This window comes from Manis javanica, chromosome 8 (genome assembly GCF_040802235.1).
Source record: "Manis javanica isolate MJ-LG chromosome 8, MJ_LKY, whole genome shotgun sequence".
Taxonomy (NCBI): Eukaryota; Metazoa; Chordata; class Mammalia; order Pholidota; family Manidae; genus Manis; species Manis javanica.
Genome location: NC_133163.1, coordinates 6,034,384 through 6,178,562, shown reverse-complemented (window position 1 = coordinate 6,178,562; position 144,179 = coordinate 6,034,384). Strand labels below are relative to the sequence as shown.

Genomic DNA, 144,179 nt, shown 5'->3' with positions numbered 1-144,179 from the left:
CAGATTAATTTTTATAATTGTGTTCTCATTTAGTGTGGCTGTGGTCAGAGAATATACTCTGTTGATGGTAATGTTTTTAGATTTATTGAGACTAATTTTATGGCCTAATACCTGGGCTATCATAATGAGTAATCCACTTAAAAAGACTGTGTTTTCTTTTCTCCACTTGTGTGGAGTAGTCTATAAATGTCAAGTCCACTAGGTTGATAGTGTTGTTCAAGTCTTTTTTTACTTACTGATTTATTTTTCTTTTCTATCAATTATGGAGAGAAGAATGTTCAAAGTCTTCACTGAAGATAGAGATTTGTCTATTTCTTATTTCAATTCTTTCCATTTCCTCTTCATGTACTTGGAAATTCTACTATTAGGTCTGTACACATTTAGAACTGTTACATCTTCCTAAAAAGTGGCCATTTATAATTTACAAAAGTCCCTCATTTTCAGCAATATACCTTTTCATGAATCCACTTTGTCTGATATTAACATAGCCCCTCCTGCTTCGTTACTATTGTTGCCATAAATTTCACTTCTATATATAAGTCCCACAGTATATTGTCATTTTTATTTAAACAATTATCTTTATATATATATATACACACACACACACACACATATATTCTCATTTACATTTTTAAGAAAAGATGTATATATATCATCAGATATGATACATATGACATAAGATATATACACACACTATATATATATATGTATGTATTTGACATTTCTGACATTCTTCATTCCTTTCCATAGATCTGCGCTTCCACATAGTATCATTTTCCTTCATCCTGAAAACTTGGTTTCACATTTACTGTGTGAGTACAAGTTAGCTGGTGACAAATTTTCTCAGCTTTTGTCTGTCTAAAAATGTCTCTATTTTACCTTCACTTTTAAAGCATATTTTTGCTGGGTGTAAAATTCTAGGTGGCCAGGGTTTTATGGGGTTTTGCCTTTGAATACTTTAAAGATGTCATTATAATATCATCTGCCTTGTATTGTTTCTGAGAGAAGCCAGAGGCCATTTTTTTATCTCTGTTGTCCCATATTTAATATTTCTTTTTCCTCTGGTGACTTTTAGGATTTTTATCTTTATCATTGGTTTTGAGAAATTTGATTGTAAAGGGCCTTAGCGGTTTTTTTTTTTTTTTGGCTTGGGATTAATTGAGATTCATTAGTATGTGATTTCATATTTTTCACCAAATTGGGAGAATTTTTACTATTATTTACACAAATTTTTTTTCTGCCCCATTGTCTCCCTCCTCTCTTTCTGGGACTCCAGCTACCTGTGGATTCTGGAGATCATTCTCTATGAAGCATCTTTTCTCCTGTACTCTGTTCCACAAATCCCAACCGTCTCAGCCCTCCTTAAACTCTGATTCCTGCTGCCTTACCTCACCTCTGATGTGCTCAGCTTGAGCCCCCCTTACCTGCATCAGGGTCATAAACTCCAGGAAGAAAGCTGAGGTAATTATTGGTCTCATGCTGTTTCACTTCTTCCAATGATCACAGCCTGCTCTGCCTATTATCAAATATCTTAAAATGTTGTTTTATATGCTTTGTCTAGTGTTCTAGTTGTTTATGGTAGAAGAACTAGTGCAGTACCAGTTATTCCTTCATGGAAAGACCAAATTAGAGGTAATTTGAGAACCAGTAAAATAACGATACTAACAGATTATGTCCATTGAATAAAATAGAATCCATGAGTTTATTCTTCTGCAAATAAAAAATAAATAACTGAGGGGAAAGGAAGCTTTTCTTTAAAGTAGCATGTGAACTAATAAATGTATAAATAATGATAGAATTAGAAAATCAGCATGTGGCAACCATCATAGTAATAATTAATTCAACCAAGAAACATCATTAAGTGATAAAATTTGTAATAAGTATTTGATGAGGAGTGAGTTATTTACATACTTTCCAAGTACCTCCCAAAAAAATACTTTAATTACAAAAGGAGAAGAAAGAATCTTATAGTGGAAACTTAATAAGCATCACCAGTGATATGTTTATAATACCAGTAATGGGACATGTCAAAATCATATGCCACTTGACAGTATGTGTTATGGACTGCTGAGTGGCAGATGTAGTCAGGGAGACCAGGTAAGAGGTTAATCCAGTTGTTTAGGGGAGAAATGTTGAAGCTGGGTATCATTGATTGAATTGTTTTGCCCCTCCCGACCCCCACCAACAAAATTCATATGTTGAAGACTAACACCCAATATGACTGTACTTGGAGACAGGGCCTTAAGGAAGTGATGAAAGTTAAATAAGGTCATAAGGGTGAGGCCCCAGCTCAATAGGGTTGGTGTCCTTACACGAAAAGAAAGAGACAGCAGAGTTCTCTCTCTCCACCGTATGAGGATATAGTGAAGCAGCAGCCATCTGCAAGTCAGGAAGAGATCTCTCACCAGAAACTGAATCAGCCAGAAGCTTGACCTTGGACTTTCAGACTCGAGAACTATGAACCACTCAGTCTGTGGTACTTTGTTATGACAACCAAGTAGACTAATAACTACGAAAACAGATGAACAGAGCATCCCTTCTGCGGCATTCCTGGCAAAGATGTATATCCAGAATCTACTCATCAGGAAACATCAAGACAGAGCCAAATTGGTAGACATTTTACAAAAAAGGTGGTCTATAATCTTCTAAAATGTCAAGGTCATGAAAGTCAAGGACACTGGAAACGATTTCAGTCTTAAGGAAATTAAAAAGACATGACAACTAAATACAACACATGATCCTGGATCCTTTTGCTGTATAGGACATTAATAGGATATTTGCAAAATTGAATGGGGTCTATGGATGGATGGTAATAATATATCAATCATAATTTTCTCATTCTGATAGTTGTATTGTGGTTATGTACATACAAGCATATCATTTTCTTTAAGAAGTACACACTAAAATATTCAGCAGTAATGGGACATAATGTCAGCAACCTATTCTCAAATGATTCTTTGTACTATCTTGCAACTTTTCTTAAGTTTGAAATTGTCTCAAAATAAAAAGATAAAAATAAATACCACATTCCTGGGAGAATTTAAATCATCAAATATTTGACAGACACAGAGGTGATGATCCCTATCACATCCACATTCAATTCAATTGTTTCAATTAATAGAAAACTGAAGAATTTGAAAGCAAGTAGATTTAGATAAGCTTAATCGGATGGTGAATCCAATTGCATTGACTCTCTCTACATGCGGTCTCTTTATAAGGAGACTTTTTGGAGGGCAGAGGTAATTCTTTTTGTAGCTTTGCAAACCATATACTTCACTCATTTGTTTTTAGATGTTTTTGTTTCCTATTAAACGCACATGGGACTGTTCATTTTCCTTTAAATACAAATTTATCTGCATCTCCCAAGGTTATTTTAATTAAGTTGTACATATTTTATCATTTCCCTTGTGATTTTTCTCTTTCTCATGGATTATTTACAATTTTGAATTTTAGATCTAATGTTTCCAAATGCATGTGAAATAATTATCTTTTTATTGTCGATATTTTATTTTATCTCATTTTGGTCAGAGAATGTAGTTTGTATAATGGCTACTATTTGGAATGTGTTGTGACTTCCTTAGTGGTCTAATATATTATTATTTTCAGTAAATATTCAATGCATGGTTGAAAATAATGTATGTTCCCTGAAAAGCAAGTTTCTATATATTTTCTGTCAGATCAAGATTGTTTTTCTGTAACCTTACTTATTCTTTGGGCACCCGTTCAATTCATTTCTGGGAGATGAGTATTAAAATTTTATCATGGTCACAAATCTTATCAGTTACTCCCTGTTGTTTTGATAGTTGTTCCTCTTTATATTTTGAGGCTCTACAGTTAGAAACACACAAATTAATGATTGTTATGTCATCTTGGTAGATTACTCTTTTTATCAACATAAAATAACTTTAAATTTGCTTTTAATACTATTCATATTAAATTCTATTTTGTCTGTTACTAAGAACACTACATTACCTTTTGTTAGTAAATGCCTAGTACGTCTTCTATATATACCTTGATTTTCAAATATTCTCTGAATTTTTAAATATTTTTATTATAATCATCACATACTAATATGTTTTAATCTAATCTGAAGTCTCTGTCTTTTAATTGTGAGTTTAACCTATTTATATTTATTGTAATTAGTAATGTATGTGGATTTATTTCTACCCTCTTGCCTTCTCTTCATCTCTTGTTTTTTTCCTTTTATTTCTTTTGTGGGATTGATCAAATTTTCTACATTTATTTTCCACTGGATCAGAAGTTATGCATCTATTATTTTAGTGTATACCCTTAAATTTTAATATTTCTTCTGCATCTCACTCCTTCCTCCTGAAATACTTTTTTCTTTTTTAAAATTCATTTACTAATTATGTTAAAGAGCATCCACATGTAGTTTCTATTCTGTGTTCTTGATTTTCTAAATACATTTTTGTTCTCATTCTTAAGTTATAATTTAAATGAGTATATAATTATACCATCCAAATTATTTTCTCTTGACTTCAAAGATATTAGTCCATTTCTTTCTGACATATATTGCTCTTTATAAGAATTTGGCTAAAAATCAGATCACTGTTCTGTTGAAAATAATCTGTGTTTTTCTTTCTGATGGCCTTTAAGATTTCTCTCTCCTTAATATTCTGTAGTTTCACTATGAAGTGTTTAAGTATGGAGCTTAATGTGTCAGTCTTATCATTTTAAATATGATCTGGTCATCTTCTACCCCTGTCTCTCTCTCAACATATGTTGGAGCTTCATTTTCTATCTTCTTTGATTCTTTTTAATTCTTTTCATATTTGCATTTCAAAATTTTGCATCCTATTAGATTTATGTTGAAGCTTATTTTATATTTCATGTCTCTTCATTTCTTTCATACTTTCTATTTCTTTCATAGTTGCCATCTCTTCTATATTTTCCATTCTACTATTCACAAGCTGAAATTCTTCATTGTGTCCAAATTTTCTTAAGTTCTTTTATATTTTCCATGCCTTTTGTAGTTTATATCTCTAATTCTATTACTAGAACACTGAATCAGTTCATTCTTCTAATTATTTTATTCTTTTCTCAGCTGTGTCTGGTTGATCACTTATCTGTCTACTGATATGTTTTATTTTAATTCCAATACAACTTTATTTTTAAATAAACAGAATTCTTTAATTCCATTTTTAATTTATTTTTTTACTTCAGATGCAGAGGGCTGCATCAAATAAAATCCTTGTCTGATAGCAGGTTGCTATCATGTGTTTATACAAGGCCCTTGTTTCATTTCATTTTATCCCTTTGTTCCTGATCTCAACCACTGTTGCTTTCTCATCCATTAGCAATCATTCTGCAGTATATAATATGAAAACATAGTATATAATTTGGGATGGCTTAGAGTCATGGGCAAATAGACTGTGGCGGAGACTGCCCAGATGCTCTGTAATCTCATTTCCACATCCTAAGCACTTCATTTTCCAGCTTCGTTTGCAGTGAAGTCAGGATCCTATGACTTTTTCTGGTCCCTGAAATTTGCATGGACGTGATGCAAGGTAAAACTGTACATATAGGAAAAAGGGTGTGTGGAGATATTGGCTGACAAGATAGGGACAGTAATGAGCAATCTATTATTTTTGCCTGTATGCTTGCCTGGCATGCACCCCCGTTTCATATGATGACACCCCATGCACCCAATAATGCTTTATACCTAATCACCTCTGTATGCAACCTTGAAAAGCCTGTCAGTTAAAGTGTCTTGCACTCTCCTGACCAAAGCAGAACTGGCTACATCATACATGAGGCTCTTGCTCAAAAATTATGAAGAATTTTAATAGAGCAGCAGCTGAGCATTTGACCAATTGTAGGGCTCTTCAAAAGGCAGGGCTATATGAGACTGCCCGGGTTGTATGCCCAGGAAAGTCACCCAACCTAAACCAATCCAACTCTGCCTCCCAAAAATTTAAATCTTGACCACAATGATATAGGTTTTGGGAAAATCCTGAATCTAATTTTCCCTAGAGGGTTCCATTGGTTTCTGCCACTTACATCTCCAGGGAATTCCTGATTCCTGTCTTCTCCAAATCTGATTGATTTGCCTCCTTTCAATTCTCTCAGCCCCTACCCCATCCCCTTAGAGTCGAGCCTTTAGCTTACTTCAACTTTGCTCAGTTTCTGATGGCACCTCCAAGAACCCTAAGTGAACCAGTGAGTCTCCTGACCATGTTTTTCATCTGCAAAATGAGAGGGACGGCACCTGCCTCCAAGGGATCTAGCTGTAATTTTTAAAAGATAAGTGAATGTGAAGTGTCCAGTATAACCCCTTGCAGGTTTTAGGAATTTATTAAATACAAGTCTCCTTTCTTCAACTCCACCTCCTAGAGAAGCGACAAAGTGCCCGTCTCTCTGTCACTCACACAGGTGCATTATCTGTCTCAGGCCTAGGTCTACAAGTCCAGCTCTTCACACCCACTGGGTATTGTGAGAGCCCCTCTTGGAAGGAACTAGAGTGGACCTGGCTGAGGCCCCCGCCAAGGAAGTAGAAATATGAAAGCGTCCAGGTGAGTGTAGTGGACTCTCAGTATATTCAGTTGCCCTGTATCTAGTGCTCCTCCCTGAGAGGATACCACATTTTGGAGGGAATTCGCTCTGCTAGTCATTCCAGAACAAGCTTCCCATTCTGGAAGCCTGGGGGAGCAGCCAACTCTGACTCTCTTCGCCCGTGGTAAAGCAGGGGCTGGGCAATATGACCTAATTTCAGCCAATCAGGGCCCGCCTTCCAGGATCTGACTCTTGAGTCATCACATCAGAGTGGTGCGAGGAGAGAAAGGGGAGCTTTGCTTTGCTGCAGCAGCAAAAAAGGGGTGATGGTGGCCTCCTGACCACACTGCTACTGTTGTGAGACTGTATCTGTACTTCCTGCCTCCTGTCCCTTGTCTCCCTGAGTTTTCTTGGTTTCTGCCCACTCCTAGTCTGGTCCCAGGGTTTCCTGTCCATCGTAGGCACTCTTCCATCCCCCAACACCCCATGATAGCCTCCCACCAAAGTTCCATTTGCTTAGGTTAACCAAGTTAGATTCTGTTGCTTGCAAGCAAGACCCCAAATTACCACAAAGAGTCAAACTCTATTTCCTCCAGAAAAGCCAGTCTCAGGGAGCCAAAATTAGAGAAAGACTCCAAAAGAATAAAGGCCAGAAATGGAGACTGGAGCTCGGGGTCAGCTGTTGAGTGGGATGGGATCAGACCCCAAGTAGAGGGAAGCCACAGCCCCAACCAGGTGGTTTGTGGAGGTGAGCTCATTGCATCCCACAGGAATGGAGATCATGACCTCCTTCCTCAGAAAGGAAACTAGACCTCATGGAGTCATATGATATGCCAATAGGTAGGAAAGCCAGGACTTGAACCAAAAACCCTATAAGATGTTATTATGTCCATTTTTGCAGCGGAAGGGCCCATATTTCCAGATGAAGGGTAACTCCGATTTATTAAGCAACAACTAAGTGCCAAGAGCCGCCCTTAGCCAAGTACTTCCTGTGTGTTATGTCATCTAATCCAGTAACTCAAGATCTGCTCTTCTGCCTTTCCAATCACTTTGATGCTATTATATTGTGGGTCTGTTTAAGTACGAGAATATATAGAACCCTGAGATGCCCGAAGTGAGCTCAAATGGTTTCATGCCATTAAGAACTCTCTGCAAAGGAAAGCATGTAGTTTAGCCCACTCATCACATGGTAGGGACCAACAGTATAACTTCCATATAGAACACAATATATATTAAAGGATAAATAACAAAAAACATGTGAACTTAAAGCTGAAAAAGATACATAATCTCACCACTAAATCGTCTAAAACCTGAGACCAACAAAAGAATATTTCAGGGAGGAGTATTCTCTCACCGACATTGTTTGGAATTGTCAATGCACAGCAATAATTAAAAGCCAAGTCAGTCTGAGGTGGTTTTAATTGTTTATTTAAATTCCCTGAAGACAGTGCACCCCCTCTTTGCCTTCCTGTCCCACCCCTAATAAGTTCTGCTCTTCATACATCATTTCTATCCTGCAGATAAAAAAGTGGGCTTGGGAGAGGTTCAGTGATATGAAGTTACTAGTATAGAACAAGGGCAGAATTCAAAGTCAAGGGTGTAGAGATGCCAAATTCACCTTCTTTCCACTCTGCCTGGCTGGCTGCAGGCCTGAGGGTGCAAAAGCAAAGACTACTTCCTTCAGCTGGGAGATGAGTGCCCCTGCCTGTCCCCTACCCACCACTTGCTGCCTTTGAAGGGGTTATTCAGTATTCAGTGGACTCCTCCCAAGAATGCACACTTTTCCTGGAAGGGAGACACACTTGAAGAGCACAGCGTGGAAGAGCTGAGTTCAAGTACCAGCCCCACCATGATGTCATTTTGAGGTTTCCCCAAAGGTACTACTGCATGCACCTCCCTCTCCCAGGTGGTGCCACGAGACCACAGGAGGCAAAGAAAGTTGTAAGGGTGGCCCTGGAAGGGTCTGGGACTACCCTGTCTCCATCCTGAGTGTCAGCATCCACATCCCATGTCTTGAAGGATTCTGATGCCTGCCATCTGGAGGGAGAAAGCCGGACCCAGGGCGACAGGCCAAGAAAAGCGTTGTCACCGGAGCCTCCCGGGAGCCAAGCGGCACCATGTGTCTGAGCATTATCATTTACACTGAGGAACCGGGTATTTAGAAAACAGGGCTGGTACCAAGCACACCATCTGTGGCCAAGCTTTCCCGGCCCACCGCACCATATTGTGGAAGGCGCCGGCTGAAGGAAACAGCGTCCTGTGTCATGCAGTGTTTGTTTGGTTTGGGGCTTTTGTTGTTTTTTGTTTTTTGTTTTTTAACAAATTCAAATGTGGCTTCCTCACTTCGCAAAGCAGAATGAATGGCCCCACAAGTCAGAGTAGCCGGAGGGAGAGGATTGACAGGCCATGGGCTCTAGAAGAGGTAAAAAACTGATCCCACCTGCCACGCACCAAGGGCTTAGTCTCTGCCAGCACTTGGCTAAGTTTAGTATATGTATTTATAATACATTTTGTATGTAGATATAATTTCTTTAATCTGCACGACAGTCCCAAGTGCCAGATACTATGACTATTCCATTATGTAAACATGGAAACACAGCCCAAAGAGGTTGCATAACTCGCCCGTGGCCACACAGCTAGGGGAAGGCAGAGGCCGAGCAAGGAGCCAGGCTTAGTCCACATCACCCTGGCTGTCCTCGGGGGCTTTTCTATCCCTAAGATATACTGAGCTCATTTCTAGGCCTTTCCAGCAGCTTCCATGCCTCACTGGGTCATTCTCTTTCCTGTGGTCCTGCCATATTTTCGTCCCTGCACTAGTCAAATCTGAAAAATCACCTTACTTATAGATTGTCTCTATTCCTCTCACCAGACCATCATCCCCTTGCAAGCCAGGTTCCTGACTGCCTTCTTCATTGCTGTATCCCCAGAGTCCAAGCATGGCCTTTCTTATCTATAAAGCAAGTTTCATAGATAAATAGTTAATCTATAAGTCTCCATGCCTGGGTTCCTCATCTGCAAAACAGTGGTACCTGCCTTCAGAGCTATAGAGGGATTATTGGCAAAGAGGAGCTATGCCAGGGTGAGGCATGGCCTTGAGCTCACACAAGCCCCCACATCCATTCTATTGGCATTTGTCACACTGCATTCAAGTACTCTGTGTACCTGGCTATCCCTTGCTCCAGGGTTAGGACAGAGCAATCTCTATCTCCCCTCTGCTACATGGCACATAATAGGTGCTCAAGAAAAACTTTTTGAATAATAAATAAAGAGCCTTCATTCCCTCGCCCTCTTCTGGGCCTCAAGTTTCCCACTGGTCTCTAAAGCACTGCCAGCTCTGACACCCTTTGGACCAAGTCCTCCAGGCCTACGAGGGCCTGGGACAGCCTTGGAGCGGGGCATTAGGCAGAGGTGGCAAGAAAGCACGGGAAGCTGGTAAATAATGCAGGCCCCAAGGTACCGCCTCCCCAGGCGCTTCCAGGCCGCCCGGCAAGCAGCCACCCTCAGGAGGAGCTGGCTCATTAAGGAGCGATTATCTCACCACTGTTAACTGACTGCAGGAGAAACTGGGTTTGGAGAGTGGCAGGCAGGCTCTGCTTCTGGAGCACATGGTAAAATTTGGTGCAATTAGCAGTGAGGGAACACACATTACTACTATTATTATGTTCTCTTGGCACCCTGGCCCTAGTGCGGGCTGCCTTCTTTCTTTAATTTCTTTTTTTTAAAAAAGAAAAAAAAAACTGCTCTTTGGGAACTGAAGCAAAATAAAAATGCCAAGAATTAAAAATGCAAATTCATCCAAGATGTTTTCTGCCCAAGACGGCAATGGCCACATGGCTCGATAACATTTTAAATGTTAAAAATTGGGTAATTTTCAGTAAAAATCAAATTTGCCAGAGCCCGAGCTTAAACGAATCCCATATAGCTCTCAGGCACCCGGCCAATATCCATGAACGACAAGTCCCTTCAGAAGGTTATGTACTATTAAAATGAGGAGAACACAGACTTCGCATGTGCAACGCCGGGCCTTGGGACCCCAGGAAGTGGTTGGCTGGCGCGGGTCAGCTCAGCCTTCGCCTGGAGGAGGCGATCCTCTTCCCTGCACATGGTTGCCCCATCTGTAAAATGGCCATAAATAAAATCCACCTTTGGGCTTGTATTAGTAGTGATTAATGTTATACTAAAACCCAATAAATGTCTTCTTAACAAACATTGAGCAAATATCTTGCCCACCAATAACTATCTTGCTAAATGGAAACTTCTGAGGACAGAGATCAGCGCCATCGTGCCCCGCACCCACGCCCAGCTACACAGTGCCCAGCAAAGGGTCCGGCTCCTGATAGGTGCTCGGTAAGTGCTTGGCAGCAACTGGACTCGAGGTGGCTGGGTGTCCACCTGCGCTCAGCCCCCAGCCTAGTCATTCCAAGATGAATGAGGCCCTGGCTCCCCAGAGGGGTCAGGGCTCAAGGACAAAAGCCAGGGCCTCTCCCTCCTCTATTTCCTCTGCTCAGTTCATTCCAATGGGCAGGAAGTGGTGGGGAGCAGTGGTCTTACTGCCAGGCACCCCTGGGTTCAAAGTGCCCTCCACTCTTACTGGCCATGGGACCTAGGGTAAAGGGCTAAACCTCCGTGTGCCTCGGTTTCCCCACCTGTAGAATGGAGGTAACAATGGCACCCCACTGCAAGGCTCTTGTGAGCATAACTCACCTAAAGCTTTGCACACCTGTCCAGCCATGGTAAGAGTTCAAGGAAGGGAAGCTGAGTCCTTGTCGTAATTTCCTCCCTCAAGGTAGCTGCTGCCCTGGTGTCCCTTGGCCTAAAATGAATCCTGCATCTGAGAGGTGCAATCCCTTAGACTACAGAGCAGGGAACATGCCAGGGGATCGGGCCCTGTCGGCTCAGTCCTGGTCAGGACCCAGCAGTGCCTCGCAACGGGCCCCCATCATTCTCTCAAGTCAGATTGGCCCGCCCCTCTGCCTGACCCCACCACCTCCCACGCCAACTCACCAGAGCCCAAACCAGCCCGTATCTCAGCCTTCAAGGCCATGTCAGGCCTCTACCCCACCTCCTGACCTCATCTCTCACCAGCCTCCCCCCACGCCTTCCCAGCACCTCCCCAGGAATTGGCCCTACATCCTTAGCTGGGCCCCTCTCCCCAGGTACCACAGGACGCCCCCTCCCCCTGCCTGCAGGTCACCTCCCGGAAGAGGCTCCCCTGCCCACCGCAGGGAGACAGCCCCCTGCTCCTGGGCTCCTGCCCACAGTTGGCTGATCATCAAACAACACGTGCTTGGCACCCAGTTTCCTTCTTTCTCCACTACAGAGTGAGCTGCACCAGGACAGAGTACGGGGCCCCTGCCGGCAAGCGGGCCCCTCGCCCCACAGACGGGAAAAGCAGGGCCATGAAGGGGAAGGGGCTGTTCAAGGCCACGCTGTGAGTTGGAGGCCCAGCCTGCCTCCTTCACTGCAGTTTGTGTGCCTTTGAGCTGATGTATCTGGCAGGCAGGAGTCATGCAGTATAACCCCAGGAAGCTTTCTTTCGCCTCCTACAGACCCTGTAAAATTAATTGGATGGGAAGAGCTTTTCTCACCCCTGGGCGATCCTCAGAAGGCCTCATGACTTTGCAGGTCACTCAGGCAATAAAAGTGCTATTGTCACTTTAAGTCCCCAAACACTGTGTCACTTTAGCAAATAAAAGTGTCTTGTCCTTGTCGTGATCAAAACTGCAGCCAGGATTTAAAGTAACTCTCGTCTCCCCAGCAGGGGCTGCAACCCCTGAGATACAGTCACTCAAGGAAGGGGTCCTGCCCCTCTGTTGCCACTTCTTGCCTCCCTGCCCCCGACTCCCCACGCACTGGTCCTGCATCTGACCCCTTCCTCAGGACAGAGGTCTTTGGCATAGGACATGTCTGCAGGAGGGACAGAAATGAAGTGGGAAGGTCTTGCCCGCGTGGCTCCATTGTAAGCTGACTTCTCTCTCTCTCAGCCTGGAACAGGTGTAAAGCCAATTCTTGCTACTTGTTCCCAGCAGAGATCACTCCCTGCAGGCCCCTTGACCAGATCGGTGTATCTGTCCGTGTGCTGGACGCTTCCTGGCCCCCAACCTGAGGAATCCCAGGTGCACCAGCTCCCCCAGCTGAGCCTACTTTAGCTACTCAAGTGGCCCTGTGGGCAGTCCAAGCCACCCAGAACTGGCCCCACACTGTGTGTGGCCCCCAGTGGGTTCAAGGGACACACACCTGTACCCCTGGCTCTGGTCTCTGAGGGTGCAGGTTGACATTAATGCAGCCAGTCAGCTTCAGGCCTCTGAGAGCTATTGGACATCTTTTACTTTTCCTGGACAGGAGCTGGACAGCAGGTCCCGCATGTCCACCGTGCAAGGGACAAACAGAAGTGCCTCTCACAAAACTCAAATGGGGTCTCCTTATGTCCCTCCACATGGAGGGGAAGGGCTGGGAACAGTTCTCACTGAAGAATCTTCCCCTAAAATCTCTCCCTTTATTCCCCCAAACCTATCTTATACTCTGAATTCAAGGGAAGAGTTTTTAAAACCTAGGTCAATTTCCTTTGAAAACTTGCATTTTTTTCTGAAACTTCACTTGGAACTTTTTCTGGAGGCTTCTGTTGAAACTTGCAATTTAACAACCTGTCATTGGCAGCTGTGGGTTCAAGTCACAGCTCCTCCAGAGCCCAAACTCTTTGCCCTCCCCACTTCTGCCTCTGGGGATTGGCCAACAGGCCAAGAGCGCCGTGAAAGGAGGCTCCTATTTTCCTGCAGACATATCCAGGCCCAGCAGGCCTGACAGCGGTTGCCTGGCTGGTCAGGTTGCTAGCTGGTAGGTTGGTTGGTTTTCTCTATCCTTCATTTAGCCCAGGAAGCCTACAATAAGTATCTGTTGAGGCCTCTCATCCATATTGTCTCATTGATTCTTACAACACAGGCACACTTCAGCGATATCGCTGGTTCTGTTCCAAACCATCACAACAAAGTGAGTCAAATGAATGTTTTGGTTTCCAAGTGCAAATAAGACTTATATGTACACTGTGCTGCAGTCTCCTAAGCAGTATGTCTAAAATGCCAAAGTGCATACCTGAAGTAGAAGAATATTTTGTTGCTAAAAATGCTAACCATCATCTGAGCTTTTGCAAGTCATAATCACTGATCACAGATCACCCTAACAAATACAATAACAAAGAAAACGTTTGAAATGTTACAAGAATTACCAAAATGTGATGCAGAAACAGGAAGCAAGCGAATGCTGTTGGAAAAATGGCGCCGATAAGTTTGCTCAACAACAGGTTGCACAAACCTTCAGTTTGCAAAAAAAACACAGTATCGGCAAAGTACAGTAAGACAAAGTGCAATCAAACAAGGTGTGCTGTAACTTGGCACTCTAGGCACAGGGGGCAGCGATAACCTGCAAGCTACAGACGCGCAGGCTGAATTAGGTCAGACTAGCCCTGGTCCAAAACTAGCAGATCAGAGGCAGAGCCGGGCACGGCGGAGGTCTGTCTGTCACGGAGCTCTTCTTGCTAATGAACGAGGGAAAAGCCCACACGGCAATGTCAAGAAAGAAAACAAAAATGAGGAAAAATAGCATGTTTCCTCTTTATTACTAATCGTGCGGCCTCTGGGTTTTCTTAGTCTGTATTTTTGGTCCGCTGTCTCTACATAAGCACATTACCCTCACCACTCTGCAAAGTCAGTTCGCCAGCCCTCCACCCTGCGTCCTCACCACACGCCGCCACACCACATGGTGGGAGTGGCCCTGCAAGGCCATCCAGTTCAAATGAGTGTAAATCTATCTGTCCACTGATTGCCTCCTGCTACAAGGAGCTTCCACCATCGCCTTCACCAGCTGGGAGAATGCCTCTCGGCACCCTCCTTCCATTCATGTGACATGGAGCAAGCCTCAGGCCGGCTGTCTTCCCCTTGGCATTCCCAGCTGAGACCCTGCAGGAAGGGGAGATCATCTCCCTCCCACAACAGGAGACCTCACTGGCTTCTGTGAGCTCAGTCCCAGTTCCTCCACCTTGAGAATGGCCATCCGAACCACACAATTTTCATGGGAGTAACCAGAATGCTCTTTGCAGTAGATTACAGAGAATGCCTGGAAATGGGTTAGCACAGAAGTGGGCAATAGCCAACACTTATCAGGGCTGACCATGTACCAGGCCCTTCTCTGAGCATTCCATTCACTACCCTTCATGTTATCCACTGCACAGTGCTTGCAACCTCCTGTGTGGGTGGCTCTACACCGCCATCCCCGCTCTTCTGATGAGGACGCTGAAACACAAAGAATTAACTGGTCCGGGATGTTAGAGCTGGTGAGTGAAGGGTCAGGCTCACCAGCTGCTGCACTGTGGGCCTAGAAGAGAGAGACCCTGTCCAGGGCCACTGTCACTACTCCTGACAAGTCTGGTACCTACTGGCGCGCAGCTGTCTGTCCACTGGTGTGAGTGTAACGATGCGCTCAGTCTCTCTCCTCGAGCAGATGAATCTGTCTGGCACACTGCCTTGGAAGCACGATTGACACGTAAAAGGAAGAGAAACCTGAGCTCACAAAATCAACCTTAAGAACACTGTTTGCCAAAGTGGAAACGATCAACAAAGACCTCCAGGGATGTGCGGCGCTGCCAAGCCCAGCCACCCAGTTAGCGAGGAACGCACACGCTCGCCCCACACTCGATGTTGCAACTTGCCCTCCGGCTACCCCTCTCTACCCCCCATTACAGGATAGGAAACTAATCCTTCACCCTTTTCTTCCCAGCACACAGGCTGGGAATTCTGGGGCTGCTCAAGGAGGGGAGAATTTGCTAACTCGAGCAGCTTCCAAGATAAACAGAAAGCTCCCGCTTCCCCTGGCTCCTGTGGCCTGTGAAAACAAGACGCACCCTCCCATTCATATAGTGTGCGTGCACACACCACGTGTGTGCATGTGTGTGTGCATCTGTGTGTGTGCGAGTGTGCATATCAGTGCATGTGCATGGCATGCAAGTGTGAACATGAGTGTGAATGGCAGGGCAAGGTCTGTTGTACCAGGAGCCCCTGCCTGGAGCATCACTGCTAAGAATAATGAGCCCAGTTCTAAACCTAAAGAAATGCTTCTTCAGTGAATCCCTGCAGAATGCCACGGCCCTCCCCTCTCTCCATCCATTCCCAGCCCCTTTGCGGCAGAAGATACCGAGCCCCTCCCAGCTGTTTTGTGCTAAAGGTGTGGACTGCTGGTGCAGGAGGGTAAGTTCTCTCCATGAGGATCAAGATAGTGACCTAGACCCACAAGCTAAATCAGCCCAGGAAATCCTTGGGTCGATCAAACTACTCAGAGTGGAAGCTGCTGGAGAACCCACACCACCAAGCCTCATTTTACAGATAAGGACACTGAGGGGACAGGGAAGGAATTCCCAGCCCATCCTGGGACTCACAACTTGCCAAGCACCTTTCCACCTGCCGTCTTCCCAAATCCTGGGACAGACAGGTGCCCACCAAGCACATGAGGAAACCGATACCCCAAGAGTTAAGTGACCTGCCTACTGAGGTCACAGACGAGCTGAAAAGTGGCGGACACTCAGCCAGGTGTCTCTGAATGCAGACTAGCTGTTCCCTGGCCCTGGTTGCCTCAGAGGCCAGGGAGGGTGAAGGGAGATCCGGGAATCTGGCCTGCAGAACTCCCAGTCCACTGCTCTCCTAACTCCGCCTCTGGGAGCGCACCATCTAGCTTTCCCCTCCCTCTGTGGCTCAGAGGGCTGTTTGCACTTGAGGGAGGATGGCCGAGCTGGAATGCGTTTGGTTTGGTCAGTTTCACTGTTGGCCGGCTGTTCAGATCCGATGCGGGTACTGAAGCCTGCCTGGAAAGTGTATTTGCCGTCCCATCTCCTTCCAAGTGACCCTTTGACTGAACCTCCTGGTCATTCTCAGCTGAGCAGCTGTGGCGCAGAGGCAGTGGCTCCTGTGCAGGGAGAGAGCCACCCACGCACGGCCCTGGCGAGGCTGCCAGGGACCCCAGCCTCCTTCACGGCTCCTCAGCTCCAGCTCCTGGCAAAATCCTCTCGGGGGGGGCCTCCCGCCCCACGTGGAGCTTGAGGTCCATGAGAAGGCCAGCGGGCCAGGGGGGCGATGAGATGAGAGCCAGGTCTAGGGAAGGTCCCTGCCTGCACTGCCTGGGGCCCTGAGCTCCGTGGCCTCCCCCCCCACGTCCTCTCTCCTTCCTTCCCCCTCTTCCTCTGTCCCTCTAAGAGGGTCCCTGTTCTTTCCGTCCATCTCCCCCGTCTCTTCCCTTCGGGCTTCTCTCCGCCTCCATCCCCAGCTCTGTCTCCCTGTGATGTGTCCTTCTCTCGCGGGGTCTCTCTTCCCTGGGGTGAGCTCTCATTTGCTCCTTTCTTTGTCTCGACCACTACGGGACTTTAGGGTCCAACAGGCTTAAGTTCAAATCCAGGTTCCACCCCTTCCTAGCTATTTGACTAAAGGTGAATCATTTTACCTCTCAGGGTCTCAGTGACCTAATCTGTAAAACGGGGATCATAAGCATCGCTCTCACAGGATTCTGAGGGGGGCTCTAGGGGTCACCAAAGTAAAACATGGAAGAAGTAGGATACAACTGCGGCAGAGAGGCTGCCGAGGAGTGGTCCTGGGGGCTGAGATGGGAGAGGCAGGGCCTCCCCTCGGCTTGGGCCCCCATGCTCCCCTCCCGTCGCTGGCTCTGCACAAAACAGACCGACGTCTGCAGCCCCGTCAGCACAGAGCTAAGCCAGTAGAGATGTCTGGGAATAGCTCCTTTGCCACGTGGAAGGAGATGCTTCTTTTTACCTATTAGGTTGGCAGAATTAAAGAGGACATTGTTAGCCTCCAGCCCGGGCAGGAAGCAGAGCTGGGTGCAGGCCCCCGTGCTGCTGGTGAAATGAAAACCAGAGACGGTGGTTTTCAATTCTGCTCTGCACCCAATGGTGGAACAAATAAGTGAATGGGGCAAACACAACAAATGACTGTCACAATAATATTTCAGTAAGTGAGCATCAAATACAATTTATTCCATTGTTATTCAAATAAATATTATGGAAAGATTTTGTTTTCAATTGTTATTTTTAAAAATTTTCCCCTTTCTGTGCCAATCATTACCCTAGGCACAGAAAGAATAAATAATTTGCCCAGAGACACACAGCTAGGGAGGGGCAGAGCTGGGATTCAAGCACATAAAACTATAAAAGCATATAAAATACATAAAGTGTATATCTCAATATATATAACATTAATATATCATATATGTAAGAACACATATAGCATTTATAACATAGAACATCTAATTATTGATCTTTTATATATGATATATAATGTGCATATAATTTATATATAATATACATAAATTTATTTGTATATAATGCATATGTATCTATAAACAGTTTTATATTTGTATGTATAATTTATAACTATTTATATATAAAATGCTTAAAGCAAATACAAATCGGCAAAGAAGAACATTTTAACAATATAAACTGGCTGGAAATGTCACTGGCTGCCTTGGAACGTGAAGCCCCCCCATCATGGGAGGTGTGCTGGCAGAGGTTAAAGGGCTGCCCACTAGAGCTTGGGAGGGAAGCCTCGTCCAGGAGAGAGAGGAACAGAGAGCTGTGTGTCAGTGGACTTGAATCTCAGCCTTGGTGGCTGGCCTGCCAAGGCGGGCAGGGGAGGGAGCCACGCTCAAGCCCCCTGAATAATGGGCGGATCTGAGCCCAGGGGCATGGAGACAGCAGAGGAAATGCCCTGAGAGGCCAGCCTTGCTGTGCAGCTCTAAGTCTGGGGTCTCAGGTTACTGGCGGGGACAGTGCCAGTGTGGGGTGGTTGCTGCAGTCCCCATCCTGCAGGGGAGGAAACAGCTGACTGTGACACCAGATGGGAGCCCCCCTCTCCCTCACCTGCACCAGCACCCCCACCCCAGACTCCCTGCTCAACAGCGCCAGCAGAAGGGCATGAGTTCATGGGCAGCTGCAGGAGTAAATAAAGCAAATAAAAATCGGCAAAGATTACAGCCCACAGCAGGCTACGGGCAGTACCAGGGTTTGTGGGAAAAGATGCCAGGGACTGCTGGCTCAGGAGTCAGCATCAGAAAGACCTGGTTCTAAATTGCGGCCCTGCACTTACTGGTCCCAATGAGTCATTTGCTCTCTCAGCCTGCCCTTCCTCCCCTATAACACGGGATAACACCAGGCTCTACCTCCTAGGGTAGTTGGCAACATTCAGTGAAATGCTGTTTAAAAAGTGGCCAGCTCAAAACCTGATGGTAGATGTGAGGTTCCTTCCCCTTTTCCTGAAGATGTGTGAAATGCAAGAACAGGTTGCTCTAAAAACCATCTGGAACCCAGTAACAGTTCCCATCCTTGACCCACCTCCATCTGCTTCCTAGGCTCTCTGACCAATTCCCTTCACCTCACTTCTCCCCTCAGGTCTCCACAGACCCCCATCAGCATGAGTCTCTGGGCTTTGGAATCAAAATCTTAAAAAGCGGTATGGGGGAATGTGACTCCCAGCGACTCGAGACCCAGGGCACAAGACGATGCCCCCTGGAAGGATCTTTCTCTTTTCTCCTGTGAGCAATCCTGAGATGCAGGGGGCACAAGGCTTCTTCCCATTAAAGGTGGGGAAGTGGAGGCCCAGGGAGAGTGCGTCACTCTGGGTGTCAGGGAACCTCCGTTCAGCTCCCAGCTCAGTGCATCCTCCACCTCCTATTTCTTTTCCCCAGAAGGATAAGACCATCCAAATAAGTCCATGATTCAGACACCTCTCTTGTCCCCAGCCACAGGACAGGGTCCCAGCACCTCAGATCTGTCAGCTGTCATCCCACCCTGAAGGCTGGTGGTCACAGCCCTCTCTACGCTCTGGTTGTTTCTGAAAGTGACAGAGGAAGACAGAGCCCCTGCAGCAAGGGGTCCTCCCTCCCGGACCCTCATCAGAAATAAACATCCTTACTCATTTCTGTAAGATAGAGCCAAGGCAGGGAGTCACACCTGGGTGGGCGTGGGGAGCAGCAGGCTTCTTTGGGGTGGAGGGAGTGCGTCAGAGATGGGGGAGCTGTGAAACCCCTCTCTGCATTTGGCTCGCTCTACGCATCTCCTCCCAGAGCAGCTTCTTATTTGGAAGCATTTGACTATGATCATGGCTCCATTTGCATGAGAAGTTCTTGGGAGGGAAAAAGGACTTGTCACATTTCTCCCACAAGAGTGTGTTCACACCAAGAACAAGGGAGATGCCAACAGTGGCCTTTGCCGTCACCAAAAGTGGCAGCTGAGTCTAAGCATTCCTTCCTCCGGGCGCATTTTCCCCTGTCTCCGTATGAACTGACTTCTCTCTAGGGAAAGTGGATTTCACTGTCACCAGCGCTGCCTCCCAGCCCCCCTCCACACTCAGCGCTCCGGTTAAAATCATGTCCTGTCTCTGCTACAGGTTTATGAGGCCCGGTTTCAAGGATGACAGTCTCCTCTCCGGGTGAGAACAGGATTGCTGGGGCCAACTGTTACAAAACAGCCTTCTTGGAAGGAAGCCGGGGGCTGGGGAGGGAGACCCAACAGTCAAACTAGGACAGCATTTCCCAAGAGAAGCTGAGCAAGACTCCACATGATTTCAATCAGGGAAGGACACCGGCTGTTAGCCACTCCACCTCCCAACCAGAGCCAGACGCATCCAGATGTCTGCACAACATCCTGTCTCCCCCAGGTGCCTCTTCCCACTGCTAGCCTTTCCTTGCCCCTGCGGGGTGCACCTGAAATGCACTCCAGCCCTCCCTGCCCTCCACGGCCAGTCATAATTGTTCAAACCACTCACACATGGGTGCAGTTCACAGAGTATTTTATAGCTCAGAGTGCTGGACATGCACGATGGAACAGCACAGGCCCTGAGCTGCTCCTGGGCTGCTGCTCTTGGGGGGACATTTCAGGGTGTTACACAGGAAGTGGCCCGGTAGCCCTGCCTGTACTCAGTGGGGGATGTGTTTCCCGAAGGAACTCCCAATGGAAAAGGAAACAAACGCCTCTTCCAGTCAAGGGCAGGGTTTAGATGCTGCTGCGGCTGGTCCAACAGGAAGAAAGCGTCCAGGCCTAGTGGGCAGGGCCTCAGGTTTGAGAGGCAGGTTGCTGCAGCCCTCCGGCCTCGATGCCCGAGGACTGCTGTGCACACGGGGGCCTGGGGGCGCCAATCTGCAGTCCAAGGGCAGACGAGGCCCTTGGCTCCAGCCAGAGCCACAGAGCTGATCCGGATGCACCAGAGCAGGTCCCCTGACCCTTCGGGTGAGCAGGCCTCTAGCTCCCCAGTGAGGACAGGAGGAGCCCTTTGCAAGTCCCTACCCCTTCCAAGCCCAGCAGAACTGCAGGGCTCTTGCTCCAGGCGGTGGTTCCCATCATGTTCCACAAGCCCTAGGCCATACTCACTCCAGGTTGAGAGCCCATCTGGGATGATTGTCCACAAATGCCCGGACCCAGGGGATCTCACCTAACCAGTCACAGGCCGCACCCTCAAGCCATGTGCGCCATCGCATTTGAAGGCTCGAATGCCGCTGCTCATGGTGAAGGTTGTCCCTGCTCTGTTCTCTGCCTCACGTCATTCCTGGTAAGATTCCATTCATTTGTGGACCACACTGTCTGTGCCTGGTCCAGAGCACCTTGGCCAGATGTCTGAGGCTCCTCTCTAAGGTAAAAGCTGCAAGACTCTGCCCTCTGAATTCGGTTCCCAGAAGGTCAGTTTTAAACTCAGTCTCAGAGTAAAGCCCAGGGATATGGCAAGTTCAGGGCAACACGGATTCAACCCTTATCTCTAAGAAATGGCATAGCCCAACTCATTTTCTCCCTTCAGGCTTGCACACTGCAAGAGGCCTCAGTTCTCTGCTTTCTCACCTTCTCTCCCTTCCCCTCTTCTCCTTGACCGGCCTGCTCATCCTCTTAGTGGTCATTCTGCAGGGCCACGGCTGTGCCCCCTTCCCCTTCAAAATGGGCTGGGCCTCAAAGGTCAAGGAGGCTGTTAACCGTGGCCCAATGACGCACAGAGCTGTCAGACCAGAGCCCGTGCACCTGGGGACTGGAGACAGCTTCAGAAGGGACCAGAGTGTGGGACTGTGCCCTCATGCATTTTCCTGGGTTCTCAAAGTGATCTGCAACCTAGAGAAGGCTCAAACCAAAGCAGAAAAAAAAGGAGGAGAAATTTGGGAGCATTTGTTCATCCGCTAATCAGTCACCATGGAGGGCTGGCTATGCACCGGGCCCTATGCTAGGTCTTGTGGTGCTTCCAGTCTCCAGGGGACAAGTTTCAATAAAAAATATACAAATAAATGTAAAATGGCAATTCTGCCAAGGAGAGGTCCACAGATGAGCCCAGGAAGTGGTGAGCGGCCTACCTGAGGAATGATTGGAGACAGAGAAATGACAGGCTGCTGCCCAAGGCTAAGGAGGCTGGAGCGGCCAGCTTGGAGCCTGGGCTTCGGGTGGTTCGGTGTCAGGGGAGAGCAGGGGAGAGCCAGCGGGAAGGGCCACGACAAGAGGCCCTGAGGGGGCAGAGGTGGGTGGCTCCATTTGACAAGTGAGAACGCTGAGGCCTGGACAGTCTAGGCAGCGGGAGAGCCTCCCTAGGGTCCCACAGCTACCTCACAGGGGCCTCCATCTCCCAGGTACCCTGTAGTGGGGCCTGTGGGACACCCCCAGCATGTAAACAAAGAACTCACCACCCACCCTCAGAATGCTCCTCCAGGGAAATGCTTGCTCTACAAGCTTCTTGGAGCTGGGGCTCGCCTAGCACGGTGCCAGGCACATGCATAATAGACACCGGAGAGTTGCCTGGATAAAGGAATCTGCCATGGGTGGGTAGGTGGGGAGATGGCTGTGGTCCCGCCAATGACACCACAGGCCTCTCCCCACCAGAGGAGCCGAGGGAGCAGGTTCTGTATCTCAAACCAAACCCAGCCCTGAATCCACAGGATGGAAAATCAATGTGGAGCCAGATCACAATTAATAGTCAAAGGGCAGAGCATTAAAACCCAGAGCCGAGCTCACACAGGCATTTGCAGTGGACAGAGCCTGAAAGCAACACTTTTTTCGTACAGAAAATAGGGCCCCCATCAGCTGCTAGAGAGCAATTACCCATCAGAGCCACAGAATGCAGTGCACTGCTCTCCCCATGTGAAAGGAACAAACTTTATGATTGAGAGGGAGGAATAAATTGCTTTAAGTATGACATGTACAAGCAGCTGGGCTCCGCCAGAGTGCCCTGAAGAATCCATTTTAAATAAACACAAATAGGGTATTGGAGTGGGCTCCGAGGAAAGGCCTCCTCCCAGGGACTATGCCCAGTCGTCACGTGCTGGAAAGCCTCCGCTCCATCCGACGCCTTCCTCAGTCCTCCAGCCCTGAAGCCAGGTCGTCAGAGTGGGTTTCCCCTCCAGCATCTTTCCCACCACCATCTCTCTCTCTCCCGGACTGTTGCCGTGGGGTCCTCACATGCTCCCCTGCCTGTGGCCCACCCCTCTGCTCCAGCCACCATGGTCCAGATGCAGCACGCCCAGCTCCAGCCCACCAATGCCTCCAAAATGCCTTTAAGATCAAGGCCTCAGCATTTCACCCAAGGCTGAACTTGTTCCAGCAGCCTCCCACCTGCTCGTGAATCTTTGACTCCAGCCCCAGCTCCTCATCGGAGCTCAGACAGTTTATTGTTTCTCGGGCAGTTCCACCAGGCAGCCCGCAGGTGCCTCAGGCTCAGTATAGCCAGCACCACACCGGTCATCTTGGCCCCACCCATCCCAAATTGCTCTCTGCTGGTTCCATAGACGGTCCCGCTTGCAGCCGGCCAGGACCACAGCAGAGTGGGACCTGCAGGCCTTCCTCTCTGAACGTCTCCCACACCATACTCATCCCCTCTGTCAGCCTGCTGCCGGCCTCCCCTCCTTCCTCACAACACCTCAGCTTCTCCAGTGACTTCCCTGTCCCTAACTGACCCACTTCCACCCCAAGGCAATGCCAGCTGCTATCAAAATCAAATCCCAACACAGATGTTTGACATGACAGAACTGTATTTCTGACTTACGTGAGGGTCCTGTGCAGGTGCTCCCGCTTGCAGTGGCTGCTTTCCTGCAGGTGGTGATGCAGAGACCCCCGTTCCTTGCACTCAATGTGGCTGCCAGCCCCTGAGCCTCAGACTTCTCTGCTAGCAGACAGAAGAGTAATTCTTTAGAGGCCCAGCTGGTCTCCAATCCCACTGACTGATTGAGAGCTAGCCCCCTAGCCGCACCTGGATGCAGGGCATTCTGGGAAGCGTAGTTCTTCCATGAACTTACATAGCCTCACCTGAGCCGGAACACCACTCATTGGGAAAGGACCGGGGGTGTCTGCTGGACCATGGACATCTAGCCACACCATCCTATCCTGTGCATAGCAAGGCCAATCCAGCATCCTTGGAACATGTATTTTGGGCTCTGAACAGTGCAGCCTCATCCCTACCCACCTGTCTTGCCGAGGGGTTTCAGCCTCTGGGCAAGTCCACTATGGATTCAGTGAGACCAAGGAATGACAATGGAACGTTCTTGGGGTGAAAGACTTTATAACCCAACTTTATTCCCATGATGGCAGGTCAGTCACTAGAATCCCGTCCACTCAGAGCGAGTCTGCATGCAGCAAGCCGGTCTCTGCTTCTGGGCCTCTGGGCCCCTACAGCCATCTGTCTCTGTCCTCGGTGCTGCCACCACTCCAGCCTCTGCTCTCCTGAAGCCCTGCAGCCATGCCAGCATGTCTTCCACCGTGTCTTTATATAGAGTCAGTAACAACGTATTGCCCACACGTGTGTAGTGAGCTAGCCAACCAGGGCCAGGTGGGAATCCTGGCCACAGGAACCTGCACTTTATCCACACCACCTGTTTGCCCTGTGTTCCCAGCAGGCCCAAGGCCTGGATGGTCTCTGAACGCCCCTGGCCTTCCCTCCACCCCTGTGCACCGCATTCCCTCTGGAGGTGCTGGGATAGGAATGTGAATTTGCAGGGGGGAGTGTGACGGTGAGCCTTCCAACAGCAGGCAGGGCGCCTCCCAGGGGGCCTCAGGCCAGGGAGAAGCAGGATTCCAGGGCACAGAACACTATGCTTTGTCGCCCTCCAGGCATGGCCAGGCTGTGGGCTGGACATTCACATGCCTCACTGCCTGAGCCTCGCAGTGAGCCCAGGGGAAGGTACATCCACTGCTCCCCTTTGCAGATAAGGAACTGAAGAATGGAGGGCAGGGGGCCAGCTCAATGCTACAGACATTTGCTGGGTGGCTCTGATGTGCTGGGCAGTGAGGACACAAGGACTAATGAGCAGGCTACCCTCCCCCTGTGCCGTCACCTTGGGGCTCTGCCCAGAGCCTGGGGCCCAGGCCTCTCCTCCAGGGCAGCCTTTCTGGCCTCCGCTCCAGCGCCTCTGCTCTGGTAAAGGAACATCCCCCTGACATCTGCCGCTGGGTCCAGAAGGATGGGATGGAGTGTTCCCTACCAGCTCCCTGAAATTCCCCAGACGTGGGCTGCATCCTGCATCCACGCAGAGGGCCGACCACACACAGGTGGCCTGGAGAGATCAGGGCCTTCCAGGGCGGTGGGGTTAAACTTCACCTGAATGCTTGATAGATAAGCAGGAGTGACCTAAGGCGGGTAGACAAGAGAGGTGCTCTGGATGGAAGGCTCACCTGGAAGACGACCTGGAGAGGCGGCATCTGCACGCTGATGCCGAGGCTGGGCAGGGCAGGTGACTGCCTGTGCATGGTGGAAGCACCACGGCCCTGGATGGGAAGCTGCCAGTGAGGCTGCCAGTGTCCCCTGCTGGGGCCAGCAACTGAGCTTCGGCCAGAGCAGCAACGTGGTGGGCACACCAAGTTTGTGGGAGAGAAAAGCAGGGCCCAGGGGGCCCCCCAGAGCTCCCAGCCTGCCTGGCGCCGATCAATTCTCAAAGCCCTCCCCCCAGGAAACAAGGCTGGTGGGCATGCCTGGAACAATCCCAAATCAATAATACATCTTAATCAAATAGTAGCAAATCTTTAATTGAAACCAATCACGGAATTGCATTCTCCTCCCCTCCAAAGAGCTGTGCTTTTGATTAGGCAGACAAGACGGCATAATTTCCCACCCAGGGGCTCGGGGTCCTGCCCAGGCCCCCCTTCTCTGCTCCCCAGCTGTGGAAGATAAGCCCAGCGGGGAGGATGATGGGCTCTGTGACAGGCCTGGGGTCCAGGGCTGGCTGTGTTGTGGGTTTCCCTAGGAGGTCCCCAGAGGGGGGTGCGCTGGGCACTCCTGAGCCCAGAAGAGGCTCCCTGATGTGGCCTGCCAGGGATGGCCACCAGGAGTGGGCGATGCCCCCAGCTGGGTCCCAGGAGGGCCCGGCCTGGCCGTTACTGTCTCTGTGGCCCCATTTAAATGATGGCAGAATGAATATCACAAGGCCTCCCTATGGAAGTCTGCAAGTGGCTGGCAAGTGGGGAGCCAGGACTGCCCACAAATGGACCTAGGCTCTGGAGGGCAAGGCCACCACCCAGTGGTGGGCCTGTCTTCTGTCCCTCCCACCCAGCCTTGAGCAGCCCGCCTGCCGCGGTTCCTCAGCCATCATTCGGTGAGACGTGAGTGGCTTTGACCTAGCCGTCCACTCTTACGCTAGAGACCTTTGTGGCCAAGCATGCCTTTGTTCCTGGCTCTGGTGAGATGACCCGCCCCTGGAGAGCCCAGCCCCTGCCCCTGCCCAACCTCAAGCCCGGAGGCACCACACCACCTCCATGGGGGGGCCTCCTGGGCCAGGCTTTCTGTGTGTGACCACACAGGGCCACCTTGTGGAAATGGGTGTCACCAAGCCAGGACTCTGCTAGATGTCCCGCTCTCCTAGGGCACTCCTCGGAGCCCCAGAATGTTGCCTCTGACAGTGCAGGCACCTGGTGAGCCGCGGAGTACACAGTGCCCTCTAGCTCCATGCTACATAGCACCCTTCCCCCATGCCCTCCTCTGCATTCCGTGGGGGGACTCCCCAGTTCCATATGCTTCTGGGAGGACAGTTAGTCATGGCTCTGTCCCAACACACACCTCGGGGGCCAGGCTGCCAGAGCAGCCCAGTCCTGGCCACAGCACTTTGCTCAGGAGTGATATATGAGCCTGGTGAGGTCAAACACAGGCTCCTGCCCGGATTGGAGGATGTCACTAGGGGTGCAGCACCATCTTACCCGCCAGAGGAAGCCAAGAGGCAGACAGCAGAGCTGGGAGATGCATGAGGCAGTACTTTTTGAGGCCCTGGCTCCGACTGCACCTGAGGATCAGAGGGAGATCTCACATGCCTGGGACAATAAATTCCCTTTTTGTTCAGATGCATATTAGTTGGGTTTTGTCACTGTTACCAAAGTACTCTTCCCTAATATGCCATGAAGGGGCTCCCAACCCAATCAGAACGAAAACATCGCAAAGACATGTGAGCATCCTGAAGCCCAAATGCTGAACTAGGCACGGGCCGCCATCACAGCACGCACAGCGAGCTCCAGGGTCATGGGCTCCCTACCCTGCTGCGGAGGAGGCCCCTCTGTAAGGTTAAAAATATCTCACAGAGCCCCTCCCAAATAATACCTGAAACTTTGGTGTCCCTGGTGAGATTGAGAAAGCACACAAAGAATTTTTAAACCCTCTCCATTCTTAAACTCTTTGTGTTTTTTCTACTTCAACAGAGTCCTCAAAAATCAGAGGACATCAGTCATACATACGCATGTGAGAATGTCAATTTTCAGTCCCGAGAAATGCTTGGTGGCACTGGACTTGGGAGGGGGGGTCTCAGCAGGTCCCTGTCCATCTCCTGGTGAGCCAGAAGCTAAATGTCCCAACTCCTCCTAGGAGCGGCTGCCCATCTCAAGCCCCAGGTCCCTGCCCCGGGGAAACTAGGGAATCACTCTACTCCTTTCGCTCTTCCAGGAGGCCCATGCTGCCCTGAGACCCCCAGTCTGGCTGGCCAGCCACCGCCCCTTTCAAGGACCTCATGTCTGACTCAGGCTCTGGCCCTCGCATTTGTTTGAGGCACTTCTTTCGGATTCCTGTCTTCAGTTGTTATCTGGGGCAACTTGGCTTCCCCCCAACACATTCTACCCCAGGGCTTCTCAACTAGAGCATGGGTCAGATCACCCGGGAGATCACAGAAATCCAGATTCCTGGCCTTCCTCCCAGACCAGACCCTGTAGGTGGGGGTGGATCCCAAGAATTTGCATTTCTAACAAGCTTCCAGCTGTAACACTGGCCATGAGATCTTGCATTCCAGTCTCACTGACTTGAATGTTCCTAGCATCCGTCTCCTGGCGTCACCTGTGCCCTCAGTACCCACCCAGCGTGGTGACAGGAGACACGTATTCAGGCACTTGGGGTAGAGAAAATCACTTCCTGGCTGGACCCTCCGCGGCTCCCTGCAGCGCTTCCTGTGCAACATTGTCAACCTTGCTCCGGAGTGGCCCGACGATTTCCCAGCCAATACTGTGAACAAGGACAGCCAGGATCTCAGGGGTCGCCCCTGCCTCACCTCTGCTCCACTCCTATTACCTTGTTTAGCCTGGCCAAAACACTATCAATTTTTCAATACACTGAAAGTAGCTCATTTCTCTGTCCTTGCACTGGCACCCAGGAAGATCAGGTATAAATTTCTAGGAAGCATAAAGGACACACGGTGGCATCTCCTGGACTAAGCTCATCTCTACTTTCATTTTCTTTCTTTTTCTCTATCTTTTTAGCCTGGTTTCCACCCTTATGAATTCTTTTCTCTTGCACTGTTTATTGCATGCCTCTAAGTGCGAAATATAAATGAGTGAGTGGTGACGGAGCGAATACGGCAGGGCTGGGATCAGAGCCTCCGTCTGGTGCTCCTCAGCAGCTCAGCACCCCCTGCCCTCAAGGAGCTGATAGTCACGGGAGTCTCCTGGACCGAACCCTGGAGATCCTTCCAAGGTGGCTCACTATTCTCATTTTATTTCTCCCAGACTTTGGAAACTTCTCTGAAAACCTGATTAAACAATTTCTCAGCACACAGCACACAAAAAGCAAAAACCTCCCCAGCCATCTATTTTGCCAGTTATTCTGGGAGAACAAGAGCAGTTCAACAGAAAGAACAGAAGTGCATTTCATTACCATAAGAAGACACCCAAGAACAGAATATGATTCACAGAGGTCACTGAGTTCTGACAGGCACATTTTGCTAAACAATTACCTGTTTTGTGCGTTGTCGTAAACTGCGGCATCTTCCATAAAATGTCCAAATGTTACCGACGGTGGAATTGGACCTCGGGGCCCTATTTCCTGCCACGTTTCAAGGCAGTAATTAACTCAGCTCAGAGGTCCTGTTCTTCCCTTGGCACCTCCAAGTTTTACCTTGTACGGCATGCCTTTCAGTAACAGCTCAGGAGGTTATACATTCAGATCCTCAAGACCTTGTCTGTGAAATGCTCCCCACCTTCCCTAACATCACACCACCAGGCAAGCTGATGTGCTTTAATTAACCTCTACCTGATGGATCACCCACCTGGCAAAGAGGTTCTCAAAGGTGCCATCAAAGGAACACACACTGAGATTCCCAAGGAAATCCTGTTTTCATGGCAATCCAGGAAGCCAAACTCTAGTTCCATACGCCTCTGGCTAGGGGGCCAGTCAATGGCTCCCTAACCAAAGCATGAAACCCCATATCCTAGGAGAAGTGCCCAGGATCCCCCATGACCTGCTTGCTCCCTAATTTTCCATCTTCTTCTGCCTGCACAACACATTCCAGCCTCAAACAAGCATTGGACAGTTCTCTGAACTGTCACGTCCTTGAGGTCTCTATAGACCTTTATCCATGCTCCCCATCCCCATCTTCTCGTGACAAGCCCCATTCATCCGTCAAGATATGCTCCGTTATTAACTCCTCCAGCAGCCCCACTCCAGCCACGCTCTGCAGACATCAGCCAGCTGCTCCTCCTGTCTCTCTCTGCCTGTCTCAGAGCAGCTCCGTGAAGCTGAGTCCCACCAGAAGGCGGTAAAGGTCGATTTCAGCCTGAAGCCTTTGGAAGCATGTGCTGTGGCATGGTGGCAAGGGCCCCTTCATTCCCATTCACACCACAGTCACTGTTGGTAAATACCATAAACACAGACTTATACGACAAATAGCTACTAATAAATCACACTTTTATCTATTTTAGCAGATGGGGTTCCATGTCAGATTTCATTTTTTTTTTTAATGATACACTTGTTTTGTACTTTTAAAAAAGGCAGATTGGCTGCATTTAGTTCTGCCCACAACTTTGTGAATATCCTTTACTTAAACTCTCTCCAGTCACCCCTTTCAAGTATCATCTGCTCCCGCCAGACCTACATCGCTTACCACCTTGATCCACCCACTTGGCCACGGGGAAAAAAAGGATTTGAATTTATAAAGTGCCCACATGGGTGCAGGTACTTGGCCTGTGTCATCTCATCTGATCCTCACAACAATTCTGTGATCCAAGTGTCACTGATCCCTGGTAGAGAGGAGGAGGCCAGGGCAGGGGAAGGCGAAGTAGCTGGTCTGAAATAGTGCAGGCTTTTTCTTTTAATCTTAGAAGGATCGTTTCCAAATGTCCGTCTCTCACTGTAATGACTAAGGATTACCCATCCTTCTGTGGGACTTACGTATAAGACAGTTCCTCAGTGATGGGCACTTAATGTTAATGATGTTTACTTTGGGGAGTGGGGGCGTGAGAGAATTTGTGGTGTTTGAGATTTTTTTCTTTTTATCTTTGTACTTTTACATATTGCTTAAATCTGTTAAATGATGAGCATGCATCATTTATAAAAGCAATAATTATTCTAAAAAGTTACAAAACGGCAGGCTTTTTTCGGCACACAAGTAGGAAGTGTGTGAGGCACATATTGTGCATTTCTTTCTCTGTCCCGACTGCAGGGCTGGAAACGACGGTTGCAGTGTCCAGCATCACCTTGATATCGGACCCCGGCTGAGCCCACAGAGCCCACCCACCCACATTAAAAAGGGTAAATGGGCTGCCAGCATTTACCTTCAGCCTACTCAAATTCAGCTTCATAAAAATATTCAGGAATTAATAATTCTGTGATCTAGAAATTTGCTTGTGTCACATGTTAGACTCTTCTGTCTTTCTAGTTAAAGTGTTTCTGGTCCGTATTTGAGGAACTAAGAGAACATGTATTTCCTAGTGAGCCACAAAGAGCCCTGTGACACCCGGATGGGGGTCTTCCCCCCAGAATATATTTGAGATCCACTAGAGGAGGTGGTGTCCAAGGTCCCATCTGCCTGGAAGTGTCAAGATTCTGGGTATTATCCAGTGGAGAGTACACCTAGAGATCATCTCATCTCCCAGGCGAAGGCTAATAGAAGTGTGTGGCTGCCAGACATAACTGAGAAGGATTTGACATTACAATCGGGTTCATGGAAACAAGAGCAACGATTAATTAGTCAGTTCCACCATGGTCTTGAGAAGCATTGAGACAGTAAGCATGCTGGGAAGCTCTCATCTGCTTCCAAGTCCTCAGATTCAAGCGTAAGGTCTTCTAAACCTTTGTTATATTTATTCCCCAAAGTAATCAAAATTGCTTGGAATATTGCAGAGTGGCGTATTCCAACTCGTCTCCTTTCCTGCTCTCCTGGGAACGTCTGAAATTCAGTTGGGGCATTCTTGTTTTTTAATCAGTTCTAGTGACATATAATACATATACAATAAAATTCACGAAATTTAAGTGTACAATTTGTTCAGTTTTGATAAATGCACACACTCCCATAAGCGCACAATATCATGATATAGAACAATTGCCTCACCCTAAAAAGTTCCCTTGTGACCTTTGGAAGTCAATCTCTTCTTCCCACTCACAGGCCCCTATATATTAGCCAGTTCTCTATCAGTAGCTTTGACTGTTTTAGAATGTTACACAAGTGAAAATAATATATATAGAATCTTTTCCTTCTTACATGTAGCTTCTCTGATTTAACTTAATGCATTTGAGATTCATCCTTCTTGCGTGTATGAGTACTTTGTTACTTTTCATTGTTGATTACTATTTCATTGTTTGTTTATCCATTCAACCACTAAGAAACATTAAAGTTGTTTCCAGGCTTTTTTTTGGATATTATGAATAAAGTTAGGAGGAAACCTTTGTGAAAATTTATGGTTGTATTTCTTTCAGGTAAATATAGAAGAACACAGTTCCTGGGTCAGATGGGGAGAGTGTGTTTGACTTTATAAGAAACCATCAAACTCTTTTCCCAAGCTACACGTTGTTTTGCATTCCTACCAGCAACGTATAAGAGTTCCAGTTACTCTTCATCTTTGTCAGCACTTGTTATTGTCAGTCTTTTTTAACTTTAGCAATTTTAATTAGTGTGTACTGGTATCTCATTCTGCTTTTAATTTGCAGTTCCTTAATGACTGATGATATCGAGCATCTTTTCATGTGCTATCTGACAGTTTTAGATCTTCTTTGGCATAGCATTTGTTCAAATCTATTGCCTATTTTTTAAATTATGTTGTCTTTTTATTACTGAGCTATAAGAGTTCTTTTTATTTCTGGATACCAGCTCTTCATTAGATATGAATTTTGCAAATATTATCTCCTAGTCTATGCCTTGCCTTTTCATTGCCTTAATGGTGTCTTTTGAAGAGCAAATATTTTATATTTTCCTTCAACTGATTGGCTTTGTTTTTTTTGTTTTGTTTTGTTTCAGTTGGTGTATGTTGTTTTTTTTTTAATTCTTGCCTAATTAATATGAAGTCATTAGGATATTCTCCTATATTTTCTTTAGAAGTTTTACCATTTTAGCACTTACCTTTAAGCTTATGATCCACTTTTGAGGTTTTTTTGTTTTTTGAGGCGGGAGGTAAGGGCTGAAGTTTGTTTTGTTTTTGCATATGGATTTCCAGTTATTCATTGAATTGCTTTGGGACCAGAGTCAAAAATTGAATGAACATGTATGTATGCTTCTAATTCTGGACTTTATATTCTCTTCTATTGATCTATAAATTTACCTTTATGCTAATACCAAGAGCCTTGATTATTGTAAGGAGACAGTCTTGAAATCAGATCATGTGAACACTGCCAATTTTCAAAATTATTTAGCCTATTCTAGGTCCTTCGTATTTCCATATACTATGAATTTTAGAATCAGTTTGTCATTTATACTTTTAGAAATCCTGCTGGGATTTCAACTAGAATTGCTATGAATATAGATAAATGTAGGGAGATTTAATACTGAGTCTTACGGTCTATGAACCTAGTGTATCTCTTCATTTATTTGATTCTTCAATTTCCCTCAGCAATGTTTTGTAGTGATCAGCATAATACATATATTTTTTTGTTCAATGTATCCCTTGAAATGTCTTTTTTTGATATGACTATAAATGGTATTGTTTTTTTTAAGGGTCAGTTATTCATTCATACTGTATAGAAAGTGCAGTTGACTTTCATTTTGTATTTTGACCTTGTATCCTGCAACCTTACTGAACTCACTTAATAGCTCCAGTAGCTTTTTTGTCAATTCTTAGGGGGTTTTCTATGTAGAAGATAATGTCATCTGGGAAGAAAGGTAGTTTTACTTCTTCCTTTCCAATGCATATGACTTTGTCTTCTTACCTTATGGCATTGTCTACGATTTCATATATAATGAAGAATAGGTGTGGTAAATGCAGACATCATTGCCTTTTTCCTGATACATGGGGAAAGCATTCAATTTTTCACCATTAAGTATGATGTTACCTGTAAGCTTTTGCAGATTTAGGAAGTTGCTTTCTATAAATAGTTTGCTGAGAACTTTTCATCATTACTAGATTTTGAATTTTGTCGAACACCTCTTCTGTGTCTGTCTTCTTTTTAGTCTGCTAACGTGCTGAATGACATCAATTTATTTTTTAATTCATGGAATAAAACCCACTTGATCATGATGCACTATCATTTTATATATTGCTGCATTCAACTGGCTCACATTTTGTTAAGGAATTTTTGTCCCAGAGGGATATTAATCTGTAGCCTTCTTTTCTTGTGATATCTTTGCATGGTTTGGATATTGGTATAATACTAGCCTCATAAGACGCTGGATTATTCCCTCCTTTTCTACTTGCCAGAAAATCTGGTGTACAATCAATATTATTTCTTTCTTGAATGGTTTCTAGAACTCACCAGCAAAGCCAGCTGAGCCTAGAGGGACTTTTGTTTGTTTTATTTTTGTGGGAGTATTTAACTACAGATTTAATGTCTTTAATAGACATAGAGCAAATCAAACTTTGTATTTCTTTTTTGAGTGAGCCTTGGTAGTTTGTGTATTTGAAGGAACTTTTCCATTTCAATTTCATGTAAGTTGTGGGATTTATTGATACAAATGTGTTCTTATATTCTCTTATCATTTTAATATCTGTAGGACATGTAGTGATGTCCCCTCTTTCATTCTTAATATTAGTAAGTTGTATCTACTCTTTTTTCCTAATGAATCTAAGTAGAGATTTTTCCACTTTATTGATCTTTCAAAGAACCAGATTTTTTAATCTTCTATATTGCTTTTCTGTTTTCTATGTCAGTGCTTTCTGCTCTTATCTTTATTATTCCCTCTTTCTGATTATTTTGGGTCTAGTTTGCTTTTTTTTTTCTAGTTTCTTAAAGTGGAAGATTAGACCATTGATTGGAGACATTCTTTACTAATATAAACACGTCATTTCTTTTTAACACTGCTTTAACTGTATCCCACAAATTTTGATGTTTTGTTTACATTTTCATTCAGTTCAAAATATTTTTTAAATTTTCTTTTATGACACATGAATCATTAAGAAATGTGATGTTTACTATCTAAATACTTTGCAACTTTTCCAGAACTCTTTTTGTTACTGACTTCTAGTTTAACCCTAGTGTCAGAGAACATATTTATACAATTTCAAACAACTTAAATTTATTAAGAATTGTTTTTAAAGCCTAGACTATAGTCTGGCTTAGTTAATGATCCCTATGTTCTTAAAAAGAGTGTGTATTTTGCTTTTGTTAATTGATGTGTTCTATAGTTACAGCTGGTTGACACTATCTTCCTCATTCCTTTTCAACTTCGGCCTATTTGTTTCTATGAAGTATCAAGAGAAGAGTATTGAAATCTCCAACGGTGACGGTGCATTCTCTCTTTCTCTTTTTAATTCTATCAGTTTGGGCTGCATTAGTTTGAACTTCTATTATCAGGTACATACGCATTCAGGACTATGATACCCTCTCCATGAATTATAATGCTTCAGTTATGCTGCTGAGGCTTATTGTGGTCCTTTTTCTATGTGATTCTCACCTGTTGTCTGAGGCTCACGTAGGTGGAGCAAATAATCTTATAGCTCATTACAGTACCCATTCCCATTTTCCAAAGCAATTTTCAAGAAAAAAAAAAATAACAAAATTAAAACCTAAAAACTATTCTGCCAATTTAATTACCAGTATGAAATTCAATACCACATTGATAATTCACTAATAACAAAGGGTCCTTCCCCAAAACTAAGGAAATTTCAACTCTTTGCCTATATATTTGACCTACAGGAATTTTATAATATTGGCAGGATGTTGGACTTCCTGATGGAATGCTAAAATAAAATCCTTAATAAATTCTAGTAATGCATTAAATGTAATCTGTAAGAACTCTATTTGATAACAATGACTAATTCAATGAGTTGCTGCTAGGTAGACATCAGTCACACATAACAATAATAAACAAGATTGTGCATTATTCACTATTAAGAACTGGATTCAGGATGTACACCTTTAATCAGTTTGTAACTCCCCAGCAGTCCCCTTCCTCCCACCAGTGGACCATGGACCACACATTGAGAAACACAACTCTGCATGGGGATCCATTAGTGAAACCACTTTCAGATTAAAGTACCAGGAAACACTCTGCTTCCCCTAAAGTATAATGGTTCTTTCCACACTGATGTTAGTACTCATTGTATCACTTTTCTCTTTGACAGCCAGGAAGCTCAGAGCCAAACTTGCAAATCAAACTTTAGAACTCTATGCTTTTAGAACCCTGTGCCCTGAGTGTTTTCATTCTCACTTACTTCTTTTATCAAAGCAGCATGTGCCCTAATCTAATCATTCATATTGTTCTATTTTATTAAGTATATTTCTTATTGGCCATCTCTCCCTCTTTTTCTTATTTGCATGTGTGTGGAACAAGACACTGGCATGAAATAAATAAATGCATAACTGTCTGCGGGTGGCTCCAGATAGTCCCACGATCCATGCATGCTAAATTCCTGTCCACTGCTTTGCATTCTGCAAGTCTACTCAGACCCCTTTCAAGTGGCTAAAAATACCATTGCATACTTACAAGTCTCACTCTTTTAAGTTAGAGGAGAAACAAAGTCAGCTTCCTGCCAGCTTTCCCAGCATAAACACCTGGGGATTACAGACACAGGCAGCGCCTGGTGGGCATGAGGTGATTGAGAGATGAGAAGCGGTCCTGACTTGCAGTACAGCCCGGCTGCCTCGGGATGTCTTGTGCATTCTACTAGAGCAGTTACCAGGGTCTGGAGTCCCGGCAAACATGACACTGTAATCTCAGTTATGTTTTATTTATGGAGAGTGGTGGCACAGCTAGGGTGTGTTAACAAACAAAGATGATTGCTTCTGAGCCACTCTCTCGTCCTAAGGTAATTAACACAAAGTAATGCACCAGTTGGGGGATTCAAAGAGTCGACAGCCTTTTCCAATGGAAAATGATCTGCAGCACCCAGGCCAAAAGGGTGGAATCTGGAGAAATAAGGACATGTTTTATCTTTAGTTAAAGGTGTATCATTAAAAGTCACTGGCATAAATTATTTGTCCTTTTTAAAAAAATCCATATAACATTAAGAAAACTACAGAGTATAAAATGTCAGGGGCAGAGATGTGTGGATTTGCAGCTGTTGGCAAAGCGAGCCAGGGGCTCCCTGTGTATCTCGAATGGCATAAATTAAAAATATTGACTGCAACCAAAATAGCATTTGCAATCAGCTCAATGTTGCAATGTGTTATACAGACCATTTGCTTTTAAAAAAATTAAAATATGAATCAGACTTGGATGACAAAGAAGTCCAACTTCTTGGGAGAAATCAAATACATCATCAAAAGGTCACAATTCATAGACAAATTGCTGTTAAAATTTATTACCTGTTTGCAAAATGTACTGTTGATCATTGGTAACTGCTAAATGCTTGGGTGCCTCTGACAAAATAAATAAATAAATGAATAAATAAAGCACTCTGCGTTCATTAGCGGGAAAAAATATGAAAAAGTACCTGGAATGCTAAAACCTGGTGGAGGGAGGATACAGAAAGAGAGGGCTGCTAGGCTGGGCAAAGCAGCCGCGGAAGGACCCAGAAGCTCTGAATCAAAGAGAAATAAGCACTGGCTGAGTTGGCTTGTTATTGCTCCCTGGGAAAATCTGAGATGACCAATACACTAAAAAGCGCAAAAGTCAGAGCATCTAAGCATTAACCAGCAAGGTTCCTGAAGCCCTGGGGTCATGCTTAGAGATCTGTGCCGTTCAGCTAAGCATCCAAGGGCCCCAACTCCAGCCTGCATCTATGCCAGGCTCCCAGGCCTCATTGCCTGCACAGCTCTGAACTCCCTGGCAGCAGAAAGCATGCCCAGGTCAGATCTGCCCCTCCAGGACCCGGCAGAGTGCCCTGCACTGAGCAGGGCACTCGGGGGGCCTTGGTGGACCTCCCTACCCCCTTGACCCTTCCTGCCTTGAGCAGCAGCTATAGATCTGGGCCGGGGGGAAATGGCCCATTCCAGTCCTAGACCCCTTGCCACCAAGACTGGTTTAGAGAACCAGGATTAAGCCAATTGGCACAGAGCTTTCTTCTGGCCATGGAACTGGTTCAGAAATAGCCATGTGATCCATTTCAGGCAGATGACATGTGAGGGGATGTTGGCCAGGGAATTCTAGGAAAAGGGCTTTCTCCTCTTCCAAGAGAACTCCTGGAAACCTGTGCCCTCTCTCCTTCAGGACCATGTAGGGTGAAGGTAAGAGTAGGGATAGGGGTGGGGGTGGGACAGGTAATAGAAGGAGATGAAACTGGCCGGATACATTGAATCCAGTTGTGAAGGATCTGAATGCCATGCTGAGGCCTCTGCACTCCCCAGAGGTCAGGGTGGGCTCAGGTCATTGCTTTCTGGCCAAGGGGATGGGGGCGGAAGCGATATGCACCACCCCCAGGCCTGGCTCAGGAAGATCCTGCGCATGACTCTCCATATCTTCCATTGCCAACCACTCAATGCAGGGGACCCACAGGGACCCTCAGCGAGGCCCCCAGTCAGTGCTATGAAACTGCACTTCCTTTGACGGTGCAAATGTCCTGTCCGTGCTGCCCAGTGCAATGGCCATTAGCCACATGTGACTCTTGGACACATGAAATGTGGCTAGTGCAGCCAAAGACCTGAATTTTTTATTTTATTCTTTTTTAATTAATTTAATTGTAAATAGTTGCTGGCAACTGCTATACTGGACAGCACAGCTCTAGAAGATGGCAGCAAAACAAGATGGAATCACTGAGTCTCCACATAGAAAGCTGCCTACCATTTGTTTTATGGGACTGTGACATTAGCAAGAAATAAACCTTTATTGCACTGAGTCACAGGGAATGTGAGATTGTTACAGCAGCTAGTGTTTATCATCCTGACTGAGGCACCAATGCTTCCTGAATGCTTGCTCTGCACACAGCGCTAAGCTCCTTGCACGCCGTATCCTATTTAATCCCCTTGGCAACCAAAGGACGTAGGTACCATCATTATCCACATTTTACAGATGAGGAAACTGAGGCACAGGGTGGTCACACATATTGAAAGAGATTGAACGGGATTCCAACCCAACTCATTCTGGCTCCAGAGCCTCCTGGGCTAAAACCAAAGGACACATGAGGGATCTTCCTGTAGGAACAAGGACGAAGGCAGTGGTTAGATGGTAATGAGCCCCAAAGAGCTCTACAATCTAAGGGTGCTGAGAGAAGGTAAGCTCCTTGGCTAATGAGGCGCCAAGCCTCCCATGCAGCCCATGAGATGGATCTCTGGTGCTCTTGTTCCTGGATTGAACTTGAACTCCTTCCAGCCATGCGGTTCTGACGGGGCTTGTGAGGGGGACAGCAGCTGATTCCCAGGGCTCCGTACCCCACAGTGGGGATTCCCTCCACCTAGCACAGAGGGTCACTTTCTCCTTCCCCAGCTCCTACCCCTCCAGGACCAGCCATGCTAAGAGCCAGATGGGACTGAGCCAGGGATTGAGCCGGTTGGGAGGAAGCACCCGCCCACCCAGGTGAGTTAAGTCCAGGGGGTGGGGCAGAAGGGGGCCTGGGGTGGGAGAGGACAGGTACTCCTGGAGGAGGGGACAGCACAGAGCAGGGCAAGACGTCTGGGAAGAGCAGACAGTGCTCCCGGTGAAGGAGGTTCCATCTGAGGGATGCTTTGTGGGGCTGAGTTGGATGGGGGCTCACCAACACCTACTTGGTTGGTCATTTAATACATCCGTCATTTCCTGAAACATGTCTAGGAATGTATGGCCTTGAGGTCCTTGTCCATGTGTCCCCTCATCAGTCCTCCAGCCAAGCTGGGCTCAGGGCCTGTGCACCCCAGTTTGCAGAGAAAGAAACAGGCTGAGCTGTGATGGAGCCTGTCTAGAGCAAAGCCCAGAGAGTGGGCAGGAGCCAGGAGGCGTCAGCTGCCCTGGGCTAGTCTCCAGAGGCCGGTGCTCATCTGACCCATGGGGCTTCTTGCATGTGGTCCAGAAAACCCCTGCCTCAGCATCTCAGGATTGGTGTTTTAAATGCATATTCCAGGCCCCACCCCAGACCTATAATTCAGAATCCTGAGCAGCAATAACTGGAATTCTGCATTTTAACAAGCTGCATGGATAGGTCTTCTACTAGTTCAAGGGTGAGTGCCACAAGACTAATAAAGTTTTTGGGTTCCACATCTTCAGGGAGCCTGCGGGGCTTTCTCCAAGAGGCAGAGACCTTTGGGTGGGGTCACCATTGCCCAGAGCCTTGGCATGACCCAGGCTGGGTGCTGGGCAGGGAGAAGCAGTATCTGTGCCCAGAGCCGATGCTCCCAGGGGCTTGTGTGTGTTCACTGGGCTCACAGCACGAGGGACGGAGACGTGACAAAGGGTCAGGAAAGGAGGGGACCTGCAAGAACAGGGGAAGAGAAGGCAAAAGTGACCAGAGAGATAAGCTGGAGACAGAAGCAAAGGAGACACAGACACAGACAGACAGACAGCAAGAAAGCAGAGGGAGATAGGGGAGGGAGGATAAAGCTAAACAATGGAGGGAAGCAGGGAGGCATGAGTCGCTCCCATCTGCCAGGTCTCCCAACCCCTCCTTCAAGTGAGGGGCAGGCCTGGCCCAGTCAGCACCCCACTTCAGAGCTGCCTGCTTCCCACATGCCAGCCACCCCCTACCCAGCTGCCAGGCCCTCAGGGCTGTGCCAAGTGGGTGTCTCTGACTGTGCCAGCCACGGCTCACCCTTAATTGCACACACAGTGAAGGGGCGAGATCCAGGGAGCCTCTGCTGAGTCCAGCACCAAGAGTTGCATGAGGCAGGCAAGAGGTCGGGGGTCCCCTGCAAGTGCGGGGGTCAGATGGGGTGAGAGGCATGGGGTGAAGAGGGCTGGAGGGGCTCGAGGTGGGACTGGAAACTTGCTTGGAACAGGGACCACACGGGAAAAGCAGAGGGAAAGCAAATTGACTTTTGGGGTCACCTCTCATGTACCAGATTCCTTACCTGCATTTTCCTGTTTGTTCCTTGCACCAGCTCTGTGATGTAGAGATCTTGCCCCCACCTTACAGGTAAGGACACTGAGGCTGAGAGATTACAGACCCCAGGAACTTAGCTGGTAAGAAGCAGCATTGAGATTCTGACTCACCCTCAAGTGCATCCAATTCTAAATTCCATATTCTTTCCACTGCACTATGGTTTACAAGTTAATAAGAAGACAAAGAACAGTACATAAAAAATTTTTTAAACAGTGCAGTTTAGCAAAACCAAGCCATCACACAAGGCAGCCATGACTGATCACAGACAGTGGGGTTCAGACACTGCAGGGTCTGGGAGAGAGCAGAGTACCACGGGCAGGGTGTCCTGAGATGGCTTTGTGTGGTGGAGGGACTTATCTTTTAACCTAATTTTCCACCCCACCATCCTATATAAAGGACTGAGGAGGTTACAAAAGATCACATATGCTGTCAAAATAGAAAATCAATAGTAGTATAGAAGGAGGAATTTATTTTTTACAGGATGCTATAATTGAATATTAAATTTAACACTGAGCTTCCTGGCACTTGCAGCGAAAAGGGAAATGCAACAAGTTATATGATTCAGATATAGTAGTCTCCCCTTACTCAGGGGATACATTCCAAGACCCCCAGTGAATGCCTGGAACTTTGCATAGTGCTGAACTATATGTACTATGTTTTCCCTATACATACATAGCTACAATAAAGTTCAATTTATAAATTAGGCACAGGAAGAGATTAACAACAATAACTAATAATAAAACAGAACAATTATAACAATATACTGTAATAAAAGTTATGCAAATGTGGTCTCTCTCTCAAAATATCTTACTGTACTGTTCCCACCCTTCTTCTTGTGATGATGTAAGATGATAAAATGCCTATGTGATGAGATGAAGTGAGGTGAGTGACAGAGGCATTGAGACATAGTGTTAGGCTATTGACCTTCTAATGACAAGCCAGAAGGAGGGTCATCTACTTCCAGACAGAGGTCTACCGCAGGTAACTGACACTGGAAAGTGAAACCGTGGATAAGGGTCCACTGTGCAAGATGAAACATGCTGACTTATCAGGAGATACATTTATTTCCCAAAGTCCTAGAAGTCATAGACTTCCAGATGAATAAAATGTCACAAACACTTGTTACCTTATTATATTGTTATACACACACACACACACACCTATATATAACAATATTGATATAAAACATGAGTGTGTATATATATATATAAAGCAGTACAACTATAGTTGAATATATACTAGTTGTATATATATATACTTGTATGTAAGTACTAGCTGTATAGTTATGCAGCACGTAACTATATTGCTGTATATATATATATAACTATAGTTGTATATTTACATAGTTACATAGTATATAGCTACAGTATATAGTTATGATAGATATACCTTGTATGTGTGTGTGTGTGTGTGTGTGTGTTTCTAAATTCAAAAGGAAGGCAATTCCTGAAAGCAAGAGAAATTGAAGTGGGAGTCCACAGTTCTTGGGTTTCAGACCCAGAAATGGAAACTGAAACCAGGAACTACATCTGGCATCAGTCCATGTGAGGCTGGGCACCTGGAATGGAAACCCTTGCATAAAGCCTGGATTTTGAAGAACTGCTAGCATCAGCACAAACGGGACAAGAAACACCACACTTACTGAGACGCAGTGAAGCAGTGTGTGGCCTGGCTGGTCCTTGAGTAGAAACAGCCCTGGGGCAAAGCATGTGTAGGACCCAGACCCACAAACCTTTTCTAGACCAACTGAAGACCCAGGCTCCCGCTGGGAAAGGGCTCGGAGGGACATTTTTATAACCAGAATTCATCGGATCCTCCCAGCAGGGAAACCCACAAAGATGACCCCACAATCTGAAATCACAGGCCACCAGGGAATCAAATGCAGAGTGTCCTTCAAACAGGATCTTGGAATTATAGAATGAGCTAAGCAAGACTCTACAACTATGGAACTCAAAGGGTGTCAAACAGCACAAAAGAAAATATCTTTAACAACTTTTCTGTTTGTTTTTATTGGCCATGGTTAAGAGAATTGCTGGGTGACAATGATTATTTTTGTAGCAAACCCTAGAAAGGACCATCGATAGTAAATGAAAATATAACATTACAGTGAACCTCGTTCTAAGTGTTGACATGGGTAGAGCAAAGCTGTGCCTCTAGAGTGGAGGCTTGTGATGTTCTGTAAAGAAATGAGGGTAGAACTTGAAATTCAGAGAGAACTGGATGGTCTCATGGGCTATGTCTACAGATGAACATGGTCTAACTCTGGAGAGAAGCTGAGCTGATCCCCTTTAAGAAAGGAGACAGACTTTCAGCCCAGCTGTAGTTGCTCAAAATTTTGCAGGTGGCTGGTTCACTAGATAGAGGCACATTTACAAATAGTGATTAAGTGAATCCTCATCACACCTGTATGAGGTAGTGTCTTAGTCACTCAGGCTGTCGTAACAAAAGAGGATAGGCTGGGGCTTAAACCGCAGGAGTTAATTTTCTCACACTTCTGGAGGCTGGAAGTCCAAGATCAAAGTGTTGGCAAGGTGGGTTTCATTCTGAGACCTTCTCCCTTGGCTTGCAGGCCGCCACCATCTCGCTGTGTGCCCACATGGCCGTGTCTTTGCATGCACAGCAAACGTAAAAGAGCAAACTCCCTGGTGTCCCTTCTTATAAGGACCTAATCTCACCATGAAGGACCCTGAAGGGCCCACGTCATGACCTCATGTAGCCCTGGTTAACTCCAAAAGGCCCCACCTTGAAATACCATCACATGAAGGTTAAGATTTCAACATATGAATTTGTGGGGGACACAAACATTCATCCCATGAAAATATGACCCAGAATCAGCCACCTTTATCCTCCCCATGCATTTCCTCCCAGCACTTATTTGGTTCATGTTTCTTCATAAAATCACAAATATGTAACAGACCCTGTAACGTGCTTATTTTAAAACCTAACATTCCATCCTGAACATCTTTCTAATGCTACTTGATGGGCTCCAATATCATCATATTTGATATTTACATAATATTCTTTTGTAAGGATGTCCTATCCCTTATTCATCTAGCCCCATGTTATTCAGCATTTTCTTTAGTTCCAGTTTTTGTTACTGTATCTATAGCTACAGTGAACATCTCTGTGATTAAATCTGTGGCTGAATTACAACTTCCTTAAGATGATTTTCTAAGAGAGACATTATTTCAGAGATTAAGCCAAAAAGACAGGGTTGTTTCTGTTGTGCTTAGCACTAGGATATGGGATGTATAGACACGTCCATATTGTCCAGTGAGTCTGTACTTTTATGTGTTTTGGAAAATCATTAGTTGGAGCCAATAGTTCCAAGAGGTGGCAGATGCTGGGGAGACATGTGCGAGAGCCCAACACACAATTACTCACTTGAATAGTTTCAGTTGCAAGGGCAGTAAGACTAACTTCCTGAAACTTTGGAACAAGTCGAATAAATACCTTTCTAATGAAGCTTTTTATCAAACATATACATACTCACATGTACACAGTTAGCTAGATAATTTGGAATCATAGCCCGTGAACATTTTCGATTCTCTTAAAAGTCAATATTATCTTGTATACAGCTTTTCTACTATTTCCAAAGTCTTCAAACCCCTCCTTTTAAATGAATGTAAATATCCACTAGTGAACAAACTCTTTTTAATTCATTCACTTTTTTATTGTTGAACACAGGGGCTGCTTCCAAAATTCTGCAGTCATGGGTGTCTCTCCCTGGCACGTGTTCCCCTCATGAATAATAAGCAGTGTGTCTGTTTCTTTATTGCCCTTTGGCTACCAAGAAGCTTAGGCAGCAATTTATGATTTACGTGTAGCAACCTACAGCTTGCTTCTCTCGGCTCTACGTTTTCCTCTCTCAGGTCCTGATGTTTCACAGCTTATTTACATTTTATTGTGTTTCCTATTGGCCTCTTCAGGGCCTTGTAGAATGAGGAAGGATGCAAATAATAAAATATTTAATGAAATGTTGAGATGACCATCTATAGGCATACAGCTCTTCCTCTCTCTAGGAACCACTAGCTAGTATGATTAGTACAGTTTCTGAGACGGGCATGACCAGATCAAATGGTCAGAATAGCATTCAGCCCTCCATACGCACTGCCCCAGAGCTTCCAAAAGGAAATGGGGAAGGTGGTTGAAACATGAGGTAGCTAACAAATCTAAACTCTCAATTATACCTCCAAATACAGACGAAAGGGCTGGGTGGCGCTGAGCACCGAAGGTGGCTGAAGGTCTGGGGCTTTTACCTGCAGTTTACCTCTCCATTTCTTTCTCTCACTTACAACCTCTCTGGTTCTGCACAGCTGCTTCCATGCTGGACCATAGGACATGGAGTAGCTGTTTAGTTCAATCTTGTGGATGGAAATGGGGAAGAAGGACTAGGAAGAAAGGAGAGGGAAGGAGGTGCCACCTCGACACCCCAGCTCCTTGGTTTGCTGGAAGACCAGCCTCCCCTTTGGACACTTCAGGCTGCTGTGCATTTCAGGCCAAAGGCTTGACATGGCCTGCTCTGTGAGTGACATGCCAGCATCATTATAGCATCTTGGGATTTGGGCAGGAGAGTGACCATCCCACTCCTCTAGACAAGACCCCTGGGTTCACATCCTGGGATGTGTCCTTGATCAGACATTTCTTGTTTTTTAAAAAAAATAATTATTATTATAAAAGGGCACAAAACAAAAGTAAATTTTCACCACAGCCTGTGAGAGATTAACCATGGTAAAGGGGGCCAGTGTGGATGGTGGCAGGCACAGCAGGAGAAGACTGGGTTTCCTAATCTGTAGTGAAGAACATGCATGTCTCCTCTAGCCTCCTGCTGGACTGTGTGCTCCCATCCAAGAACCAGAACCTTGATTATCTGTTCAGTCACTGCCCTCACAGCTAACTGGGAGTCCTGGGGGCATGGTCTACATCTCTGGGGCCCAGGAGTGTGGGGCACACAGTGGAAACCCCAGGGTGTAAGGGAATAAGGAACTGAACAGATAGATGGATGCCCATTCTGCCCACTAGAAGGTAAGCCTTTGAATGGCAAGGCTGAGTCTGACTGGTCTGTGACCCTCCAGCAGAGTCTGTGACCCGGCACAGGCCTTTGATAAGTATTTATTAAGAGAACAACTTTTGGGTGGATGGATGGATGGATGGATGGGTGGGTGGGTGGGTGGATAGGTGAATGGATGGGTAGATGGATGGGTAGATGCTATACTTTAAGGCTTGGGAAAGGATTCCTATGTTAGAGGGGTTGTACCAGATGACTGTAAGAGTCCGGGCCAACTACAGGACCTTGCTTTCTCATGGGCTTTTCCAACATCCATACCTTTTCACATCATAACCCCTATGAGACATTCTATTTTTCCCTCCCCTGTTCTCATCTTTCTAGCGAATCCTTATTTACCTTTCAAGGAGCAGCACAATCTCTCTAGTCCTCTCCCTGCCCAGCTGATTATCTGCCCCTCCCTCCTGAGCCCTTGTCATTGCCCGCGTCACCCCTCATGCAGTTTTGTTTCCTAATACGCTTCTGTCATTGAACAGGGAGCTCTTTGAAAGCAAAAACCAGGCCCAAGACCTCCTCTGCGCCCAAGCCTGACACCCAGCTCTGTCTTTGCCTGGGGAATTAAATCGACTTCTGAGCTCAACTTGATTTCTTTAGCACATCCTAGATGGTCCGTAATGAGAATCCTAAAAAATTGTTTTGAAGGTTACATAGTGCAGGCAATTAGTGACTAAGCCTTCACCTGAACATGAGAAACCCAAAATTATCATCCTCTGTGGCTTGAAAGTTACACTAGTTTCATTATATATTTCATCACATTAACACTCTTTTTCAAGTTCTATTCATTTAGTTTTATCTCCCAAGCAGAAGGGGATGTTTACTGTCTTTAATCGCTGAACTTATAGCTCAGGAGTGAGGTGCTCAGCAGCCTGCCCGGATGCCCCAGCCGTGCTCTGGGCTGCTCAGAAAATGTGAAGAGCCTCTGACTTGCAAAGTGGCTGAAGACTCCAACTTACAAACAACAAAAACATAAGATTTTCTGTTCCTAAGAACCCATTTTCACCCTGATTTACATAATCTGAATAAGAAACATTTCTGACGTTAACATTCCCACCACATTTTGTTACTCTGCACACGCGACATCAGGGTCCTACTACTTGAAGGCAGGATGGGTCCTTCTAGATCTCATTGCCTCTCCATTTTATGGGTGGGGAAACTGAGGCCAGAAAAGAGAAAGGACTGACCTGAGGTCACAGAGCCACCGATGGGACAATGGTGGGACCTGGATTGGGCCTTCCCTTTGCCCTTCTGATAATCCTTGAATTTGGCATTAGAAGGGCTGAGGGACAGACCAGTGTAAGTGGAAATTACAGGGTTTCTCAAGTGTTGACACACCCATTCCCAGCAGCTTTTGGTATTGAGTCTAGATAGTCGGTCCCCAGCCCTACAGTGGGGAGTCTTCCCAAAATGAGCGCGTCCCTGTGTTTGCTTTTCTTTCAGTGTTTAGACGTGGCCTTGGGAAAATGGTGACCTGCTTGGGGGTGAAAACAGGACACAGAGGAACATGCTGCCCTTGTTTCTCCTACCATCTCTGCACACAGAGCACCTCTAGCAAGCATGGCCCGGGGTCTTCATTTACTGCAAAGCCCCCTTGGGAAGATTCTTGGCTGCTTGGCGCGGTGCCTGGTTCACGGTTGGTGCCCAGTGAGTCTTCAGAGTGACCTGAGTGGAGCGCCCTTTGTGTCTTTGAGAGCAGGGAACCGAGGAGCAGTGGTCAGGAGCCCAGTGGGTCTTTGATCCCTTTCCACTCAAGGATGGGCTCGGACTCACTCAGGCAAAGACCAAAGGTACCTTGTGCCCCAGCGACTGAAACCCAACGGAATGCTGTCTTCGTCCCTTCCCACCTTGCCAGGGGCTCGGGGCCCAGCACTGGGTAAAGCCACGCGGGAGCCCATCTCCCCCAGAAGGTTTCCTCTTCTGCATCCATGTCAACCCTAAAGTAAGTGTCCTCAAATCAGTGGACAGCCAGCACATGAGGCAGAAAGGTGGCCCTCCTGTGTGACTTTGTTACCCTCACCATGGTCAGAGACACCAGCTAGTCCATCGGCTTCACCTCACGGGTGGGAAGCCCAAGGGGCCCTGCCCTGTAGGTGTCCACAGCGGGGCCTCCATCTCAGCCATTCCCGATCCCCGGCTGTCTCACCCAGTGGCTCAGGAAATGTATTCAGGAAATGTCAGCTGAGTCAAACTAAACGAGACCTGAGGCTTGGCATTGCCAGACAAGGACTTTTCCTTCTAAACCACTTGTTCTCAAATTTGGTTGTGTATGAGAATCACCTGGGCCACTTTCAAAAGTACTAATGCCTAGAACCCACCTCCAGGGATTCAGATAGAAACTGCTCTGGAGTGGGGCTTGGGCACTGGAATTTTAGAAACCTGCCAGGCGACTGCAGCTGAGATCCACTGTTCTCAACCACACTGCTTCAGAGGGTCAGTAAGAGAAAGACTGGTCTCGCCGTTATTTCCTGTCTGCCCAGATATGAACACAGGGGTTTGCATCAGGAGGAAAATGGAGAAAGGCCTTCGATTCACCCTCGGAAATAAGCTGTCTATCCCCCACCCTGAAAAGACACAGAAAAGGACAAGGTTTGGAGATCAAGTTAAATGTCCAATTTATTTTTATAACTTGAAACCAGAACAAACTTGGTTTTGAACAAGCGTACAAATGAAATGGCAGACACATGCTGAACTCAACATTGTGACATTAAGGGAAAAAAGGCCCAAAATCTTGTACAGAGAATAAAAGGAACAATAAATATTTTACTAAGCCATATTGAAATGACCTCCTGTCATCTCAACATTTTATCCATAATAAAAAAAAAAAAGTGCCCGTTTCTTAAACAGAGCACAAATACCAAGCAATAATAAATAGTTCCAACTTGTAGTAAAAGACAGAACCTCCAAGTAAACAACAAAAGCTCATACAATAAGTAATAGAAAAGGTAATAAAAATATTTTGCCTTGCCAGTACAAATGCAAACAACTTAAATCAATGTAACTTTGCTTTGCAGGGCTGAGATACAAAGAGCACCAAAATCATGGGTTTGCCTGTGTTCAACAAAACCTTCAACTAACTGTCACTGCGGACCGGGATGAAAGGCTGATTTCCTTACTTCTCACATTTTTGCTTAAAGGACTCCAGCCTTCTCCTCTCCCTACAGAAGACCCTCTAAGGGCAAGTGGCAGGTTCCAATTGGGGGCAACTTTGAACAAAGTTGTGGCAGTGTGGAAACCGGCCTGAGGTCGGCTGGGCCACCAGGCTTGGGGGCCCCTCTCTGGGTCATCTGCTCCGGCCGTGGCTTTTTTTTAACCGGAGACAAAACGCTCTTTTCTCTGCAATCGACAGAGACACAATCTTTGTGCTTTGGGATGGCTTAGTCCTGGCAATCTGGTGACTTTGCGAAAGCTGGTGAGAGCTGGCTAGCTTCTGTCACTAACTACACGGGGGTCGCCTTGGAGACCCCCAAGTACTTGAACAGAGCATGGGAAGGAAGGGGCAACCCCTAGGTCTTCAGGTCAAGGTAACTGACATCTCAGCTTATCTCCCTCTCCTCCCCCTTTCCTTTCACTTTGCAAAGGTAGGTGGCAAGGAGGAAAGAGCATATAAAACAGAAAAGTTCCCCCAAAAAAGATTTCTGCATTTGGTAAAGAATTGCCCAAAAGGATGCTTGGTTATACTTTCATAACCTGGAATAATGGTTTCTTCTAATTCCTGAAATAAAAAATGGCTTCCTGATATAGGTTTTTTTTTTTTAATGTATTATTCCCTCATCCAAAAACCACCACTTTACTATCTTAAAGCTACTTGGCTTTACAAAAAAAAAAAAAAAAAAGAGGGGAAGGACAGAAAGGGAGAAAGGAAAGAAACGAAATAAAACTGCAAAGGACAAATAAAGAGCTGACAGAGGCTGGAGGATGGAGAAGAAACACAGAGAAGGAGGAAGCTATGGAAAGGCACCGAATTCGTCCCAGGCCCTAGGCATTCGGAAACTGACGGAATGTGGGTTTCGGAGAGAAAAGCAGCAGAGCAGGTAAGAAAGACAACAGGCCAACACTCTCCGCGGAATGAAAGGTCCTGGTTGATGGGACTCCTTCCTGAGTCTCAGCGGCGGCTCACGTCACCTGGGCCTCGCTGACACGCCAGCTCCTTTCATTACGTTTTTTGGTTGCATGTTTTCGCAAGGACTGAGAAAAGCTCGGTTTGCATTTCTTTCTGCTCTTAAGGGCAGGAGACATGGCGGTGGGGACGGCCACAGTGGCGACAACAGGAGCAAGACGCGCTCTGCTCTCTCTCCTCTACGTCTACATCTTACAGACGGCCCCTTGGGGAGAGCGGACTCTGAAATGTTCCCGACATCTTTACAAAAACGGATTTTTCCACTCAACCCAAAGAAAGGATTTCTCATCCGGTCTGCTGCGCCCACACCAGGGAGCCTGGGTGCGAGGCCCGAGGCGTTCAGAGTGAAGCCCCGCTCCAACAGTCCTTTGTAGAGGCCAATTCCGACAAAAATATATACAAATAAAAGGATCTGTGAACCAAAGCATTTAACTACTTTCTCTTGTTTCTTTTCCTCAAAGGTTGTCAAACAACCCTTTTTCTCCTGTACAATAGGACTGAACATACAAATTTTTTTTTGCAATATTTTATCCTGCCAAATTAAAAAAATATATTATGGCAGCCTGTTTGTTTTTGTTTTTTTTTTCTTTTTATTTCCAAATTCACTAACAAAAAGGTACATTAAATCCCTTTAAAAGGACAAGCTTACAGTTAAAAAATTACAAGCTCCAGTAAAAATACAGCAAGTGCCTACATCATATGAACCAACCAATATATCCATTCCAGAGGGAGGTGGGAAGAGAAAAATAAGTACAGGTCAGAAATGTGATTTTTTTTTTTCTGCAAAGCAATAACAATATTAAGCACTTTTTTTCTACATACTTTTTCTACATGGTGTAGCAATCCCCTTTTAATCCCCAAATACAAGTTTCTATACATTTTTTTGAAATAAAAATTCAACACCCAAGGCAGAAAAAAATTTACTAAAACTCCGACTTTACAGTTACTGTGACAAGAACAAATTTATAGACCCACCATTTAAATTTTACTGCAACATTTTCAAGGAAAAGAAAAGGGTTTTTTTTTTCTTCTTGTTTTGTAAAATGCCCAGGCATCCTCAATTATTACAAATACTGGTCCACTTTTACAGTAATCAAGAAATTTTAATATATATAATATATACTAAAACCCCGTCACCAAAAGAAAACAATATACACGCAGCCACTGTGGCATTTTTTTATAACCTATTAAGCAAACTTTGAAAAAAATGATCGCTCCAACACACATACACACATTTTTTTTACCCTTGTATGTATCCAATACTGTAAACGTATTTTTAAGACAGAGTGCACTAAATTTAACTTTAGAAAAAAATTAGCCGTTGTTCCTGAATTGTTTTTGTTTTGTTTTCCATTCAACGATATCAACTTGTAACTTATGTCACTTGAGTTTAAATTCAGCAGTAAATCACCTCCACTCCAAATCTAAGCAGCGTTGTCCCAAAAACAAAATGGGTTGAGGATAATTCAGCTAATGGATGTCCACGGTTGTGCTGGATTTATTTCTTCATTTGATTGGGTCTTATGGCATTTTCATGTCCTCTATCTTCAACCAGGATTTTTAAAAATTTATTTAAAGTAAATGTGGCTTTGTTTGTGTCTAAAGGATGTACTTTTCTTGTTTTACTTTTTTAAAAAGTCTTTTCATTTCAAAAAAAAAAAGTTTTGCATTTGTCTCAAGAGACTCAAATAGGAAGATGAGTTTTCAAGGCACTCACATCAAATCAAATGGCAGTAGAAAAACTGTCCAATAAATTATTATTTTATTTTGTTCTTTATAGTGCCAGTATTGTGAATGCCACGCTTAGCAACACTGACACTCAATCTCAGCCGTCCCTTACAGTTTAACCCACCTCTGGGCCAAAGAGAAGAATATGCTGCAATTTCTTGTTTAGAAGCCATTTCATTTAAATGCAAACAAAAGCTTTAAAGTGCGGGTCAAAAGAATTCAAATGTCTAATCTTAACAGTCCAATGTTTAGTACCTTCCAACCTAATGGGGTAGGGAAAAAAAAAAGGGAAGTAGCGCTGGGCACCTTGGGATGGGACCCTTCCCCTGCTTTTCCAGTAAAAGGGAACAGAAATTTGCAAGATTTTCTCTCCCCTGCCCCTCCAATGTCATCAGTGTGCATTCAGTAAGACAACACTAACTTCCCTCCGTTTTCCATCAAGGAGCTTGTCTGCTTGAGATACGATCAATTATCACTTGTAGCAACATATGCCTTGGGATTTTTATGGTGGGAGTATTGAGAGAGAGAGAGAGAGAGAAGTTGTCGAGCCAGAAGAAGCCTGAAAAAACACTGCAGGTTTTGTCTTTTCTGTGTCACTGCAGGCCACCACCTTATAACCAAAAAAGGACCCTCAGCCCATTTCATTTTCAGCCTAATCTACAGCAAACAGCAAAGATGGCATCCCAGGGGACCAACCTTCCAAGAAAAGGGTAGTACCTGCCGGGAACTCATCTTTAGAATGCTCTTGGGCCATTTCCCCCACAGCCCTCAAAAACACCTGTTCCTCCGGCAGTGCTGAGTTTTGGGAGGCCCTGCCCCCACCACTGCAAGTGTTCCTCATATAATGTAAAGGTTTAAATCAACACAGAAAAGGCCTCTGTTACTCAGGACATCATCAGTGCTACATCTCCACTCCAATTCTGAAACAAAGTGCTATGACTTTAAAGATTGTTATCCGCTGTACATCCACCCCCTCACAATGAAAAAAAAAAAAAGAAAGAAAGAAAGAAAGAAAGAAAGAAAGCATGCCACTTTTCATTTCAGGACAAAAAATAAGAAGCAAAAAAGAAGGAATAAAAAAGTAAACAACTTTAAAAGTCATTTAAGTGTTGGCTTCTTCACAAGAAATTACACATGCTTAGCTTAAATTTCAAAAAAGCAGCACCCTCCCCCCCCCCAAAATTATAATTTAAAAGATAAGCTTCCCTTCTACATTGCTCGGGAGTCATCGCTCAGGCTACTACTGGGTGGAAGGAAAAAAAAAAATGAAGGGATGGATACCCAACAAAATCTCTTTAAAGGAATTTAAACAGAAAGAATAATAATAAAAAGTTACCTGCACATGCCAAAAAAATTACAAAACCCAATAAATACAGAAATTATTGCACAGTTAAAAGGCTTCACAACTTTTACTGCCTTAATCAACCCTCGGGTTTCCATAGGACTTCGCAGACACAGGTTAGGTTGGAGGGCCGCCTCCCCTGGGGCCCCCGGGGACACGCGGGGTGCTAAGTGGCGGTGACACGGAGGCAAGTGTCAGGTCAGCATTCTCTCGGTTGGCAACGGTTCCACTGTACAGGTGCGGGCGCCCTGGCCGCCGCGCTCAGCTCCTCTCGGCCTGCTCGATTTTGACGTCGTTAGTCAGCAAGTGCTCGCCGTGCCACTTTTTCATGTGTTTCTCCAGGGTGCTGTAGACGCTGAAGGGCATCTGGCAGATGTCGCAGCGGTACACCTCCTTGCCGATCTGCCCGTGCGTCTTCATGTGGCGCGTGAGCTTGCTGCTCTGCGCGCACGCGTAGTTGCACAGCTCGCACTTGTAAGGCCGCTCGCCGGTGTGGCTCCGCCGGTGCACCGTCAGATTGCTGCAGTTCTTGAACACCTTCCCGCAGTACTCGCACGTGTCGCTGCGCCGGCCCTCCTTGGAGCTCGGCCGCCCGGGGCCCGGGCCGCCCAGGTGCGGCGTGCTGCCCCCGCTGGCCGTGCCGCTGCGGCCCGACAGCCCGCCGTCCAGCAGGTCCCCGGGCGGCGTGGAGAAGCGCAGGCTGCCGTTCTCCGACGAGTGCTCGGACGACGTGGCGAAGGGTGACTGGCGCGCGTCCGTGAAGCCCAGGAAGGGGTCCTTCATGAAGTGCCGCGACGCCGCGTAGCCCACGAGCCACTGCGAGTACACGTTCTCCGACGGGATGAGCGCGGCGGGCGGCAGCTCCAGGTCCTTCTCCACCTTGATGCGCTTGGCGGCGCTGTTGAGCCCGGGGCTGGGCAGCGGCGCCGGCTTGCGCGGGAAGAGCCCCGGGAAGGGCTCGGCGCCCGGGGCGAAGCCGCCGCCGCCGCGCCCGTTGACCGCGCCGCCCGGGCCCGCGTCGCCGCAGCCGCCCGCGTCGTCGTCGTCGTCGCCGGCGTCGCCGCCCGCCGCGCGCTTCAGGAAGGCGCCGCGCTTCTGCTTGTCGGCCAGCAGCTCGCCGTACGGGGGCAGCGCGCCCAGGCCCACGTTCTCCATGACCTTGCCCAGCACCAGCGCCTTCTCGTCGGCCAGCGCCTTGGCCGCGCCGCCCACGCCGCCCCCCGCGCCCGGGACCCCGGCCACCCCGCCGCCGCCGCCGCCGTTCTCGCGGTTGCGGCCCAGCTCCGAGTCCATGCTGAAGCTCGACTCGGGCCGGCTCTCGTTCTCCAGCAGCAGCTCCTCCTCCTCCTCCTCTTCCTCCTCGTCGTCCTCGTCGGGCTCGTGGCCCAGCGACGGGTCGCTCTCGTGGTGGCGGAAGTCGCCGTCGGCCGCCTTGAGGCCGTCGCCGGCCAGCTCGCTGGTGCCGGGCTCCGGGGAGCTGGCGGCCGAGAGCCCGTCGTCGGAGCGGCCGGCCAGCGAGCCGGCCTTGTGCATGTGCGTCTTCATGTGGCGCTTGAGCTTGCTCGCCTGCGAGCACGCGTGGTCGCACAGCTGGCACTTGTAGGGCTTCTCGCCCGTGTGGCTGCGCCGGTGCACGATGAGATTGCTCTGGAACTTGAAGGTCTTGCCGCAGAACTCGCAGGACTTGCTCTTGGCGGGCGGCTGGGGCGGCGGCGTGCCGCCGGGGGGCATGGGCGGCAGCGGCGGCGTGCTCAGGAACGGGGACTTGGGGCTGGGCTGGAAGGGGTTCAGGAGCCGGTGCATAGGGTTACCGCGGCCTGGCGACACGGGCGGCGGCGTGGAGCTGTTGCCCGCCAGCTCGCGGAGCCGCCTCGAGAAGTCCATGGCGGGCGAGTCGATGGCCATAGGGTTCAGGCGCATGACTCGGTCAAAGGCACTGGGGTGCTGGGCGACGAGCCCCATCTCCTCGGCACTGAGGCGGTGCGGGTCCAGGTGGTGGCGCGGCGGCGGGCTGAAGAGAGGCGGCGTGCCGGGCAGGCGACCCTCGCCGAAGCCCGGGTGGTCCCGCAGGATAGGGCCCGTCATGCGCAGCAGGTTGAAGGGGTTGCTGTCGCCCAGAAAATTCATGAGCGGGGACTGGGCCACGGCCTCGGGCCCGAGCGGCGGCGGAATGGTGAGCCGCGGCGTGAGCGAGCTGCTGGCCGGCCCCGGCTCCAGGTAGATGCGGAAGCCGTGCGTGTTCTGCGCGTGCTGCAGCAGGAACCACGCGCTGTTGAAGGGCTGCTTGCATGTTGTGCAAATGTAGCTGGAAGGCTCGTCTTTACCTGGGGAGACACACGGACAGAAAGGCAGAGAGAGCGTGAGAAGCGGAGGGGGCGCGCACCGCCAGGCCACGGACGCGGGGGGCAAGCGCGGCGGGACTCCCGGCTCTTGAAAGGCAGCTGCGGGGCCACTTCCGAACAGGCCCAGGCCGGCGACGAGGCGCACCCCCTGCCTGTCTGGGGGCCCGAAGAAGCCAGCTCAGAGGGCAGGCGGCCCGGGCAAAAGCCCAGATCAGCCGCACGACCTCAGCCAGCACTCCAGCTCTGTAGGCCTCGGTTTGCTCCCCTAAATAAAAGGTGTTCTTTGGCCCGGTATCTCAAGAAGCCACAGGAGATGGTGTTTGTGAGAAAGCCGGCTTCCAATAATAGGCTACCTACAACCATATAGACGAGGGTTTCTCACCCAAGGCACTTTTGACATTTAGACCAGGCTCATGCTTTGCTGTGTGTGGCGGGGGCTGGGGGGAGTGCGGGGAACCATCCTGTGCAGCTGTTGGACATTTAGCGGCATCCTAGGCCTCCCACCACTCCCTCCCCCAGTCACCAGGATCAAAGACCTCTCGAGGCATTGCCAAATTCCCCTGGGGAACAAAACCACCCATCCCACCCCCCTTGAGAACCACTGACGAGGGCAGGATCTGACCCCAGGAAGTCCTAAAAGACACAGCCAAACTGCTGCCTGGCAAACATTCTTAAACAGTTGGTACCTCTGCATCATTTGGGACTTTAGCTATAGAAAATTCTAGGGTCTCATACACCAGCATCCTTGGGGGGAAGGGCTGTCCTATTTAAAGATGGGTAGGTAGGAACTGAAGGAAGATCACTACTGTATGACAGCTGCCTTCCCCACCGCCCCCCATGGCCTCACACAGGAACCCCCTAACCAGCCATGGTGCAGAATCCAGTCTCCACAGACATGGGAGGCAGAGGCACGGAGGACCACTGTCCTACATGAAGTCCTAGGCCAGAATGCTGACTGAATGAAAGAATGTCAAACCCAACAGAGCCGTCAGGATGAGTGGTGACAAGTGTGGATTTGTTACTAACAAACCAGCTCCGGTGACATCGGGAGCAAATCTTAGTGGACACTGGTGGCACCGAGCCAGACTGTCACAGTCTTTGTCCACCACTGAGGCAGTCACAAAATGGAGGCCGAATGTTCCATCCAGAACCCGTCTGGTGGCTGCCGTCCTCCACCTGCAGGCGAAGCTCGCTGCTTTCCAGCCTGAGCCTCAGCTAATGCTCCGCGTAAAGGGACAGGTGTGGACAGGCCCTGCCTTCTACCATCAGATTCCATCTAGCTGGGGAAGGAAAAGGGAATGAGACGTCACAGCCCCAATCTTGAAGAGCCCCTTTTTGTTTTTTCAGTCTTTCATGTACCTGGAAGATTTGACTGCTGATGAAGGACAGTAACCACAAACTCCCTGGTGAAGCCAAACGTGCAAATGAATTTCCACTTCCAGTACCAGGTGATGTGAGCGCAGTGAGCGGCAGAGAAAAGACGTCCTCCATCTCAGCCTCTCCCCAAAAGACTTAGGGACTCCTGAAATCCCATGCACAGATTTATTTTTGTTTTCCACCTACAAATTATGTTTTGGGGGTGGGGGGGCCTCACACTTGATCCTAAAAAACGGGTAACTCAGGTTACAACCAAATGCCCTGAATTCAATACAGGTTACTGAGGTTTGACAACTTCCAGCTTCTGAGGGCCCAGGACCTCCCAGAGACAGGCAGCATGTGCGATGTCACAGGAAGGCCCCAGGCCATCCGGGGGGAGGGGGAGGTCCTCCCCGACCACAGAACCAGGTGGGCCCGAGCACCCAGTGCCAGAAACCAAGGCAAGCCGCACGAGTTTGGTGTTCTCATTCCCCGCTCATCTCCTGCTTTGTGTCTGCATGTTTGGTGGTGAGAACAGTGGGTAGGGGTGAGCACAGCAAGAAAAAACAGAATTCTCAAGTTCAGCTTCACTCTGCTTTCAAAATCAGCTCAAAGAGAACTTGGGAGGTGATTTTCTTTCTCCAAGGTGACTGGGTAATTTCAGTATGTCTGGGTAATTCAGTTCCCCCCACAGGAGTCCCTGAGAATTTCCCCACCTGGAAGCTGGCACTGAGGCCTTCTCAAGGGCCTGGGCCGCCACAGTTTTACAGTGCCAGCTCTGAGGCCCCCCCAAAATCCCAGCCTTCCCTTCCTACTGGCCACCCCACGGGCATAGAAGCAGCCCTTCTTGGGGCACCATCTCCTGTCCTGGCTTATTAGTTAATGGACATGCGGAACTTCACACAGCCTCATAGGAGAGCTGGCCAGAAGCCATGACACGTAAAGTTCCCCTCAAATCCTTTTCTGGAACACAGCAGAATAAATAAGTAATAAATAAGAAGAAGATAAATAAAAAGTCCCTTTCTGACACAGGAGCTAATAACACAAATGAAGTGCCACATCCCACAAGGTCATAGATCTTCAAATTAAAGAGCGTTTCTGGGCCCTTCACCCTGGCTGCAGAAACTCTAATTAATCGATTTATGGCACACAGCTGCTCTGGCGCTTCATGTTTTTAAGTGAGGCCACCTCCCTTCCCTTCCCCCTTTCTCTCTTCTCATCATCTTCATGCCCTTGGGTACCTCAGTGCACTTCCTGTTTCCTGTTCTGATGTCCACACATTTTCTAGTACGTTTTACCAGTGGGGAATGCAGAGATCAGAAGCAAATACAGAACTCGGCAGGCTGGGAACGAAGGTGCTCTGCAGCCGAAAGGGCCGATTAAAACTTTCTTTTTTTAACTAAAAATGGCAGATACTGGGAAGCGCTTAGCTACATGTTCTAAAGTGCTCAGATGTTTCTACCTCTTGTTTAAAAAAAAAAAAAAAGGAAGAAAAGACACTTAAAAACTACCTTGGAGCAGCCTGGGGAGGAAGTTACCTGTCCTACTTCCCCATCAGGTGGGCAATAACTGGGTGTGTCCATCAAATCGGATTTCAGGGACACTCCATGCCTAGGTGACATCTTTCTTTTCCGCATCCCTGAACCCTTTCGTCAGCAGGCTTTCCTCCACACGATGGCAAGATTCACTGCAGGTGATGGCTTTCCCAGGATCTGACAGCTTCCGATTATTTTAAATCTCCAGCCCTCAAAGGCTCTCCCTAGACAACTTTCCTTCCACTATCCCCTGGCCTTTTATTTTTTTAATAAAATGTTAATTCCCATATTACCACTTCATGGTTATCTCTCACCTAGAAGTAGCCTTGAGCACTGGGGCTGCTCACTTTTAACAATAGAACAATGTCACGAAGTCTTTGAAGAGCCACTCAGACATTTTTCTATTCAAAAACGCACTAAATACTTTAAACTCACAGTACACGCAGTCGGGGAGGGCTCCTTTTTAAAGGCAGCGGAAGTCCCTTGGTGAGAGGTCACCAGGGCTGACTTCGGGCTGACCCCTCCCCTTCCCGGGACCACAGGTTTCCTTCCTTGAGCTCAGACCTACCTGCCTAGACAGGGTCCATTTCCCACCACGATGCTACTGTGGCTCCTGAGGTTCCAACTGATAGGTCGATGCCCAAATTATTTTGAAGCCACTTAGCCAGCAACATCTAACCTGGCCTACAGACCTAGAAATGTCAGCTGCACTTCAACTGCTAAATCAGGCTCGGCAACTCAGAGCCCAGGGCCCGTCTTTGCTAAGCTTACTTCCTGTCCTCTTCCTTCCTCAGACATTTTACTATCCATTGGCAGACAACCACACGGGATCTTCTTTGCTCTCCCAGCTCTAAAGGGAGCCCCTTATGTTTCCCTCAAATTCAAACCCCTCCCTGCGAACTCTGGGTTACAAGAGCCCTGGATAGTGGCGCAGGTTCATGCTCCATGACGTGCCCAGCACAGTGAAGCAAATCAAGCCACTTAGCGGCTCTGAGCCTCGATGTCCTCGTCAGTAGAATAGGAGTAACATACCTGCCTCTGAAGAGGGCCAGGGGACCAGATGAGCCCCTGCGTGTGGACACACCTTATAAAGCACAGTTGCTAGGCAGACCTAATGGTTGGGCTTTGTGTGTTTTGTTTTTTACTATCCAACCTCATAGCTGGCAGTGGATGTTCCAGGGACGCCTTTTTCTGTGTAACTCTGGCAGTAATAAAACCCTGGAGGAATTTTAATGCAGCCTGCCTAATGCATTAGAGGTTCCAGGGAACTAGAAACTTGCAAACGTTGAGGAAACATCATTTTTTATTGTGACGCTTGGGAACTGACACTCAACTGGACGCCCGCAAGATATGCTTCTCTCCCTCTGCTGTTAGGTGGTGTTTTTAATGAGCATTTAAATAATTGTTCCTCCTCATTATGCCAGTTACTCTAATAATACCAATAAAGGTATCAGGGACATTCAATAAAAACACACTTTTAATTGAGTTATTATTCAATGAAAAGGCCACAGATGAGTGTGCCAGTTCAACAAGTCTCCTGCTAAGGCCAAGCGACACAGAAGGGTGGGGCAGCCCTGCCTGCAGGAAATTTAGGGGCTCACTGCTGCCTGGAAGGGAGCCACACGGAGACCCCAGCTCCCAGCTCAAGCAGGGCCTGGGGGTGATATCCTATCCACTGATCTCCTCCAAAGCTAGAGGCAAAAATGAGAGGCCCGCCATTGGATGGAAGAGCAGGGTCTCAGCTTCACGTGACCCTCTACAATCCGCAAAGCGCTTTACAGTTGGTTTGGCACTTCCACATGCATTAGTGCATTTCATCATTACTCACACGGCCTCTGCATCCCTGCCAGCACGTATGAAACTGGAGCTTGGGGAAGCAGAGTCCCCCAACCACCAAGGGCAGGGCCGCGCCCCACCTCAGGCTTCCCGACCCGGGGCTCCATCTCCCTGGCACACAGCACCACCTGAAGAATTGGTTGTTCTCTCTACACTTGTCAAGGCTGTTTCACGATGAAAATTGCCATAGAAGGGGCTCTCCAGGCACACTGCACATGTCCTCTCAGGGAAGGGTATGGATCATCCTTTGATGGAACCCAATCGGGGCCACAGAGGGCCCTTCCCCTGAAAGGGAGACATTTCACAGAGCGAGTGAGCCCTCAGAAGGCAGCATGCCGCTCAGGACCTGGTGATGGGTCCATGAGCTGCCACACAGCCAGACCCAGGGGCAAGCTACTGGGCCCCAAGGTCCCCAATGGCAAGCCTCTGCCCCTCTCTGGACTTCAGGATGCCCAGTGCCCAAGGAGAGGGCTGGATTCACTGGCCAGACACCCAGTCCTCTGGAACCTGTGACTGCTAACAATGCTGTCCCCACAGTTCCAAATGATAACAACCATTACCACTATCATCCCTTAGATGTGAGACCCTTATTAGTTTACTATCTCCCCTTTCATGATCCCAGAAAGAAAATGTCACCTGGCCACCTCAGTGGTCTTTGTAAGTTTAATGCATATATTATTTCTGAGCTTGTCAGTCATCTACAAAACCCATAACCATCCCTGCTTGTTTTGAAGGCTTTCTATCAAACCTCAGCTCTTCTAAGACAAGGAGAAGCTAAGGAAATAATAATAGCAGCAGTAACAATAAAGCATTATTAAATCCTCACACCAGCAGCCCACAGCTGAGCAGAACTGGCCTGACACAAGACTCCCAACAAACCCCAAGGTAAGAGGCGTGATCAGGACCATGCTACAGATGGGGAGACCGAGGGTGGGAAAGATGAGTCAGTGAGCCGGAGGCCACACAGCCGCTGTGCTCTCGAGCCTTATGCAGCACTGATAACAGCCTGGTCCTGAGAGAAAAGTGTGTGGACGTGGGGCCCCGAGCCAAGGGTCCCAGGATAGGGGAGGCGGCAGCTGTGCGCACCTGGGTCTCTGACCCCTCGTTCCAGCCCATGTGCCAACTAAACCGAGCAGCTACACTGCTTTTGGTTGGAATTGCAATGACTCAGGGAAGACACAGTGATTATATCTCAGGGAAAAGTAGTAGACGCACAGGTGCTACTGGAGGTGCAGGTGGTTAAAGTGGACATTTTCCTACCACTAAGCAGAAAAGCTGACTGAGCCAGCCTCAGTCTAACAGCCCATGTGCCTCTACCAGTGCCTGCAGCAGACATAGCCAGTCCACCCACCTCTCTCCCACCAGGCCTTGGAATCCACTCGAACCCCTAGCTCCAGACAGCCATTACCATATAGCATGCACTTTGGTTCCCTGGGTCCCGGTGCACGTAAGCCCAGTAACTGGGGACCAGGATGGACAGGGATGAATAAACAAGGGAGTGGCGTGTGTCCTGCTGAGCAACGCCTGCACTTACTTGCCCTTCAGCCACTCAGTAAGCAAACAGGGGCTGGATATTCTTGATCCACTATGTACTCTGCTGGTATTGAGGGACACAGCTCACACTCGAGGTGGAGACAGAACACAGAACAACCCTCCCAATTATGTAATGACAACTATGAGCGCTGCTAGGGAGAAGCCCGGGATGCCCTGGGAGAGGACTCAAGGGCCTGGCTGAATTGACAGATAGACCCTGCATTATGCCAGCCTCCCAGCTGTAGCCCCTTTAATCCCCAGGGTAACTGTGCACGTGACCGTTTACCAGAGCAATACAGGAGGCTCAGAGAACTTAAGAAGTGGCTCAAGGCCACATTATTGGCCCCGGGTTATTTATTTAAAAGTCATCATCTGGGCTGGATTCCAAGCTCCCCAGGACAGGGACCAAGGCGATCCGGCCCCTGCTATGACTCTGGCCCCCAGCACGGTGATTAACATGCATGTGCTTCTGAATTGTTGGCCACCTGTTAATGCGTTCTGTCTCTGCAAGGTCAGTGTCACCACTGTCACCACCACCAGAACAAGGGTGTCCGCCCAGGTCTGCGTGAGCCACCCAGCCCAGCTTCTCAGTCTGCCCTCCAGATTTAGGACCCATCTCAGCACTCTCAATGAATGGGCTCACTCCCCGGGCATGTGGGGTGGAGGCGCCGTCCAGCACCCACACGTCGGAGCCGGCCACACTCCAACTCCTAAGACACCACACCACGGCCAGCTCCACTGCCCACATCTAGCCACTCTCAGCAGAGTGAGAGGCCACCAGTCATCTTCCCAAACCGCTCACCTGACAGCCTGCTACCCCGTAGGAAGCCCCAGGTGCTCGGCCTCCAGGACCTGGCCAGACTCGCTGCCCACCTCCGCACTGACCACCAGTCCTCCCGTCTTCTCCTCAGGGTTGTGCGTTTTCACACCTCCGTGCAGTATCACCGCCCACTCTGTATTCCCACAGCATTGTGCGAATGCTATTTGATACTGACCACCACATATACTGTCATTATTGTCCTTGATTCTGGTATGTTCAACTCACATGCAGCTGGCGCCTGCCAGTGTTGGACTTTTGCTCTCAGGTGGACGCTCACAGCGACTTTGGAAAGTGGGTTTTAGTCCAGATTTTATACAAAAGAGAAACTAAGTCTCATCACAGTTAAGTGAGGGGCCCAAGGTCACACAGTTCATGGGTTACGAAATCCAGGTCTGAGCCCAGGGCCCGTGCTAGGTCAAGACATGCACCTGGCTGCCCCTGCCCTGGGACTGCAGACTGCCCACGCGTGGCCCAGAGAAGGCACCTGAGCCAGCCGGGGCGAATCACTGCACCTGCCCCTCGATTGCCAGCAGCAGCAAGTGGCAGGCTTTGTGCAGGGGGTGTCACAGATGCCTGGGTGAGAATAAAGAGGCCTCACACAGTGAGGGGCACTTGCCCTGTGGCCTCTCAGTGCTTGAGGCAGTCCGTTTACCCTGATGGCACCCGTGTGCCCCAGATGCTGGATTAACTCAGACAGCAGACCAGGCCTCCAGCCTTCACCACAGCCTCCAGTAAAGCCCAGCCATTCCCTAAGATGGTGCACACAAAAACACCTGTTTGTCTTGCCTCGAGCAAGAGGCATTCCTGGGAAGACCCTGAACCCAAGGAAATGTAAGCTTGTCTGAAAGGCTCTCGGGGCGTGCCTCTCTCGTTCACTCACTCGCCCATCCAGTCACTATGTGCCAGCTGCAGGCCACAGCAGGGACCACTCAGAGGGGCTGGCCGGGACCCCTCCCCTCCAGGAGCCACATGTGGGAGTCAGGGAAGGGGGGTGGGTTAAGCTGTGCCACGTACAATTCTGTGGCAGAGCAGGAGCTGCTGTGTGACTACAGAGCACCCAGAGGCAGGCAGGCGGGAGACGGGGCGTAGAGGTGCGTATAGGCCGGACACTGGGGGGTCAGCACCGGCCCAGACTGGGGAGGGAAGGTGTGCAGGGTGGAGGGCACTGGGCGAGTGAGCACCCTCAGGGAGCAGGGACCCCTGGGCTGCACAAAAGAAAAAGTGGTTCTGCTTGCTGCAGGATGAGGCAGTGAGGGGCAGAAATGCAATTTAGGAGAGGTGAGTATCGACTGAGAGTTCCACGAGGGGCGTCTCCGTCTGCCGCGGGCCCCTGCTCGCTCGGCGGGGTTTTCAATGCAGGGCTGTCCTCACTCACCCCCACCCCCCATCTAAACCCAGGGCCACTTAAATGTGAAGATGCCCTGCTCTCGGGCTCAAGAAAGCAGAAAGCGCGTCCACGTAATACCCAAGGTCACACTACATCTGCCACCCCGGAAACTGTACCATTATAGCCAAAGGCAGAAGGACCTTCTCTGCGCCATGTCCTCACTTGCTCCTTCCTCTCCTCCTTTCTTTGCTCTGCAGGCAGGAAGGACCTACTGGGTGCCAGGCCCTGTGCTGAGCAGAGGGATGCAGAAATGACCATCGGCCCTCATGGATCCTGCAGCCTAGTGCAAGAGTTAATGATTCACCAATAGCTAATAAGGCTTCAGGACACTGACGAGGGGTGTGGCACACAGCGTAGGACCTAGAGGAGGGAGAGACTAACAGCCTGGGAGCATCAGGGAGGACCTCTCTGAGGAGGAGACTGGAGCTGAGTTCAGAAGGAAGGTGAGTCTGTGGTGCAGAAAAAGGGCATGGCCGGAAGAGGACACTATATAGGCGAAGGCATGGAGGAAGGACCATAGATTCACTGAGGGGAGGGACTGCAGGTGGAACGGAAAAGGGGGATCGGGATCAGTCTGCAGAGGCTCTGGACACAGGGAAAAAGAAAAACTGATACAGATCAAATTCCATGGCTGTAAATTCCATCACAGTAAAAATCTTGACTTTTTTTTTTTAATGAAGATTTTTCAAGCCCACACTCAAGGCCTATTCAAGACAGGAACTGTTTGGTATAATAAAATCTCAGTACAACAAAAAGATGTAGGTGAACACATTGGACAGCTCTGTTTTAGACCAGACCCACCCTTCCCAAACTATGAAACTTTAAGGATAAAGAAAAGAAACCAGGAGAGGAAAATGCAAAAAAAGGAAATACAGAATCCAATCCATGAGGATCTCTGACCTACAAGGTGGCTTCCGAGTTACCCTCTCAAGCAGGAGCTCTCTTATTCCAGCAAGTCTCTAATTAGATCACCCTAAGCCTGTGAGCCACCTTCAGGAACGGGACGGTCCAGGTTCATAGTGGAACAAAGACGTATTGAAACCGAACTATAGCTGCAGACACCGTGCACCCAAGATTACCCCAGTTTCAAATTTCAACTGCTCAATTCTGTGGTCAGATCAGGTGTGCAATTCAGGCTCAGGAAACAGCCACTCAGCCCTGAAACAAAGCAACATCACTGACTGCGGGGGCATCTTGGGGCAGGGTGAGAACAGGGTTGTTTGCTAGTCAGACGGAAGAGCCGGAGGCAGGACACAGGGAGTGATTTTATATGTGGCAACTCATTTACGGCATTCTCAAAAAACTGTGGCACATTCCTCAAGATCGTCTTTGAAGTTCCCTGCCTTTGCATAAGGCACTCAAGTAAGGCTGGAAATAACACATCTTCCCCAAAATAGAATGCGTCATCAGATTCCCCTGAAATCTGCTCTCTATAGACTTCTCTGAAAAGGACCTATACTTTTCCAGTGGTTTTGGTGGGATGATATATTAGCTTATATTGGTGGTTTTGCTTCCCCCATCTCGTCCCCCCAAGTATGGGGTTTTCTCAAAAGATTCTAGGATGCTGTGGCCAGGAACTTAGCAGAAAATGTGAAGGGGACACATGCAGCAAACCATCCCTTTGTTTAATGGAAAAATAAAGAGTGAATTAAGAAATGGAGAGGCAAAAGGACTAGAAAGGCAAGCAAGTGAGCTGCTAGTGCGTGTGAGCACAGGTACCGCGCCCACCTGTGCGTGCCTCCGGCGTATCTCATGCACATGTTCCGGCTGACACAGGAAGTCTCCCTTCTCCATAATTCACAACTTCCTTTACAAGGCAGGCCTCCATCCTTCCTTTCCTTAAATCCACAAAAATCTCCACATTCTACCCCGAGAAGTATTGCAGAGGCAGTAAATCTCGTTTTAATGGAGTGTACGTTTAGCTGTGAGGAGATAATTGACGTTACGGAGAGCCTCAACACAGAGTTATATAGGTTAGCCAATGCAGAGGGGACTCATTACTGACACACTACAAACAAGTAGTAATATATGTATATTGTTTGGAGTGGCGTTATAGCAAAAGTGTTCCAGTCCGCGGGGATTGATAAAACACAAGAAAACAGCAGACATGCACTTGTAAATTTGTCTCATTTGTCTCTGAAGTTAAAGGTTATTCCCTTGTTCTGAATTTGTAATAAAAACATGCTAGCCCAAGGTTTGTGGAGAATGTTTGAATATTTAAATTGTGTATAATGATAGGCAATTATAGGATAAAAACTGGACCTTATGAATGGGGAGCGCTGTCTGGATCACCAAGTGTTTTCCCTCCAACGACTCATTTGTCTTTAATGTGCCAGCTCTTTCCCCCAGAGGGTTGCAGGCACCATCACCAGCTCCCACCACTAACCAGTAGTCAAGCTTGGGTTTGCCTGGGTGAGTGGGTTCTTTTCCTTTTCCTTTTTTTTTTTTTCAGTTTTGTGCTCTTAAATCTGCACGGTGCATCTGATGGGGCCATGGTCCCTCAAGGACAACCTGCTACAGACCACGTTCCCCAGCTGTGCTCCCAGGTGGTGGGGAGACAAGGCCAGGCACAGGGAGGCCTGCAGACACAGCATGAATTTCCTTTGCACCCAAGCAAGGCACCCTTCTCCCCAACAGCCTCCCCGGAGGAGAGCCGGCAGGGGGCAAGGGGAAGCCCCAGCTGTGCCATGGCCAGGGTGGTGCCTGGCCCCCTGCTGCAGCCAACGTGCCCGCCTGGCCCCATCCAGGTTAACCAACCACAGTGTTTGAGTTACTCCAGCCAGCTTGTCACCGAGCACAAAAGTCATCAGCAAGTGAATGTTCTTTTCTGCACCACAATTAAGACGAATCAATACGACGTGCCACAAATGGTATTTTACTCTCAATAAGAACTCGAGCTGAGTTTATTCAGAATATTTTAGCGCTTCCCCGGGGGATTTTGGGCCGACGCAGATGGCAAATAAAGTACTCAGCCTAAGGCTACAGCACATTATGGTAATTCTAATGTCAGATGTACTTTAATATACAGCTCTATTTAATCACCCCATTATTTCACATTTCCATATGAAAAACCTGCGGCACTTCTGCGGCGCTCTGCCTCCGCCGCCGTGCCAGCTTCCTCCACCCCGCAGGCAGCCGGGGACATGGTCATCCTCGCCAGGCTCGGCTTCAGAGCCAGAGTTCCCGGTGCCCCAGTGTGCGGCCAAGCTGCCTGCCCCGCCTGAGCAGGAAATCAGAGGATTCGGAGATGCACCAAATACCGCACCCCCACCTCCCGTACACACGGTTCACACAAAGATGCGCACGCGCGCACACACACACGCGCGCGCGCGCGCGGGCGGGGGCAGGCGGGGGTAGCGTCACACCCATGCTTACAGAACGACTCCCCTCCAAACACCAGCGGCCACAGCATAGGGGGTGGGTGGCCCAATGGCTAGACGCAGCCATGGCCCTTGGCTGGGCGGGATGCGGCTCCTGCGTGTGGCCCACAGAAGCCGTGCCAACTGGTTCTCACAGCACCACCGCGCACCCGCCCACCCGGTGTGGGCAGATTAAAGCCAAGCAACCCACAGTGCAGGAGGAAATGTTTGGGGGCAGCAGAGGCTGTGCTGGTGACAAAGGGGTCCGGGTGGGGTGGGGGGCTGCAGCCCACACTGGCTGTTCCATCTGGAGGCAGGAGGCCCCCAGGACGGTCCTGTCCGGTTTGCACCAGAGAACTGGACGCTGAGAAACCCAGGCCCCAGCGGAGGTGGGGTCCTGTGAATTCCAAATGGCTCATGCACCCCAAGGCTGGCTTGGCCAGCCAGCTGACCGAGAGAAGCCAGTGGAAGCATGGGTTTTGGCTGAGCCCAGGAAATCACTCTCACACTGTCACATGCAAACTTGGCCACACTGCCTTCCAAGGAAGCCCAGCACAAAACCAGTTGACCGCCCAACTTTCTTGAAGATGGGTTTGCTCATGAATGAAATGACACCTGGCACCTGACCCTCTCGGGTGCCCCAGTTATAAGTCACCATCTGAAGCCACAGAACACAATTCTTGTAAATGGTTTGCACGTATTGTCAAAATGAGGTGCTTGCTCATGGGCAGGCAAGGTCCCGCTCCCAACAGAGAGTAAAAAATCTCTAAGAGAAGGGGCAAGATGAAGAGAGAGGGGGAGAAAAGGAGAGAGGAGGGAAGGAAGGGAAGATGGAACGGAGGGAGGGCAGGCGATAAAGCAGAAGTCCTGGCACACATTGCCAGAAACACCGGAAAGGTCCTCAAAATTGTCCATTCACCAATAAGATCATCATTTATAGGATTCTAGCAGAGTTGTCTTATAAGCTCAATATGGGAAATCTTCTAGAGAAAACTGCTGGATCACTTGAGGACTCTGGGGCACCTGGCCGTCCTTCTCCTGTATGTACAACAGTGGCAACTCCCCGCCCGGCATCGACCACGCCTGGCCGCCTCTCAGACCAGGGCCATCCGGGACTCCTATTTAAAATACGTTTTGGGGGTAAAATTCAACAGTGAGAATTCACTCCCAATTCCTGAGACCGTGATTCCACCCCATTATTACTGGTAATCCGTAAGCCCAGAAATAGATATTAATATTCTCCAGACCTTTTCTGGTTCAAAGTTTGGGGGAAAAGGCTAGATCAGTGGTCTAGGACTGTTTTGCCCCTCTGGGAGACTTTTGGCAATGCCTTGAGACGTTTTTTATTTTTACCATTTGGGGCTGGGGGTGGGGGGCCACTGGCACCTCATGGGCAGAGGCAGGGAACACCCTGCAAAAAGCATCATCGAACCCCAGGGGTCCACAGTGCCGAGAGTGACACCCTGGGCCAGACCCTTCAGTGTAAGCCCTGGCCTCCTGTGGGCACTGCGACTGCAGCTGAATGTGGTAAAACAACTGCAAGAGAAAGTGGGGAGGCCGGGGTAAGGCTCAGAGAGGAAGGGAGGGAAAAGAGGGGGAAGAGAGTGGGGAGAAACGCTGAGAGACAGCGTGAAGGAGGAGGCTGACATCATTTACTTTCAGCAACAAACAAACTTGCGGAATCCCAATTTCATCATTCTAGAAATCATTCAAACTCCAGAGCTGCCAGGAGCTGCAGATCCGCAGCTCCTCAGAGCACCATGCCTTGTAAAGGGGAATGCCAGCCTGAACAGGCAGAGAAGCAGGGGCATTAAATGTGTCAGCACCCCTTCTCCCGAGCCTGCCACCAAAAGGAGTCCACGTGGCGGGTGCCCCATGCCAGAACTGGGCTCAGCCACCAAAGCAGGGATGTCAGGGGCTGCCCTAGATTTAGCTGCACAGATGTGAGCCTTGCAACAGCGGCTGCAAGAGATGAAAACCCAAATATACTTCCTGAAGTCAAAGAGATAAAAATATAATTTCTGCTGCATGTGCCACTCCTTTACACTACAGCAATACTTGTGCATGGTGGACGGGCGGAGGGAGCAGAGAGGATGACCATGCAAGCTTGAGCCAACTTTTTTTTAACACTATCTGGAGAGATTACATAAAAAGTACAATTAAGGACCACTCAGAATCCCAAGGCCTTCGAGAACACGCTGCCTCCAGAACATTTTTAGAACACTCACTGGAGTGATTCTTCTTAGTTGTAGAAACACTCCAAATCAGAAAGTCAATTTTTCCTCTATTTGCAGAAGGGAGCTGGCTTCACTGGACAGCATGCGTGTGTTTTGCTTGGCGGCCGTTCATAACACTGTCTTGGCAGCGTTTCCTTGGAGCGCGCGCGGTGAACCTGGCGTTCACACACAGTAGCACTTTCGTTTTAAACGCCCCAGCCACGCTTCCCTAATAACAGCCTGGGAACTGCAAACCCCCTGTAAGCCTAGCCCTTTAAATGGGGAACAGACCAGGGCTTCGGGGGCCCCTCTCACCACAATGGGGATTGTAAACGGGGGCTGGGGCTTTCAATAACGCTGTTAAAAGGTGGAAAATAAAACAGGGCCAGCACATTCTGGGGACACCGGCCAGCTGCCTCTCTCCTCACCCCGTGTACTGCATCGCACACACATACACACAACACACACACGTGTGCATGCACACACACACACCCGGCCCCAGACAGCTCCTCCCGTGCTGCCACCTCCACTGATTGTCTCTGCATCTGCTGAACTTTGGATGGGAAGGGACACGGCAGCTTCAAAACCACAATGGGGCTTGGTCCTTAGGCCTGACTGACCTGAATCTCCTGCTTCCTAGCCTTGGCTGAACATGAATGAGTGATGCCAACTGTGAGCTCCCAGGACCCTTCTCCTCAAATGGGGTTAATTTCTGAATCAAGGATCTGGCGCATGCATGCAAAGAACCTTACAACTGATCAGGGCTTAATAGAGGTATTTATTGGTAAGAATGTGAATGAATGAGTGAGTGAATGAATGAATGAATGAATGAATGAGTGAATGAGTGAATAAGTGACAGAAGGATGGGCCCAGGAGAGAGGAGAAGGAACACTAGTGTGCTGGCCTCTCTCGCTGATCAGTAGATGTGGCCCCTCCTCCCCATCAGAGCAGCTGTCACTCAGAAGAGGGGTTTCCAGGTACAATTTCCACCCCTCCCTGGCATCAAGAAATGTAGTTATTTCGGCCTCTTAGAACTGGCTCGTCACCACTGTCTCTGCTTCACACATTCCTCTTTCTTTCTCTCTGTGTTGTTTACAAAGGTTTCATTATGTTTTCAACTAATCAGAAAGGCCCCGCTAATACACAATTAACATGTGATTATAAAAAAAAATTAAAATAGCTTCCAGAAGAAGGAAATGTAATTAAGTAGAGAATGCTTTTCAATAAGTGCTTGCTTTAACCCATTGTCAGAACACAGTCTACATTCGTCCACAATGCCTGGTACAGCTGCCAAGGGCAGAATGTTAAAAGCAAGTTTAAAAAAAAAAAGGACATCATTTTCTGGGGGAATAATAACCATCAACTTGGTACAACATGCTAGAGATCTCAGATTCTGGCTGCAGAGGGGTGACCTCCCCCCAATCCTCTTACCACTCTTCTCTGTAACAATGTTTCCCTCCTTGAAAATAAAATAAAATGATTAAGCCCAAATCTAAGGTCATAAAAATAAGTGTAACTGAGTGAAGAAACAATGACCAAACACACACATTTTCAAACTTCACTGTTAATGTACGTTCTAGTCCAGACCATGAAGACAGCTTGATATCAGCACTTTTTCATCAAATCTGGGATCATTTTGTTTTAGACTATTGTGGCCACACTTCAGAAGGGATCTATCTTTAAACACCCCAAATCCAAAATGGGTTTTTAACCTCTTGTTCAAGAAGCAAATGGAAAAATTGAAGGATCTTGTTATTTTTTCCCCCTTTCCTGCAGCCAACCTCAAGCCAGCAAGTTCCAGCCGTTTTACTGGCCCCAATGCTTGTCAACGTGAGAAAGGGCACCTCGGGTTTTGATGCTTCTGTTAATCAATATGGTCCCATGGCAAACTGCAAATTCAACGATTTCCCAAGGAAATGGTAACTGTGGACAGGCGTATGGCCCCACACACCGAGCTTCTGGTGTTCACCATAATTTTCCCAAACATGATGGAAAAGCAACAAAATCAAGCAGCTCGGAGCTGGCAGCAAGGCTGCGGCACCAGGCACCTGTCCTCCCCTCTCCAAGGCTGCACGCTGAAAACACGCCCAGGTCTGGAAGGTCGGGCCTGCAGAGGAGCTGGGGCCTCTTGACAAACACTCCCCAGGAGGCAGGGCCCGGAGGCCTGGCGTGAGGGGCCGTCGCCTCCGCAGTGCTGCCCCACACGCCCTGAGCAATGGGCGCGACACCACAGGTTCGGGTCCAGCCTAGCAGTCACCCACTGGGTGCCCTGGGCAAGGCGCTCAGCTTCTCTATATCTGTCATCACTGTGACCTTCCTCGTCTGTAAAATGGCCTTGAAAGGAAGTTAATTTCTCTTTCAGGGGAAAAATGAGATTCAAAGGGTTTACGTTACTGGTCCTGCAAGAGGTGAAGGAGCCGAGAGCCGGCCTGGGCAGTTCAGCTCCAGAGGCCGTCATCCTGACCGCGGAGCCGACTGTCCTTGGTGACGGTGAACCCCCACCCTGGGCCCTCAGTCAGCGGGACCCTGCTCCATCCTCACAGAAAACCCAGGAGGTATATACTTCTACCACGTTCAAGGCACAGGAACCGAGGCTGAGGATTGCTTGGTTTCCCTAAGGCCACCCAAATCATGAAACTATGGGCAGGCAACAAGCAAGGTTGTCCGGCCCTCCCCACAGCACCACGTGGGGAAACCGAGGCTGCCTACATGGAGAAAGGACCCCCCCCCCACCGGGTCACACACATGTTGTGTGCACCCAGCCTTGGTTCCTGGCCCGGCCTCCCAAGTCGTCCTCACCAAGCCCACCATAGGCACCAATGCTGGTCCACTCTGACCCAGGGCTCCTTCTCAAAGTAAAGGAAGAGAAGCTGCCAGTAGCTCCCCTGACTTCCCCATACATCCTTTGTGGGGCTCCTCTAAATATCCTGGTTCACAGATGAGACCAGAATACGGAAGGCAAATGGCACACACACGGCCTACAGCCCCCAGCCCACATCCTGTCCATGTTTATCTGCACCCCAACGACCAGAGACCGGGACACATCTCTGAGACACAGCACCTCCAAAACAATGGCCTGCCCTCATCCAGCACGGGCTGCATCTGAGCGAGTCTTCACTAGCCCTGCAAAACTCATCACCTCAGATCCAGAGGAGAATCCAAGCCTTACAGAGGGAAAGCCACCTGCCTGAGGTCCCACGGCTCCAACGCATCTCTGGGCCTGTAGCCCAGGTGGGACTCAAAATCCAGGGTAGGTAGATTCCCTGTGAAAATGTCCTGCCTCCCCACCCCCAGGGGCACCAGGCCTCTCCAGAGTGGGTGCCCGTCCCCTCCCTCCCCTTATCCCTTCACCATGCAGCACCGTCTGACACATAGTAGGTGCTCTACCAACACCTGCTGGGCTGAACTGAAATGCTCCTCCCACCTGCCACCCAGAAGAGTTGTTGACATTCTGCAGTCAGCGCCTGCCCCTTGCGTCTGCACGGTGCAGCAAGAACTGACAATTCTTCCTAGATAAATATCTGGAAAGAAGTCGGGAAACAATTAAAACTAGAAGCTAATAAATGATGAAGAAGCCCATGAGCCAAGTCCTGGCCCACTTCCCAGTCTTCATTCATGCATCAAATAAACCCCAGCGGTCCGAGGCTTTGAGAGGGCAGCTGGGCAGTGGGGCTGTCCGGCATAATATAAATGGGAATTAGATATGATCGAATGTACTCGTTGCATTCCCAGCGGCAGACACTATCTCCCGACTCCCCTTCCTGTGTCTCCCAGCCAAGCCCCCTTCTCACAAACTCGTGACAGATGATCTTGTAACCAGGCAACTAGTCAGAGGAAAGGTTCCAAAGTTCCTCCACAGGGGCGCAGACGGCTGCGTTCTGCTGGAGGGGGCCGCTGGGATGCAGCGCCATGCCACCCTCTTCTGGACCTTAAAAAATGGGGATGGGGATGGATGCACTGGCTATTTCCCCAACATGAGGACGTAAATGCCTTAGCGTTCCCCTGTCCCCTCCCAGGCCAGCCAGCTAGCCATCACTGCAGAGAGACTCACTCATATTCTCCAGCAACAACCGCAGCTATCAACACACCTGCTGTGAAAGGTCCTAGGCCACAGCCTTTCCAGAAAGGCTCACTGCAGCGGCCCTTCCCCCTGACCATTCACCAACGGCAGCTGTTTTGACAAGTGCTCCCAAGATTCCAGGGGACTGAAGCCTCAGAGGTTCAATGGGGCCAGCTGTACTTCGGGGAAATACGTGCATCGTCAAAGACAAAAGCCTTGTATCCAGGGGAGAGGGAGCTATAGAAAGAGGATCTGAGGGCCCTAAAACAGCAGCTCTGTGTGTGGCAAACGTGTGCCCCTACCCACCCTGAAAACTCAGATGTCTTCAAGGTGAAACTCCACACCACAAAGCTGAGCTCTCTCACCAGGCATTTGACGTAAGGCAAGTGTTTTCACATCCAAGATGGCCCTGGGTCCTCAGCGACTGGGTGGGTGTCGTGACTATCACGCTGATCATGGTAATAGCAAGGCTGAGGGCTGGACCAAGGAGAAGGAACATTTACCAAGTGCCTACTATGTGCTAGGAACTTGGCCTGCAGAATTTGTATACATAACTTCATGGATGTATTCTCACGTCGGGGCCCAAGGTCCAGAACCAAAAGCCATCTGCATGTCTTCGTGCCTCCCTGGCCTGTGCCCTTGTTAGACTACACCCAGAGCCTTTTGCTGTCAGTCATCTCATTTTAGGGCCCTCGACAGGACTGCAGGTGGTGGCAGTGGGTTGGACACAGCGAGCAGATGAGCAAGAAGAGGCCCACTGGCAGACAGGTATACTTGCAGACGGCCTGGTGTGCGCTGGGCACTGCTCCCAGGCCTGAAGAACCCCAGCCCCTTCCGGCTGGCCAGCCAAAGTCCACACGCAAAGCAGGGTCCAGACACTCTGAATTCAGGGCAGACCTGTCATTTTCTTTCTTTCCCTCCAATAACCATAGTGCACTTAATAAAGAAAATGAGTAAAGTTGGAAAATTGAAAATTGGAAAGAGAATAATTTTTTCCAGGAGGCAAGCCTGCAGGAGGTTCCTGTGCATATAAGAGGGTGAGTGAGGAGCCCTCCAGGGAGGAAATGAAGACCCTGTTGGCAGGGAGGGGGGATATCATCGTGTATCTAATAAGGTTCTTCTGACAACACCAGGACGCGCACACACACGCATGCACGCACACACACCACTCACTCTTCCTCACTGCATGAATAGAATATGATTCTCCCTAATGTCTCTATCTGAGTGGGAATGTCTCTATCTGAATGCTAGAGATTGGCAGACGGCTGGAGAGGAAGAGATGCAGAGGCTGGGGCCACCGACTCCATAAATGTCCTTACCGAGTGTCCCCACTCCCAGAGCACGCCTCACCGCGCCCAGCCCCAGAGGCGAGTCTAGTCAATTTGGAGCCACAAGCACAGAATGGAAATAATGCCGATAAAAAGAAGGTGCCTCCCAAACGAAGGCGCAAGGGTCCGAGCCGCACTGGGGAGCCATCCATCACAGCCAGGCTGACGCGAGTGTTTTCAGCTCCCATCCCCCTGCTGCACCTAAGGGCTGAATAGTTTTCTGGGAAATAGAAGGAGGAGCTAAGGAAACCACAGGCTTGGCAGAGCCTGATGTAGGGTGCCAGCTAGAAAATTCTCTTTCCAATCAGCAAAAGTCACCACAACTTTTGAAATCAAAGTTACTGCATCTTCTGATAGTTAAAGGAACACTTTCTTCTTATAGGAAACTTTATAAATACGGACCAGGATATGGAAAAAATAGGAACTACCAGAGTAACTTCTATAAAATCCCGTGGGCCCTTTCCTATGGACTTAGACACACATGCACAGGCATCTGCCGATGGAGCCCTTATTGGATATGCTTTTCCTATACTTTTCCCTCTGGATAGTAGTGCATCAGGAGCACGTCCCCACATCACCAGAAGCCATGAAATCACTGTTTTTTAATCACTATGCATCATACGGCCGAGAAACTGCATTTAGCCATTCTCTTCCTCTTAGAATCTGCTTGCTTCCAAAACTTTCCATAATAAGGACACTGCAAGTGTGGGCACAGGTTTTTTTCAGTCTTCAGGATGGTGTTCACCAAGTAGAACTCTTGGGTCCAAGGGTAGGAAGGATCTTGCCACATGTTCCCAGCCAGGCCCACAGCCCCCAAACACTGCACAAGAACATCTAGTTGACCCACCTTTGGTCAGCATACATCAAGAAAATGTTCCATTTGATCCATAATTTTGGAAAAACCTTCCCCAGCTGGGCCAGCAGTCACATGGTTCCATGGGTCCCAGCCAAGCTGAGGATACCTATTGCATTTGGATGACTGCCTCCTGGGTGCACCCTAGAAGCATGCCCAGTGCCCACGACCCACGAGGGCCTCTCTCCGGCCCCCTGGACACCAACTCCCTCCCCACGGAATGCCACTTTGCATGAGGCCATTGTCCACAAACAATCATTTTTTAAAAACAAACAAAAAGAGTGCACCGCTGATACTTTTGCACGATACTTGTCCACTTCCTGAAAATGCGAGATAATGAATAAAAATGTTCATTACAGAATTATTCACTTTCCTCGCCGATTCACGTCCTGGTAATTACCGTGACCAGCCTAATAAAAATTGCTACAAACCGAAGGTCAACTGGCAGTTAGAAGTGTTCATTTTCATTTCAATGTATTCATCTCTGGCTCCTAATGGCCTCATTTTCTCCCATGCTCCTTAATAAATACCACTGAATTACAGGTTAAATAGCTAAATTAAATTATTGCAATTACAGCGTGCAGAGCCCTGAATCTGGGTTTACCTTTCCCAGTTCAATTAGAGGCAAAGTTTCAACAGCCACGGAATTCTGATTGCTGTCAATATTCTCAATTGCTGAGAATCTGCATGGACGCCCAGATATTTGGTGAGAGGGTTTTTGTCCCCCGCTTGTTTCTAAGGAGCTGATTGGAGCGCTCTCGACTGAAACAAAATCACACAATCAAAAGTGGTTTTTGGAAAGCGACCACAAGGCATAATTGATCCTTTTCGACTGAAAAGGGAAAAGGCTTAGCAGGGTTCTGGCTAAGTGCTGGGTGTGCGTGTGTGTGTGTGTGCGTGCATGCACGTGTGTGTGTGTGTGCACATGTGTGTGTGTGTGTGTGTGCACGCGCACACAAAAGAGAAGCCCCATCTTCTGAAGGGGAAAAGTACATTTCAATAAATCCAGACCTTCTCTCCTTCGTGCCACTGGCCCACAGCTATTTTACAGGCCCACATTAAAGGGCTTCCTCATTATTTAAATATATTCGAACGCTTGTTGCTATTGCCCCGCCACAGGATTAATTATCCAACATCCCTTATAAGACGGAGTGTCTTAATAATACGGAGTGCCTGGGAAGGAGAAAAAAAACCTGGCCTGTTCTGTTTCCCCAAATCCCAAGATACGAGAGCCTATTTCTTGTGAAAGAGCTCCCCCTTACTTCTCCATTCCCTCTGCTTCTAATGGCACCAAATTTCACCATGGAAGGGATTCTGGTCTTTTTTTTTTTAACAGTCTTATTAACACACAGCACTGGGTTGAGTGGTGAAACCCCATTAGGCCCACCCGTGAGTGTTTCAAAATCTGGGATGCTGCAGGGTCCCCATCATGGAGGAGGGAGCCCACCCACCTCCCTGGTCCCCGAGCCCAGGCCTGGTCAGACTTAAGGGAGGGCCAATTCCACCCTGGTGGGCAGGGGAGGTGGCCCTGCTGAAATCCCATTTGGAGCTTTGTCATCCCTGCTCGGAAAGCCCGCAGCTGAGCAGGTGCCAAGCACTGAAAGGCCGGCACGCAGAGGCAGAGCCAGGGAATGCAGGCGGCAACAGATCTGGGCACAGCAGCCGTCAGGGGGGGTCTGCTCTGCAAGCTCCAGTTAGGAGCCTACGTCTGGATGCCCTCCAACCACGACAGGCCTTCTTGGGACCCAGGTACTCTGTCTGCTCCCCAGGAAGGTGGAAGATTCTCCACCCCAACCTTTGAAAGCCTCCTCACCCATGACACAGGCATGGAGAACATCTGCGTTCACACCACATGGCCCATCCCTCCCTTCTAGGGTCATAGCCAGGGCCCTGGACTCCCCGCAAATGCCTGTTCCAGGACCTGGGCCCCAGCCTGCCAGAGCCACACGTCCCTGGCATGGGACAGGAGGCTGGCACAGACACCACCAGGCCAGCCGAGAATGGAATCAGAAGCAGGGCGTCCAAGACTGGGAGCTCCAAGGGTACTGCCTGCATGTGGTTCACCTCCAGGCCCTCCCCGAGGCCTGGCACAGCACAACCCCTGGTCAATATTTGCTGACCCAAACTGAATGTGAAGCCTTCCCATCCTTGGCCAGCTGCCTCAGGCAGCCCTCAGGGCATTTTCTTCCCAGACCAGACTTCGCTGACATAGGGAAGCTGGCACAGCCAGGCCCGGCATGATGGGGAGGAGATGTCCCCAGGTGTCAGGGCAGGTGGCACATGTTACCCCAACCTTCCAGGCCCCCAGCATTTTTCTGAGGGCAAGATCAACATGACAGAACACTGCAACTGGGTCGTCTCCCGAGAGAAGTGGCCAGTGGCCCGTGCAAATATTTCTACAGAGGGAAAACCAACTCAAGCCAGGGATTTCTATCTCTGGAAGCCAAACCCAGACTCATTTTAAAGAAGGCCTGAAAAACAAATTGACCGTCAACTGCTTAAAACTGGTCAGTAATAGAAAAGCTGTCACACGCAATTAACACTTCAATAACTAAGGTGTTTCTTTGGGGGGGGCCCACAAATGGTGACAAGGCAACCCCCCCATGTACAAGGAACTCACCTCAAGACCCTATTTAAGCCTTTCAATAACCCAACGAGGTTAAGTATCATCTGCATCAACATCATCACCATCACCAAATGCTTTCTCCAGTTTATGGCTCAGAAAGGTGAAGTGACTTATCCAAGGTCACACAGCTGAGCACCCCCAGGTTCCACTACAGGGCTGCCTCCTGGGAAAACAGCAGACCCCTCAAGCCCGGCACCTTTGCTCTGCTACCAGCAGCCTTCCCTGGCCTCTTTGTACCCCTACATCCCAACATGGGTAGCCACTCACAGGCCCTAGGAGAGTCTCTTTCCTTGTGTCCATGGCCTCTCATCCTCTGTGCCTGCTGGGAAACGTCTTTTCCTCCTTCCCCTCCCGGCCCAGACCCCCTTCCAGAGCTCCCAGCCTTCCCTGACTGTCCCTGGCTGTTTGCCCGCTCTCTACATGGTGCCCCCCTGGAGCCGCACCCCTGGTTCCTGGAACAGTGCTGGGTTCCCAGGGGTCAAGCACTCCCCAAGGTGGCCTATATCCACAGCACCAGACCCATTAGCCTCCCAACAAGCACCCAGAGTCCCATGTTTTTTCTTGTGAAACCTTTGTAGGTGGTAGCCCAGGAACAGGAACAGACATGCCCCCTCTCAGCTCACCAAGCCAGCTGGTATTCTGGTCAGAGAAGGTCCTGGGTAGCAATTTCTTGATCAGCTGACACTGTGCCTCAGAATCAAAGGGGAAGGTCCAGCAGCTCCCTCCTGAAGCCATGCCTTAGTCCACTCAGGTTGTTCCAAGAAAATTCCGTGGACTACAACAAACATTTATTTACCAAGGTTCTGAGGCTGGGAAATCCAAGATCAAGGCGCCTGCAGATGCGGCGGCCGGTGAGGGCCACCTCCCGGGTCCCAGCCGGCCTCCTGCTCTTCCGGCCGTGGCCAGGAAGCTCTCCAGGGCCTCTTTTATAAGGGCGCTACTCCTCAGGACCTCATCTCCCCCAAAGCCTCTGCCTCCTAATACTATCACCTGGGGTTCGGACTGAACACACAAACCTGGCGGGGACGTGAATACTCAAACTAGAGCACCGTGTGCGCGCTCAAGGAGTGATGCTTCACACTCACACGGCGTGGGGGCCAGCAACAGCCGGCCTGCTCCCCCAGCGAGGGCAGGGTCCACACCCTTCCAGAGCCCTGGGGAGACAGGAGAGGCCACCTCAAGCCACCGGAGCACATGTCCAGTGACCCTCGTGCTGCTGCAGGACGATGTGGCCTCCCTCGGGCCGGCTCACGGTGGGGAAGGCAAAGCAGCTGGATGGAGCAGACCTGGGGCCTAATGCAGCTCCACCCTGCTGAATGACTAGGACAGGACCCTGCCCCTCTCTGGGCCTAACTCTGAGGGAGTTAGGACAGAGAGCTCCCACCCGCCACCAGGAATCCAGGGCCTCACGGCCCAAGTACTCTGGGGACAGGGCGGCACAGAAAGGTTATGTCCATGCTAATCCCAAGGGGCCCCCTGGCCTCATTCTCAGCTGATCAATGCTCACAGCCCACTTGGACAGAATAACGGTAGCTGCCTTGCCCGCCCCCCAGCACGCCCAGGCCTCAGGCCAGGCCCTTCCAGATGCTCTCTTGATTAACTCCCACTTTCCAGAGGAAGACACAGAGACTTGGAGGTGGGAGGGAGCTTCCCCAGCCACAGAGCAGGAAAGCGGTGGCTGCTCCACTGCCCACCTTCCCCCTCTTGTCCCTGGCGGCCTCACCAGGCAGAACAGACACGACAGCCAGCACAAAACAGAGGGTCCAGGCAGAAACAGCGTACACGTCCTAGGGTCGCGGCACAGAACCCAGAGGGCCATATCCTTGGCTTTAGCTTCTTAAAGGTGGATTCAAAATGAGTCTTTCATGTGTTCATCCATTTGAATAAGTATTCTTATTCTTATTTACCACTACGCCCCATGTACTGTGAGGATCCTGGCCAGGTCACCACTTCAAATTCATTCATTCATTCACCCACTCATTCTTTGCTCTTTCATTTCACGAATGGACATATTGCGTGGGTCCTCTGTGCCAGGCTCCATGCTGGCAGGGTGTACAGTGATGAAGGGAACCCCCCACATGCCCCTGAGGCATCACTGCAGCCCCACACAGCAGGAAGCACCACCCCTGGCTTTTGGGGATTAAGTCCCTTCACTGCACCCCCAGCCTAGCCCCACTGTCCCCCACCTCCTAGCCACTGGGTACTGCTAAGGAGTCCCGGGCACTGCATAAAGGCTCCTCGTGGTCTTGCTCTGTCCCTGCCCTGGACTTCTGAGGAGCATTGCATTCCGTGGAATGCAAAAGGCCATCTTGGCTGTGATGGCTCGGGGTGTGCAGCCAGAGGGGGTAGTCACTGTCCTGGACTGCTGATGCAGACAGTGCCCATGCGTGAGCTGTGTGTTGGGACCCTGGTGAACTTGGGGACCATGTGCATCCCGGGGAGTGAAGAGATCAGGTCAGAGCTGAGGCACCTGTGAACTGGGCTGGACGAGACCTACACTCTGAGCTCTTCCTGCCTGCAGGGACCAAAGCCATCCTGCCTGACAGCACAGAGGGCAGGGGATGGGGTGGCTTGGGCACTCAGAACCTTGCTCCTCCCACCCCAGCATCTCACCCCAGCTGTGCACACAGGCAGCAGCTGAGGGACTCAGTAACCCCTCCTTTCCAGGCCTGACTCCACAGATGCCCTGCCAATGCCCAGAAGTGACCCTCAGCTGCTCACCCAACAGTCACTGACTAACGACGTCCTCCAAGCTGGGCCAGTGCTGGGCAGCTGGGAGCTGGGCACAGATACGTGCCCAACAAGAGTCTAGAACCTTCTCCTTCACCGGTAGCTTTCCTCTTTCCCTGTATCGAGATGGAGCAGAAGTTTGAACCCAAGTGGTGAAAGGAATGTTTCAGACAAAACTGAGCACCAGAACCTTCATTCTACCCAGAGGTCCCTGAAGGTCATCATGAAGGACATTCCTCGTTCAAAAATATTAAAAACCTAAAGAAATTCATGAACGTATCCACAATAAAACCACATGGGCAAAATAAACCACAGCTGCTTGGCATGGGGCCTAAACTAAGCCCACTTAGTGTGACAGGGTCATTACTGTCCCTGCCTCATCAAGGGGTACCTGGGAAGGATCAGATGGGCCAGGTCCCAGGTCACCTGTGGACAGATGCTTAAAAGATGTCCCTCTAGTTAAATTACTTCTAAAGGAAGGGTGAAATTATTATTATTATTACTCAATGGAAATATGACCTCTCACAGCAGGGAGAAGGGGGAATTAAAACAAAATAGGTCCTTGAAGGAATGATAGGTCCATCCAGTCAATCAAGAGAGAATCCTGGAGTTGGTGGCAATGGTGCTCCTATCCTTGGCCATTTCATCATGGAGGTGTGGCCAGAGGTTCTTCCTAAATGGGGGGCCAGGGCCAGGGGACCCGCAGAGAACTCCCATCCACTCTGGTACCTGCATCCACATTTTATAGAGCTTGGGAAAATTCAATGATTCTCCCAAAGGCCATGCCACCACTTCTGACAATAGTTAGTAAAGTGCAACCACACCGTAGGGCACTGGTTTACACCAGCATCTAAGGAAAGGAGAAAATTGTGCTTTCTGAACCTTGGGACAGGAACATCTCTGTAGTCCTCACCCCCTTCCCAGCCTTTGTGGACTGAGGTCAGGAGGAAGCGAACAAAGTGAAAGTGACCAGCGATGAGCAGAATTCACAGACATTTCCCATTTCCATATTTTGCTTCCAACAGTTACTAGAAAATACCAACCCAAACTCTCTCCTCCTCAGGGCAGTTCAGCCCCCCCGCTGTCGCCACAAAGCCAGCCCCGGGGCCTTCTCCCTTCAACTACCTTTCCTCCGCAGCAGGAAGGTCACTCCCAAGGGAAGGCCCGCACAGGGAGGGGTCTTGAAGGAGGGAGCCCGCAGGACCGGCTCTGGGAGGCTCTGAGCTTAGCTCAGAGTTTAGCCTTCATGTCCCCTGAAGGCTGAGGCTCTGGGAGGGGAACACCCAAGCAGCTGAGGCCCATCTGGCCGAGGCCAGGCCCAGTGACCCCCTTGACCAGATTCTCTCTCTCTCCAGGGACAGAGAGGCAAAATGAGGTCTGGGGGTGCAGAATAAGAGGACCAGAACCTCTGCTTCATGTTTTGTCCCAACCTCTGCCACAATCGATATGCGATGAATGCCTGCATATTTTGTGTGCCATATCTGGGAGATCCACAAACTATAGGCCATGGACTGGCCATCTGTTTTTTGTCAATAAAGCTTTATTGAAACAAGAGCCATACCCATTTAGTACACAATTGTCCATGGATGCTTTTGCCCTACAAACGCAGAGTTGAGTAGTTGCAACAGAGATGATTTGGCCCACAGAGCCTGAAGTATGCACTTCATCTTAGACGGTGGGCCTACCTTATCTACAAGCCATGGGAGGAAGTCTTCCAAGCGTGAGGTTGACAGAAAAATCTCTCTACCCTGAACCAATACTCTTTTTTTTTCATAAACAAATCAGAATTCACCATGCTTTCCTTTTTGGCAAGGCTGCCAGGAAGCTCAGAGCTAAACTCTATGCTCCACTACTGTGCAGGTTACTGGAACAATCTTTCCCATCCCTTCCTTGACTGTACAACTCCCGTTCTTTAACCATCATTTTAATGTTCCTATTACTTGTTTACTTAAAGTAAGAGACTTGATATTCCTTTATTATTGAAGCACCTTTGGCATTAAAAATAATAAAAAGAGTGTGAGGAAAGGATGCAATCCAGATCAGGGGTCCCTCGGCATCATTATAAGCCTTTGGAAACCCCGCTCTCAGAATCACCTGGGCCAGGAACCCCCATCCCATTCCTTCCCTTCTAATCTAAGCTCCCTCCACCTGAATTCTCTGAACTAGGAATTCCTGTATGAAGCTCGGGGAGTTTCAGGTGACCTGCCTGCTTCTGATGACCAAGAGGACACCAAAGACACCCCTCATCCCCCGACCTTTGGGGCACCACAGACTACACTGAGCGCTGAGTGCCAGAGACAGACACACAGAGCCCAGCCGTGCCCTGGGGGCCCTCCCGGTCCACACTAGGAGGTACAACATGATCAGCTCGGCCCAGAGGTGTGATCTAAGTGCTGCCTTGGGGAGCTTTGCCCGGAGATGTGCCGAAGGTGGCCTCTTTGGGAGTAAACTGGATCCTGGCTGCCTGAGAGACTAAGGCGCCTTCTGGGCAGCGTGCAGTCAGCCAGAAGGCCAGGTACCCAGAGCCCAGCAAGGAGGTCTCAAGGCCAAGCGCAGACACCCAACAACAACCTGTCTGGAGCAGTACGGGTCCAGCAAGCAGTGTTCCCCAGCTCCCCCTGGAAATGGGCTGCACGTGCTGAGCCTCCCGCTCCTCATGCCACCATCTCGGCGGCAGCCATAGGTGGACTTGAGAGAGCGGTTGTGCCAGGCCTGGCACAAGCGGGCACTCCATACGTGGAAGCTGTGACAGGTGGCCTGCTGCAGGGGGTGGAGCACGCGGGCAGCGCTGGGAGGAGAGCCCAGGGGGCCCCAGAGGCCGTGTGCAGCCAGGTGGAGGTGGCTCTCCTGTGGGCATCCCTGGAGCTGGCATTATAAAGCAATAGCTGAAGCTAGAGTCCCTCATCACTCTGAGGGGCACAGTGTGAACTTGAGCTCGCCCAGGCCTGTCATCCCTTCTCTGGATGGAAAAGCCTATTAGCCCGGATGTCAGCCACAGGCCCTGGGGCTTCGCTGGGCCCTGGATTCCAGGTGTGGACAAGAGCCCTCCCCCTGCAGAGGCCAGAGCCTCCAGGACTGCTGACCGGCCAACTGACTTGGAGTTTATCAGGAGGTTGCCGCCACTGGCCGTTGGCAGGCTCCAGTATGGACACCTAGCTCTCTCGAGGTCCCCTGCAGCGCCGTAGTACCAGAAGGGCCATTCCTTCATGCAGCAGACAGGAAGTACCCAGTGTAAGACCAAGGGCAGGGCTGAGTTTAACAAGAGCAAAGGAGGTTTTCAGGTGCCCTCTGGCTCAAGATTTCACGGTTCTGATTAACACTACCCGCCTGGGAGTCAACATGCCCAGCTGTCTCCATCCTGCCCAGGGAAGCTGGGGGCAAGGACTATTCCAGAATTGGGGCAGGCCCTTGTTTGAGGCAACCCTGGCCCGGGCACAATGAGGCCATGTGGAGGGGTGTCCCGGAAAGCATCACCCTGGTACCCATCCACCCACCCCCCAAGACACTGTCAGGCTCTTCAGTGGGCTGGGCACGATGCTCCGTCCCGGCTCAGCTGGGTCTGTCTGCAGGAGCACACCCAGCAGGCACAGTGTGGCACCAGGGCAGGGCCCATGTGGACAGGAACAGGACCGCCCAAGAGGAGGGAGGGAGTAGCTCCATGCAGGGAGCCAGGACACGTCTGCAGGGACGTCCGGGGTACCGAGCACAGTGACAACAGAAGGAAGAGAGGCATTATACCTCAAACTGCATCTCAAGAGAGAGAAGGAAGGGTGGGGCCTCCGAGGCCTGGACATCCTCTTCTGCATCACCGCCGAGCGGTTCTAGAGCAGAGCCCTGGCCGTGCTGAGCCTCGGTTTCCTCTTCTGTAAGATGGGAGTGGCCATCCCGACTCAGGGGTCTATGATGAGGACCAGGAGGTAAAGAAGGGAAGGCAGGGCCCACGGGGTGGAAGGGTGAGCGCTCACCCCAATCTCTCTCAGCTCATATTCCTACCAGACCCCAAAACTCTTGTTAATCAAAACACATAGCCTCCTCTGACATCAATGGGGAATTCTCATGCGGCCAGAGAGCAGGCCACGGCCCTGGGGTAGAAATCCACGGAGACCACAAAGGCCATGTGACAGAGCAACCAAGCCCTGAGCCAGGACAAGGTCAGTGAGGGCTCCCCAGCCCAGAGCTGCCCTGGGACAGGTGGGGCGGGAGTCTGGGGACAGAACCCCTAGCCACTTCTCAGGGCTCAGAGTGATCTCCACAGGGCGCCACAAACACACATCCCTGGGGAGCCTGGCCTAGGCAGGGGACCTCGGCCTCAGGCTAGGCCAGGGCCCCCAACCCAGACAGTGAAGCCAGAGGAAGACCTGGGACAGGGTGGCTGGGAGCAGGACCCCGAAGAACACAGCTCAGATGAGAGTGGGGCACCCTGGGGTTGAGCCGGCCAGGTTAACCGTCTCTCTAACTCTTGCTAAGTCTGTGACCTCAGGACAGAGCCTTACCTTCCCTGCACCTCAACGACAAAACCACACAAACAGTCTGCAGAGGGCCACGCTGACCCTGACCCACACTAGCCCTCAGGGCGTCGGCCTGCATCTTTACAATTGAACACTTAAGCCAAGGCCTCCCAGCTAACTCTGCCCAGTGGCCCCACGATTCAGGAAGACCCAAATGCCCCAGACACTCTCCTCAAGGGTTAAGGAAATGGTGTGAGGTGGTGTCTCCTCTCCCACCACTTCCTCAGAGAAAACTCATGCAAGGATGGAAGTGAAATGTCAACTTCCGGGGCCGGCATGATGGATGTGTAGTAGCAGCCCTGCCAATCAACTTGAGGTGTCCAGGCCTGGGCCCAGGAAAGAGGTGCTGTGATCAACTAGTGATGTCTGCCGTGGGCACAGGAGGCACCCGTGCTATATGCGTGCCCAACCCTAACACATCTCTGGACAACAGCATCTCATTCCTTCTGGGAGAAACAAAAACAGGAGAAGAACTGAGGAAAAAGGGAAGCCGGGACAGCGCAACCAAAGAGCCAAAAACAGGGAGGGGATGAAGAAGAGTCGCCTGAAATCCCCATAAATCTCTGTGTTTGTAAGTGACATAGACGTCAGGCCACAGGTTTTCCAGTCCATCCTGACTACAGCGGTGTTTACAGAGGAGGTTTCCTCTGGGGAGAAGTAACTGAGAATAGATCTCTCTACTCAGCTAGCCTGGCTCCAGCCCCTTTGTTCTGGGTCGGGAACAGGCTCCCTAAGGAGTCCAAGCAGCTCACATCCGAGGACCAAGACGTCGATTTGAGGTTTGGGCCCACAGCAATGTGGGCCACTTGAGGAAAGGGGGAGTCATAGCCCAGCAAAATCAGGGAGCCAGCACAGGGCGGGGGAGATCCAAGTGGAGGGAGACTAAGGACAGGGCCTCCCACTGGGCAAGGGCACCCCAAAGCCAGACCCAGGTGAGCACTGCACCCCCACAGAGCAACTCACACTGGTCTGCCAGGGGGTCCTAAACACTCCCGAGCCTGGGCCCCACACCCAGGCGACAGGAGGACCCCAGTGGGAGCGCAGTGCCCCACCACCTCAGCTCAGCAGGCAGGCAGCACTGCAGACCCCTGGGCCTCCTGGGGAAGCTGCCTTCCCCGCACCCCACAAGGACACTGTGACCATAGTCAGATTCGGAGAGCTCCCCTTGCTGGGGCCTCCGGTATTCCACGCCCTGTACCACACCCGGGCCACACCCTGGAACCGAGGTCACACTGCCATCTCCATTCTGTGAGTGAGGAGCCCAGCCTCCAAGGGGGAGGGGAAGGGCCACGGGCACCCAGTTAGGAAGGCGCAGAGCAGAGGCAGGCCCAGGCCTGGCGACTCCCCAGGAGGGCTCTCTGCCTGCCTGGCTTTGCCCCTGAAAGCAGCTTCAGGGCAGCCCGTGTGCACCCAGGAGAGTAAGGGCCAGGGTCCTCAGCAGGCCTGCAGCCAGGCACTCGAGTATCATCTTGGCATCTCACTCCCTCCTGGTCTTGTGCACCCTTCAATGCTCCCTGGCCCTTCACAAAGCATCCCAGAGCAGCTGGTCACAGAGCCCGGTCCTCGGGATGGGGGTGGGACGTCCCATTCATGCACACACAGGCACAGCCATGGACGTGTATGCATACACACACACATGCATGTAAACAGATGCATCGGAACATGTGCACACATACACACATATGCATATACAGATGCAGAGACACACACACACCTCCTGTGGACACTGGAGTCCACCACCCTTATTCCCCCGGGCTCCACCTGACTTCCTTAGTGCAGATGCACCTGTTGACAGGAGGGGCCCGTGGCTCTCAGCTGCCAGAAGGTCTCACCAAACTCATCCCCACCCTCTGGAGCCCCCACTACTGGTTCCTCCATTCTAAGCCCTTGTTTATTTTCTAGGAAATGTAAGGAAGAACTGCCTCTGCTTTTCCAGCCTGTGTTTCTCATTGGCTCCATGGGCTTTTTCTTCTTATTCATAAAAAGAGAAAACTTCAGCTTAACAGAAGTAAATGAACTTGAACCCCTGCCTGCCCCTACTCCCCCCAACACATCCCAAAAAAAGGCACGACGGTTCCAAATGCAGAAACCACGCTTTGGGTCAGATTTCCAACCCAAGAGCCTCTTCCTGTCCTGGTCGATGACATCCACCGGTTTGACCACCACCTCATACACATTTCCGGTCTCTCATACGCACTCCTGAGCTCAGCCCCTCGCACCCAAGGGTTCACCCGGGGGGAGAGGGGTGGGCTAGGGCATCTTGCTGATTAAAGAGAAGCAAAAGCAAACCTGACCCCCAAAGGCTAAATTTCCAAACATCAAGTGGTGCACCCGAGGCTGGAGAGACAGCCCCAGGCTGGTCAGCCAGCCACATCTTACAGACCTTCACACTCATATTTCTTAGATATGCAAGACTGCAGTTTCCTGGGCCAAGCAGACTTCCCAAAGGACATTCCCTCCTTCTCTGCCCACTACAAGCTGCACTTGGGGCCATAGGTCACCTGGCCTCTGGTCCGTGGTGAAAGGCACAGGAGATGGTACTCTCCAACCTGCCATGCTGCTCTCCCAAAAGCAAGATGTGTGGCCTTCAGACAGGAAGTCTCTAGGTCTGCCCCTCCCCCATGACATCCCTCCTGCCTCGGTCCCCAACTTGGTCACTGGAGACACCTGGGAAAGGTACAGTAACACCAAATCTATAGGCCAGTTTCTTTGAGGGAATAAAACCTAGCCTGTCTGTACCCCCAATGAGCAGGAACCTACCACAGAGAAGGGCCCCCAGATTCCATGCCAGGGCTAGGCACCGAGTGGGGAATGCACTCCACTCCACTCCCATCTGCTTCCAATTCATATGAGAAGGCAGACATGGAATCTTTTCAACTGGACATTAATCATTCGCAGCAATTAGATACCCAAGACCTCACAGACGGAATCCGATTAGCCCCAGGAACGAAGGAAGCCCCGAAGCACTAAATGGTAAGGCTCGGCCCACCTAGGTGTGCAGACCTAAAGGGACAAAGCCCTGTTAGCTCCCTCTCAGGTGCTGAGTGCAAAGCGCCTGGCGGATTACTCAGCAGTAAGGTGTAATTGGAGGATTAACATGAATGCAATGTTTCCCGTCCAAATATTCGAGGAACGCCGAAACGACTCTCATCTGGGCTGGTATGACTCACATTGTTAATAGAGGAACTTAATTTTCACTTCTGAGGAATCTGGGCTCAGGGAAACATCGTCTAAGAAATACTCATTTTACTCCAATGACAATAATAAGTACCAAAACCCCAGAAGTAAAAATAAAGGTCCCCCGGCCCACCCCTTGTTTCCCAGAAACCACTGTGAGCCACAGATGGGTCCCCCACAGGCCTGGACAGGGGCAAGCATGGGGTCTGAAGGCAGCCTGTCCAGTCCTAACTCAGCCTGGTGGCCTGGGGCCAGTCCCTCCCCATCTCTGGGGCACTGCTTGGGTTGTGCCCATGCAATGGGCACATGGCAACATGGCACAGGAGCAGGCAGGGCAGGCTGCGTGGCGGGACAAGAGGCTATCCACCAGCATTTAGGGCACCAGGGCTCAGCCGGGCTGGGCATCTTCTGCCAATGCCAGCGGCTCCGGTGTCGCAGCTCCCAGCACCTGTTGACAGGCAGAGCATCCTCACCCCACCCGTGATGTCCTCCCCTCCACAGGGCTGGATCCCAGGAGACTGAGCCCTGGAATACTGACTCCCCCTCTGCCCCAGGCCCAGTCCTCATGTGGAGCAGGGGCCACAGCACCAGGGCTCAGAGGTCAGAGCTACCTGTTACTTCCCAGCAGCTGCCCCACGAGCAGAGGCTGGGTTCCCTACCTCTGTGCTGGGACAGCACAGAAGCCCCAGAAATGCCAGCCCTTCCTAGATGCCTCCCTCCTGGCACAGCCACCCCCTGCCCCGAGTCCCCACAGAGACCCTGCCTCCCAGGCACTTCCCACGCCACCCCATTCCACTCCCAATTCCAGTGAGTGCTGAACTTGACATAAAAACCGAATGCAGGATGAGTACCTGGGCCGCGGTCTTCTCGCAGACAGCCGTGCCAGGCAAGACACTTTTTCTGCCTAGTTACCTTTGCAGCCCTACCTTCCTGTTTACATGATCCCCAACAGTCCCCAGCCCCCACGTGCTTCTAGCTAATGGGTAGTTTCTTGGGGGAAGGAGGAAACTTGGGGACCAAGGGATCAAGCAACAAGGCTGACTTGAGACCACAGCACCTGGGTACCGCCCTGCATTTCAGGTGAGAATTTCCCAGCATGCCAGGAGGATGCTCTTAGATAGCATCATCCCCTGGATGCTCATCATTACACCCTGGCCCCCCTGGTCAGCCACAAAGGGATGTCTTTTCTGAGGGCTACACACCATTCACCAAGGCTTCCAAGGACCCCACCATGCCCAGGACAGTGCCACCCCAGCTACCATCCTGCAATGAAGAACAGATATCCAAATGCCCTCCTCAGCTCTTCCCCACCTCTGCTCTGGCCAAGGGAGAGGCACTCATTTATAAGTTGCAGATAATGTCACCCACCATTCATCCAAATGTGTCACTGACATCCCATTAGACTATAATTATTTTTTAATTAAAACTAAGAAAACTGGCATGCTTGTACTGACTTTATGCATCTGTTATGGGTTAAAATAGCTTTTAAAAAATGTTTCAGAGACCACAGTCTATTGTGGCCATGGCCTCTGCCAAAGAAAACGCAAGCTTGCTTATTTTCTCCATGGGGCGCAACAGCGCCTGTGTGCGCCGGAACAGAATCGGCTGGCCGTGAAAAGAATTCTAAATAAAACACAAACATGGAATTTGGCAACGCCACAGAAGCAAGCTTAAGACTAATTCCAGCATGCGGACGGCTCTCACATAGTAAGTCTGGCTCCAGCATAAATGAAACCAGGCACTGCAAAATACCAGGCAAGCTGGAGTTCCGACTTAAAGAGACAGTACGCGGGTTCCAGGTATAAAAGCTTATTAAGCCAGCTCGCGCGGGCTCCATAAATCCATAGGTTATTAGCTGTTTGCTTTCAGCCAATCTCTCCTTAAAGCGATGCATATGAAGAGAGAGAACAACAAATGAAAACCATCACTTTGCACTTGACTTTGAGCGCGGCGGTTCAGAAATACCGTGTTCATTATCTCAAACAGAGGATAAAGGCCATCTGAAACCTCAAATACACACAAACCCCAAAGGGAGGAGGGAAGACAAGGGAGAGAGTGGGAGGGATGCCAGGTAAGAATGCCCATCCCATCAGAAGAATGAAAACGCCTGGAAACTGGAGATGGCAGGAGGCGGGACTCGGCCACGTGGAGGCTGGAATCCCTCCACCCAGGGAAACAGCAATGATAATGATTGTAATGATGATATAGTTATAACAACAATAAATATATTATAGTAATACCTACTACTGTTCACCACCTTTCATATACCAGCTCCTGCGGAAGGCAGCACAAAGGAACAGGGAGAGGTTCCAGAAGGTAAGGAAGCAGGTAAGGGCTCTGAGGTTCCCTGCCTCCGCGTCCACGTCTGTGAAATGGGGATAACGGTGCCCCCCTTGTAGAGTGGGGAGGGGGATGCTGTGGAAAGCCCACAGGAAACATTTAGCAAATGCCCTGTTACCCTTGCTCCCCAGCCTATTAAACGCAGTCACCCTCATTTTACAGACAAGGAAACCGAGGTTCCCAAAGGCTAGGTCCTCCACCAGGGTTACAGAGCTCATAAATTTCAGGGACTTGAACCCAATCATCCATCTCCAGAGCTGACATTTGCGGAGCACACACCCCCGGGGGTGAGGGGGTACACACTCCTGGGGGGTATACACACTCCTAAGGGTGGCACACACTCCCAAGGTGCCTACACTGCCAGGAGGGGAAAACACACTCCCAGGGGGACACACACTCCTGGGGCTATACACACTCCTTGGGGGGCACACACTCCCAGGGGTGCACACACTCCTTGGGGGGCACACACTCCCAGGGGTGCACACACTCCTGGGGCTGCGCACACTCCCCAGGGGGCACACACTCCTGGGGGTGCGCACACTCCCTGGGGGACACGCACACTCCTGGGGGTAGCATGCACACTCCCGGGGGTCACACACTTCTGGGGGGCGGCGCACACTCCTGGGGGCAGCGCACACTCCTGGGTGGGCACACACTCCTGGGGTGGCGCACACTCCCAGGGGGGCACACACTCCTGGGGCGGTGCACACTCCCAGGGGCCACACACTCCTGGGGCGGCGCACACTACTGGGTGGGCACACACTCCTGGGGTGGCACACACTCCCAGGGGGGCACACACTCCTGGGGCAGTGCACACTCCCAGGGGGCACACACTCCTGGGGGCTGCACACACTCCTGGGTGGGCACACTCCTGGGGCGGTGCACACTCCCAGGGGGCACACACTCCTGGGGGCTGCACACACTCCTGGGTGGGCACACACTTCCAGGGGGCACAGACTGCTGGGGTGGTGCAACCACTCCCGGGGGGCCACACACTCTCAAGGGTGGCACACATTCCCGGAGGGGGGGCACACACTCCAGAGGGAAGACATACTCCCAGGGGGATCAGACACAGGACTGGTCACATTTTCCAACACTGTGAACTTCGGGCTCCACCTGAGGTTGGAGCAGTTGGGGGGTGTGGTGTCCCCCAGAAAGTACTGAGAAGGTGAATTCATCCCAAGGGAGAGACTTGTCCTCACCAGCCTTGGCAGGCCTCAGTGCTGAAGTGCAACCGCGCACACGGAAATCCGGGAAGAATTACAAGTTCAGGGAGGACAGGTGACCCGAATGCCTCTACCATAAACACCGGCACCAGAGGGCATAAGTGACCCATTCAGTGCCACAGTGCCCACACCACCGCACACACACACACACCATATACACTCACATACACATACTCACATATATGCATATATACATGCCTCATACACGTGTACACACATACTCACCTATATACACATGAACACACATACCCATATACACATACCATATACATTCATACATTCACACACACACACACCTATACACACATACACACATACTCCCATATACATGCACACACATACCCACATACACACTCACATATACCCACAGGCATATGCACATGTACACATTCACATAAACACATACACCCATAAATACATACACTCACATATAAACATACAGACACACAGGGCCTCTAACTATGGGATCCATGCCAGGCTGAAGGACCCTGGCAGAGGCAATGGGAAAAACCAGGGGGAAAATTACATGAGGCAACATTTGGCTCCAAACAAAAAAGCCATGGAATATTTTCCCTCAAGTCTTGGTTATTTCTTGCAGGTCTGCTCAGACCCAAAGCATCCCAGGATGGCAGGTCAGATCAGCCTCTCCCAGATGGAACCCGACCCTCCTGGCCTCCAAGCCGAACCAGCTGCAGTCCTCCCAAAACTACCATCCACCTGACCGGTGTGGGCGGGACCCCCAGGCTGCCGGTGCCCGTGGAGGCCATGGTCTGGCTGCTCACAGTCTATCCTCTATCCATACATGCTCAGCAAAGCAGGCTCCAGACGGGGCTCCTGACCCTCTGACCTCCCACTCCAACCCCTGCCCCCAGCCCTGCAGGCCTCTGAGGCCTGATGGTGGCATCACACTCCAGAGGGCTCCAAGCTGCTCTTCCTGAAAAGATGCACGTCTTGGAAGATGCAGACTAAAAATACTCCTGGCATCTCAGAGCTAGTTTACAAAAATAATTATATTTTCTTTAAAAAAAAAATAGATTACAGGCAAGTATGTGTCCAGCTATTTTTAGTTCCTATTCAACTCTGCTAATTTTTTCTCAAAATGATCATTGCAGACTTTTTCTTAAAGCCTCTCCCTTCTGTTAATAATAGTATTCTGACATGGTACAGGAACAAGACTTGCAGGGGAGAGGTGCATACACCTGAGCCGTGGAGGTCTGAGTACTGCCCAAAGGTGACACCATCAGAGAATCACCACATTTTCGGGAGAAGGAAAATATGATCATGTTGGAGACCAGCTCCAGATTCTAACCCGGGGAGCACTTCACGTGGGCCTGACACTGCCACAGGCCTCAGGGGTTCACAGTGGACACTGTACTGTGGTTCCTGCCCTGAAGGGACCTACAGTCCAGCAAGGAGTATGTCGTGGGTTGAATGGTGGCCCCCGAAATGAAATGTCCCTAACCAAATCCTTAGGATCTATGAATGTGACCTTATTTGGAAAAGAGTCATTGCAGATATAATTAAGTTCAAGATGCTCGATGATCCGGGTGGGCTGTAAATCCAACGACAATTGTTCTTTTTAATTTCAGTTGTCCAGGAGAGAAGAAGACAGGCCCCAAAGAGGAGGCCACATGAGCAGAGAGGCAGAGACCAGGGGGTTGTGGCCACGAGCCAAGGAATGCAGGGTCCTCCGGAAGCTAGAAGCAGCCAGGGATGGATTCTCCTGGAGCCTTCAGAAGGAGAGCAGCCCTGCACACCTTGAGCTTGGACCTGTGGCCTCCAGAATGGAGTTAATAAATTCCTGCTGCTTGAAGCCACCCAGCTTGTGGTCACTTGCCCTAGGTAACTAACACAGGGCAGCAGAGAAAAGCCACAGCCCCACGATAACTATTCCCCTTCACAAAGGACCCAAGGCCACCTGATCGGAGCAGCAGACCCAGGAAGTCACCCTGCAGTCCCACTCAGCCAGGGGAGCAAGACTGGCATGCTGGTCCCTGGGTGACAAGGAAACCCCAGAGGCTCAGAGAGGGGCAGGACGTGCCCCAGGACACCAGACAGCTCACCTGTTCCCAGGTGTCCCCATTCTAAACACACAGTTCTTTCTGCTAAACCGAACCCAAATCAACATCCTGAGGACACAGCAGAAAGGAGAGTGAAAATTGTCCATTCACAGAATTTCTTCCCCAAACTCTCAAGCTAGCAAAATGTTTAGCTGACTGCCTAAAACCAGCCAGCCTGGTCTCGTGCAGAAGCATTTACAAAGGAACCAGGGTTAGAGACCCTCAAACCGAATGCACTCAAGGAGGTGACCCGCGATCATGGCTATGGGCACCGAGCCTGGAGCCCCAGGGAGCCAGTTCCATCCCAGACTCTCCAGCTGATTCACCATGTAACTTGGGACAGTTGTCCACATCCCTGGGACTCAGGGTCCTTACCTCTAAACTCCAAACTATCAGGTGAGTATATGGAGAAACCGGGACCCTCAAACACCACTGAGGATGTAAAACAGTGCAGCTACTGTGGAAAATAGGGGAGTAGTTCCTGAAAAAGTTAAGCCTAGAATTGCCACATAATTCAGCAATCCCACTTGTGGGTACCCACACAAAGAACTGGAAGCCGGATCTTGCGCCATTATGCATACGGCCATGTCCACTACAGCATGAATCACAACAGCCGAAGGCGGAGACAAGTGTCCGTCACAGGATGAATGGATAAACAAAAAAATGGGGTCGGTCCATAAATAGAATATTACACAGCCTTAAAAGGAAGGAAATCCTGACACATGCTACAATACGGGATGACCTTGACGACATGATGCTAAATGACATAAGCCAGTCAGAGAAGGTCAAATACTATGTGATTCCACGGGAGGAAGGGGGACAGAGAGTTAGTATTTACTGGGGACAGCGTTTCTGTTTGGGGTGACAAAAAGCCCTGGAGATGGGTGGTGGGAATGGTAGCAGAACAACGCGAATGTGCTTAATACTGATTAACTGTACACCTGAAAATGGTTAAAATGGTAAATTTTATGTTTTGTATAGATGACCAGAATTTTTTTAAAAATTCCAACAGGTATTTTCTTATAGCACTGCAAAAGAGAATCAGCAGTAATGATGCATATGGAACCTATGGCACACAGTGGGCCCTCAGGCAACGGTTCCTTCTACTATTAAATCAAGAATGAAACGAGGCGCCTGTTAGTAAAGCACAAGGAAATGCAAGCGAGGGCACCCGCATCAGACAGCGCTGGGTAGACACAGGAGGCCCCGCCCACCATCCGTCCTCATAAAAAGGCAAGAGTTAACAATGCCTGGATTTATGAAGATTCCAACTTCCCCTGACTCTGTGGGTAGGGCCTCCATTTTCACATGAACTTCCTTCGAGAAGTCCCAGCCCTCTGCTCCCCTTCCACTGAAATCATCAAATACAGGCATTCTTATTACCCAGGGCTCCGGCCAGCCCTATAGCAGCCCCATGATTCATTAGCTTGCTCCTCGCCCTCTGATGCTCCTACTCACACCTGCCAGGTGGAAGGCCAGTCTGGGAGCGAGAAGGTGAGAGGAGCAGGCTGTGGCCTCCAGACCCAAGGAGATTTGGGTTCAAGTCCCACCCCTGTTGTCTACCAGCTGTGCAACTTCAGGTAAGTTACTTCACCTGTCTGGTCTCAAATCTCCTCAACTGTGAACCCTAGAATAGGTTACCTTCCTAAGAGAGCAGCTGCTGGGAGGCTTAGTTGTGTAGGAAGACCCTTGCAGAGGGTCTGGCACACAGTAGGGGCACAGAAACGGTGACCCAACCATCGCATGGTTAATTGCTCAACTGCCAAGTGTAAGAGGGGCCCTGACCGGAAAGGAAATGCTGCTTCCCACCCCCACTGACCACACTGCATGGTCACACGCCACTGCCAGCTCTTGGCTGTTATAAAGTATCGTGCAGAGAGGGGCCTAAGGTAACAGCGGCTGCAGTCCCCTCAGGTGAAATGCTGGGCTGCATGCAGAACCCCACACAGAGGGACCCCTGCCCACCAGGGGTTTTTTCCCACTGCTTTTTGTACTAAATTGGCCAGCCTTGATTATGTTTGGATAAACTATATTCCATGGTTTTGACAAATATTTGGGTTTGGCTGTGAAATATGCACCGTATACAACCCTTCCACCCCACCCTGCCCTCAGGTTTGAAAAGTCAAGTACATTTTGTTCCCCCACCAAAAAAATGATGACACCTCAAAGCTTTGAAGATGATAATGGGCTTCTCTCGGGTGGAGAGAAATTGCTCCTGGGGGGCTGTGTGCAAAGGTGGCCAACACAAGCTCTGCTGCTCCCCCTGTGTCCCAAGCAGCAGCACAAACCTTCCGGGATCTCCATCGCCCACCAGCACTTCCTGAGCACCTCCAGGGCCAGGCGTGCCCGGGCTGGAAAGACTGAGACAGGGAGCCGAGTGGAGCTGGGTTGGGCCGGAGCGAGGCCAGTTGACTCCCAGCCAGAAAGACCCTAGAAATCCAATTTGAGGGCCACGTGATAAAAAAAAAATCTTTTCCCATGCCCGAGGCCTCCTCTATGTCAAAACTTCCCTCTGGTGGTCTGAGGGTCGGTTACAATGTGTCTCCAGAAGTCACTAACAACTCAGACACCTCAGGCACTGCCACGGCTGAAGGAGGCTCCCTGGGCCAGCAGGGGGAAGACGCCCACATCCACACCTTGTCACTGACTCTGGGAGAAGCCATTCTGACCTCCAGCCTCACCCTCTCCATCAGGAGCACCCCAATCTCTGGGGCTCTCCCAGCTCCCATAAGCCCCATCCTTTGATGATTCCTAAGCAGAAAGAGGCATTGTGGGGCGTGTGCCTCACCTTTGCCAAGCAGCCCGACCAGCATGGCAGGAACCCCCACAGAGCTCATTCTGGAACCCTGTGCCTTGTCCAGGATCAGGCACCAGCATGCCCGGCCAAAGAAGCAAGACCCTGAGGACGCTCCCAGGACCGCGTCCAAATGCGGCCTGCTTTCCCACCTCGACCTGCACGTCCTCCGCCTCCCTCTGAGCCTCCATGCAGCCCAACAGGAAGCTGGAGCGAGGCTCAACCCAGGCCGACCAGACCTGAGTCCGAATCTCAGTTCTGCTGCTTGAGTGCTGTGTGACCCTTGGTCTGTTGTTGGCCTCTCTGAGCCTCAGGATGTTCATGAGCAAAAGTGGGGGCTGCCTCTTTATAGGGCTGTTATGAGGATGGGGTGCCTGAGCAAAGTGTGCGAAGTGCCACAGACAGCGATGGCACACAGTAGGCCCTTTAGGACACTCCAGCAAGCCAGGATCAGTGACGGTAGGGGCCTTCCTCCCCTTTCTCTATACTAAGAAAATCCCCCAGGCAGGGGACTTTCAAAGAGATGGCAGCCAAGTCATCATCAGGCCCTTGCTACCCAGGGCCCAGCTTCCCCCTTCCTGCCCCTCACACATCCCTACATGCTGCTGACCGGAGGCAGCCACCCCAAGACAGTAGTACTTCAAGTGGAAACCTCCAACGCAGACATGCTGAGAGCGTCATCTCACAGGTGAGGAAACTGCGGCTGAGAGCAAGCAAGCGGCTAGCCCAGGGCCACATACTCAACCCGTGTACCTTGAGAACAAGGACCAAGTATGGTCGCACCTCTGGAGCTTCCCACAATGCCTGCAGCTTTTCCACCAACATGTCCATAATGACATTCAATTTCAAACACTCTGTTGCCAGATCGAAGTGCACATTTCAAGTGGCTTCAGCTAGATGATGAATTTCCTTCTCTAACTTTCGGTAAGAATTCATGAAGGGTGGTACAGTCTCCTGGGCAGAGCCTGAGTCAGCTCTGCCACACGTCCTGTGGCCTCTTCCCCACTCTCTGCCTCGGTACCCTGGGCTAGACCATGAAGGGGTTGGGTGGGATGATCTCTCGGGACCCCTGGGCCTAGATCCTGAAGGATTAAAACTCAAGCCTTCAGTTCACCCGAGGCGAGCGCATTTCTGGAGCACCCCTCTCCGTGCAGAGGGCGCTTGCCTCTGCCACTTTCAGGTCCCCTTTAAAGCTGCAGAACGTGGCCACCTTGCCCAGAGATCTCTGACGTCGGCGGCCAACACTGGCTCCTCACATGCACTAACTGCTTTAAAGCGCTGCATCCAGTGCTGCATTAAAAATTAATTACACATGCTATTTTATTGCCAGTGCATAATGTAATGAGCACCAGCTGTGCTAAACAGCCAAACTCCTTTTTAAGACAGCTATAAAAAAAAAGAAGGAAAGAAAGAAAGAAAGAAACTGCACTTCCAAATGCCTCTCCTGTCAGAGCAGAAAAACAGCAACATCTTGTACGGATTTGAACAGAATTCTTTGATTTAGCTCAGCCTTCAGAACGTCTGAAGGGCCGGCTCCGAGAGTGAAATGGAATCTGGCGTGGCTGCAGCGGTCTCCGCTCCGGGAGTTGCCGGGACCTCTTTTATCTAAGGCAGGCAGTCACGCTGGTAGGTGGCCCCGCCCCAGCCCGGGCAGCGCCTCACGCCGTCGGACCCCATCCGCGGCTCTTTCTGCCGCCCTTGCTGCTGGAGGAGATGTGACTTTCTGGCTCCGGCAGGCAGGGCACTTTCCTGGAGTCCGCCCAAGCCCTGCGCCTTTGGCCGCCTCCAGCAGCCCCGCAGTCCGCCTCCCCCTTCCCCGGGGCCCTGCAGCTCTCCACAGCTTCCTCCAGCACTTCCTCCAGTTACAGAAGGAGTGGTCTGGGTGCCACAGGCAGGCGGCCCAGGCGGCCTCCGCAGCACGCTCCCAAGGAGCAGGCGGCCTCCAGAGTAGACCCCACGGAGCAGGCATGGAGGAAGAACTACCCAGGGGTTGCCAGTGCTGGACCACCAGCCCCTTCGGCAATGTAGACATCATAAGACATACAGATGACCTTTTACATTTTTAATGACTCCCCTGAGAGCCCTTTTCCCCAGTGGGCCAACCCCCATTGACCCTGGGACCCGGTTAGCCCAGAAAGACGCTACAACCGACAGAATTTTGCAAAGAGAAACCCAAGAGTGTGTCTAGAACCTTCCCCTGACAGAGTGCTTCTGTCCACACATGCTCACCCACACTCACTTCTCTTCCTCCTCACCCCCATACTCACCCCTCCCTCCAGAGACTTGGTGGAGGCTCTCAGGCCCTACTGGGGTGTCTATGCACCCCCTGCACCAGGATGGAGGTGGTGCGCCAGCAGGGGCCTGGCGAGCGCTGCCATCTCGGTCCGCATGGCCCTTTGGCTTCCCACGGATCCTCCCGTGTTAATCAAACCCAGTCCAGAATGAAACTACAGCTTGCTTCTTGTTCTGGTATGAAATGTGCAAAGCGCAGACCATATCATTAACATAAAACTTCCAGAAATAAGGCCTCTTTCCAGACAGACTGTATTAATTGCATCAAGCTTCCACAGCTAGGGTGGTCTAATCCATGGCGTCCCATTGGACGGCTCTGCTTATAAAAACCAACACAAAATGAACACTGGGATATAATTGAAGGAGGAGAAAACAATAGATTCTCCTGTTAAACCCTACTATTTACTTACAGGTATTCTTTTATCTTTATTGTCCCTTTAACCCATGCCAAGAAACCCCAGACTAGTTAAATAACACAGCAAGCACAATTTCAGTAGAAAAGTAAATTGAATTTAACTTTACAAGATTGCCCTGTGATTTCAGCATCTACTAATGACTGCAACTGACTCCTTCTATTAAATCCAAACACTTCCACTACTCTGAGCCGGGATCCTGTGTGTTTTCGTGTGAGACCTTGAACCAAGTGCATGTATTAGTCCCTGTGGCTGGTGACCACTTGTGGTTTTTAAATATGTAGTGAAGTTTTTCAATTTCTTTTCCACCTCCCAATGCTGGTACATGATCTGAGCCAGCCAAGAGGCTAAATGCCTTTAAGCATGGAAGTTGGAGATACAGCTAGAAGTAAGATTCAACACGTAACGATGGCAGGTTGTAAAGCCCATTCTGCTCATGCATGAGTCATACCTTCTACAGGGCTCACTCAGCATGAGCATTGTTTTCAGCACCTGACATATATGACCTAATTCAGTGCTCAAAACAATCCTTCAAAGCATGTACCAGTATTACCTCCAGGTTTCAGGTGGGGAAACTGAGGAAGCAGAGGTAAATGGCTTGTCCAAGGTCACACAGCTGCATAGGACAGAGCAGCCTTACACTCCCACAGTCTGATACACTCTGATGACCACCTCCCAATCGTCCAAACCTCAGAACGGAAGGGTTCAGAGAAACCAAAGCCCAGTGGTTTTCACGGTGCTCTCTGGACACTCCCTACCCCCTGCCCCCTGCCCTGGTTAGGAACCCAAGCCAAACCCCAGGCCCAGTCATCCACAGCAGCTCAGTAGTCAAAACAGATCAATATAATCTGTTTCAGAGCTCAATGAGAAACCTTGCTTTTAAATGTTATCTATATATTATATATATGTATGTGTGCATATGTATATATATGTGTATGTGTATATGTATTTTTTTATAGACAGGGAAACTGAGGCCCAGAGAGGGGCAATGACCTTTTTGAGGTCACCTGCCAGGTAGCATTAGGGCCAGGACCACAGCTCAAGCCTCTTGAGTCCATAGGCATCTTGGAGAAGTTCCTGCATGGAATTTCTCAAGGAAGAAACTTCAGTTCCCAGGAACACCTGGACTCAAAGGGCCCCATCATGTTGGCAGAGTCAAAAAGCACTGGGGACTCCAAGCCCCTTCTCCCCACCATGACCATCAGAACGAGGTCTGGGCTTGGGGTCCTGGGACGTGGGGCTGTGTGGAATGCTGCCAGCCCGAGAGGTACACAAACATACATACCTGTGTGGTTTCTCCCCAGTAAAATCTCATCCTTCTATAAATAACTATAAATGCTTTCACAGGAAGGCAATTAACCTGTGGGAAACATAGTCACTGGGGTTTTCTGTATGAATTTGAAGAAATAAGTTCAGTGCATCCCGATCTGAAACGGACACAACAAAGTAAGGACAGCGGCCCCTTTCCAGCTCTACAGAGGCCTGTTTCTTCCTAACGGGGTCCTGGGAAGTTAATGACTCCATCCCGACTACTCATTAAACAGGCACTAAAAACACTGAAGCAAACAGCCCAGTGCTGGGGACAGAAGCCATAAAGGAACAAAAACCACCGGAATAAGATATTTTCAGGTATCAAGACTGATCAGACAGTGTGCAGTGGCGCAACCTGGCTCAGCCTGATTAATGGGGACCCAATGCTGAGAGAAAACAGTTCTGGGAATCAGGGCAGAGAGCAAGCCCCCGAGAAGAAGGAATGGGCCCAGGGATCCCAGGAACAGATATCATCCCACTTCATGCCCCTCCCCAGGCACCGCCATCCATTTGGGAGCTGCTCACAAGCGCTGAGCCTTCACAGCATCAAGTTCTAAAATCCATGAAGGCCTTTAAGCCAGATGAGCGACATCAAAGAGCACCATCAAAACCTCTGGAAGACCAGCCAGGGTCAAATCTCACCTCTGCTCTTCCACCCTCTTCCCTGCAGGACCCCATTCCCACTCCCCACCTCAACCCCTGCAAGCTGCAGGAGGGCAGGGACCTGCTGTGCCTGACTCCACCTTCCTTTGCACAGTGCCTACAAACTAGGTGCCCAAGAAATGGCTTTTAGTAGAAGAATGAATGAATGAAAGTGAATGAATGAATGTGAGCCTTTGCTTCCCCATCTGCAAAACAGGAATGTGACAGCTCCCACTCGGCACAGTAGTTTCTAAGCAGAGCTAGAGCCAGTAGAGGGTCAAGCCAAGCCCCAGGTGCACCTCTGCCAGGGAGGTCATGTTTCTGCACCACAGAACTTGACCAAGTCCAGTCATAAAACACTCAGGTTGATCTTTGATAGCACGCCCCCCGAGTGGCTGCAGGGGCTGCAGCACTAAGTACAGGAAACCATGAGAGCAGGACAGACCCTGGACGGGGCGGCATCCCTCGCTCAGCAAGGAAGGATCACAGCACACACCTACAAAGACTGGACAGGTGTCCCAGTCACCCTGGGCAATGGGGGTGCCCAGGGCAGGGAGTCTGTTTCTTTGTGAGCAGACTCCTTCCTGGATGATTTTAGCCTTTGCTTTGTGCATTCAAGGCATAAGCCCAGGACCTAGGATGTCACCCTCTGCCACAGCAGGGGGTTCTGAAGGCTGCAGGCCACCCCACCAGCAGGAAGCCTAGGAAGTTCTTGACCAGGAGCTGGGGCTGCCTGTGGGCCATCCCCTGGGACAGCTTCAGTTAAAAGCAAAACCTGACCAACGAAAATAGTTTTACCTTCACCACCCAAGTCAGGAGAAAGCCTGCAACATGCCTGGTGACAAATCCCAGACAAACTGCATCTGCCCCAGCTCCGCACCCACCCTCTCCATTTTGGGCCCCTTCCTGGAAACCAGACCGTGGGGTGCTCACCACCGGCTTTGTCTGTCTGTGTCAGCGTCCCAGCGCATTTTGCACCAGGTCCTGCTGGATGCTGGGCAGGAGAGGCCAGGATGAGAGGCCTCCAACCAAAAATTCTAGAGACCCCAGGCCAGAGCAGAAATTCGGGTTTTGTCTGGGGACAGAGGGGGATGCACAATAGGTGCTCAGACCCTCAGGTGTGTGCATGGCCCCACCGCCTGCCCTGCCCCACACACACACCCCACAAGGCTTCACTCCCTTCTGTGGCCACAGCTAAAAAACTCCTTTAGAGTAACTTTTTTTCCCCCCCAAAACTTAATGGGCAACACATTCTCATAAAGAGAAACTGAGCAGTTTGGATGGCTCCGGCGAGGCACACAGACAACGAAGGAATCTTCTCCTAGCTGTGTCTTGCGGGTGGGGGCAGTGGCTGGGGTAGGGGCAGAGGGGGGCAGTGGTGAGGGCTGAAGACAACCTCAGATGTTAAGCGTTATCCAATTAAGCTTTAGCTAAACAGCCCAGAGATGAAATTTGGAGGCTGGGGAAATGCATTCTGGGACTGAGACTCAGAATGGGCAGAGGCGTGGGGGGGGGGTCCTCCTGACTGATGGGGACCCTGGCACTGGTGGGCGATTCTGTTGACATCCTTCACCACTTCTCTGGTGTCCCCCCAAAAATGCCTTTTGGGGTGGGGGTTGCATAGCCTCCCTGGGTGCCCACCTTGCCCCAGCCCACGTGGGAGAGGCAGCTGCAGCTGCCAGCTCTTCCCAGGGCACAGCCCGCCACCCCCGGGAGCCCACCCCCCACCGCGGCCGTCTGTTACCTGACAACTGACACTGGCATCCAAAGGGAGCCTCCGTCTGACCCTCACCCTGAGTCCCGTCACCCGAGACAGGGCGCGCGCTGCAGCACGGCAGGGGGAAGCAGGGCGGCAGAGCGCCCAGGGCGCGCAGAGGTGAAGTGATCACGGATGTGGGAGGGTGGGAGGAGGAGGCAGCTATGGGGGCCATCGCTGGCAGCTGGGCAGGCCTGCACGGCCCTGGAGAAAAAACAATAGAAAAGACTGGTCAGTGGGGCCCTGGACTATACAAGGGGGGTGGGGTAGAACAGGGGCCCAGGGCTGCAGGCCACCCATACAGAGTGGGAGGCCCTGGGATGCCAGGCCCTGCAGGGAAGGCAACCGGGCACAGGAAGGGGCAGGGGTTAAGGAAGTGGGCAGGGGCCTGAGGGGGTCCTCCTTCCACAGCTGCCAGGTTGGGCTGTCTTGGGACCAGACTCCCATCCCTGGGGGGCCTAATGCAGGGGACTGGGACCCACAGGTGCTGCCAGGACTCCACTCCCCCCACATAGGGGATTCTGGAGCATTCTGGAGCAGGCTCCATTTGGAGATTTGTTCCCAAAAATCTGGGCCACCCCCCTCTGTAAGAGCCGGGAAGCTCCAAGCCACCACTGTTTGTTCCATCGGAATAGGCTGTTTTCACAGACACCTGCAGGCCACCGCGGAGCACTGGGCACAGGTTAACCGCTGGCCCAGCAGACAGCCAGCTGGTGTCACTCTCCGCCCCCCATCCTCCCCACCAGCCTGAGCCCAACACACAGCACCCAGGCCCCAAGGCCTTCCGGAAGGCTTCAAACACCACCACCCCCGATAAAACCCCGGCACTGCCCAGCACCCCTCTTACCGCCTCGGCCCCATTCTGTACACCTCCTCCCCAAGTCTGACAGCCACAGCGCAGGGCTGGCCTCAGCCCAGCCCCCTGGCTCCCCAGCACGGCCTGCAGTTGATTTGGCCGTTTATCTTAAATGGCTAAGAGACCACCAGGGCAAAAATTCGTGTGAAGTCCTTGCCAAAACCACAAGTCAAGAAGCCTGAATTCCCTGGGTAAAGAATCAAGCGGGGAGGCATCAGAGAGACAAAAAGCAACATCAACAAAATGAGGGGCCGCCGAGCCCAGCCAGCTCTGCCCAGGGGGCCGCCCCACGCCGTTCAGTGCCCCACACAGGGCGCAGACCTGCCCACCCATGGACCTCACGTGGCACTCCCCCACCCAGAAGAGCCATGGGGCCCTGCAGTCTGTCAGTCTTCAGCTCATGTGAGTTTCCCAATATATCCATGGGGACAGGGCTTAGGAGACCCACTGCACAGACCCGGAGACTGAGGACAATGAGCACAGAAAACCGCAGACAGCGGCTGCCGGTCCCACCAAAACCCCTGGTTGCCTGGCTCCAGACCCAGAGCTCTTTCTCTCTGGCCCCTTGCCTCTCGCAGGGGTGTGCTACCCTAGATCAGGGGCATCAGGGCATTGAAGAGGACCTACAAATGTCCAGCCAAGAGGCCAAAGCTGACACTAACACCACTTGGGTCCCCCTGGGCAAATGAAGACCTTCCCCCGCCCCCCTCGCTAGGCTAGGCTCAAGACCAGAGCATTTCTGAGCCCATAACAGCCCCGGAGGGATATGGTAAAGGACTCCGCAAGCTGCTCCAGCCACAGATGCTGAGCAAAAGGCAACGCCCCAGATGTAGTGCAGACCCCCAGAGAAGGCTGGCACCAAGGCCAGTGTCACCTGCGTCTCCCCAGAAGTCTGCCTTGGTCTGTCCTTGCCTGCAAGCCCCCAGCACTGAACAATGCAGGTCTGGCTCTGTCCAGTACATCAGCCCTACCTGCTGACCCCCAAAGGCTCTGGATCTCCTGGAACCCTATGGCAGCCTTGTACTAAGCGCTCATCACAACAAGCCAGGCACAGGTTATCAGGGAAGACCATCCCCATTCCACAGGGGGGAGCCTGAGGCTCAGGGAGGTCTGGCACTTGAACCCAGTTGTGTCTGCAAAGCCTGGATAGGCCCTGCTTCCCCCTTGGGAAGCCCTGCGCTGGGGATGCTGAGAGGAAGGGCCATGGCCGGGGTGGTGGAGCGGCGGAGCCTGAGCGTCAGGCTCAGTCAGGCCATGGGAAGCTGAAAAGAAACAACCCTGGGTTCCCAGGTTCTGGGCGAGGCCACGACACAGCCATCCCACTGACCAACAGGGGCACCAGGGCCTAGTGACTGCTGTCCCAAAGGAAACCTGAGTCTCCCGGTTGGGAGGCAGGTCCAACCACACCCCTATCCTTCTGGAAAGGTCGGGCATAGGCCAGAGTCTGTAAAGGCAAAATCATCCCCCGGTCGGGTGGGGGTGCAGGGCCAGGCTGTCCCCTGGGAACTTGCACACACCTCCTTAGGAATTCCACCCACCCTTGCTCCAGGGGATGGTTCAGGGGAGGCAAGGGAGGGGCCTGCAAGGGTGAGGGGCTTCCAATCCTAAGCTGTCTGCAGAAGACTCTCTGGGTGCTCTTGGAAGACATGCTGCCCTGGGGAAGGGCCCCCCATCCTGCGAAGCGGCTGAAACCTGGAGCTTTGCCCAAAGGTGGCACTGCAGAAATCCAACTCTGAGCTACAGCAAAAGCCAAAGGAGGGGAAAGCAGCCACCTTCTGCATGACTGCAGCAGATGTCCCAAAGGGGCGAATCCACAGAGACAGTGCGGCTGCATGGTGGCCAGCGGCTGGACGCGGGGGGCTGAGGGCATGCAGCTACGGGGTCAGGAAGTCTTCCAGCATTGCATAGTGGTGATGATGCACAGCATTAGGAATATGCTGAAACCACTATCTGTATACCTTTAAAAAGTGGTTAAAATCGTTCACTTTATGTTATGAGTCTTATCTCAAAAAAAAAAAAGCCCAGGGTGAAGACTGTCTCTGGCCTCAGCACCCATGCCCCAGACCACCTCCCAGCCATCTCCTGTCCTCAGGACAGGGGTGTCTGCCTTCCAAAGCGCAAACAGGAATCCAGAACACACCTGAGAGCACTTGAGACCTGGTGATAACACTCAGAGGAAGCCTTGGAGCAAGAGGCCTGGGTCCGAATCCTCCTCTGCCATTTCCGGGCCATGTCACACGGAATGAGTCACTTTCTTAGAGCCTTGCCTTTAAAGGAAGGTCAGGACAACACACTCAATGTACAGTCAGTATCACTCATTTATTTTCCACTCTGGAACTTCCGCTGCTCCCCGTGGTCCTCCCCACAGCCTGACAGTGAATGTCTGTGGGGTGCTCTGGCCTCAGGAAGGCACCCTACCAAGCCCTGCAAGGCACTCCTTTAAAACGGCTTTTGAGGGCTAAGTGGATTCCCCTCTAGAATTGGAACAACACGGAGGTAGGTGGCAGAGGGACGCCAAGACGCCATCTCAGCTTTATGAGGGATCCAGGTGGCTTAAAAATAAAACCCTGGCTGGCCCAATTCCTTATCACGGAAGTTCACTTTCATTAGGGAAAAAAGAAACAATGAATATATATATATTATCATCTCACTTAAGCCAAGCAGCTTGACCAGGAGGTAGGTATCATGATCCACACACACCAACACACATACTACGAGAAAACTGAGGTTCCAGGACCATGGGGCTCCTGGGGGTTAGAATCTTGCTCTACACATCCCGTACAAAGAGGTACAGAAAGGCTCAAAAAATAAGCCCCCTAAAATGTTTCCGACGCTCCAGATCAGGGTTAGAAGGTAATTATTAATGCACCCTTTCTGTGGGTCCCTACCCAGTCTCCCTGGTAGACGGGCCCCTGCCAGGCTGGCCCCTCGCACATGCGCACTGCCCTGCGAACACGCCCACACCGCCCGGCGTGCAGACACACAAAAAAAGGCCTGGCAAAGCCCCAGCCTGGTTAGGAGGGGAATGTGAGCCCTTCCCGAAGCCGAATCCTCAGGCGTCCCCTCCCACACAGGAGGGCTCCAGATTCCTAGCTAGCGAGAGGAGCTCGGGAATACACTGGGCAGGAGATGTATATTTTTCTCCCTACTGGTGCTTTTTCAGTTGATACATTTTTTAAGCCGAGAACTCCTACTGAAAGAGCGAAAATGAGTCATAGATCAGTGAGGGAGTCAGACAAGGAGCGAGCGCTCGTGAGCGAGGGCCACTGGCTAGGAAACCTGACAATCCCGCGCCCCCTCCCCCCATGCCAAGACATTAATTCTCACAAGTCGGAGAAAATTACTATGCATGAATGCAAAAAGCATGATCAGGAGTAATTAACATGGCTTCATATGCAAATTTTATTAATGCAGAAGTACAAAGTCATTATGCAAATGAAACTTACGTCAACTCTCTTGACAAATATTCATCTCTGAGGCTCAAGTTTCTCCTTTTTTATTTATTTATTTTATTTTTCTCCCCCTCCCCCTTTTTCCTGGGTTTTTTCTGAGGTGGGGGACGGGGGCCGGTGACAGGTAGTGCTGGTGGCCGCCTCGGCGGCAGCAAGCCACAAAGACTGTTTGACAAGTTTGCAAAGTTGTTTTCAACCAGAGAAATTTATTCTTACGTTGTTCGTTGGCGTTTTTTATTTTTTTGGCTGTTGGCAGGTACAAGACAGCTCATAGGAGAAGAGGAAAAAATACAAAAATAAGAAGAAAAAAAAAAGCTCTGGGCAGCAGGCAGCCAATCAAAACACCAGAGCCTGTAATGAGGGCGATTGATGGCTGTTTAGCTTTTACTGCAGGGTAATGAACTAGAATCCAGTCTGAGGAGGGGGAAAATATGAATATTCATGAGACTGTGCTCCTGCCTTTGATGATTAAAGAAATTTTTAATATTCAAATAAGCGCTTGCCAAGTGATTAACAAAGAACATGCACGCAGAAATATGGAAATGGGAGCCGGCAAAGATTTGAGAGGCGAACAGGCTGCTGGAAAGGCAGCCCCAAATTTCATAAACAAGATAGGCAGCTAACCCAATTCACACACGGGCAAATAAAAACATTTCTTTCCGATCGCTTAAATATTTTGCCAGCTACTTCGTCTTAAAGATGATAAAAATGCTATGCGCTATGTATTGGGGGGGTGGGGGGCGGGAATCACATGAAGTCAAATGCATGGCTCACATTCAAAAATCATTATCGGGATTCTGGCCCACCTCCCCCCACCCCGACGGGAAATCAGGACTCTTTCCGGTTTGCTAGAGAGAAAAGATGGAGGGAAGCCAGCTCAGACTTGAAAACCCGCCGCTCAGGGTCCAGGGCTGCCTATTCTGGGTGCCGTGTTGCAGAGACAGGGCCAGGGTAGGCACATCTTCAGCACGTGGTCGTTTGTGGCTTCTGGCCTGGGACAGAGGCCCTGACATCAAGACGCAGAGCGGGTATGATTTTTCCGGATCTCCAGGGCCTCCTCTGGACTCAGGCGCCACATCACACACATAAAGAAGGTGGTTGCAGGGGGAAAAGGCACATCTTGAGAAGTGGAAAGGACCCAGACGTCAGCATGCTGCCTGGCCAGTCATCTTCAGGGCCTCGACCCTGCAGGCGACGTGAGCTATCTGCTAGGCCCCGGGCTTGTGTTTAACAGCCCCACCACGGGTTCACATTGAAGCACATAATAACAGTATTAGTTGGTAAAATGATCCTGCAGTTAAAATACATCTAATTAGCAACCGATGACATCCATTTTGGCAATTTCCTATTTGAAAGAAGCGGAGACAGGCAGTGGGTCTCGCCCAACAAGACCTGGTCTTCCCATCATTTGTCTTCCTTCCTCCTTTTTTAGGGGGAGAGAGGAGAACAAGGAAGGGGCTGAGACATGGGGAACAGGGAAAAAGGATTCTAAGGAGCCTTCTTTGTTCCTCAGTCTCAGAGCTACAAGGGTCTTGGGTCGGGGTGCGGGGGGGCCATACTCAAAACGTCAATTCCTTCACTCCACAGGTATTATTTCAAATCTTTTTCTTAGTTTTTAATTACCCAGAGCTGGGAACCAACAAAGGCTAGAATATGTTTTTCATTTCATTATAAAAACATATACTAATAACAATAAGTCAAAGCAGAAAGGGAATCCAAGCATTCAGGTGAACACTTAAGTCGCCGTGAGAACCTGCAAGCCCAGGACTGGTCCCCAAGACAGGCCCGGAGAGTGACGGGGTGTGAAGCTTGCTCAACTCCCTACGCCAGAGCGTTTGGAGATCTGAAATTCCCTGGGAGGCGCTGGGGCTCCCAGGTCCCACTTGCCATTTCTGGATTCTCCTTCTAAGTCAGGCAAGTCTGAGGACCCATCGCAGGTCTCAAGTCCCTTGCAGTACCGGATTTGGGTGTGGAGATGCATGGGTAAGTGTCCTTTAAAAGGGGAGTGAGGAAAGGGGGAAATGAGGTCTGACAAGGATTTGTACAGCTGTGTTTGTTTAAAGACGTCCTTCAGGGTCACTACATGAGAGACATACAAACATAGCTCCCACCCGAGTCTGGCCTTTCCTGGGGCTGCCCGCTAAAAACAGCAGCCCTTTCATGTGGCTGGGAGGAGAGATCCCTGTGCAGGTGAAAGAGCTCCGGCTCAGCATCCCTCATCTTCCCCATCACCACCTGGGCCTGGCAGGACGTAGGCCAGGCAGCAGACAGGCAGGGGCAGGTGAGAGGTGGGCTTGCTGGGGGCCTCCACAAGCATCTCTGGGCTTGAGGCTAGCTCTACTGCCACATCCCACCGACTATTCAGACACCCCCACATGCCACCCACAGCCCTGTGTGGACAGCAGGGCATCTGCCCATGCCCACCTTCTGGAGAAGGGCTACAGAGAGGAGGCAAGAAACACATCCCTCCCAACAGCCTGAGCCGGGCCTTCCTCTGAACACCTCCCTCCTCACACACTCCCGGGATCTGTCACAGTGAATCACCGCTTCGACTATTTTTGCTCCCCGGCATGCTGTGCATAATGCATCCCCGAAAAGGGAGAGGAGAGGCAAAGGAACAACTGTGACCCCCCAACAACACTACCGAAGCCTGTGTTCCTCTTTCCACCGGGACTTGGAAAGGCAGCACCCTCCCTAGCAGGTGCATCTTGCAATTAGAAGCAAGCGTTCGGGCCCACCCCTTTGCCAAATCCAAAAGCACCTCATTCAATGGCTGCCAACCCCAATTTCCTCAACATGTAAGCAGCTGAAATACTTCAGGGCAGCAGATCCCCTTTCTGCACCATGAGCCAAGGATCAGTGAGGTCACATCACAAAATCCAAAACCTTCTATGGCCCTTCCCAAAGGCCCAGTGAAGTAGCAGAGGACATTTCAGGTGTGTTGGGGAGAAAGGGTGTGTCGGAACCATATTCTGTGAAATATTCCAGGTAAAGTGGAGGGACTGGCCACTGGGACCTTCAGTGAACTCTGCAGGGGAAAACATGCAGCACCCACTTTTTTCTTCCACTCATCTCTCAGGGAAATCCCTGGAGCTCTCTGAACTGCTAGAATGCAAATACAGCCACTTGTCCTCTAGCCAGGATGCTGGGGCCTATGCTCCCTGGCTTCAGGGTACACACAGAAAAACAGGTATGAGTTCTCAGGGTGACCTCAGCAGGCTAAGTCCACCAAACTGGGGCCATGATGCCTGAATGGGCAGGCCTGCAGATAACAGAAGGGGAAACCATGTGTTTCACTCGTCAAAAAAAAATGTGTGCATGCACATCTATTATACAGAGATTATACATATATGCATATACACGTACACACACATATATCAGCAACATGGAAACATTAAAATGTCTGCATGCATCCCTGGAATCTGTAGAGGCCAAGGAGTTAGAATCTCTGAATGTCTCCAACAGAAACAGCTGACCAATACCTACAAGAGGGATTGCCCCATTTTCCCCTGACTCAAGAGTGATCAGAAGCTGGGTAGCTGCTTCAGTCTAGCAGTTTCTACCCTAAAACACAATTTATCCAAGATCCTTTAGTAATTTTCTGTCAGGTTGCATCAGGAGCCACAAACAGTATATTACACATACTGCATGAAGCACTCCTGGATGAAATGTACGGTCTATAAAATGAAGTAAAAGGCTGGGTAGGTGTTCTGGATTCCAAACATGAAGAAAGTGGACTTGGGGTCAGGACCCTGAGACCGTTTTGTAGATGTGACTTAGTGGCCAGACTCCAATGACCAGCTTGGCCAGGCACCCTTTAGACACGTCCCCATGGCATGCAGTTTATAGCTGGTGGTGTGGGGGGGTGCAGGGGCAAGGGGCGGGGAGTGAAGACAGAAGTCGTGTCACATGAGGGACATATACCAGGGGATGACATTCAGATTTGGTGCCTACAAGTGAGTTTTAAACTAATGACATATTTTCTTTCCCATCAGCATACACTGTGCCTGGCTTCTGAGGAATGACCCGGAAACGCGGAGTCTTGACCCTCGCTACAAATCTGGTCCTCTACAGAACATGTTCCTAAAAGGGTGAGTTCAGGAAGTTGTTGTGGTTTGCAGGTCCCACAGACTGGAACACTGGCTTTGGCTCAGCCCCCGTGCACAAGAGAATAAATAGAAAAGGGAAGTCTGAACTCTGAGAATTCCAGGGAATTAAGAATGAAAATAACGCAGCACAGCCGATTAAAAGAACATCAGTGAAACGCAGTGCCCTGCAAGGCGGTTATTGCAGTGACTCCAGTCGGGAGCAGCCAGGAAAGGGGTGACAGTTCCGGGTGGACTGGAGATATGTATCATCAGCCTTTTTTAAGATCGGACTGTAAAATTCTACCTGGACGGTAAGGGAACAGGCCACCGCAAGCACCGGCAGGGTTTCTTGTTTTAGATGGAATGGAAATTTAACTTGCTTAGCAGAAGGTTAAAAGAGAAAGAAAGAGGAAAACAATCAAATTGTAAAGAAGGGCACCCTGCTATAGCTTCAACGCATTTTTTTAGTTGCATTTATTAGAGTTGTAGGCAATTGATCTCTACTATTGTAATAAAAAAATCCAGCTCTCCCCTGGATTTTGTTGACTGATTTCTTTTACCATTTTACTAATGGACATATAGAGTACTGGGGTTCAATGCTTTGCATCACGTGAGAACAAATCTTTCTATGGCCTCTTTTATGTTTCTAAGCCAAATCTGAAATGTCGCTGACTAAAACATCGAACAGGCCTGCAATTACTTTCAACAAAGTAGTTTCTTTGACTGAGTTTTCTGTACGCAGATGGCATTTAATATACATATTGTGAGCCTTTCTTTCAGTTCAGCCCAGGTAGAATTTTGACGGCTAAAATCACAAATTTTCTTGTAAGGGAGCAGTCTGACAGCCACCTTCTTACTTATTCTTTGACGTGAAATCCATTTTCATCTCCTAACACAGCAACGGTGACATACAGTGTGTGCACAACAAAATTTATAAAAATTAACACTTCGCGGGATTAATTTAATAAAGATTGTTAGCACATTAACACTAGTAATGCAGCTCCTTAGGATTCAATCTAGCCACGCGCCCGGTGCCGCTGAAACAGAGGTTTACATTCAGCTGAGGTTTATACCACTATTTGATGTAATTAAAGAAAACGGTAGCTCAGTCCTCGATGGAAATATAATTTCTGCTGCACAGTATTCCCGTTAGAAATCGGGGGAAATCATAGCACGCTGACGTTGATTTTGCTGTGATTTTTTTTTTTTTCCTTGGCTGTCTTTGAAACAGAGCTGATGTGCTGGCCCTCGGTCTGAATTCACTGCAAAAACCCTGCGAAGATCCCCTGATAAGACAAGCCTTGCCTCCAGGCAGGAGCACCCAGCGATTACTCGCCATTTTTTTGTTTTTGAAACCATTAAAGAAAAAAAAAATCTTGTTTAACTCTTCAGTCTATCTTCAGCTGTAATTCTCTGTCCCGGCAAATAGCATCACATCATGAAAATGGCTTTTCAGATACCCCCAAACGACACCGTGGATAAAAACGCAGAGGAAGGAAGGCCTCCCTGGGTGTCCTTATATACAAACAATGATGGTGGAGCTGGGCTCCCAAAGAGCTCCACAGCCCGATGGGGACTAGAATCTAAGTATGACCTCAGAGGAAGAAGGCAGCAAGTGAGCTCGGGAGGTCTCAGAACCTAAAAGGCACAAAACCAACCAGAAAAAAGAAGAAGAAAATCTTTGCACCACATCATCCAAAATGGCAGAGAAAATGAAGTCTAGGCCCTGAAACGAAGGGAACCTGACTCAGCTCCCCGGCCCTGAAGCAGCCTCTCTTCATCTGAAGGTCGCCTCCTGCCCTTGGAGCCGCCAAATGCAAACGAAAGTGAGACGCATCTCTAAACCTGCTCACTGAGTGTCCCTGTGCCCTGCGGTTGTTGCTGGGTGGGGACTTTTTCCTTCCCTAAGTGCATTGTAATACCCTTATTCTACATCCTAATCTCTTAAAAAAAAAATCAGTGTCACTAAAAAAACGTCACTCTGTTTTGCAAAATGCAGCAGCTTCCTTGGCAGCAAGAAAGGCTGGCTGGCATTATCCCCTCATTTGACAAAACTACTATTTCTGGGCATGTGCTCAAAAACAGGTAGGAAGCAAATGCTGAGAAATAAGGAAGTAAAAACAGCCAACAGATTTTTCACTACCAAGAACGCCAAGCGTAAACATGATTTATTTAGTTGTGTTTAACGTGTCTGTCCTCCACACGACTACGAGCCCACTTGGGTTGAAGGAAGGGTGGGAAGGAGGGGCAGGAGTGGGGGGAACCGGGAAGACAACAGGGACAGAGAGAAGAGGCGGGTGGCTCTGTACAAGCACTTCCCGGTTCCGTTCAGAGTTCTAGAGGAACAAGAATCTTCTGCCCCAAAATACATACGTGTCAAAAGAAGGCAACACCAATCTGCTGGTTAATTAACGAGCTGCCACTAACAAAAGATGGAAGACACAGTTCAGACAAACAATATTTACAGGGGCGTTGTTACGTGATCTTGTCGCCCACTTCCCTTCCCTTTTCGCAAACCTTGTGGGCTAGGTGCCCAGACAGGCACCGAGGCCCCTCAGGTGGGGGGCTCCAAGCTTCCAAGTCCAGACATGGGGGAGAAGAGGAAATATCACTACCTCCTGTGCCCATCTTCAAATGCCCACGTGGAACTGACTGGGATCTGTATTCAGTTAAGGAGCACCAGACAGTTTCTGGCTCCATGAATGCACCCACACAAGCTCAGGGTATCTGCCATGCCCCCCAGTCCACTCCAGCTCCACTGCCAGGGAACAAGTCCCCCGTGGAGAAGGCAGAGCGCCGCACTCCCCTCACCCCCAAACTCAAGCCTGAGGTTTTGGCCCTGCCAGCATGAACCAACCAAATACATAAAGAAAGCATCTGTATTTTCTAACTAGCAAGACCAAACCAGAGGTTTTGGACCCCACCAGAGGTTATTCCTTTTAAAAATCCAATTCAGGTCACTCAGTATTGGCTGGAAAAAGGAAACCAAACCTCTTCGAAAAAAAACTAACCACACAAAAGTAAGAGTCCCAACAGGACATGTGGGGCCTCCCAGTTCCCCAATGACGGTACCATTTCAGAGCAGCCGGCTGTGGGCTCTGTGGCATAAATGCCCATTTTTCTTAGCTTCGACAGGCAGAGGCGAAAGGAAAAGAATTTCCTCACCAGTCCGTACTGAGCTCCTTCCACATCTGCACCTAGCAAGACTGCACTTAATGGCTGCCTGCTGGATGCATTCCCCTCCAAGCCCATGCAGACAAACCCTAGGCCCAACTCTCCTTCTGGAGCCAGAAACCAAACGTCAGTAAAGATCGCTTTTCTGGCGTCTTCAGGTCAAGGGCAACAGCACACACTCTGTATTAGGATTCTGAATCACATGACAGTCCCCAGCAATGACAAGGAGATGGGGATGGGCTGGGGTGGGGGTGTATCCAGTTGGCATTAGGTAACTGAATTGAAAGCTCAAGCCTTAGGCACCCTCTAAATCCTCCAATTTCCCCCCTGCCTCGCATTGAAAACGGCAGGCTACACAAGTAGCTATTTGATTCCTTTCCCTTTTTCAAGTTAGTCACCCTGCCCCCATGCACCAAACAGTCTGCACTTTAATGATGTCTTTGGAATCAGCCATCACCTCCCCTACAGAATAGTTTGTTTTCATATCTGGATGGTGGCAGGAGCATTAAACCACTGTATATCCCCATTTTATAGATGAAGAGAGAGACGGACTGGTTTGCCCTGGGCTTTTAGGAATGAACACACTTGAGAGTGTGGGCACTGTTTGCCAACATCCCGTGCTGGCACTTCAACACTGCCATGGCCCCTAGCGCTCCAGCAACAGCAAATATTGATCCAAAGTCTAACCGGGGCTCAGGTCTCTGAGAATCCCAGAGAATCCAGAGGCCACCCTTCTAGAAAATACTGTAAGAAAATCTAGATTCCTCAAAGTAATACTACTAAAGATGCTTAACCACAACCTCCAAAAGAGGCCTCCCCAGGATCCCTTCGGCGACCAAGTCCACTGGTACTTCAACAGGACCCACCTTACAAAATGTCCCCTTCCCAAACAAATCTCCCACACGTGGCTCTGGAACAAAGCAAGGCAAGTCACCTGTGCCCTGCAGACTCATCACACAGCTCAGAACAGCGCCTGCGAGGCAGCCTACCCAGCCGCCCATCTCAGAAGGGGGCGTGCCCTTCAAAGGAGCACCCACGGGGCTCATTCAAGGAGGATTCCAGGGGAGAGCCTTCGACCATTCTGTCCCAAGCCTTCACTGAAAACTAGAGGAAGAAATCACCCATTTTTTTTAGCACCATTGAGTTGTCAAAATAAAGAACACAGGAATAAGTTGGCCGCCTCCTCCCTGTAAGGGCCCTGAAGTCAGCCAACCACAGGTTACCTGTCTGTCAAGCAAAACATGAACAATTACCCCCACATACACCTTGGTCTCCAAAAATCCTCAAATGTGTCTCTCTAGAGGAACTGCAGAGACGTAGGATGGGGCCCCCTGAACACACACACATAATTAGTGTTTCATCTTTCTTTCTGTAAAAGGAATCTGGTAACATAAATATTAATCAAACACGAGAATCTGCCTTTCCAGTCTCGAACAATTATGTGTGTGGATTGTGATCTTTACCCGTATTTACAGATATTCAAAGGCAGATTCTATCTTGTTAGAACTGTTATAAATGGACGTCTGAGAAATCAACTAGCAAGTTCAGGCAGATATGAAAACCTTCCTGTCCAGGACTGCCAGCAGCTTTGAGTTTCCAAGTGTTGAATTTGTTACCTTTTCCGTAGGCCTTTCAAAAAAATAAATTGACAAATGCCTTCAGATTTGTCTGAAGTAAATCTAGCTGCTCAAAGTTCGAGTTAGCAGAATCGGAGCTTTTTAATATCAACTCTTACTCAAAATGCCATGAAGGCATTGTTTACAAAATACTTTAGCCTTGGATAGCACAGAAACTACAATATTCTGTTGTAATTTGGGCCAACCCAAATCATAAATAAATATGTATATACATATTTTTTTAATTACCTTGACTCTTGTTTCAGCAAATATATTGTTTGGTTCAGATTTATTTCTGAATAATGGCAAACAGAGACGTGGTTCCAGTTCTAGCCTAGAAAAGCTGTCACAGTGAAGGTAAACTTTTAATCTTCTATAGGCAAACAGCATACATTTATATTTCCAGAGTAACAGCTTTGGGAAAGTGTTTGAACATTTTCCTACGAGCTTTGTGGTAAATACACTGGGCATCCAACCACTGCTTTTCTGGGTCTTTGAGGGCCTGTTGGAGTGCTTTAAACAACTGGAGGCCAATTTTTAAGAAGGAAAAATAGAGACTCCAAACAAGGTGACCATTTGCATACAGATTCTCTCTGGGGGAAGTATTGTGAGGAGTGGGGCTTGGAGGAAGGACTCGCATTAATTCCCGGTAAGTCCACGGGGCTCTGCGTCCCACTCTAGTAAGAGGGTCCACTTCCACACAATTGGGAAAACACTTTTTCGTTCCTGAGTATTTTTAAATCCCCTACCCAGGAATTCCCTCTCCCTCTGGAAAAGCAGGCTTCCTCTCTGCCGGGCGGGGAGCTCCAAAGAAAACCCTTTTTGGATCAGACTGTTTACCCTGGATGGACACAAAAATGCACAAAGGAACTCTGCGAGGCCCCTTCCAACAGGGCCTCACCTGGATCCAGGGAACCGCGGGCTCTGTCGGGCCCAGGTGGGCTAATAAGGACGGCGCAACCCTTCAGAGCGTTGGCGGCGGGCGGAGAGGGGATCCGCGGACGCCCCCGCAACCCAGTACAAATGCCCAGGAAGGAATGCCACCCCAGCCAGGAGGCCTGCCCCTCATGCGCAGCGGTTTGGAGGAGTTTTCTGGGGTCCTGAAGTGCAATTCCCCATACCCGGGAAGGTCACTGGCTCGGTTGGGCGCCCAGGGGCCGGGGAGGAGGCGGAGGGTGGAGGAGGGGAGGTCCCGCGCGCACAAAGGGGCCCAGAGGCGGCGGGCTCCCCGCCCTTGACCTTGGGACCCCGCCTCCATCCATCTCCTCCGGCTGCAGGGGAAGGAGGCTGGCCCGGGGCCAGGGGGCTAGCTCGCCGGGCGGCTGCGGGGCGGGGGGCAGACAGGGGGTCGCCGGGGGTTGGGGGAAAGGGGATAAGAAAAAAACTCAAGGGCTGCAGAAGGCTCCGGGGAAACCTGCATTCCAACTCCCCTGGCTCCTTCAGGAGTCGGATCCCGGGCGGCTCCGATTCACTGCACGCCTTCCGCCCCCCAAGCAAAAGTTGCACGGCTGCATGCAGGCTGCCCCCTCCCCTTGGCTAACCCCACTACTCGCCCGCCCCCCGGCCTGCTCGGACCCTGGCCGAGAGGGGGAGGGGAGCTGTCACCGGAGGAAGAAAGAAGCGCGCCTTCTCGGCGAGGCCAGACGCTGGCAGGTCAGCTGCGCCGCCGCCCGCCCCTCGCCGCCCGACTCGGGCAGCTGGCCCATTAAGCCTCCGAATTATGCATGGCCTGGAGCCCCCTCGGCCCTCCCGCCCCAGGAAGACACAATCAACGTGCGCGGCGGCCGGGCCGGGAGGGCAGGAAGGAGGTGGCTGACGGTGGCATCGCCGCGAGCCGGGGGCGCAGGCTGGAAAGGCCGCGGACTAGTCGGCGAGGCCGGCTGCCGGAGGGGGCCAGGCGTACCCAAAGGCAGGGGAGCAGCGCCCGGGACCCCCTGCGGGACCAGGGCCGCCCAGGGAGGGGCAGGCACCGCAGGGAAGGCCCCCGGAACTGTCACCGGAGTTGCCAGAGTCCTCCGGCGAGGGGTCCGGGAGGTACGCGCCGCCCCCGCGCCCTGCCGGAGCTCCGCACCGCCCGCCTCGTCAAAGGCCATTGTGTGCCGGGGCTCGGCAGCGAAGGGAGACTAGTGGACCCCAAACCGGGAGCCCCCCCGGGGGGCGGGGCCTGAAGTCCCCTCCTGGCGTGGAAGGAGGAGCTCTGTCCTGTCCCCTCCCGCCCTCGGGGGGGATGATTGGCTGGGGCCGGGCACCAGAGGGGGGCGGGGAGGAGGCCGGGGGGATGGGAGGGGCCGCTGGAGATCCGGAGAGGGGGCAAGACGAGTCTTGCAAATTGCAACCGTCGGGGCACATGGGAAATTGCATCAGTGGCGAGGCAGGTGGCGCCCGGTTTCATGCGAGTGGAAGAAGAGGTTCTGTGTCCGAGTTGGGAGGATGCCGAGGTCCGTCTCCGCGCCCCTCCCCCGCAGTCTCAGACCGCGCCAAGGACCCGGGCCGCAAAGCGCTGGGCAGCCTCCTCGGCCGTGTCCGCACAGCTCTAGGTTCCGGGCGCCCAGGACTGCGCGCTCCGGACAGCGCGGCGCCGATACCGGAGTGTGGGCCTCGTTTGCTGTCTTGGGCCCCGTTTGTTTCTGGAAATGAGTTCTCTCTTTCCTCTTCTCTCCAAAGCAAAGTCCAGGTCAGGAAAATTACATACTTCTTCCCAGGAATAAAGTCTCCTCGTTTGCAGGGAAAGTTTTACAATCCAATGATGTCAACGATGCGGGAGAAAATCATACTGTTTAGGTTTCTTAATCGGCTGGCTTTGAACTCTTAGTGGGAGGGGGAAAGAATCCACCCAGGCTCCCTCGGAGGAACGTAGTTTTGTGGGGTGTACCAACCTCGGCCGTTGTGGCCACTTGCTTGGGTGAGAAGGTTTGTCCTATTTCTCCTTAAGGGAGAGGAGGAACCCTGGACAGCTGCCATCACACTGGGCCAAGGACAGGCAGTCCCTGGCCCCCAGCCCTAAGACAGGACCCTCAGAACCCAGTTTGGGGCCACACTCTCCAGATGCCAATTTTGGCCCAAAAAAGCCTTTGACACAAAGCCAGTGCTTTCTCCAGTACTTTCAAAGATCCCTTTGGCACCTGAAGTCAGGAGAGCAGAATGGTGCTTTTTGGACACCCCCAGTTAGACAGATGTCCCTCCTCGCCCTCCATCACAGGCAGGCACAGGCTGTCAAGCAACAGGACTGTGCATGTATGTTGGTCCTGGGTGGGTGCTGACCCATGCACCTGTTTTTACCTTTGAGTCTAGATTTCTCTGCCTGCATCTAAGGCTCTGTTCACATTGCAACCTCCAGGCCATGGAAGCTTCCCAGGGTACTCAGCCTGCCCTCAGCCCTGAGGGGTCAACAACCCCGATCAAACACTGCCTTGGCTGTAGAGAACTAGCTGGCTGCCGGCTGCCTGGCTGAGAGGCTCACCCTGCCCTCGGTGGTGCATCTGAATAGCTGCCTTCTCCATTCCACATCGGCAGTGGCGGGGTTCTGATTTCTCACCTCTAACAAAAGGCCCTCTTGTTGCTATTTTTCCACATACCTAAAGGAGCCTGGGATCCCAGCACCCATGCTGTCCGAGCAGCATATCGGGCAGCTGCTTTCCCACACCTGTCTCATCTAGTGCTCCTACTTCTCCCTCCCAGTCCTCCCCCTCCCACACCCGTTCCCCCCAGACTCCTTTCCTGAGCCAGTCACCCTCCCATCCCTATTGCCCCTCACTCCGTCCCTCCAGACCAAAACCAGCAGATCAGCGGGGGTGCCCTATGGAAATCCACTTTAAAACAAAATAAAATGAAGCCTAGAAGCCCGGCCTTCTCCAGAAAGGCCTCCTGCCCCTGGGTCCAGCCTCCAAGTGCTGATCACACCCGCCATCTGGAGCTCCTCCCTGACTCAGCTCAGGCAGAGCCAACACCCCTACCCCTTCAGGTCACTGGCTGCCACTTCACAGTGCCTGGGCCAAATTTTGTGAGGCCCAAGGTTTATACAATTGGGGAAGCCCTTTTAATGACAACAAAAAAGAAACGCCAGACCACATCTACAACCTTAAGGACAGGCCTGAAACACATGGGGGTCTGGGGGGTGGACACGCCCAAACTCCAGTCAACCTCACAGCAAGGGCACCAAGGCCTCCTCAAGGTTCCTGCTTGGAGCAGCAGAGACACTGTTCATACTTTAGTATAATAGTTTTCCTTTTCAACCACCAGTTTCTTCAAAGAAAACCGATTTGCAAAGAGCCATATGTAACAAATGAGGAAAGGGGATGGGGGCCGCTGGGTGGGAAGGGGATTTGGGTAGGAAGCTGGTGCCAACCCTTAACCCCCTGCCAGACCTGCAGCTGTTGGAAATCCCCAGTAGCCCCTCCTCGTATTTCAGTTCAGGAAGCTCAGGCCCAGAGAGGGGAAGGTCTGCTCAAGGTCACACAGCATGTAAGCCACAGAGCAACGACACCACCCCAGGTCTTGGGCCAGGGTCTGCCATGCCTGACCCCCCTCCGTCTGCAGCCGGTTGGCCCACCTGCCTGTTACTGCCTGACTGGGTGGGGGCCAGCTCCTAACAAGAGGGGCTTCACACAAAAGGTAGCCGACATGAAATCCATAGACATGTGTAGGACAGGTGGAGGTCCACTGTCCTGGTCCCCAAGTCCCATCACAGGGCTTCATCCCCAGAGTGGAAATCACTAACTGCCTGGCTAGGAGCAGAAGGGGCCTGTGCCAGTCACAGGTAAAGAAGCACATGATCTCGTGGGGCCTGGGCCCCCTGGGGATGACCCAGCGAAGACCCTATGCCCGCTGGCTGGAAGTCAGGAGCTGGTTTCTAGGTACAACCATGCCACTGACTCACAGCGTGACTGGGCAAGGCTCTTCACCTCTCTCTGACTCAGTTTCCTCACCTACAAAATGAAAGTGATATCTGACTTCCCACCTATGTGGGGAGGGGACCGTGGATGGGACACAGGATGAAATGTGGCCAGCACAGCACTGCCTTGCCACAGGAAGAGCATGACTGTGGGAGTCTACACCCTGGGCCCCTATGCACCAGCTGTGGACCCTGGCCGAGTGACTTAATGTCTCTGCGCTTCCCTTTCCTCTTCTGTGAAGTGGGGTTGATGGGAGCATCTACGGCATGGGATTGTTAGGAGGACTAATTCGGCTGCTATTTGTAAAGCCCTTCAAACAGTGGCTGGCGCAGAGTAAGCCCCCATATGTATGTGAAATTAAAAGTATAAATATGAAAAATTCAATATTTTGTTTCCTTGGTGAAAAGATGAACCCAAGAACATAGGGGCTACAGCCAGGCTGCCTTATTTATGTAGCTTGACTGACCCGCAGCCCCTCCTAACAGATTCTAGAGCTGGTCGTCATACATTAGTCAGGCATGAAAATTAGCACACAAAAAAAAATGTTGTCAAGTGCCTAATAAAAACTTAGGTCAACTGTTAACTATTTACTGTTAAATAAAAAACCTAATAATAATAGGAACGGTGGCTAAATGTTGGTTAGGTTCTCTGCCTGGAAGCCCAGTGCCCTGCCCTCTCTTCCCTTACTTTGCTTCCTTGTTCCTGAATTGCTGCCGGAAACATGGAACTATCTAGAAAAATCACATATTATGAGGCCCCAAACCTAAAAAAAAAAAAAGTACCCTTTGCTGACCAGTATGTTTTTGGTCCCCTTTTTAATTCAATGAACAATTCGCCTACAGTTACATTTTGTAGCTGCTGATACTGCCCTTGACTTGTACAGTTCACACAGTACATTCAGTCCACTGCTTCCATGGGTGGCCAGGGGACAGGCCTGCTCACTCTCCTCTGCAGGAGAGGAAACTGGGCCTCTGCAAGGGCCTTAAGCCACAGAACTGGGCAGCTTGGTGTGGCAAAAGGTCACCTGACTCAACATCACTGGGAGATGGACTCAGCCCTGCCAGTAACCAGTTACGTAAGCTCAGCCAAACCCCTTAGCAAGAAAGAACGGAAGCCTTGGTAAGGAGATCCTTCCAGCTCCGCCAGGAGGGCAGAACCGCCCTGTGTGTCTCACTGCTGGTTCTCCATTATGAACAAAGCCGACACTCCACAGGGGCCTCACATATGTATACATTGTCTAAATCAAACCTTACAACAAGCTTGGAAAATAAAAAAGATTATCTCCATTATATAGGAAATGGACACTTAGAGAGTGAACAGTTAGATGAAGGTCTTACAAGTTATTGGCAAAACCAAAATTCGGGCACAGGTCCACCTGAATTCACATCTTATTGCTTTCCTTTCTATTCTCAATCCCTCCGAAACCTCCACCAGGACGTACTGGCAACTATACGAAGATGCCTCAAACTGTGGGTCAAAGTCTCTGGGGACCTGAGGGCTCCTGGCTGTATCTACAAGGATCATACCTGGGAGGGACTTCAAAGACTGCTGTGGATGGGGTCTAGGCACTGGCTCTGCGGAACAGAGTTTGACTACCTCTCTCTAAAAGCCTCCATGCCCTGTGCTATCTGAAGAAAGCAGGCAGACCAGGGTCTGAATTCACAGTGCTTTGTGACCTTAGGCAAGTCCCTTAACCTCTCTGAGCCCCAACTCAAAGTAGCGTTAAATATGTCTATTCAAAGTGGGGTTAGAGGTATCTGTTTCAAGGTCAGTATCAATTTCAAGGTAGATAACCCAAGAAAAGCACCTAGCACAGTGAGGGTTAATGGACAGGCCCCCGCACCCCTATCTCTGGGGACAGCACTCCAGCTGGAGCCCAGGGCCATGTCCCTCGGACAGAACACTCCACTTTTCCTTGGTACAGACAGAACTAATAATTAGCTGTCACAATTTAATAATACAAAAAATAATCCATGCCACAACACACACGGATTTAACTAATCTTAATTTGGAGGGAAAATAACAACTCTAAATATACCAAATGCAAGTTTTTTAAGACAGCCTGCAAGTGGGGTTTATCTCCAGTTTCCAGCATGAACAAGTTATTTAGTTTCTCCCAACCAGCCAAACTAATATTCTTTTTCTCACATTTATTTTTTAAAGTCTGAAATGAACATTCTCAGAGTAGCATGTAAACCCTGCAGCTGAACAGAAGCTCTTTTCTCTAACACACTTTGCCTAGCCATGGGTCACTGGGACCCCAAGCCAAACCCCTTGTCTGTGCCCTGCTTGCTACATGAACCCCTGCCTCGCCAAGTGCATCCCGGGTTCCAGGTGAAGATGAACAGAGCAGGTAGGGCCATCACAGTAGGGAACTGCCTGCCACTTCCAGCCCAGGGGGGATCTACCACCTCCTGTCACCTGCTGCCTGTCTCCTGCATTCCTCTAGAAATCTGACATGTGGGGTTTAAGGAGAGTAGGGAAAGAAGGCAGAAAGCAAGCCTATGACTGATAGCTGATGGCTCATTCCCCCGTTACAGCTTCATTTAGTTATGGAAGAGGTGATATCATGAAAAGACCAATTATCTGTGATCAAGAGCCTTCTCTCCAGTGGCTATAAAATGGAAATTCTAAGGAGGAGTCTAGAGGAAATGCTAAGAGAGATATCCAAGACAAGTTTTCAAGATTCTGATTCTGACTGAGAAAGGCAAGCACCTCGTGCTCCCAAGCGGGGTCCATACACTTTTAAAAGCTTTTCAGAAGCTTCCACTTCTCAGTCACCTACCTGCAGCCGGGCCCTGTGCTAGGTGGGTGAAGCACACACCTCATCTCACATAATCCCAGCCTAAAGCTGAAAAGTAGGTGCAGATGAGGGAACCAAGGCCTAGGAAAGTGAACTGACTTGCCTGGGTGGGCCCTGGAATTCCCCCCTGGCCGACTGACACCAAAGCTCGTGCCCCTTTGACCCCTCCTAGGGTGACCTGCCATCAGAACAGTCATTCTGACAGTGTTGCTGATGGTGGAAAGCTCAGAACCCAGTGGAAGCCTCTCCGTGAGTCCTGGAACACTCCATTAGCCACTCCAACGCAGGCAATGGTGGAGCTCGCGACAGTGCAGGCACCCTCACTGTAGTCAGCCACCTGTCATGTGGACGGCACGGTTATTGTTAGGAACATTCCCAGAAGAGGAGACTGCAGCTCAGAAGGTCAAGTCACTCTGCACAAAGCTGGCAGGCAGCAGAGTAGGGTGCAGCCTAGGGCTGGGTCCTTTCCCATGCAGGCCAAAACACCCTAAGCTCCATTTCACCTCACCCCTCCTCCAGACACCCCTCCCAGGTAATGAATGGCTCAGAGACTACTGCTCTTGACACACCTGGAGCCCCTCCCTCCCCTCCCGTCCCAGGGTCAGCTAGTCCTAGCTCCCCTTGATGGACAGTCCCCAAGCTCCATCACAGCCCTGGGCAGAGGTGGGGGAACACATTGGGAAGGGGTCTTCGGGGAACCCCAGTGTCCGCGGACATACATCAGAGGCAGGTGACTGCCCTGGGTCAGATCTCCAGGCCAAAGCCCCTGCCTTGCCCAACTCCAGCCCTCGTCCGCAGATGGGCCTTGGACACAAGCCCCACAGCAGCTGGCCAAGGAGCAGGATAGAGGACCACAGCGGCACATGCCCAGGGTGCGGCTGCCAGCTGCTCTCACTCCAGCCACGTCCCCCAGGCGGGACAGAGCAGCAGCCCAGAGGGCGGTCCTCTCACCGTGCCCTTTCCCCCTGGGGGTTCTGTCACCTCCTGGGGCAGGGGAAGAGCTGTGTTGGCTGTGGAATGAATGAATGAATGAATGCATACATGCATGTATACCCCCCAGGAGACAAAGCTTCAGAAACTTCCCCTTCCTCTCTCTTACTTCTCTATCATCAAAAGAAAAAAAGTTAACTCTAGACTTACTGCCCCAAAGAAAGGGCCAGTCTGGGGTCCAGCTGACAGAATTCCAACTCATTCTCACGCTTAAGGGTGAAAGGGATCCTACATATTGACAGGCCAGCCCTGCCCAGCCATCTCTAGAGCCCCACCTCTCGAAGCGCCTGGCAGGGAGGAGGGCCGTCCAGACAACATGCCCACCAATGACTCCATGAGAAGTATGACGGTCAAGTCCACCACAGGTACCTCACCTCAGACAGCCCAGCCAGAGGCAAAGCCCCAAGAATTAACATGCACCTGCTCACCAGCAACCCAACCCGGCCAGGGCCAGCAGGAACAGGCGTGGCCTGGACCAGGCCAGTGGTGCTGGACATGGGCAGGAAGCCCAGGCAGAGAAGCGTCTGTGATTCTTAGTCCCCCTCTTAAAATATAAAGACTCAATTATCTTTCAGCAGCTTGCTTTACACATGAATTGACACATTTATTTTACAATAAATAACTGAAAGTTATCTGTGTTTCCTTTACTGTTAATCTACACAGAGAAATAATAAACAGGGCTTGTCTACAAAAATGCAACTACTGCAGTCCTCAGAATTCAATTAAGCTAAAATAATTAATGCTCCCACCATATTAAATTACTTTATACATTTGAGCCACTGAAGTTTTATTCTTTAATCTTTCCTTTTTATTAAATAAGAAAAAAAAAAAGTTGGTGCCGAAGTAGGGAAGGGAAAAGGGGGAAGACTGGAAAGCAATGTGTGTGACGTGCCGGTGAAATGGAACGGTCGTCTTCCGCGGACACAGTACGAAGACTGTTTTGTGCCTTTGATTAAAATAACATTTTAAACACTTTGAACACACATATCTCTTTAGACTTCTAAGGGATTATTTGACATGTTTCTTCGAGAATGGAGAAACCCATTCGTCCTGTTGCTGAACAGAAAAGGCCAAGAATATCTTTCATCACACGGAGAATAAAAATACCATAAGCTGCAGCAGTATTACAGCCCCAAAAATGGGGAGTAGGGTTGTGGGGAAGAGGACAAAGCTGTCTTAGAGATTAACTTAGCCTTTTATGAAATCATATTTAGTCGCTTTCTTAAAGAAACCTACCCACAGTGACCCACAGGCTTTCACTGGGAAATACGTTCAACATGAAATGAGGATCAAATAGTTTTTGGCGAAAGCAGAAAGCCTTTCCACTGAAACACAAATAGGCGCCAGAGCCTCCGCAGCCTGTGCCGTCATGGACCACCCTGGGAACATCTGTGGGCCCCGACGCAGGTGTTTCTACTACTGGTGAGAACTATCCTCAAGTGTCAAAGAAAAGCAAAGCATGGAGAACCCACAACACAGACAAAAGGGACCCAGTACCTTTCTCGACGGATGCTCTGTCCATAACGACAGAAGCGTCATTCCAATCTGCACGGCACTCAGAAAAGCCAGGGTTTACATGACTGTGGCCTGGACATTTTTCTCAGTGCCCCTGGCAACTGAGAGTGTGAGAGATTTCATGCAGGGAAAGCCACCCAAAGGCAACGTCCCCGGGCCAGTCAGGTTCGCTGGGGTCTCCCAGTGCCTAGCATGCACCTCCAGGAAGCTGCGTATCACCACGGTCTCTTCACAAGACAGAAATCTCACTAATCCCATTTTACAGGTGGGCTAAGTGAGGCCCAAGACCACATAGCTGCCACAGAGCAGCGGGCTTGCTGCATTCCCCGATGGCCTGCTGGGTGACAGGGGTCTGTGTCCACGCCCACCTGTGTCACCCATGGGAGTGGGGTGCCCTGGCTGCACCAGGCCCACCCTCCAAGGAGCACCCAAAGCCTCAGTCCCTCCAGCATCTCCACGAGCTTCCATGACCAAAACACAGTGGAGAGGGATCTGTACATTTTCCCAGCCAGCATCCTACTTACACACTGCAGTGCCCCAGGGGACCCCTAAAAGAGAAGTTCCACTGAAAAGCATAATGGAGCCCATCTAACCCTCACACCAGGCCTGCCAGTACTATCACTCCCTGGTGGCAGATGGGGAAACTGAGGTTTGGACCCATGTGGCGGCTTATCCTAAGTCAACCAGCAGGATTTGAGCCCTGCTCTGTGTGCCCTCTGACGCTGCCATGCTGCAGAACAGGACACCACTCCTGGGAAGCAGAATGGGCCCTCCTTTCCTCCCCGGGCCTCCTGGGCTCAGAAGCATGAGCCCGAAGCAAACACTGGTTTGCACAGGGCACGGGCTCCCTGCAGGAGGCGCCGGCACGCCACGGCCACAGCCTGCAGAGGGGGACTTGATACAAACTCACCATGGTGAGCAGGCCAGGCTGGAGGACCTGAGCCCCCCACCTATCCTTCAGGTGGTATGAGGCAGCTGTCCCAGTGGCCAGCCAAAGGGGCAAGTCCAACCTCCCCTGGGGGGCACAGTGCTCCAGCAAGCTCCCATAGCCCTTCCCCAGACCTCCCCAAGACCAGGCAACATCAGAAGGGGCCCCTGAGGTCAGAGGGCCTAACCCCTCTTTTTAAAAATGGGCAACTGAGGCTGGAGAGAGGATGGGGAGGAAAAGCCTAGGAGGCAGTGCCCACATGCAACATCCCACTAATTCTTACAGCCTTATCAAGAGAGGTTTCATCAGCTCTATCTTCACGGACTGGGACACTGACTAGTCCACATTCTGAAGAACAAATTCCAGTCCAAGACCATGGGCTCCAAAGCCAAGAACCAAGACCACCAGCAAAGCGACAGACAGTCAGGGGCCTCCAAACTGCTGCTCTGTACCCCCGGCCACCTGCAAGCTAGGCCCCCCAGCACAGTCCCACTGCCAAAGTAAAGCGGCCATCAGCCAGTCAGGCCTCTCTGAGTCCCCAGTCCGTCTCCTCCTGAGGGCACCCTGGATGGCAGCCCCTGGGAAAGGGTGAGGCCTGGCCGGTGGCCCCATCCTGGTAGCCCCCAGGTCCTCCCAGCACCAACACCCTCAGGCAGAGGGGAGCGCCTGGCACAGCAAGGGGTGGAGGTAGGCATGGGACCTGGGAGGTGGCTTTGGTAGCGGCCAGGCAAGTACAGCGTCCCATACCTGCAATGTTCTCCTGCTTGGGGCAGATGCCTTTCGTGGGCGAGAGCAGGTGGTCGTCTTCGTCAGGGGTGACCTGGATCCCGATCTCCACCGGCTCGGACACTTTCCTGAGCTCAGAGCGCGAGGAGGGCGGCGGGCTGCCCTTGTCCAGGCCTTTGTCATAGCAGGTGCCCAGACTGCCACCACACTGCTTCTTCTTGTGCTCTATAAAAACCAGGATGTCCCCCAGAGGGAAGTTCATCTGACACTGTCCACAGGTGAGCAGGTCAGGGTCGGAGCCGCCCACCATCAGCCCCAGGCCGGTGGGCTCCTCTATCTCCAGACCCTCATCTTCTTCAAGGATGGCGGCCTCCACATGGTCAGCCTCTGCTGGATAGAGAAAGGAGAAAGGGGGGCAGAGAAGACAGAGATGGGCTTAGGCAATCACGGTCACCACCATGCATTCCAACCCTTCCCCACCAAGAGGCAGGCCCACTCCGCTGTGGGACGTCGGAGTTCACCAAATCCTCCCGTGACTCCTGGAGGCAGGGGGTCACCATCCCTACTGCAACGGGTGGGTAAACTGAGGCTCCGGAGCAACATCACAGTTCCCGGAGGCTGTAGCCTAAGTGGGGCTGATATTATTGCTTTTGAGTTTATTCTCTGCCCATTTCCCCCAACACAGCATACACACACACACACACACACACACACACACGTGCACGTGTATATACACACACTCATCGTGGTTTCATAGCACCAGCTAGAGATGCGTCTCTCAAACTCTGCAACATCTGAGAATCATCTGCAGAGATCTGAAACACCCCCCACATACACACACCCAGGCAGCACCCCACACCAATTACACTGAAATCCAAACATCAGATTGTCCTTTTTATTTTAAGGTTTCCCGGGTGATTCCAGTGGACAGCCAAGCAGAGAAGCACTAGCCAGAGGCGGTTCGGCCTGCTTGGGCTCAAGATGCCGCCCCCTTTCCCTCTACCTTCCATTCCTGTCCTCCCCACTCATGGGAATACTACTGGCTTTCTTCTACCTGAGATCTGGCCGCACAGCAGACAAGACCACGGAAGCCCAGACCAGCGTCTGACGGCCGGTCCTTCCGAGAGAAAGAAGCCCACAGGCTCCCAAAGCAACAAGTGAGTGTGGGTTCAAAAAGAAATACCCAAGGAAAACACCGTGCAGGCAAAGGGACCCCGGCTTTCCTGCCAAGCATCCTGCTCCCGGTCAGACTTTGCTGGCTTTGTAGATTTCTCAACACTCATCAGCTCCCCACTGTCCTTTCTGTTGGTTGGTTTTATTTTCACTCCCAGAAAAAGAAAAGAAAAAAAAAAAATTCTTCAGACTGCAAAAGCATTTCTTGGCAGATGACAAGCCGCACTTTCAATGCGCTGTACATTTTCGCATTTCCTTAGCAGCCAATGTATTATTTCCTTTCTTTCTTTCTTTCTTTTTTTTAGGGGGCATGAGACCCAAATATTTTGAAGCTAATAAACGCCTCAGAAAGCAGCAACTCCCTCCGGGAAAATTGGGAGACTGGGCAGCTGAGCGTCATAAACAAGGGAAAGTGGACAATGAGGTTGCATATCCTCTCGGGGTCTGAGCAAATTCAGATTGAAATTTCTTGAGAGTGAATTCCGTGTAGGGGGCACACGTGGCGGGGTCTTCAGAGAGCAAAAGGGCAGCCGGAGGCCTGAAACCCGAGGAGGCAGGTAAATGCTCAGTTGTATGGGATTTAATAGGGACAATGGAAACCATGGAAGAACAGACACAAGGGATGGAAGGAGGAAAACACATTCCATGGCAGTGAAGTTATTGACGGGCCGCAGCCAAAGAGCAGATAATTTAAGGAAAAATTCTGTGGCATCTTCCATCCTACACATAAATCATCCTCTCTTTTCTAAACACAAGCTTCTTCAGGGCTTGTAAGAGTCCACGTGTGAGACAGAGCCTAGAACAGACGGCGTGTGACCTGTGACACATAGGAACCACGCATGGTCACTGTGCAGGTGTTGCTGGGAGGGAAAATTACCGTTTGAGATTCCCCCTGTAGTTCTAGAAAAGCAGACAGAGCCCTCAACGAATTAAATGTAGACGCACATCAGAAATGTGGCAGTGGCACAAATACCCCACAGATGAGGAAATCCTCCATCTCTTGTCTACATACCTCTAACAAAAAAAGAACTATAAGGTAAGAAAAACAGTTTTCACAAAGCCAGCCCCAGAAGCCATTAATTACACTTTAAAGAGAAATCGGAGTTTACTTAAAGAGGACTTGGAAGACAATACTACATAATTAATTTACCAATTTATTGTATGAAAAGATGCTTTGCTCTGGTTAAAATGTAATCACAACCCTCACGCCAAACAGTGGTTATGGGGAGACTGGATTCCTGCAAAGAGTTTGTCAGAATGTAAAAGGTAATTATTTGGTGCCGCTTTTCCCTTTAATGATCTAACATTGAGCAATACTGTTTATATTGAAAAGCTCGCACCTTTAATTACCAATTACATATACATAATTTCAGAGCCAAAGGAGAGGGCTGTGAAAACAGTTCTTTAGAAATATAAGGATGTATTGTGCACCATTTCTAGAGAAGGAACTCTAGTAAATGGGAGGAGGATGTCAAAATATTGTTTTGTTAAAAAAAAAGGGGGAGAGAGGCACAAAGGAAATGAGCTGAAAAGCAAAAAAGGACAAAATGAAATTGAGAATTCAAATGAAACAGGGGCGAGTTCTGTGGCAGGAAGGGTAGCAGCGCCTGGCTCCGTTGTACACGCTGCTCCTGAGCAGGCCCACTGGGGAGTCAGGAAGGGCTGTTGATCCAAATAAACAAGGACCACAGGGCTCCAGCCACGTGCCCAACTTGATCACTTTCTTGAGGGTGGGGGGATATTTCTGACGTTGAATTCAATCTTCGTCCTTGTTTTTTTTTTTATTTTGTTTTGTTTTGCCTGTCAGTAACTTCAGCCGCCCTCCCGGGTAGGAGTTCTAGGAGGCATGAATTCCTCTTCAGCTCGGAGGTTTGAAGCTCCATCACGTCAAATTCATTTTCTAATTCAAAAGAAACACTGACTACCTGAAAAATTAGCAAAGATGGCATATGCCTGTTTGCAAGCATTCCTGCCTCTCCCTTCCCTCTTCTGCTAATGACTCTGTAGCAGCACTTTTTGCCTTTTTCTCCCTTTTTTTTTTGTTGTTGTTGTTGTTAACATCTGGTATTCTTTCCTTTATTTGGCAGTCTTGGCCTTTCCCCTTTCCTCATGCAGCAAGCCCTGGTGAGCCCCAGTAATTGAGTCTGAAAGTACCAAAGCCGTTCACTGTGCTGCAGTTCTGATTTGTGCCTCCAGGCCCCTCACACCACCAGCGTGGGCAGCGGGGCCCTGCTGGTGCCCCACAGACCGCCCTGAACTCGGACCTCCACCTCCCAGACCCAGGATGGCGCTCCCTGCCTCTAAGGGAGTCCAGGAGCGAAAGAAACAAACAAAATCGCCTTCCCCTCCCACTTGCCAATTGGAAAGTAAAACTCAAGGTGACAGAGGTGTTCACCCAACTCCAAGAAGGGGGTTTCCACTTCCCACCCCCCAGGTGTGGGGCTCTGGGCTTTGGCCCCTGAACGAGGTACCCCAGGAAGGTGGTAACATCACCCCGACAGGCAGCAGGGTCACCCTGATCCCTCAAGCTGTCAAACTTTGAGGTCCACGTCAGTGGACCAAGGCAGCTTGTGGGCCTGGACACTCGCACTCAGGGCCTCTGGAGACACCCCAAAGACGGGCTGTGGTTTCATTTCCGCTGGCAGGCGGATACTGAGCTGGGCGTGTGTGTGTGTGTGTTTGTGTGTGTGGCCCTGCTCAGAACTGTACTGGTAATGCAAGCGATAAGAGGAGAAACAGCCACTTGGCCAGGCTCAGAGGAGGGCCAAGTGAGCTGTGGGCCTCCCAGAGCTCTCCTCTCCATCCTGCGGGCCCCTGGGGCCTCCCAGCCCTGCAGCCCCAGAGAACCAGGCCTCTGCCATGACAGGCAGAGCAGCCTAAACTGCCTTCCAGAAACAAGAAAGCACCAGGAAAGAGAAAAGACACATAAAAACAAAAACAGCCTTTCAAATTCCCAACCTGACTCACCAGCCCTTCAGGCTGTCTGTCCAGAAACTCAGGCCATGAAAAAAAGAAGGCAAAGAAGAGGTTTCCCCTCTAAGATGATTTCTGCTTTCGTGAAAAGCTCTCCAAGTGTCAGGCAGCCCTGGAAAATATTGCTGCTCTCACAATGGCAAGCCGAATGAAGGAGAGGGATTGCTAAAATGTTTGACTCATTAGGAGGAAAGGTGAATGGATGCAGCAGGCAACTTGTTCAAATGTCAGGTATCAGATTGGGGTGGGGGTTCTGAAATGTGAACTCCTAAAGTGCATGCACAAATATATATTTACACGCACAAAGTTAATTTTCTTTTACAACAAAACCACATTTTATTTATAAGGTGAGGCCTCCTCCCAGCTGCTAACGTGTTTAGAAGTAATGAAATCAGGGTTCACAAATAATAATGGACATTGCTGTTAAGTTGACAGGGAAGCACTTGATCCTGAGACAAACCTCCCACCATGCCTCAGCTGGGCTAGGAAGGAATCTGGGGCAAAAGACAGAAATGGAAAGACTTCATTAACACCGGCCAGGCCAAGAAGCCAACAGGCCTCCAGCAGCTGTGACGGCTTAGCAGGACCTTACCTGGCCAGTGCTTACCCCACAGTGCAGGGCTACATGGGTCCATCTCTAACAACTGCCCCTGCACCTGCCCTTCGGGGAATTCCAACCAAGGGCCCATCCGCCTGCTGTCCCCAGAGCACAGTGCACGCACATAGCTGCACACACAGGTCACAGGTTCTGGTTCCCTTTACCCTCATTGACTCAAATCCAAATCTCTACCTTGAATGGCTAAGCCACAGTCTGGGAGAAACAAATGCAGAATTATTGTTTCAATGATGGGGGTGGTGGGTAGGGAAAGGATGTAGGGGGAGGAGTGCCAGGCTCTTAAAATCGTGTACCACCAACGTCATAGCCGCCATCGTGATATGCATGCATGTTTACAAGAAATGCTCAGCATCTATCTGCTGAGCTCCGCATCTGAGACTTTACACCTGCTTCCCACGAAGACGGAGGATTGCCAGGAAGCCCGTGCTTACCAATAATCTGCGAAGGGATCTTTTCACTCTCCTCCCCGTGAACATTCAAGGGAGGGGCCGAGACTACAGGCAACACCAAAACGCCACCAACACATGCACTCGACAGAGCACAACACTTTCTGAGCTGCCATCAATTTTTAATTTATTGAATCCAAGAGAAAATAACCATGCCGAGGGAGAGGGAGAGGGAGAGGGCTGGATGGGAGAGAAAAGGAATCAATTCCTGGTGGAGAAAATAATATATGACTAGATGACGCTTAAAGGCACGACAAGAGGTTTTATGAAGTTCTCCGAATAGAGGGAATAATGAGGTGCCCGGCAGAGCAGATGGAGATAAGAGCGAACCGTTAGCGCAGCCAGGCATGCATTAGGAGGAACGTCCTTACGGGGCCAGGGAGGGTCAGGACACTCAAGGCTGGGGGCCACCGTCCAAGTCCCAGCACCATTTCCCACTGAATTCCTGCAGCTGGCAAGACTTGGGCTGCTGTTGAACCAGGGGCCGCTGACAGGCCGGTTCCAAAGCAGGTCCCATCACACAGATAAACTTTCTCCCAGACCACCTGCCCTCTCCGGAGGAGGCCTGAGGCGCCCACCCATTCCAAGCGTCGCAGAGCTGGTGACCCAGGCCCTGAGCCTCTCTGAGATTCTCCCGAGGCCACTTCCCTACCCCCCTCAAAGGAGCTGACGGGCGGGTGTGCAGCAGGGCCACCAGCGCATGAGGTCTGTCTGCTCCATGCCAACCACAGCACACAGTCAAAATGAAATTTTGGAATTTCAAAATGTAATTTTCAAGATATCTGACATCTAAGTGGAAGAGGGAGAGAAAGCTGCCAGTGTCCAAGCTTGTCTGCGATCGTGAAAATGCCCAGGGGTCTGGCTGACAGGGCCCACGGGGCAAGGCCTGGGCCTGGCCTGCATTCCAGAAAGGCAGGGATTTCTGATCCCAGAGAAGGTTTAGGGCAGGAAGAAACTGTCACCATAGCCGAGAGCAGACTCCAGATGGGGTGGTCTAAGGTGTGAGGAGGGCCCCATGCGCACACATCACCTTACACGCTCCCAGCCCCAGTTCAGAAGACTTCGGCACATTAAAAACAGCTCCCTGAAAAATACCCTAACAAGATATAGTCCACCTGCTCTCCTCCCCTGCTCTATACCCACCTCTCCAGAACCCCAAAAACCGAGCTCAGGAGGCCTGGCTTCATCCATTCAAAAACAGAACAAGACCAAATGAATAAGGAAAATAGCGATCAGTTGTAGTCACAGATCCTGTCCATTACTAAAAGGTTACTAATAAAAAGGCAGTCCAGTCCACGGTTACTAATAAAAAGCCAAGTAAATACCAAAGAACAGAATGACCTAAGTTTTGATAAATAAAACAGTTGCTTTAAAGGAAAAGAAAGTGATTCACCACTATAGAAATCCTTCTAAACACATTCAGAAGTTCTATAAAATTGCAAATGCCTTAAATCTTCAGAGCCACAACAGGGCTTGTAATAGTGGGATATGAAAGCATTCTTTGAGGCTAAATGAAGAGATTTGTTTTATTTAATGTTATGCTTCTTCAAAGGTGCTAAGCAGAAGGAAAAACCCTCCATACAGGACACCAGACTGCAAGTCCTTTGCTGAAGGACATTCTCTGAGACTAACAGCAAAATTACAAGCGCGGAAGCTGCTTTCCACACCTCATTTTCAAGGTAGAAATTTAAACATGAACCCCCCCTTTTTTAATTTAATTCTTAGCGACGCATCCATTTCTGAGGCACATGTTAATCACAATAACATTGGCATTAACTTTCTTGAGTCATTTTTGCATGTTATTTTAGTAAAGAACTCATCAGAACTTTCACAACTACATTTGTATTTCAGCAGTTCAGTGGAAGGGGGTCATAAAAAGTTATGGAAAACAGAGGATTTTTTTTTTTTTTACTTTGAAACCATTTAATTTTGTGTGGTCTGGGTTTTCACTATAGTAACATAGCTCAGGCTGACTAACTGAACACCCAAGCAGATGATCAGCTGTGCTGGAAAAAGAAAGAAGGATTGAATTTCTTGAATTTCAGCAGCTACACAAAAGACGTGCATATGTCAAAATGCCGTACAAAAAGTCCCCATGAATGTAGCACCATTAATCAAACCTCAATCTGATGTCACTTTTGCCAGTAGAAACGATGCTGTTCCCCACACTCCCCTTGCTGGCTCGTGCAGAAGACACAAGAAGTGTGTCCCTCCGCTTTCATGTGTCTCCAAATAGCCTGCTCTCGGCACTTTTTACACACGCCTTGGGAAAACTACTGCTCTAGAGAGGCAGTCAACAAACGGCTTTTCCTGGGGAGGGGTGAAGCTGGGAAGAGAATGTGAGTATTTCTCACTGACGTCTGGCTCCCTGGGAAGGCAGGCAGATTTATGGGACCAGGGGCTGGGGGAGGACAGACACCCAGGAACCTGGGCCCCATCATGTGAGTAAAGGGTGCTGCGGAGTGACAAAGCCATGCTCAGAGAAGCTGGATGACACAAGACGCTCCTCCCCAGGGCTCTTCTGTGCCCTCTTCCTATTAAAAAACATGTCAGTTTGCCTACAGTTAACACCACCTTTGGAGAAGGATGCTCAGCTGGCATCAGTAACTTGACCGTGTGATGCAGGGTGCAGTCCCAGAAGAGCACTTGTTTTCCCTTGTCCTCCCAGATGTAACACCAGCATTAAACCTAGAGTCCAAAGTCCATGGAGATTTTCAGTTAAAGGTATGACCTAACCAGTCAGCCAGCCAGAGGGGCCTTCCATAAGCCACGGGAGATGCAGGAGACAGCCCCAAAGGTCAAAAAACTATCCTGACCCTCTCCGTATACACTGTTTTGTTCAAGCATTGTCATATCCATGGTCTGCATTTAATTACAGATAGTGAAACTCCCCCAAGTTCCAAGCCAAAGGATTGAGGATTTCTAAAGTGAAGGTTTCAATGGTTTTCTGCAGGTCAGAGGCCACTGCCCAGCCCAAGGCTGCAAGGTGACAGTGCCACTCCATCTCTTGAGTTGTCAAATGAGCCCACTGCAGCAATATGCTTACAACCGGCTCAATTCAAACATAAATGAAGTAGAGAAATCATCAGATAAACTGCTGACCCTCTGTACTGAAGAGTGAACATTCTTTCTGCAGCTGATGACAGCTCTAGGCTTTTGTCTGACCTAATTTATTTCTCTTTCAGGTTAGAATAAAGCACTCTTTCCTGTTGCAGGGTCTCCCCTTCTGCATATACTGAACTCAAGCATAAGACTCAGGGTTAACTGTGCTGTCTGCAGATTTCTTGAACTTGGAGAAGAAGACATGCTAGATATAGAAATCCTGTGATCAAAAGCACACATATTTCCCAGCATTTACACATTTAGGGGAGAAACAGTCTCATTAAAAACCATCCATTAAGCACACCATTTGGGGTGAAAGATATCAGCTGCGCTGGGTCTAACAAGCATAGACTCCTTCCAAAGTTTTACATGTGATCTGAGTTGGCATTTTATATCTTTTGGGAATGGTGCTATAAATCCCTTAGTACAGTGGGAACATTACCTAATAAATGGAACTGAGAATCCAAGTGTTATAAAATCTGAGCTAAAAGGATTTCCATTCATCAAGCTGTTTTAGGTACATACTCCCAAAAGCAGCGATTCCTGGCTGCTCCCTGGGTCTGTTAACATGCAACACAGAAATAGACAAAATGATAAGCGTTCTTCCCAGCCCTCCTCGCCTGATTGTGATTGCCCCAAATGCCTAATGGAATTTTCAGTCACAACCACAGACTAATCAGGGAAAACGGCACCTATTCAAAACTCACAATTTTAATGGTTTTAAAAAAGAAAGAAAAGAAAAATGCCCTCACCTGCGTTGTGAGAGGGCTTGTAAATCAATGCCCATAACTTGAAAATAGATTTCTCAAACTTATATTCTCATTTTGTCCTGCACGAATCTCTGCAGGAAAATCAATATTACAACTTCACACTAAAGACATTTTGCAACAACGTAAACTCCTGCCGCCACCGACGGAAGCCGGTTCCTGGGCCCTCGCAGCGAAGGCGCCAAGCCATGACACGGGCACCGAGCTCCCCCTAGCTGCCAAGTGGAGCCAAGCGCGGCTCGGCTGTTCAGGCTTGCCATCAACCAAAAGCCAATTCAACTGAAAGTTTATTTTGGAAAGTATTTCATCACAACAAGCAACAGAGAATGCAAAGCGCCCGAGAAATGAGATGAAAAGGAAAAAAGGAAGGCTGGTGCAAGACGTGTTTTAAGCTACGAGACAGTGCCAAGAGCTCGATTCTGGTAAGGCGCTAGTAACTGGTGCTCTCTACAGTCTGAAACCGATATCTGTAAACGAACTGGTTCACGTGCTTCCATCACACCTGAGACAGAATGCTAATTATTGCCAAATGCACCGGAAGTGGGCCTTCCCTTCCATTAATAAGACCGATTTAGTCCTGCACTGTGGTCAGCAAAGTATTGCTCCCAACCACCGGATCTCAACCTCCCTCCGTGTTCCACAGGCCAGCTTCACCGAAACAACTGCATTCACTCCAGCACTGGGGAAATGAGTCGTTTTCTGTTACGAAATATTTTTAAGGCCAGACAAAAATCACCAAGGCCAAAGCATGGGCACATAGCAACCTCCCATCCTCAAATTTAAAAAAATTTAGAAAGAAAGATATATATGTACATAATATCCACAGAGGGAAAGAATCCCTTTTAAAAATATTAGGGGTTGTTAAAATATGCTCACGGCTGTTTCTCTCAGGTGTGAATTACAAATGAATAAAATCAGCCTGGCATAACACCTTTGATGAACACATTTTTATTCTCCCGTGGAATCAGAGCAGATGACTTATATCACACTTCTAATGATATGGGGTTCCCTTCTGTGCAGAAGGGAGAAAAACTTCACTCCCCCCACCAACTATCCAAAAAAGAGAGGGGCCCATATCTAATGAAATTTATTGGAGGCCCAACTTTGAAAGATTTGTGGACAATTCGAGACATACTATACCCTGAGGAGTTGTGAGCTCAGCTGCCTTCAAAACACACAGCTACAGCAAAACCTAATTTAAAAGGCAAGCCTGAAATTCATACAGTTAGCCTAACTTACATGTCAAATCTTAGGTCTCTAGTTGATTGGCTAAATCATGAATTCATACAGAAAGCTGATCTTCAAGGAAACCTGTTGGGTTGTTGAAAAATCACCTTCCTTGGGATTGCATAATTTACCACAGACACCTTCTTTTCTTCAGAAAGCCTCAGAGTGCCTTCATGGACCGGAGTTCATTTCCCTGTGGCCTCTGTCTGAACAGGCAGCTGGCGGGCCTTCCCTATGGCTGACCCTCCTCAGAACTGTCACTGTGTTGTTTTGTGCTTGTTTTTATTAATACCTGTATCTGTCCTCTGGTTTTTAAAGCCATCTCCATCTGGGTCAAACATTTTGAAAGAAACCAGAAGCCCAGGTTTCCATCCCCAGCTGTCTCCCACACACCAACCTCACTCTTCGCACTGGCCCTGCCTGTAAATGTGACAAGCTCATCACGGAGCCCTTCCTGGTCTTCTCCCGCAAGATTATTGATGCTATTTGTGTGCTCTTTTCGTGTTCGCGGGACCAGCGCTTTCCTAAGTTGTACCACCTCTAAAGAACCTGAGGCTGCCACCACACTGAAGCTGTACCACATTGTAGGTGGTTTCTTTCACATTTAAAATCTACTATGTGAACCCCGGGTCTGGCTGTGACAGCACCCATTTGGCTGGCCAGGGCCCCAGGACACCCTGAACCTAGGACTCCGAAGTCACCATGGAGAGGCACTTCCACAGGCCACGCAGCCTAAACCCCAGCCGTGCTCGTCTTTCCCCTGCCTGCCCTCCACCTCCCTAGTGACACAGGACTGAAAAGCCAGATGCTTTCTGATAATAGCCTTGTCTGAAAACTGGTTGGACCACTCTTCCTGCTTAAACCCCTACACATGTCCTGGACTCCGTGTGCCCCTGAAAGGCAGGCAGGACACCCGTTGCACCCTCGTTTCCTCCCCACCTCTCTTCTCTGCCTCTCTCTTTCCTCCCAGCCCCTGCTCCAGCGTTAGCCGGCTTTCCTCAGCACGCTCGGGAGCAAGGCTGGGAGAGACACGGAACAAACAAACGAAGGATGCAAGGATGTTGCACCAGGCACGCCTCGCCCCCCACGCCCAGCTGCCACCAGTCCTTCTGCCTAGGGCTTTCTCCTGATGTCCCAGGAATGCCAGAAGAGGAGAGAGCAAAAGCAAAGGGAACCTACCTGCTTCTTTCCCCCTTACACACAACTGCAAACACTCGAGACTCCTTGGCTGCTTCCAGCTTGGCTGTGCACCCCTGATAGCTCCCCCTCCTCAAAAACAGCCCTTGTAATTATGTAGAGGATATGTGGGCCAAATTGCCTCCTGCAGAAATAAGGCATCTGCAAATACAGACATTCTAACAACCACCCCACCATCTAAAAGGGGGTGGGGGGTGTAGGATAAGCCACCACTACAGCTTGGTAAAGGATGAAATGTCAACTGGCCAAAAGGACCTTGATCAAACCAGGCTCAAATCTGGTTGCAAAACATTTTGTTTTAAATGCAACCAGCGAATCTTCTATAATGTTACAATGGTGAAAAATAAAAGAGAAGTTCTCTTCCCTCCCTCCAAAAAAGGCAATCGGCCGCCAAGGCGAACCCCACTTTAATATCTGCCCTTCCCCAGAAAATAATAATAAACCCACAAATTCTTACAAATTTATCTGCTGTAACAAAGGAGAGATGGCAGCCACAAATGCTCCAAGCAGATGGCTCCTATGCTGGGTTTCCAGGGGAGGGGAGAACCCTTTTATATATTTATTTATTTATTTAAATTTTTTAAAATATAACATAAATATTCGGCTCTCGGCCGCCCCGCAGCCAGTCCTCCGCGGCGGCTGGGCGCGCAGCCCCTCTCCAGCTCCACGCAGGCAGCTCGGCAGCAGCCGGACGAGGGGCTCGGAGGATCGCAGGAATACAACCTGCCCGCGGCCTCGATGGCACCCGGAGGATGTTTTATTTCTATGGCAATAAAATTTTTTTTTTAGAAAATGCAACGGCGACCTGGGCACCGCGAGAGAAAGGACCGAGGGGAAACGTTCGCGCGCCGCGAAGCCGCGGCCCGGCCGGATGCGGCGGGCGCAGCGCTGCGAGCAGACCTTCCCGGGGCAACTGCGGGGCACCCGGGCGAGCTCCCCTGCACACACCGTACCTGGCCCGCTCGCGCTCTCCTTTTCCTTTCTCTAAAGAAACCCAACCGCGGCGCCGGGGGCTGCTGCGTCTCTGCCCCGCCGCCTGACTTTGCCTGCCCCGCCGCTTGCTTGAAATCCACACGATTTCAGCGGGTGCATTTCCACCGCAACCGCCTTGTTTATTTAGATAGGGAAGATGAAAGATAAGAGAGACAGAAAGATGGGTAAGACTGATAGGGCTCTCTTTCTCTTTTTCTTTTTTTTTCTTTTTTTTTTTTTTTAACTATTTTACAAGCATCTCTCTCTCTTCCCACTCCCGGCTGACAAGCCTTTTTTTTTTTTCCCCGTGGCAGGGATTTTTCACCAGCCCTCAATCCCCCCACCTTTTTTTTGGAGTGGGGGAAAGAAGACCAGATCATCCCTGGAGACAGACGGAGGTGGGGAAATGGAGGGGGGGGTGCGGTTGTGTGCAGGAGCCCAGCAAACAGCCGCGCGGCTGGATTCTTTTGCAAATAGCGAGAGGAGTGGAGAGAAAGGCGGCTGCGGAATCCTAGACCGGCGTGGCCGGCGCCCTGCCTGACCGGGCGCAGCGGCCGGGGACTCGGGGCCGGCGGCCGCCCCTGCCCCGCGTCTCCCCAGCCCTGAGCGCACCCCGCTCTCCTCCGCCCGCGCCGTCAGCGCGGACCCACGCGCCAGCCAACTTTTCCCCACTTCCCGGCTCCCCTCCCCCTCCGCTCCCCCACCCCCCTCCCCCTCCTCTCCAAACCCCGCCACCAGCGCCGCTGCCGCCACACACGCCGCTCGGAGGGGCGAGCGTCCAGCCGGGCTCCGCGCGCACACACACACCTCCTCCAGCCTGCGCGCCCCCTCCCGGGCCCGGAGCCCGCTCCGCAGGCCCCCCGAGCCCGAGGAGCGTCTGGCTGACCAGCGCCCCGACTCCCCGGGCTGCAAAGAAACTTTCCTAGCGTCCCCAGCCACCCACCACGCTCTGGGCGGACGCCCCTGCCTCTGCGAGCCCGCGGGCGGCCCCGGCGCCCGGCCTCGCTGCTCCCGGCTTGGTGTCCCCAGCCCTGGGCGCCCGGAGCCCCATCCTCCGGCCGCGGGCGCGCACGCCGCAGACACTTACGGGTGATGAGCTCCCTCTGGGACAAGTGCTGCGGGTTGCCCTGTTTGCGGCGGGACATTGCCCCGGCATCTATTCTGGCATCGCCCGGAGAGCTGCACTGCTGGGGGAGCCGGGGGAGGGGGTCCGAGCCGCCGCCGCGCCGCTGCCGCTGCCGCCGCCGCCGCCGCCGCCGCCGCCGCCGCCGCCGCCGCCGCGCCTCCTCCTCTGCCCGGGTTGGTGTTTTGTTTTGGTTTTTTTCCCCCTTCCTCTCTTGCCCTGTCTTCCTCCTCTTCTTCTTCTTTATTTTGCTCTTTCTTCTATGCTGTTTTCTGTTTTGTTTGCAAAAAGAAAAGGAAAAGGAAAACCTCTCGATCTAAAATAGAGGCAAAAAAAAAAAAATCTGCTCCTGCTTGCCGCGGACTGGCTGCTTTCTTTAAAAATAGGTTCTTTTGACGGAAAAAAAAAAAATCGCTCACACTTCTTCAAACTGCTTGGCCTCCTGGACTTCCAAACGCCTTCTGGAACTTAAACCGGATTTTGCACCGGCTCCTGACACTTTCTTTCAGGGTCTGGTAGGTGGAAGGCGCACTTCTACCGGGGGGGGGGGGGGGCGGAGGAGGGGGAAAAAACGCAAACAAATAAAAATAAAAGAAGAAAAAGAAAAGAAAAAAAAGCGAAGGAAACTTGGGGACTTGTACCCCCTCACCCCGCCCCCTCAAAAAACCCAAAGCGATGCAAAACTGCCGCGGTGCGGTTGTTTCTGGGTTTTCTGCGGCCGCCTGTTTTTTTCTCGGAGACTGACCCTTCCGAGGCTCTTGGGGGGACTCCAGGAGCGGTTCCTTCCCAGTCCACCTGGCAGGCTGGCGCCGGCCGGAGAGGCTGCCGGGTCCCCGCGAGCGCTCCCCAGCGCTCCCCTGGCGCCGCGGGCCCGGGGGGAGCTGGGCTGAGGGGCGGCTCGCCCAGGGCGCCTGGGTCGGTGCGGGCGCGGACTGGGAGCTATAGATTGCAACGTGAAGATGGCGGAGTCCGGGTTCTCTGGGAGCTCTCGGTCTCTCTATGGCTGGGGCTGCCTCTGTACAATGGGATAAAATTCAAGTTCAAGTGCGGACGTGACGTTTAATCTGCACTAGAGACAAAAAGACCCAGAGAGTCGGAGCACTGGGGGCGACTAGCGGTGGCTTTTTAACATTGTACCCTGTAAGAGAACAAGAAAGCACACACACCCAGAGACACACTCGCGCGCGCGCACACACATGCACACACACTAGCCCGTGCGCACACCCGCAGTCCAGGCCGGCCACACGTGCAAACAGCGTTTTTGTGCGCTCTTCTCCCCGTGCACTGGCAGCGCAAAGGGGGGGTGGGGGGGAGGAGAGGAAACGGTGGGCAGGGTATTTTTAAATAAAAGTAAATCCTTTTTATCCCTCCTCCCCTTCTGGGAACAGGACCCCCTGAGAAGGGGGCGGAGAGCTGCGTGTGTGGAAGTAAGTTGAATCAACTCAAGTCCCCACCCACCCAACCGAAAGCTCTTGTGGACTTGGGTCGGGGGTAGCGGAAGAGGAGAGCCGGGGTCGGCTTGGTGACTGGAGGTAACCAGTGGCCTTACCTCCCTGGAAAAGTAGCTTGATCGTTTTTACTTTTGTCTAATTGGGGGGGTCGGGGTTAAACTTCCCGAAAATGTCCCCATATAAATCCTGATATTACAAACTCTGGGAGAGCGCGAAGTGGACAAAGTAAAAGGTACTCAGAGAAGAGAATTAAGAGCACGTTTGGGAGAACAGGCAAGTGAGACCTTGTTTGAGTCCCATTCCAGAAGGAAAGTTCACCCGAATCTGCGCTCCCTCCACCTTACCCCATCCACTTCTCGGGGTCAAACACGGGCCCCAACCCCCAAAGCCAGGGTCTGTGGAAAGCGTGGGGGTAAGGGGCAGCGGTGCTCCACGTGGGGGCGGGACTGGAACGCACTGACCCCAGAGGGAGGTGTGCCCGGGTCTCTGAACACAGCCATGCGGGTGACCCCTGACTGCAACAGTCCCCTCGCCCGCTGACAATTACCGCCACCTGGAAGGAACGCCCCCCGCCCCCAGTCTCCTCCTCCCAGGGCAGGACGTGAAATCGCCCGTCTGACAGGGAAGGACACAGTTGCCTTGTAAGCCGTTTGATCTCCAGCCGCCGAGGACAAGAGGAGTTGTGGGGACCTGTCCGTGGCCCGGGAACGAGGCCAGGCCGAGGTCCGCATGGACACCCTCATCCCCCGTCCGGTTCTTCCCCAGGCCGCGGCCAAGTTCGTCTATTGGATGACCCGAACCCGGGCTGGGCACGCCACGCGACTTGACCCCTCTCGCTTCTCGGGGTTCCTCCGCGGCGAGCCGGGAGGCGGCCAGGGCGGTTCGGGGCCTGGCCCAGGGCTGGGCCTCTCGGGCGAGCCCAGCTGCACCCACCCCTCCCCGCCCCCGGGCCCGGCTCTGGCGGCTTCTCTAGAGCGAACGGCTGGGCCGTGACGCCTCCGGGCGCGCCGCTCGGAGCCTTTTCCTTGGGGGCTCGCGGGTGTTTCTTCGTCCCAAAG

At 50.3% G+C, this 144,179-nt stretch overlaps 1 protein-coding gene across 5 annotated transcripts; it reads right to left on the bottom strand.

Annotated features, from left to right (window-relative positions):
* Window positions 1-49,451: 49,451 nt before the first annotated feature.
* BCL11B (BCL11 transcription factor B) lies at window positions 49,452-142,697 on the bottom strand. Of its 5 annotated transcripts, none has more exons than XM_036991872.2 (4): window positions 141,635-142,696; window positions 128,096-128,464; window positions 103,023-103,238; window positions 49,452-54,858 (listed from the first exon to the last, which is right to left on the bottom strand). In XM_036991872.2, the coding sequence occupies exons 1-4, from the start codon at window positions 141,690-141,692 to the stop codon at window positions 52,796-52,798; spliced, it is 2,706 nt and encodes a 901-aa protein (XP_036847767.1). In that variant the 5' UTR covers window positions 141,693-142,696; the 3' UTR covers window positions 49,452-52,795. The 5 variants fall into 5 exon arrangements, with proteins under 5 accessions (XP_036847767.1, XP_036847768.1, XP_073097982.1 ...); XM_036991873.2 differs by having other exon boundaries at window positions 128,096-128,461; XM_073241881.1 differs by lacking the exon at window positions 128,096-128,464 and having other exon boundaries at window positions 141,635-142,697.
* Between the last annotated feature and the right edge of the window lie 1,482 nt (window positions 142,698-144,179).

Excerpts from the sequence above, each read along its gene's own strand:
- BCL11B (XM_036991872.2), bottom strand. The coding sequence starts at position 141,692 with ATGTCCCGCCGCAAACAGGGCAACCCGCAGCACTTGTCCCAGAGGGAG. Across the intron at positions 103,239-128,095 it reads CAAGCAGGAGAACATTGCAG|GGCCGTGCAGGCCTGCCCAG; the intron begins GTATGGGACGCT and ends TTTTTTCTCCAG. Across the intron at positions 54,859-103,022 it reads ATGCCAGTGTCAGTTGTCAG|GTAAAGACGAGCCTTCCAGC; the intron begins GTAACAGACGGC and ends GTGTCTCCCCAG.